General features: G+C 47.5%; 2 protein-coding genes and 1 non-coding gene across 5 annotated transcripts in view; 1 reads left to right on the top strand and 2 right to left on the bottom strand.

Annotated features, from left to right (window-relative positions):
* The window catches only part of LOC135897397 (Na(+)/citrate cotransporter-like), a 52596-nt gene extending 1959 nt beyond the window's left edge, over positions 1-50637 (top strand). The window contains exons 2-13 of one of the 3 annotated variants that reach the window (XM_065426009.2): positions 9478-9777; positions 12671-12820; positions 17375-17490; positions 19715-19851; positions 22402-22438; positions 26207-26338; positions 29961-30080; positions 33926-34015; positions 35499-35606; positions 37795-37978; positions 46756-47055; positions 49891-50636. In XM_065426009.2, the coding sequence (XP_065282081.2) occupies positions 9478-9777; positions 12671-12820; positions 17375-17490; positions 19715-19851; positions 22402-22438; positions 26207-26338; positions 29961-30080; positions 33926-34015; positions 35499-35606; positions 37795-37978; positions 46756-47055; positions 49891-50016 (1800 nt within the window). In that variant the 3' untranslated portion in view covers positions 50017-50636. Of the gene's footprint in view, positions 1-9477; positions 9778-12670; positions 12821-17374; positions 17491-19714; positions 19852-22401; positions 22439-26206; positions 26339-29960; positions 30081-33925; positions 34016-35498; positions 35607-37794; positions 37979-46755; positions 47056-49519; positions 49870-49890 lie in introns of those variants that run through there. The other 2 variants (XM_065426010.2, XM_065426011.2) reach the window with 2 other exon arrangements.
* On the bottom strand, positions 22744-22816 carry TRNAS-CGA (transfer RNA serine (anticodon CGA)). Its single transcript has one exon. It is a non-coding gene; the product is annotated as a tRNA-Ser (tRNA).
* A 5897-nt stretch (positions 50638-56534) lies between the features above and the next one.
* LOC135897410 (alkaline phosphatase, tissue-nonspecific isozyme-like) lies at positions 56535-127823 on the bottom strand. The gene is made up of 8 exons (XM_065426022.2): positions 127313-127823; positions 73057-73334; positions 70116-70290; positions 69061-69233; positions 68096-68270; positions 62744-62875; positions 59707-59997; positions 56535-57410 (listed from the first exon to the last, which is right to left on the bottom strand). The coding sequence occupies exons 1-8, from the start codon at positions 127371-127373 to the stop codon at positions 57121-57123; spliced, it is 1575 nt and encodes a 524-aa protein (XP_065282094.2). The 5' UTR covers positions 127374-127823; the 3' UTR covers positions 56535-57120.
* Positions 127824-144179: the final 16356 nt, after the last annotated feature.

Raw genomic sequence — 144179 nt, 5'->3', positions numbered from 1 at the left:
CGATAAAAGATTGGACAAGGCGGATGAGGCTTTCTTCCTTCATACCCCCTCGCCGGTTGGTCACTCGCTTCAGCAGTCTGGATGTATTGGCGGTCTGTCGAAGGATCTTTGAGATAGCCGTAGAGTTAGCTCCGTTGGCTTCTATGGTCATACCAAGAACGCGGATGCAAGGGACCACGGGTATGGGTCTGCCATCCCTCAAGTGGAGTTCGATTTCCTCGTATTGGCGTTTAGTCGTGGAGCCCCGCGGGGGGCGTCCACGGAGTGTGGGGCGATATAGGAGAAGCTCCGACTTTTCAGGGGAACAGCGGAGTCCCGTGCCTTCAAGATAATTTTCTACGATGTCAATGGCGTCTTGTAGGGCAGTTTCGATTTGGCCGTCACTGCCCTTTGCAGCCCAGATTGTAATGTCGTCGGCGTATATGGTGTGTTCAATGCCGTCGAGTTTTTGTAGTTCCTGTGCTAATCCAAGCATAACCAGATTAAACAGTATTGGGGAAATGACAGAGCCTTGCGGTGTGCCCGTGCTGCCGAGGGAGAGTTCCTCCGATCGGATGTCTCCGACCGACAGGAAGGCCTTCCGATTGGATAGAAAGTCTCTTACGTAGTTGTAAGTGCGTTCTCCAAGGTTGAGCAAGGAGATACGCTCGAGTATGGTGGAGTGCCTTATATTATCGAAGGCGCGCTCGAGGTCGAGGCCCAAGATCGCCTTCGTGTGACGAGATTTGCCATCTAGGATTTGATGCTGAAGTTGGAGCATAGCGTCTTGGGTGGAAAGATGCTGTCTAAAGCCAATTATCGAGTGGGGGTAAGCGCATGTGTCTTCGAGATGAGTGTTTACACGGGTTAGGAGTGCGTGCTCCATGACCTTGCCTATATATACACATGAAGTTAGCGATATGGGCCGGAGATTGGCGAGGCTAGATGGCTTACCGGGTTTGGGGATGAGAATTACTTTGGCCGTTTTCCATGTCGAGGGAATGGATCCCTGGCGCCAGCAGTTGTTGATGTATTCGGTGAGTTGTTGCACCGAGGGGTCATCTAGATTTCTTAGTGTTTTATTCGTAACACCATCTGGGCCTGGCGCCGAACGGCTGTTCAGCTTATGTAGGGCAGCATGAATCTCTGCCACGCTGAAGTCTTCATCAAGGGCAGGGTTGGAGGTCCCTGTGTATGGGCCGTGAGGTTGAGTGGGCCCAGATGGGATGTACTTTTGACATAAGCTCTTCTTAACGTGGTCCTGGCCATGCGTCTTGCTTTCTGTGAATAAAAGCTTGGTGAGGCGATCTTGTTGATATGAGCGGGTGGTGGTGCTATCAATCAAATGTTTGAGGATTTTCCATGATCGGGGGTGGTGGAGTTGCCCGTCTAGAGAGTGACAGAGCTCTGTCCATTGCTGTTGATTTAGAACGCGGCAGTGAACTTCAATTTCCTTGTTGAGAAGTGCGACCTTCCGTCTGAGTCTTCTATTGAGCCGTTGTCCCTTCCATCTAGAGAGGATGGATGATTTGGCCTCGATAAGGTGAGCGAGTCTACTGTCCATGCGCTCAGTCGGGGCGTCTGTTGTGATAATGCGGGTGGCCGATTTAGTATCAGACAGTAGATCGCATGACCATGATTCTATGTCGGTAATGGGAGTGTCCGTCGTTGCTGTTATACGGCGTTTACGGAACGCATCCCAGTCCGTCCAAGTAAAGTCCCTTGTTCTTCTCATAACGGCTGGTAGGTGTGGGAGAGTAATTTCGATGATAGAGTGATCACTCCCGAGGTCGTGTTGGGTGTTGCGCCAATGGGCGTTGTCTGCGTTTTTGGTGAAAGTGAGGTCTGGCGTCGTGTCTCGTTCAGTAGAAGTGCCGAGGCGAGTGGGGAAGGCTGGGTCAGTAATGAGTGTAAGCCCGAGATCATGGGAGTCTTGCCATAAGTTACGACCTGCAGCAGAGCTGTGTCTGTAACCCCATCCTGTGTGCGGGAGATTGAAGTCACCTCCGATGATAAGGGGGCTGCTGCCTGCGGTGTTAAGGGCCTTTTTGAAGAGGGTTAGAAATCGGCTATGGCGTTGAGATGGAGTATTGTAGATATTGAGGATAAATATTCCTTCCTTTCGTTTTCTGTGCGGGATGAGCTCAATGAAGAGGTGTTCGGTGCGCCGATCGTTCAGGTCGTGTTCGATTGCGGTAATTCTTTTTCGAACGAGTGTGGAGACTCCGTGCGGAGCGTTGTTCGCAGTGAAAGAGTGATATCCTGGAAGGCTGACCGGATTATTGTGCGTTTCCTGGAGCAAGATTACGTCGGGTTGACATGCAGTAGTACGGAGGTGTTGACGGAGAACGGGTTGTTTATGGAGGTAGCCTCGGCAGTTCCACTGCCACAATGTTGTGTCAGTTTTTGTGGGGGCCATGATGAAGGATAGGGGATGCCACAGGTGGCAGGGTGGCGGCGACGGTTCCTGTGGTGTCCATGGCTACGGTTTGAGCGCTGGAAGCGGTGTGCGTGAAAAGGGTTTGAATATTAGCTTCCATGGTGGTGACTCTGTGCATAAGGGCGATTAGAGAATTCTGTAAAGTTTCCACCGTGCTTTGGAGTGTCACGAGCATATCCTTGACCTCGGAGCGTACTTGGCCCTGAGCTCCTTCTTGGAGGGCTCGCTTTTTTGGGGCTGGTCTTGAGAGTTCTTCGGTTTGGCTGCTGGTAGCGGGTTCTGGGATGTTAGGTGTGGGTTGGGTTTTGGGTTGTTTGAGGCTGTGAACCTCCTGGGTAAGCTTTTGGATTAAATCACGCATAATTGCGTTTTCTTTCTTAAGGTGTTCTATGTCTGTGTTTTCTGTGTTGGGTTTATGCAGTGGGGGGGATTTTACGTGACCCTCTCGCGAGACGCCCGTCAAGGCCTCTGCGAAGCTCACCTTTTCTGAGGTATATCTGGCTCCTGGAGTCGACGTGGATCTTGATCTGGACCGACCTCGGTCCGACCTCGGTCTGGAGAGGGAGCGGGACCGGGACCGGTGCTTGGTCTCCATGGAGGGGAAATCTTCTGACTGAAGGGCTGAATGCCGTGCTACTCGGCGTTCTCCGAGGCGTCTTCGTATAATGTACGGCGTTTTGTATCTGGCAGTACAAGCTTTGTCCGCTGTGGAGTGGGGTCCACCACACAACATGCACTTGGGTGTACACTGGTGATCTTGATCTGGGTTGCGAGCTCCGCAGCCCCGGCAGATCTTGTTATTAGGGAACGGGCAAACGTCCATGCGGTGCCCGAGACGGCCGCAGTGGTAACAGATGTCGATCTGTTTGCGGTACAGGGAGCATGGGATTAATGTTGCGCCATACCGAACCATGTATGGTACGTCAGGTCCGTCGAAGACAATGACGATGGTCGTGGTGGAACCGATTCGCTTTGCGGCCAGGGCTAGAGGATTACGCTCATTTATGATGTTAGCATCGACTTGTCTGGCGTCATCGGTGAGAGGGATGCCTCTGATGACTCCTTTGGTGGTATTATCTGGGGCGGCCTCGTACGCGCTGACCTCGTGGGTTACCCCGTTGACTTGGATGGACTTGATTCTTACGTACCGGTCCGCATTTTGCGGGCTGGCCGTGCTGATCACCATGATGTTTTGCTGGTTGTTCGAGCATATTGTGTCGTTTTGACTGGCTTCTGAGCTAAGTTGCGCTGCTTGAAGAATAGCTGCAGTCACTGTAGGGCTGCCGACCTTGGTAATATTGAGTGCTCCTTTGGGTCTGACGATGATCTTGATCTCATTTGCTGGTAGTGGGAGCATGCGCCCGGCCTTGAGAACCTGAGTTCTAACTTGCTGCCTGGGTCTATAGCGAGAGCGAGAGTCTTGCGTCCTAGGTTGCTGGTCTTGGGATAGTTTTCGGCTCCGCTGCTCGTCTGGGCGACGGGCGGTACACCGACGGGAACGGGCGGTACACCAGCCCATCTCGGCGGTTAACTCTTCTGGGGAAATATCTTTGCCACATACTTGGACTTCCATGCTTCGCAGATTTGGCCAGGGGCTTGTGCGTCGTAGCAGAGCTCGCACGGACACGCGCGGGAACGTGCCAGGTAGCCTGGTAGGCCGAGCACCTGGCGCACGCGCTTAGCCTTAGCACGGCGACGGCTTGATCGTAACACAAAAGTGGTCGCAGTCCCGGAAAAATAAATGTCCCACCTGATAACTTGGTATCTACAGAGTCCTGGTGGTCTCACGGTTCGAATGGTACAAAATTAGAGCTGGTATGCACAGAAAATCGCGGCGAAAACATCTCGAAAAGATGGAGCCGATGTAAACACAAGCTATGGACGCTGCACTTCTTCTTTTTTAAGGACAGAGGTGCGAAGATTGTTTCTTGAAAGATAACTATAGATGTGCGCGAATAATCAATCTTGAATTCTAATCTAGTACTTTCCCATTCGGCTCAAAGCATTCTAAAGCAGTATTTTAATTTCCTCTTCCGGCACTCAGTTACGAATAAAGCCGGTTATACGATTAGCTGAAGCTGCCAGGAAATTCACTATGGTCCATTAAAGAGAATCTGTTGGGCCCCTGTTGGAATTTATACTGGGAACCCGTTGCAAGTAAACAGTCGTTAGTACGAGCGGTACGCTGAATACGCACATTGTGCCCTAACACACGCGTGTAAAAATGTTTCGATCCATGGTACGACGGGTACCTAAAACTCATCAAACAAATTTAAACTAACTTAGCAACACCTTTTTTAACAAGTTACATCAGTTCGAGCAGACATCTTTCTGGCGTTTCGCAGCGAAGACGTTAAGGGCTAGTTCCCCCAGGATCGTGTCCGAGTGCCGACAGAAAACACGCGCCTTCTCCCCTGGCATCCGCGTCTTTGGATATCGTCTTTGTAAAACTGAGCGCAATATCACCATGAACGTTCACCAACTAGCCCCCTTCATTGCTTTACTAAATGGGCCGATACCGTAGCGAGTGCAATGCTGGCGCCTACCGCGGCTGAGGTGAAACAGGCATTAAATACTACCCGTAGGTGGGCCGATCACGAAGACAGTGTAATGCCTGGCCGATCCACGGCGGAGGTCAAGCAGGTGTTAAGCCCTCCCCATACGCCGATCCCGAAGACAGTGCAATACCGGGCCGACCCGCGGAGGAAGTGAGGCAGGTCTTAAGCATTCCCTATACGTAGGTAGATCCTGAAGATTGTACCATGCCGCGCCCGCCCCGGCCTGGGCCGATTACGAAGATGGTGCAATGCCGTGCCGACCAGCGGCGCAGGTGACGCAGGCCTGAAGCCCTCCCCATAGGTAGGCCGATCCCGAAGATCGTGCAATGCCGGGCCGACCCGCAGCGGAGGTGAAACAGGCATTAAGCACTTCCCATACGTAGGTCGATCCCGAGGATAGTGGAATGCGGGGCCGACCCGCGGCGCAGGTCAAGCAGGTGTTAAGCACTCCTTATACATGGGTCGATCCCGAAGATAGTAGTACAATGCCGGGCCGTCCCGCGGGGGAGGTGAAACAAGCATTAACCACCCCCCATACGTAGACCGATCCCGAAGATAGTGCAATGCCGGGCCGACCCACGCGTAGGTGAAGTTGATGTTAAGCACTCCCTATACGCAGGTCGATCCCGAAGATAGTAGTACAATGCCAGGCCGCCCCGCGGCGGAGGTGAAACAAGCATCAACCACCCCCCATACGTAGACCGATCCCGAAGATAGTGCAATGCCGGGCCGACCCACGCGTAGGTGAAGTTGGTGTTAAGCACTCCCTATACGCAGGTCGATCCCAAAGATAGTACAATGCGGGGCCGCCCCGCGGCGGAGGTGAAACAAGCATCAACCACCCCCCATACGTAGACCGATCCCGAAGATAGTGCAATGCCGGGCCGACCCACGCGTAGGTGAAGTTGGTGTTAAGCACTCCCTATACGCAGGTCGATCCCAAAGATAGTACAATGCCGGGCCGCCCCGCGGCGGAGGTGAAACAAGCATCAACCACCCCCCATACGTAGACCGATCCCGAAGATAGTGCAATGCCGGGCCGACCCACGCGTAGGTGAAGTTGGTGTTAAGCACTCCCTATACGCAGGTCGATCCCAAAGATAGTACAATGCCGGGCCGCCCCGCGGCGGAGGTGAAACAAGCATCAACCACCCCCCATACGTAGACCGATCCCGAAGATAGTGCAATGCCGGACCGCCCCGCGGCGGAGGTGAAACTTGCATTAAGCACTCCCCATATGTAGGCCGATCCCGAAGATGGTGCAATGCCGGGCCGACCCACGCGTAGGTGAAGTTGATGTTAAGCACTCCCTATACGCAGGTCGATCCCGAAGATAGTAGTACAATGCCGGGCCGTCCCGCGGGGGAGGTGAAACAAGCATTAACCACCCCCCATACGTAGACCGATCCCGAAGATAGTGCAATGCCGGGCCGACCCACGCGTAGGTGAAGTTGGTGTTAAGCACTCCCTATACGCAGGTCGATCCCAAAGATAGTACAATGCGGGGCCGCCCCGCGGCGGAGGTGAAACAAGCATCAACCACCCCCCATACGTAGACCGATCCCGAAGATAGTGCAATGCCGGGCCGACCCACGCGTAGGTGAAGTTGGTGTTAAGCACTCCCTATACGCAGGTCGATCCCAAAGATAGTACAATGCCGGGCCGTCCCGCGGGGGAGGTGAAACAAGCATTAACCACCCCCCATACGTAGACCGATCCCGAAGATAGTGCAATGCCGGGCCGACCCACGCGTAGGTGAAGTTGGTGTTAAGCACTCCCTATACGCAGGTCGATCCCAAAGATAGTACAATGCCGGGCCGCCCCGCGGCGGAGGTGAAACAAGCATTAACCACCCCCCATACGTAGACCGATCCCGAAGATAGTGCAATGCCGGGCCGACCCACGCGTAGGTGAAGTTGGTGTTAAGCACTCCCTATACGCAGGTCGATCCCAAAGATAGTACAATGCCGGGCCGCCCCGCGGCGGAGGTGAAACAAGCATCAACCACCCCCCATACGTAGACCGATCCCGAAGATAGTGCAATGCCGGGCCGACCCACGCGTAGGTGAAGTTGGTGTTAAGCACTCCCTATACGCAGGTCGATCCCAAAGATAGTACAATGCCGGGCCGCCCCGCGGCGGAGGTGAAACAAGCATCAACCACCCCCCATACGTAGACCGATCCCGAAGATAGTGCAATGCCGGACCGCCCCGCGGCGGAGGTGAAACTTGCATTAAGCACTCCCCATATGTAGGCCGATCCCGAAGATGGTGCAATGCCGGGCCGACCCACGCGTAGGTGAAGTTGATGTTAAGCACTCCCTATACGCAGGTCGATCCCGAAGATAGTAGTACAATGCCGGGCCGTCCCGCGGGGGAGGTGAAACAAGCATTAACCACCCCCCATACGTAGACCGATCCCGAAGATAGTGCAATGCCGGGCCGACCCACGCGTAGGTGAAGTTGGTGTTAAGCACTCCCTATACGCAGGTCGATCCCAAAGATAGTACAATGCGGGGCCGCCCCGCGGCGGAGGTGAAACAAGCATCAACCACCCCCCATACGTAGACCGATCCCGAAGATAGTGCAATGCCGGGCCGACCCACGCGTAGGTGAAGTTGGTGTTAAGCACTCCCTATACGCAGGTCGATCCCAAAGATAGTACAATGCCGGGCCGTCCCGCGGGGGAGGTGAAACAAGCATTAACCACCCCCCATACGTAGACCGATCCCGAAGATAGTGCAATGCCGGGCCGACCCACGCGTAGGTGAAGTTGGTGTTAAGCACTCCCTATACGCAGGTCGATCCCAAAGATAGTACAATGCCGGGCCGCCCCGCGGCGGAGGTGAAACAAGCATTAACCACCCCCATACGTAGACCGATCCCGAAGATAGTGCAATGCCGGGCCGACCCACGCGTAGGTGAAGTTGGTGTTAAGCACTCCCTATACGCAGGTCGATCCCAAAGATAGTACAATGCCGGGCCGCCCCGCGGCGGAGGTGAAACAAGCATTAACCACCCCCCATACGTAGACCGATCCCGAAGATAGTGCAATGCCGGGCCGACCCACGCGTAGGTGAAGTTGGTGTTAAGCACTCCCTATACGCAGGTCGATCCCAAAGATAGTACAATGCCGGGCCGCCCCGCGGCGGAGGTGAAACAAGCATCAACCACCCCCCATACGTAGACCGATCCCGAAGATAGTGCAATGCCGGGCCGACCCACGCGTAGGTGAAGTTGGTGTTAAGCACTCCCTATACGCAGGTCGATCCCAAAGATAGTACAATGCCGGGCCGCCCCGCGGCGGAGGTGAAACAAGCATCAACCACCCCCCATACGTAGACCGATCCCGAAGATAGTGCAATGCCGGGCCGACCCACGCGTAGGTGAAGTTGGTGTTAAGCACTCCCTATACGCAGGTCGATCCCAAAGATAGTACAATGCCGGGCCGCCCCGCGGCGGAGGTGAAACAAGCATTAACCACCCCCCATACGTAGACCGATCCCGAAGATAGTGCAATGCCGGACCGCCCCGCGGCGGAGGTGAAACTTGCATTAAGCACTCCCCATATGTAGGCCGATCCCGAAGATGGTGCAATGCCAGGCCGGCGGAGGTCAAGCAACTGTTAAGCGCTCCCCATACATGGGCCAATTACGAAGTTAGTGCAATGCCTAGACGACGTACGGTGGGGGTGAAGCAGGTGTTTAGCACTCCCCATACGTGGGCCAATCCCAATGGTAGTGAAATTCCTGGCCGACCCACGGCGGAGGTGCAGCAGACCTGATGCCCTACCCATACATACGCTGATCCCGAATATAGTGCAATGCCGGACCGTGTCGCGGCGGAGGTGCAGTTCGCCATTAAGGGGCCCACATACACAGCTTCGCTGGTCATGCTTCTTCATAAAGTGGAAATACACTGAATTTTTGACGCATGCGTGTTTTCAAAACAAGTTTTAATTTCACACTAAGCAGAGACACTTAATCAAGTTTAGAGTGACAAAGTATCCTTTCACAACCAACTCCATTTTAGTTACATTTGTGGTAATAGGTTAATTATTTGAAAAGAAAGTGAAGAGTCAAAGCATCCGTTTCTTGAGTTTTGCGCCAACAACGTAGCCGCGCGGTGCGATGTCAAGTATTTCCAAAGTTTTCCTTCGTTTCTTCTTTTTTCGTGCATTTCGGACATTGCGGCGCAGTAAAGTTCTGGAAACTTTCCAAGTTCAGTCTTTGGCTCATTTATAATAGATGTAGTCCGTCTTTGCTGATTAACTCTCAACTAGTCCAGAGCAGATGCCTTCAGAATGAATGAAGGCAAGTGGGCGCCGGCGCTAGAACTGCAAGGCGGCGTAGCCACGACTTTCACTTTTCTTTCGTTTCTTTATTTCACCTTCTTTCTCCTTTTCTTTTACTATTGCAGAAAGGTTGCTTATCAATGCAGCTCAAGTTATATTTCGCGTTAAATATTCAACGAAAATGTGCCTTGCCGACGCGCAACGCAGGGTGTGTTTAGCCCGAGCTTGAAGGAAAGTGTCAAGTCACCTCCCGGTCGAAGCAGCAAGTCGCCTCCGGGTCGAGCCGCGAAGTCTCCCACGGAGCCCGGCGGCCAAGCAGCGGGCCCCGGCGGCGCCGAGACGCAGCCGGCTGTGCCGTTCAGGGCTCGGCGCCTCGCCGGCGCCGTGCGCTTCGTGGGCCGAGCGCTGCTGCACAACCGGGGAAACCAGATGACGCGCGCGAAGCTGATCTCCATCCTCACCATTCCCGTGGTGCTGCTGCTGCTTCCGCTCTACTACCGCAACAAGGTGATGACAGTGATCTAGGGAAAGGAAGGACGCTTGGTTCTGCAACCCGTCAGGGAGCACGGCGAAGCGTCATCAGGGGAGAGGGAATGGGTAGTGAAAGATGATAGAGAAAGAGGGAGGATGTGGCCTAATAGACTCCACTATGCGCGACAGGTGGCAGTCCTCAGTAAAGTTGCCAGCGTTGTAGCGGGCGCTTATAGGGTGTCTATTCCCGTGGAACTTATAAACTCCAGCAGGCTTCGCAGCGCAGGGAGCTGTGGACACACTGGGAACAGCAGGTCAGTCTCTGTGGCCGCTGGAAGGCCGTGGCGTCTGTAGGTGTTGATCACTGTGGAGCGTTCCCGCGCCAAGGATGGGCAAGCACAGAGAAGGTGCTCCAGAGTCTCGGCGTCCCCGCACCTCTTGCAACCGCAACAAGGTGCGGTGCGCGCTCCCTTGCGTGCACGCTGAGTGAGGATCCCTGTAGACATCGTTTCACACGTGACCGCAGTGACGCGTTACTGTGGCGGGGGTGGCGGGGACGCCCATCGCAGAACGAAGGAACGCGCCCAGAGCGCGACTGGAGGACGCGATTTGGGAGCTGGAAAAGGAAGCTTGATTTCTAAATTTTGGGGCAATATGCAGTGTGTCGCAGTTAACGTTAGCCAAACTGTTCAAGGAACAGTCACTAGACATATATAGCATAATGCCTATGTTATTCCGCAATCACCGCTATTCCAAAGTACAGTAATTTTTTGTTACTAAATTACTTAGGTAATTGTGGAAGAGAAAAATTGAACAAGTTCGTCCATGCTCGGAAGAACGACATGACTTCAGATGGAAAAGGTGTTATTTCATCCTAAAAAAATCCAGTTCAATATTTCCCACTGCAATATGTCATGCGTATTCTTTGTTTTTCGCGCTTTACTCGTAGCGCACGAAATTGGAAAAGGGCGGTGAGATTACGGGGCACCCGGCGCTGCCCGCGCGTCGCGTCAACAACGTTCCCAAATTTGATTTAAAAAAAACTACAAAGCAGTAAGCTGTGGATGTTGGCTGACATTTACAGTCACGTGCCGCGGTTGCTCAGAGGCTGTGGTGTTAGGCTGCTGAGCACGAGGTCGCGGGATCGAATCCCGGCCACGGCGGCCGCATGTCGATGGGGGCGAAAACACCCATGTACTTATATTTAGGTGCACGTTAAAGAACCCCAGGTGGTCTAAATTTCCGGAGCCCTCCACTACGGCATGCCCCATAATCAGAAAGGGGTTTTGGCACGTAAAGCCCCATACATAAAATTAATTTCTGTTCGTCATTCTATTGCGCTTTGTGTTACACTGACGGAACTAATGTACGAACGTAAGGAACAATACACGGACGTAATTGGCGCAAGCTACCAACTTGTTTAATACTTTAAAGAACACACTTATATAGAAGGTCATGTGCGAGGGAAGAGGGGGCGGTGTAGATATAAAAAAATATGTCAAGGTGACGACATGTGATGACGCGGTGTGCCGGAAAAACATCGTTCACTTGCACCCGTTCACCGTGGCAAACTCAGCCTCAGCTTCGATGAGTACGATGTACGGAGTGCTTACGCACTTCTCTATTTATGTTGCTATGGCAAGTGCTTCCCATAATTCTCTCTTCATTTTTATTTTTGATGCGCCAATGACTGTAGTGCTTTCCAGTAGAGAAGAGCATTTGCGCAATTTGCACTGCGCAGCCAAGTTGCTAAGCGCAATCGGGAGCTGGCACGTGTATTTGTGCTCCCGTGTCCTCTTACGCTATCACGTAACCTGCTATGTGTCAACATGTGTCACGTAACCGGTTACCCATATTGTTGTTAATTTAGCTAGCAATCGAATGTTTACGAGTTTATACGGGCGATAACGCTACTATCCTTACTTCGTATAGCTATCTAATAATTTGCTATCGCAATTGGTGCTTCGCCTTTCGGACAAAATTGTGACTTTTATTTTACTTTATTCGCGGAGCATTTCTGGAGGTGATTTCGTGCGACAGGCGTTTCGCAGGATCCCCCGAGTTATGCGCGTTGGCGCTTGGTACGCGTGTGACGTGGAGGCGGTGGTTGTGACGTCAGTCCTGGCGGGAAAGGTGTCTCTTATACGGGAAGGTCACGTGGACTTTCGTTTAAATTTCCTGTTCCTTTCGCGACGCTCGCTGCTGTCATAATCTGTAGACGCAATGGTCAAGGCATGATATGTCTGTCTGTCTGCCTGTCTCATGTTTATATATATATATATATATATATATATATATATATATATATATATATATATATATATATATATATATATATATATATATATGTAGTCATAGCATAAGAAGCCAACAAACACTGACACCAAGGACAACATAGGGGAAATTACTTCTGCTTAATAAGTGAAATAAAGAAACGATAAAATAATGGAAATTAAAGTGGATGAAAAAACAACTTGCCGCAGGGGGGAACCGAACCCACAACCTTCGCATTTCGCGTGCGATGCTCTACCCATTGAGCTACCGCGGCGTCGTTTTCCCATCGACTTTCTTGGGTATTTATGTGTCCTAGTAGAGCCCTGGGAGTGTTAGCCAGCGCCACCACTCACAGACGTTGGCGGCGGACGTGGAACGTCTTTTTTGCCGCAGGCGTCACGAGAACGTGATCTTTTAGGGTGAAGGCAACTGGTCAATAAACCCACATATGCTACCTGAACGCATCAATGTTGCCGGATTCGAGACCCTCGTTATGTAATGAACGTTATGTAATGTAATACGTTATCATATACATCATATATACATCATAGACATACATCATCGTTATGTAATATGTATATTGTAAGGAAGATATATATATATATATATATATATATATATATATGTATACATTCATTTACTGCGCACACTGCAGCCCAGCTGGTGCGGGTACTGCATGCTACTCATGGCCGTGTATTGGGCCACCGAAGTGTTGCCGCTTGCTGTGACGGCTCTGCTGCCCATGGTGCTGTTCCCGCTCACCGGGCTCCTCACTGTGGAAGCTACCACCAAGAACTATTTCAACGTACGCATTTACCTTGTTTCGACTACCAGTGAAAACTTTGCTGCCACCGTCACGACCAAATATTCCTAAATGTCGAATAAAAAGCATTCCCCAGATTTCTATGTTTTTGCAACCAACCAAACTGCGGCATTGTTTTCTGTAACATACAACTTACGCTCATTGTCCAGAAAAATTTCGTTGGTTAAACTTTTTTGCACGTTTTAAAATGCGTTTTTATTGGGCTCAAGTTGAAATTATGTCGAAATACGAGTTTATATGCTTTCTTAGCACCCATTTGCATACATCCCAATGTCAAAATATCGAATGAAACCTAACATAAAATACCTCCTCTGCTTTCAGAGTGCGGAAACGGATTTTGTTCCAACACTGTCGCAGTGTCATTTGACGAATGTCGTATGGCTGAACATATATCCACATGGACAACACTACAGCCGTTGATACCAGCACCATCCTCCTTCTTGCAATTAGTAGCCCAGACAGCAAATTGTGGCTTAAAATTTCTTTTTTGACCAAATTTCTTTTTTGCCGTAGCGATGCTGTAGCTCCGGGGATCTAGAAAATGTCACAAACGTTGGTAGCACTGCTTAAACTTAGCTTATATAGCTGAATAGATAAGTGCTATCCCAGCATTCTTCCTATTATGTCAACTCACACCCATCCAAATATACAGAACTGACCTCGCGAGCCTCTCTCTCGACCCTAACTTGCATCGCACCCATTTGCCATTAACGTTACCTAGAGCTACTCCGGCGGCAGCTGCCCTGTCTTGAAGGCAATCTGCGATGAGCACAGAGTCTAGGCGCGCGGAAGGCTGATAGCGTAGTGTGCACAGCGTTCTCGCCACTTCGTGTTGAAGCGAGTGCCAGCGCGAAGGTCAATTCGCTCGCTGCCGCTGCCGCTCTTCCTCGCACCAGTGCTTTGACAGCGAGTGTCCGTGGTCATCGAGTTCTCACTCGATGACCACGCGTGTGCCTGTGCGTGTGTGACACCATGCTTGTTAATTTATTTAGCGAGCGAACGTTTACAAGTTTCGACGGCCGATAAAGCTACTATCCTTACATCGCAATCGATGCTACCCCTTTCGGGCAAATCTGCGGCTCTTTTAACGATAGCTCATGCTCGCCTGCTCGGTCATTCACCGGGCGCTGTGTCAATGACTGGAAGAATAATGGAAACTCATCTAGAAGGCCATACTTCGCTGTGCTACAGACACCTGCAGTGGCAAGATATCGTCACAGCCACAATATTTCGAACGCCACCCGCTGCCAGGGGCGCTGACGAAATAAACTCCGCGTTTCTTTTCAAACCAGGCAAGTAACCGTGCTGAGCGTTATCTTGAATGACCCTATCCTAAAAAAAATAACATCTCGCGGCGAAATTTGAGCTATAAGAAAACCGCAGTAAGCAGAAGCTCCTTCTTTAAGCTTTATTACGATAGTAAATCACACCAGGCGCATTTCTGCCGTCGCCGTGGGCATCGCCTTCGCTCTAATTTTGAGTATAAAGTCCAAAGGCGATAACATTGTCGCCGCGCGCTGTATGCTGCATGTGCGAGTGAAAGCGTGCGAGGATGAGCCGATGATGGCGGCTTGATATAGCGCGCGTAAGTCGGGAGAGCGGGCAGGAAGCGCGCCGTCTCGAGAGGGAGGGGTGAGGGCGTTCTACTCCGGCGGCTGTTGTGTATGAAACGGCCGTGCGCGACTGCGCTGGCCCTACTTTGCAAGCGATCTGTGCTAAGAACGGAATGCGCCGAGTACTGATAGCTCCGCGTGCTCTTATTTTTTCGCCGTTGAATTCACATTGAAGCGAGATGCAGCACGAAGGTCAATTCGATCGCTCCTGTTGCCACGCTTGCTCACTCCAGAGCTTCGACTGGTAGTTTCCGCGGTCATCGAGTCAGATGTGGTCATGTTTGCTTGTGCGCGCGTGACAAAATGCTTATTAATTTATTTACTAAGCGAATGTGTACAAGTTTATATTGGCGATAAAACTACTATCCTTACTTCGTATAGCTGTCTGCTAATTTGTTATCGCAATCGATGGTTGGTCTTTCGCGCATAACTGCGACTTATTTTAGGAAAGACGGCCATCGGTGGGATAACATATTAAACAAATTGCACATTTTTTTCGGCTCATAGGAAACATCGGTTTACTCGGAAGAGCCATTCATACCAAAACGCTCGTCTTTACACGGAATGAGCAATCCCGCTCGTCGTGTGAATCCATTTTAGCCAAAACAATATTCTTTTGAAAGGCTGCACACTATGACGTCGAAAAAGTATGACGTCGCTTGCTCTGTATAGGTGCAGGAAAAAAATGCTGTCATCTCCCATTATTTTGACCTGTGCGAACGCGTTTTAGGGGCTGAAAACAGCAAAATTGGAACAAATTTTAAACGTCAGATGGCTATTTAAAAAGCAAGCACATCTGCCTACAGTTTTATTTTTCCAAGTGGCATTTATAAAAGAAACAAAAAAGACATAAAGGATAGAATGGTATGTGCGTGCATGCGTGTGTACGTGGTTGCGCGTGCGCGTGCGTGCGTTTTGTTCCTTTTGAGTTGTGGCACATGACCTAGCGCAGCTGGAACTCAAATGCAAGACATATAGTTAACGCCATACTCATCCTGGCTGGTTGGTACATCTTGTTAAGCAACTGCTTTAAGCTGCGTGACATAGGACCCAGCAGAAGATTGGGACAATGCGCTAAGAACGAAATGCTTTATTTATAGGACGGCATAAAGGCCTCTACCGGTAGAGGAAGGGGTACACATAAAAAAAAAATCAAGGAGCACTTAGTTATCCCTGTGTGTATGAATGCGAAAGCATTTCGACCACGTGACTCGAGCGGCCACGTCAGGAGAAGCGTGGCGACATCTGGTGGGGCCACTGGCGGAGTCAACGTGACTCGAGCGGCCATGTCTGCAGAAGCGTCGCGACGTCACGTGACCAACAGTGTTCGTCATAAGGTGCGCACAAGGCCTGGTCATGGGTTCGACTGCCTTAAGTAACTCTACCATAATTAACTGTGGCTTAATTAACTTCCCCTTAATTGACACCTAAGGTCGTGGGTTCGGCTCCCACCAAAGGTCGAGGGATCGACGGCTTTGGTCGCGGCAACGCCGACAACTACGCCGGGTCTTACGTCTCATGGGCCATATAATGATTTCGCATCCAAAAAAAGGATTAGCACGACAGATATTATGTCTCTTTTGTCGTTAGGGAAAGGACAGAGAACTGACGCATGCATCCCCGCGTGTGACGATGGTAAAGGCTTTAAAGATCAAGCTCGCGCGCTGTTCCTGCTGCAGTTTAATGCGTTAACATAAGGAGTGTCAAAACGGAAACAAGTGTTTGTCTGTTGGACATATACTCGTTGTAACAATAAAATTCAAACAGCGCTAGACGACAGGACCAGAAAGAGGAGGCAAAAAACACGGCGCTGAACTTACAGTTCAGTTGTAAGTTCAGCGCCGTGTTTGTCTCCTCCTCTTTCTGGTCCTGTCGTCTAGCGCTGTTTGAATTTTATCGTTACCATGGAACACCAACTCGCCCAATCCGCTGCCCTTCTGCATATACTCGCTGTGCGGGGTGTTGAGGGATATAAGAGTGGAATGTCGGTCACGTGGCAGAGGTAGAGGCGGGATGATAGGTTTTAGAAGAGTGTGCACGTGATTTGTGTAATTGCATCAATATTTCAATTATAACCTTGCGGCAACCACAGGTGGTCAATATTGATCCGAAGCTCCCCACCACGGCATGCCTAATAATCAGATGGTGGCTTTGGCGCATAAAGCCCCAGAATTTCAGTTAAATTTTGAATACGTCTTCCATGCTTCATGATGCAACATCGATTACATGAGGGGAACCTCGCACACAACCTGCGTGCAACACTGAATACAACGACGAGCATCCTTCTTAGATCGAGTCTGTTTTATGTTTTCTTATCAATTCCCTCTCCTGCATAATCCACCGAGCTTGTTATTTGCGCTAGAAATTACTCCGGCCTTCGCCGCGACTTTCGTTACACGCGATGTACATAAGGGATTACAGCAAACCCTGCTCCTGAAGGCTGCGATGACTTTCTATTTTATGCCGTTTGTGTACATATACCGTTTCATACCGTTGTGCCTACATTCACGTCGCTACCAACATGTCAGGGGTTCGGCGACACATTTATGTTTGCAAAATGAAAAATAAAACGCTTTTAGGTATACTGTGAACAGCCCACTCACCCCATTTTTGAAGCCTTCAGGACATTCACACGTGGGGACGCATACTCCAGCTCTTCGTCCCTCTTCGTGTAGACAAAAAAAAAGAATCAAATATATTTATTGTTGATTACTTTTGTGTGTGTGTGTGTTCTTTCCTCGTGCCTTTATGTAACAATCCTGGAAATAAAGCATTTTTTTGCTAGTCAGTCTTTTGTCCAGCGCTTCTCGACCTCTCCTGTGTCATGCTGTTTCATGTTTAACATGTTTAACAATATATATAGTCTTCTAAAGATATCCTCCTTAAAAAAAGGTATCCTCCCATTCCGTCCCGTGTAATGCAGAACATCGGCGTGGTCATCTTCTGCTCCATGGTGTTCACGGCGGCTTTGGAAGTGACGCATCTCGATAGACGAATTGCACTCAACGCCCTCAGGATGACCGGCACCAGCTATAGCAGGTGAGAGTGAAACCAATGGCGACTACGCATAACTGGGTACGGATATAAGAACGCAGATGTCTACATCCGTGTTCTACATCGTTACGGATGGCTGTCCGCATCCATATTGAAGGGCCTTGCACATGCTGTCTACGGTGTATTAGATTGTTATTGTATTACAGTGTAACAGATGTCGGCACTGAAGTATAGCCATACAGCGAAGTATAGTAGAAGAAAAAAAGAAGGAAAGTAATGACAGTCAAATTTTAAGAGGAAACAATGCAATAGTTTACGTAAGCCTTGTTCAAAAGGCAAAATGATTGTGAGGTAATTTATGCGAGATAAAAGGGCGCATGCAGTGTGCGCAGGCTCAAAGCCAGTTATCGTTATTGTTATCGGTTAGGTTATCAGGTTAAAATTTGTGCAGATGTTCGAGTGCGTAACTATACTTACGTTAAATCGCGGGGTCAAATTGCTCCCAGGGGCTATGATAAGAGCACACTTCCAGCATATCTTATGAACGGTAGATGCGCCGTGTCTTAAAATAGCACGTCTACAAGTGCTGCTTTCGTGCCGGCATCGTCAAAAGGTTGCTTTTAAGAAACTTTAACTCTGGAACTCCTATCTAAATACATTGGAAAGGAGAAATCGTTTTTCTCGGCAACCGCTGCACCAAATTTGATGAGATTTGTTGCATTTAAAAGAAAGTTTTAAAATCTAGGGGTCGCTGGCAGCAAATTGTTGATTTAGGCCTTGAATATTTTTATAAACATTGTTGAAAATCGCAAATTTTCTGAAAACGAAACTATAAAGTTTAGAACGCTAACTCAGCAATGAAGAACGACATCACGATTCCGTAGATTGTATATAATTGTACACCTAAAGCGGTCGAAATTTAGGCATTATATATGGCTCTCAAATTGATCCCTAATATGTGAGTAGGACTTTTGCAAAACTATTTCAAACGATGTAACAAACTCAGTCAAGATGTAAACTTATAAATCAAACTTGTCCGCTTTGGATACTCTAACGGATGCAGTTTACAAAACTGCGATATCTGTCCTTAGTGCACAGCTACGAATTTAACTTCTAGGTTCGATCTTTTTTTTTAACATACAATTTTTGAAAGCTCCTTTCAAAAAATTTGGGCCCCAAATGAAATTTCCGCCACCGACAATCACTAGAATTTAACATCTATTCTCAAATTCAAACAAATTTCATAAATGTCAGCCCCGTGGTTATCTCAGAAAAGCGTTTCGGCGTTCTACGTGTACTCGAATAGGCGGCATCGGAGTTCGGCCCGAGCTTAAATCTTCCCCTTAACCTACTTCCGAAATTGCTAGTTTCAAAGAATGCAAATGTACATGCCACGTGAAAAAGGTATGCTTAGTTCAGGACGCCATGAAAGCTTTCTTTACGTTTTACGTATTTTTTTCTTTTCTTTTTCTTAATATCGCTTAAAACGTTGCGGAGTTTCTTTGTCGGCCCGTGCAGACCATGTGCAGGTTGTGTGCATAGCCACGTGCACGGCCATCCTTTGAAGTCAACTCCTGACTACGACAAGACTTTGGACCACGTAAAAAAGCCTAGTTTTAGATAGTTGGATAGGCGGAGCAGCCTCCGTGCAAAAGTTTACACAAAGAATACGAGTGGGTGTGCCACACGAAAAGCGCGCAAGAATATAAGTTTCGATACTGAAACTGAAAAAAAAATATATCTCTATCACCTGTCGCCGGAAGGCACGCCAGGCACGGACCGTGGAGAACCAGCGCAGCTTTTATTCGAGGAACCCCGAAATAAGGCGGCACCCTTGGCTGCCCGCCCGGTGCGATAACAAAATATCCGCTAACATCCGCTTACCAGCAGGTGCACCCGGCGTCGGCTTAGGTGCTGTTTGAAGGCTGCTGATGGGGAAAAAAAATGAAACATTTACCAGCCCTGTAGATTTGTCAAGATTGTATTATTCATTACCAATTTGGCCAAAGCTAAATGTTGCTGCTGCCGTTGGTCATTGTTAATACGGATGACTCGAAACACGGTGGTTTCTTGCGAGAAACAACCTTCTCCCACGAAAACGTTTATGCGTTAATACGCGAACTGTCTGCACAGTGAACATATTGATTCATAGCAACCCCTTTATTAGGGGTTGTCTGTCAAAGGCGGTCCCGGCACTTGAGATTGCACTTGAGGTCCCGGCATTGAGATTTAGAGCACGAACGACGACGACGACAACTTTGGTGCGCAGGATATTGCTGGGCTTAATGGGCGTCACCATGTTCCTGTCCATGTGGATTCCGAACACGGCGGCCACCTCCATTGTGAGCCCCATCGTCCTGACCGTCGTCGACTTGATGAAGAGCACATCGATAGCGACGCGGAAAAGTAAGCACGCTTTTTTTTTCTTTTTCTGAGGAGCAAACGCTGTGCGCGAGCACGAACCAGCCTCTGCTGTACCTTTACACAGAAACACGTCGGTTAGAAATGTCGAATGCGATCTCTGTATACCTGACCCGCCATGAGCCATCCCGTTCCTGGCTTTCATTCATCAGAATGTCATAATGTTAAGTAACGCCGTCGGCGGTCGACGTGCGGTGTAGCTGTGGGCAATTGTTTAGCCTTCCTGACTTTATTGTGAGAACGGTGGGAAAGTACCACTCCGCGTATTGTTGAGGTCTTAACATGTTGGCAAGCAGCGTGAAATTTGCATTAATTAGCATGTGGAAGTCGGCGAGACATTCGTCCAAGCGTTACCTACCGAATGTCACATATTCTAGCCGCTTTCCTGCTCGTTTTATTTCGGTTAACTTGATCCTCCTGATGGATTTCCGAGAAAATTGTTTACAAGTTATGGGTTTACTTTCGCCCCACCATCTTCTGACTTCCTGTTAGGCTCACTTGGGGCGACAGTGGCCTGGAAAGGTGATGGTTAGGGGTGCGATCCTCAGACAACGGCATTTTTTCTCCTCTGACTCTAAGTTTTGGTTCTAGGGAATCTGTATGTGTGACTTCCTTTGTAACTTCGTGCTACCTCCAGGTGGCTTGCCAAGTTTCCATTTATTACGGTAGCTAGTGACCCGGGGCTCCACGAGGTGATGAAATACATATACTTGGGTTTCGCAGACTATTCGTAAATGGAGTAAGTTTTCTTTCACATACTTTTTTTTGTCTTTTAAATGGCCTTCGATCATTGCTTTACCATACTGCTCGGTGTCGTGCAGGCAGTTCTTTTTGTTAGGGCAAGCATTATATTCGCCCGCAATATTATTCGCATGTATACACTCATCTTCATGGCCGACTTTTCAGTTAACTTTAGTCTGTTCTTTCTTTCTTTACTTCGAACACTTTTTTTAAGAAAGCCGGCAAAGCTTACTGGAATCAGATGTATATAAAGTATATACGCATATACTATGATATACAAGATAAAGTGTATACGCAGATGGACATCATGTTCAAGAAAATCCCTAGCAATACATTGAGCAATTAAACTATTCGCGATAATTATCTTATTAGTTGCAAACTTCAAGGCACATTTATACAGGAACACTGACGGGAATCGCAGTGAAAACCTCGTTTCGCGTATCAACATTTTGACACGGCCGCGTGAACCTGAAAAAAAAATAATTGTTCTCGAACTATTCAACGAATTGACCCGAATACGGTACGCACCACTGCGAGGCACGTGGTTCAAGCCTCCTGTGTCGTAGCAGGGTGGCGTAGAAAAATATTCACGGTGCGACAGAGTGATAGAGCGACAAGCCTTGCACCCTGCTGCCGAAGCGCCTGCTGCGTCCAATCGGGCGTTGCGAGTGTCACCAATCGCAATAAGATTGCAGGAAGATGGCACGTGATTAACGAGAAGCATTAAATCAGTTACAACTAATCATGGATGCTTGCCAGGCTGTGTGTATTGCACGGTAATTCGTGGGTTACTACAAGATAAAAGAAAAGACAGCCTTCCACTTCTTCCATTTCTTTCTTTTATGCGAAGCATATTGCAATAACTCAGTTCAGCCCTTGGGCGCGGCCGCGCAGCCACCATTGAGGGTATCAGCCATTGTTCATTGCTGCGCGTCTCATATGTGGGTCTATTCTCTTTTAACCTTGCTATGTTTGTTATTAAGTTGCTTCTATTTTTGTGCGTTGCATATTGCAATCACTCAGTTCAGCCCTTGGGCGCGGCCGGGCAGCCACCATTGACCTTTTGCGCAACCACGTGATGTGACGTCACGACAGCCGGAGGAAAAGCTGGGCCGCAACTCGCGCAATATCCAACGCATTCTTGGCTTAACCAAGCTAAGCCTGGCCATTCCTGTTGTTTCGTCGTCTGGCCGAACCAAATATAGCCAAGCAACAGCAGTTCACCAGGCTAAACAGTGCTTCAACAACTAAAATAAAGGCTACCATGCTTCGCATCATGGGCTTAACCTTAGCTAAGCTACAGCCATTTTTCTTTTTTTTTTTTTCGCCAGATCTCTTTCTCTGGTACATCAGTGTAGCGTCACGGATTTAAAGCATCGTCTCGTATTTGGCCGCTCGTGGATCAGTAAAGTTTCCTAAAGCTTCAAGACTTCAGTCACTGGACCTTTTCGAATACTGTGCAGTCCCCTTTTATGGAGAAAAGGAAATTACTAGGCCCAAGCAGAAGTTGTTCAAAATCGAGGACTTGGATACAGTGTTGTCAATCGTCATTCACGTTCGCCTATTTTCTAGCTTATTAGGCCACTTCTCGCGGCAAGAGTGGCTTTATTATATTGCGGAACGGCACTTTAGAAAATAAATTCAAGTAATCTACCAAGTTAGTGTCACTTTAGTTAGGATAACCGAAAGCATGTGTTTCTATTAACGCCACTCACTCAGGGCTTGCTTTCTTCGTCTTACTCGTAGATCCTGTATTTAATGTCACTGTTTGTTTTTTATTCATTTTATGCGCAGCTCGAAGCAGGACCCTAAACGTTCAACAGTACAGCGCGTAAGTTACTGCGGCGGGTGAAATTTGACGGCCGAGGCTTTGCATACTCTGTCGCTCCAAATACACTACGTATGTCAGTACCTTTCTCATTGTACAAGTGGCCTTCTCTACATAATACCTCGATAAACTCTGTGTGTATATATATATATATATATATATATATATATATATATATATATATATATATATCGTAAGAAGCCAACAAACACTGACACCAAGGACAACATAGGGGAAATTACCTGTGCTCATAAATGAAGTAATGAAATGATAAATTAATGGAAATTAAAGTGGATGTAAAAACAACTTGCCGCAGGTGGGAACCGAACCCACAACCTTCGCATTTCGCGTGCGATGCTCTACCAATTGAGCTACCGCGGCGTTGTTTTCCCATCCACTTTCCTGGGTATTTATGTGTCCTAGTAGAACCCTGGGAGTGTTAGCCAGTGCCGCCACTCACAGACCTTGGCGGCGGACGTGGAACGTCCTTCATGCCGCAGGCGTCACAAGAACGTGATCTTTTTGGGTGAAGGCAACTGGTCAGTAAACGCACATATGCTACCTAAAGGCATCAATGTTGCCGGATTCGGGACCCTCGTAATGTAATCAACGAGAAGAAAATCCCCTCGGTTAACCCTTTCTTCTCGTATATATATATATATATATATATATATATATATATATATATATATATATATATATATATATATATATATATATATATATATATATATATATATATATATATATATATATAATATATATATATATATATATATATATATATATACAGAGTTTATGATATGACGAATTAAAATCGGACCCCTCGGTTAACGCCCTTTCTTCTCTTTGTTACATAACGAGGGTCTCGTATCCGGCAACATTGATGCCTTCAGGTAGCATATGTGGGTTTATTGACCAGTTGCCTTCACCCTAAAAGATCACGTTCTCGTGACGCCTGCGGCAAAAAAGACGTTCCACGTCCACCGCCAAGGTCTGTGAGTGGTGGCACTGGCTAACACTCCCAGGGTTCTACTAGGACACATAAATACCCGAGAAAGTGAATGGGAAAACGGCGCCGCGGTAGCTCAATTGGTAGAGCATCGCACGCGAAATGCGAAGGCTGTGGGTTCGGCTCCCAACTGCCGCAAGTTGTTTTTCCATCCACCTTAATTTCTATTAATTTATCATTTCTTTATTTCATTTATTAAGCACAAGTAATTTCCCCTATGTTGTCCTTGGTGTCAGTGTTTGTTGGCTTCTTATGATATGGCTAGTATATATATATATATATATATATATATATATATATATATATATATATATATATATATATATATACATATTTATTTATATATGTACGCTAAGCAAAATGTGCCTATACCGTCGCAAATACAAAGAATTTGTGCATCAGTCTCGTGATTGGTTATCCAATTCAAATGTGCACCTTTTCAGAGTAGAATTAACGGCATTATTCTGCACGAACAGCCTGAATAGAACCGCCGCCCTGTTTTTTGCGACAGCAAGATCGACAATGCAACAATGACCATTCAGTATGGTTAAGCGCCGGATGCATTACTCATAATGCGGGTCAGCGCCCCATGTCAAAAAAAAAAAGAAGACACGCATCCACATCTCTGAAAGAAATTACAGACAAATGTAGTATTCAGAATATTTCATTGCTCCAGTCCAACTTAAGGAACTCCCATGAGTAGAAGTATAAGGGGCAGTGATTCCGTGATAAAACCGATTTTCGTCTCCACCTATGGAAGCTACCTGAAATGGACGATTCCAGTCCAAACTTGGCGGTCGTTACTTTCTACAGTACTCGCCAATTTCGTTTTGTGCGTCTGGGTTGCGAATAAATTCAGTATATTTATTTTATTTTATTTTATTTTGTGTGCGTGTGTGTGTGCCATTCTGTGGTCCGTGTACGTTTGCTAGAGGGCCCAGAGCCTAGAGCCTAGAGCTTAGAGCCTAGAGCGTCTTGGAACCTAGAGCGTCTTGGAGGGTGTATAGCGCAACGGTAGCAACAGGGACAAAAGAAAAAGGAGACCCTCTGTCCTGTGGAGCTTGTTACGCGGGACAGACAGGCGCATGCCTTGATGATCGGTTATGGGAAAAATTCCTGCAACGTCAGAGAAATGGCAGAGACGGCTTTCTTCTTTCTTTCTTTTTTTTCTTTTTGCTGCTCATACAAGCACGTGGGGTTGTTCCCGTGCCTTTGAGAACGCCGCAATGCTACGCATACACACAGAGATGACCACACTCGAATCATTCTGGAAGCTGCCCAAATGACGCATCTTAACCATATGATGGTGTCAGTAAGCTAACAATTGCTCCTTCTGATCAAGAGCTCGTGTTCCTTGATGAGCCGCACGTGTGCATGGCGATAGTGACGATTACTTGAGCAGTGTTTTCACTTGCTTTGGTGTTAACGTTTCCTAACGTTTAGCTCTTTCGCCCTTCCTTTTATATCGTTTTGTTCACAATAATGAGAACCTCTGTTTACCCTTCCTGTACATTTTCAATGTTTTCGAAAATAATGTTCTGTTGGGAGTCAGCGCTCGCTCTGTCTCCTTTTTCTGTCCCTTTGTTACCGTTGCTCTGTACGCCCTCACTCACCGACTAGCCCGAGTAACCACTTTAATTAATCATCTGTACTGAATTCTTTTTCTCTCCTCATATTACAGGGCCATTTATTTTCTTTTTCAGCAGTACGTTTCAGTTAGATTTCCTTCTACGAGGTTTTATCATTTTTTTTAACACTTATTTAGCCTTGGTAGTTCGCTGGATGTCCCCTGCGTGCTGGTTTCACTGCATTGCGCGAATGGTTTGCGCTTCAGTGGCAAGCTTGTGTTTGCTGGGAGTTGGAGAAACCGCCCATGAATGATGCGACTGTTTCCGCTTCACCTTCGGGCGAGCATGAAGCGAGAGGCCTTTTCGAGCATCTATCTAGATGTTGTTGTTCCCGCCCGGTGCTGACACGTGAACAGCACGTCACTCGTGGGTATCTGCTAAGGGCGCTACATTTGCGCGGTTCAACATTCCCATTTCGGTTCAGCGGTCGACATCAAGCAGAAATCGTTAACGCCGCAGAAATTAGCAACGTCACTTCTTTTTTTGCGGGTCTGGCACTGGTTATGAGCTTCTCAGATCATGGGATCATGGATTCGAGTCTTGCGCTAATATTAGTCATCTGACCGCTTGTGTTAAAAGTTGGTCTTCTACAACTTGTTTCATTGCTACCCTTTACCATTTTGAAAATGTGCGCCTGTTTCACGAAAACGGTGGTGAAAGAAAATCGCTTAGTTATCGCATCTTTCCTGTGTTTAAGAAATTTTAAACTCATTTTCTGAGTCACTCTGTACGCTACCAACTTGCTGATCTGAAACAAGTGTTTACGCGCTTAAAAAGGCGCTTTCTGTTTTTTCTGGAAGGGCGCTGTACTGCACTAAGGCTATGGATGTGGCGAAGACAGCTGCACAGTCAATGATGTTGTTGGAAAGCACGCGCAGTACGCTTTCGTGACTATTACTTTTTTTGATCGCACGTGAAGTATCTCCATTTTCTTAAAAAGTGACGCTTAAATATTTTGGAGTATATACGTAGGACTTCGATTTTTATTTCACTGTCGTATTATTCGGAATAACTTTAAAAAAATGGTGTGCATAGCTTCGTCGTTAGCAGTTGGGGGGCGGGCAAGGGGCTTTCTGGAGTACCATGCATTTGAGCAGGCTTCTTCAGCTATCATTGTTGTTGGGACAACAGGATCTCTGAGGACACGCTGATGCGGGTTCGCAACCTGATGCTGCTGGCAGTCGCGTACGCTTCCAACATCGGCGGCACGGGCAGTCTGATTGGCACGCCTCCAAACATTATAATGGCTGGATTCGTGGAGAGGTGAGATTCCACATTCTCTGAACACGGCATAGTTCAGCATGCGAAAAAAAAAGATTTAAAAAGAATACGGGGTTTTACGGGCCAAAACCACTTTCTGATTATGAGGCACGCCGTAGTGGAGGACTCCGGAAATTTAGACTACCACGGCATCTTTAAGGTGCACCTAAACCTAAGTACACGGGTGTTTTCGCATTTCGCCCTCATCGAAATGCGGCCTCCGTGGCCGGGATTCGATCCCGCGACCTCATGCTCAGCAGCCCAACGCCATAGCTACTGAGCAACCACGGCGGGTAAGATCATTTTGTCACGCGTACGTTGCCGAGCTTTTTTACGGCAACCGTCATTTCGCCGGATTGTCGCTGTTAGCTATTTGTCCCAGAGCGCAATACGTGCTCATACTGTATCCGAAACTTGTCGAATGTTGAACGCAGATTTCGAAATTCGGGGTTTGACGCAATTCCCCTCTGATCGGGAAGAGTCACGATAAAAAAAAATGAGAAGTTCGACCAAGAAAAAAAATGTTTAGGGAAGAAGCTAATGGATGTTTCGGATCGCACACTGAAGCCTTGTTCCCAATGAAATCATTGTGAACAAGCCGCACATTCCGTAGCGAAAGAGCCTTGTCTAACCAGATGTGATGCGAATGCTGTTGTAAAATCTCGAATGTTTAAGCCGGCGCGCGAGATGATTCCCTAATGTACTGCGATGCGTCTATGAATCGCGGACTGGATCGACTTCCTGAGATACGCTTTTCGACGACCGAAGACCGTGCTCGCAGCTGTCGTTATGCTGCGAGCATTTATCGTTTTTTTCTCAACAGTGCCGTTCACCTAGAAAAGAACCGAACTCTTATCTCACGATCTTGGCAGTGTTTGAGTCTTCGCCGTCACTAGAACGTGGCAATATTGAAGCTCCGAAACGAATATGATGAACATCAGTGAAAGCAGTTCCTTCCCGCAATTTGTTTTTTTTTTCTTCTTTTTTACGGCGTAAGCTGTGTCGACTTCGGGCTGAAAGATTTCACCATCCAGTGAGGAGTTGTGCGTGCAAGGTTCGAGAATGACCCACGCGTGGCTTATAGTTCCGAGTGCGATGAATGGCATTCCGAATATCGTCAAATCCCACCACGTTGTCGAGTTTGCCATCTCGTCAGCTGTGGTTGGCTCACGGGGCCCTCCCGATTGGCTCAGAAGCGTCGCCCCATAATGAAATGTTCCGCTTTGCACTCTAATATGCACTCCGTATGTTTTCTGTATAATTCTTAGGGAACCTTTCGGAATTACGTGTGAATTCCGCTTTAATTTATCCCTAAGAATCGTATTGGAAACGTACGAAATAAGTGGAGCGCATAAAGGACGTTTCTGTACGGCTATGGCTGAATTGAGCGACATGAAGCAACTTGACAATGTGCCCAGAATTGCAATCCCGGAGCCATTTACTTTGGCGAACGATGACGGCGTTCATTGGCCGGCCTGGAGGAGAACATGTATCGTTGCCAGAACTTTCGTATTGAGGTAATCCAAGCTCTCCCGTATGAAGTTCATCAGATTTCTTACGTTTGTGGGTTCAGATTGGAGCTTAGTAGCTCTGGAGCTTGCATATAATTGCATGGAAATGGAGGAATCGGTTTCTTTTTTTTCTTCTTTTTTTTGGGGGGGGGGGGCATCCACTGCAGGGGCTTTGCCGAAGTTTTTGGCATTTCACAGAAGAAATTATTAAAATCAGCCGACCGTGGGAAGCAGATATATTGTGTAGACCGTCAGTTGTGTTTAAATTCGTGAAGATTCCAAATTTTCAGGAAATTCAAGTACCAATTTTACAACTCGCCAATGAATAATGATAGAACAGTTACGTTAACCGCTCCTAATAATCGATCTTAAGAGCACAAAATTTATACAACATACACCGCTCTGAAGTACACCATTAATTTCTTAGTAGGGCTCCAGCAAAACCTGCGGAAACATTGCAACGCCTTCGCGTAAGCTGTAAATTTATATGTAAAATTTGTCCTCTTGATATGCTCTAACAGATGCAGTTTATGGTACTACGATACCTGTTCTTGGTGTTGAGTTACGAATTTGTAAACTTAGTGCTTAATATTGTTTACTCACTATGAATTTTTTTTCTCATTGGAGATCCCAAATCAACATTATGCTTCATAGAGATGCTATAATTTAATTTTGTCTCGCAAACGCAACACATTTCATTCAAATTCGTGCAGCGTTTGATTCATAAAAGCGTTTGTTCGTTTTTACATGTATTTGAAAATCGAAATTGAAGTTGGCTTCGAACTAGAAGCCCCAGTCTTTCACGCGAAGGAAAGGCGAATGCTCGTTTTTCAAATGGAGCATGCATGAAAGAATGCCATGGAATTATTGATCTGCCGCTGACAAAGTGATGAGGCTGGTATGATTCCTTCCTGGTTAAGTGATTTGTTTTGCCTGCCAGGTCAATTGCCATGCATTACATTGTACTCTGTCACGGTTGTACATTCCTACGACGAAATCGCCTCGTCCGTTGCTTTTGACAGCACAAGCGGCGCAGACTGTTGCCGTGAATATCGCAGCGAACGCCTACGTTTCTGCTTTATCGCTTTCTCGGCAACGGTAGGAATTATTCGCGTTACGTCACCTTACGCCATCTTGTAGTCCCACAACAGGCTCTTCTTTGCTGCTGGAGATAAGCAAATCGAGATTAAACTTTTCACCGTGCAGGGTCTAGAACAATATCGCGGCTTCGACGACGTCAGAGTGTACGCCCTGCACACCTGGAGCCGAATTCACAAAGCTTTTCGTTCGTAAGCGTTGCTTTTCATTGGCCGATCGCCTTCGCTAATAATGTGTCCTACTTCACTATTGATTGGCACGAAGGCTTTTAGCGTAAGAACGCTTTGTGAATACGGGCCCGGGTTTTTAAAAGCGACATTGTTGCACGCGCGCAACCCGCGAGATCACTGCAATCGTAGCGGGCGAGCAAGTCGCCACGGATATTATACCCTTTCCTCTCTGACATTTGTCAAGTACCTTCCTTATTACGCGAAGATAAGAAAGAAGTTCAAAAGTGCCAAATCGTCGTTTCTCTGGAAAGTTCCTAGAAGATTTCTAATTTTTTCTAAGTTTAATGACTATTGAAGCTGAATAATAATTCTCGACCAAATGTGCTACTCGAGAATGTAAAAACAAAAATAAAGTTATGACTTATCAATCAGCGGCCGATAACATGCATGCATTCAGTTGCGTCCTCCCATTCTCAGCCGCCATTGTTATTGACATTAATATTAATGTTTACAGCTAGGCCAATTTTAGTCGGGACGTCCTGTGCTTGAAACATATAAAACGTAATTCATGGCTATTTAAATGTGGTGTTCTGTGCTGCTAGCCTTGTCCCCAATGCAGTTTCGTTGTTTTTTCTTTTTGTTTTCTTCTGCACAAGCTTCTTATGAAGGGATGTCTGACCTGAAAGTAACCAGTGGAGAAAAAGTCAAGTCGTCCCCGACAGCCGACAAAATAAGAATCGCACTGTGCTTTAGATTTTTTTTTTCCTGATTGTGAGCGTCGCATCCACGAGTGCGGATTCCTTCGAAACCAATCTGTAACCAATCTATCTATTTTCCCACTTGCAGCCGCTTTCCCACAGCCAACGAACCCTCGTTTGTGTCTTGGATGTTCTACAACGTTCCCATTATGCTGGTCCTGCTGCTCTTCTCGTGGATGTACATGCGGAGGCTGCTATACGGCGCAATGTCAGTTTCGTTTCTTTGCGATTGATTTATTGATTGATTGATTGATTGATTGATTGATTGATTGATTGATTGATTGATTGATTGATTGATTGATTGATTGATTGATTGATTGATTGATTGATTGATTGATTGATTGATTGATTGATTGATTGCCGGAAGTCGAATGCGCGACATTGCACTCGAAAGCACAACGCCGTAGCCAAAAAAAACCACCACGATGGTTAAAGTACAACATCAACGTGACGTACAAAACACAACACCTTCACAATAAACAGGCGCAATAGAAACTGGTAGAAAAACTTGAAAACGCCGACTGGTACGGTGCACGAATGATATAACTTGCATAACGCAACACGAGCGCTTAAGGTATAATGAAAAAATCCATAATAATGAAGGAGAATCTGCATTTTATATGTAACTTTTTTAAAAAACGAACCATGTGACAGACGGCACTCTGCCTTACCAGACGCGTATTCCCGGTGGCATGGCTATCTGAGAAAGCTTCCAATACGGCATACCTATGCATACGACACCCGGACAGCATCGGTTTTTATGCGAAGCATATTACGAGAGCTCAACCCAGCTCCTCAGGCGCGGCGGTGTCGCCTTCAATACCACGTGACACCGTGACGTCACGAAAGAGGAGAAACGGGGCTCCAACTCGCGCCGTCGCTCGCGGCGTCGCGGCGGTATATAAGCAGCTACGCTTGCCTCTGCTAGACACTCACGAGGTGAGATGCCTCCTGGAGACAGAGTTACTCGTTGGAATGAGAAGCAAAGGTTGCGGCTTGCTACAGAGACTGATCTTCTAGGTGGCTTTGGCTCAACTCTTGCAAGATGGGCTGGGTGGGAATCGAACCAGGGTCTCCGGAGTGTGAAACGGAGACGCTACCACTGAGCCACGAGTACGATGCTTCAAAGCGGTACAAAAGCACCTCTAGTGAATGCGGTGTTGCCTTAGAAACGAGCTGATTCGAAGGCTCAGGCGTGCGTCGCTTGCTCAGGCGCACATTTCGTTGCCGCGCCGAACGCTGCGTTGCTCGACGCTCACCGCGTCCAATGCGGGGCGCGTAGTCGCTGCGCCGTAGCCCATTGTCTTACACCCCTTGGCGGGTCGACGGGAACGCTGTCGCGTTCCACTCTTGAAAGCGAAGCAGAGTAACGCATGAGTTGTTTCTTCGTCTAGCCGAACCAAATATAGCCAAGCAACAGCAGTTGACCAGGCTAAACAGTGGTTCAACAACTAAAATAAAGGCTAGTATGCTTCGCATCCTGGGCTTAACCTTAGCTAAGCCACAGCCATTTTTTTTCCTTTATAGGTCGATGTGCTCAGGCAAAGTGCAACTACCCCTTTCTGCTCCTAATACCATAAGTTCCCAAAATGAAGCTAAATATAAGCTGAACCATGACACCCTAAAAAAGGAGCCTCCGGCACTCTCTTTGTTCCTAGAGCGTAATAAAATATTCATCAGAGCATGATTCTCCCTGAAACAACATTAATTTGAAACTATACTGACTCTCAATATCCCGACCGTTCTAAGCAGACTGTAATAGCATAATAATCGGCAGACAGGATGAGGAAAGTTTAAAGTGGAAGAGCAAAAAAAATACAGGTGAATTAGTTATGTAAAACGAAAGGCAGTCGACGCGAATTCCACCTGTTTGATGTAAATAACGAAAAAAATTGACAGTCACTTAAGTACCCTTACGTGATTTGAATGCGAAAGCATTATGCCTTGTCCAAGTCCTTGTCCTTGTCAAATTAAAGCTCCACCATAGTACACCTTAATTCGTTTTAATCCACTTTAATTCCACTTAGTTCATTTTCTTTCTGCCTTAATTCAATTTTGGGAGTGTCTGAGGTCAGTTTTTTTTTTTCGTGGGGGCCGTGGCTGTACACCGTGGCTGTTCACTGCGGAATTAGCAGTGCGAACCGGGTAGATCAAGCGCCGGGAACGTGACGTCATCACCTGGGTTTTGGTACCATTTTATGATAACAACAGACGCGGGATTTTTCGTCTCATAAAGCATATAACGCCTTCGCATTATCAAAAATTATGGGGTTTTACGTGCCGAAACCACAATCCGATTATGAGGCACGCCGTAGTCGGGGACTCCGGAAATTTGGACCACTAGGGTTTTTTAACGTGCACCTAAAACTAAGTACACGGGTGTTTTCGCATTTCGCCCCCATCGAAATGCGGCCGCCGTGGCCGGGATTCAATCCCGGGACCTCGTGCTTAACTGTCCAACACCATAGCCCCTAAGCGACCAGTCTATCGCATCATTAAAGCAACAAATGTATATGCTGTTCAATTTGTAACATGCCGAATCATTTCGTTATAACAGGGTATCACTGGCTCCCACGTGATTCAAGAAATCTAATTAGACCAACTTTATTTGCCCGTCTAGCTTAAAACAAGAGCTGCAGATTAGAAAAAAAAATGAAAGAGAGAAAGAAATGCGGCGGAACCCACCTCACGGTGTCTGTCGGCGGTAATACGTTTAGCATTGAATCAATATGGCGACGCGACGTATTGCCACCATCTAAAAGAGTTATGTATGAGTCGCGTGCTGCAGCGGGACTCCTCTCTCGCGCTTCCTTCTGGACACGCTGCGCCATCTAGCGGCACTGCCGAGAAGTCCGCACACGGCCTCCGAGACGAGAAGCGCGGCGCCAATAAACGCTGTGAATTGTTCCCTCGCTTGCCGCACACTCAGTGTCATGTACTCAGTGATCCGAGCTGGCGGAGGTGGGAAAACGGTTAGATACAAACATACATAGATACAAATAAACATACATGCATATACGCAGATAACCCCAGGGAAGTGCCTATAATACCTTGACAATGCTAAAGCATTAAAAGAAGGAAGCCGGGCAATGCAATAAACGGTGCTAGTTAGCGCAAGTCGTAGCTTAGGTCGTAAAACCGCCGCGCGACTGCCCGCTAGAGGTACATTTGCGTGTATTCGTGGGCTTCTTTCACGCTTGGAAGAACACCTTTATTTAGAGCGTATTGAGCAACAAAAAGCTGTCTCGGGAGATTTTTATGTTGCTCTACAATCTTGTGATTGACACTTTTCACTAATCATAATACTTGAAAAGTCGAATAACTATTTAAGACTAATAATGTATTACGCGCAATGCAACAAATTAATCTAAGTACCTTCAAGCGACGGCAAATAACATTACCATATTTCTGTCCAGCTATGTGGCACTTGCATATTTTTAAATCTCGATGTGTGATAGTTGGGACACCCTGTATATAGTAAGGCACTGGACTTACAGTTGACTTTATTTCAGTAAAACGTTGTCCTTAACAGACTAACAGTACATCTTTAATGGCCAGTCGTAGCCGCACTTTACTGCATCCTGTAGTGACTGTAGTGACTGTATCTGAAGGTATAAGCTCTATGCTTGTAACAAGGACGGGCGCGCTCAGACCTTTGTCAGGGTCAAACTTCTAGATGCAGAACGCTTCCAGAATTTCTTTCCCGTTGGGTCTTCTGTTTCCCAATAATTGGCACATTTCCAACTTGCGTTGTACAACCGCATTGCTTCAAGTCTTCACGAAAACCTTCGTTGGCTTGGAATGCTCGCAAAAGTTCTGATATCGCACGTTCATCAGCATGTGTAACATATGCTATTGGCCACGAATAATACAAAGACTTGGCAGTTAGCGCTTTGGTATGCTTCGGTTTGTGTCGTCCCTTCCCTTTTTTTTTTCTGTGCAACACGGAGCCCAATACAAGCTGCGAAAGTGGGCTCGTCGATTCTGTGACACAGCGGTTCCATATGCCACGACGCAGAAGCGTCAAACAACCTGACGCGCATTTCATTTTAGGGACGAAGGGACGCGGACCTCCAACCCAGACGCGGAGGAGGCAGTCATGAGGGAAGTGGCCAAGCGCTGCGACGAACTCGGCCACATCACGTAAGATGAAACGATTGATCTTCCTTCCGAATAGTGGTGCGTTTTCCTGCTGTAATGATGATGATGATGATGGTGATGATGATGATGATGATCACCACCAACAACGACAACTACTTTTTCTTCTTCTCCTTCTTCTTCTTCTTCTTCTTCTTCTACTTCTTCCTCTTCTTCTTCTTCTTCTTCTTCTTCTTCTTCTTCTTCTTCTTCTTCTTCTTCTTCTTCTTCTTCTTCTTCGCCGTTGTCGTCGTCTTCATTATGTCGCTACAGGCGGGGCAAGACTAGCAAGCAAGCTATGCAGTAATTGTTTTCAGTGCCTGATATGTACTGAAACTGCACTGATTTGAAACGACTGACTGTCAAAATTACGATGTGTTGCTCCTCCGTTAAGCGGGCCGCAATCGTTAGAAAATGAGCAAACAGGATCGCAAAAGCTTTAGGTGAAACGAAAAAACAAAAGAAAGCAAATGAACTATTCATCTAGAACAAAATGCGGACCACCTGATGTACACTTGTTCCGGGCAAATAACTCAAACTTAACAAACACAAATCCATTGATGCGTTCCAAACATGCCGATTCATTTAGGGCAATATTTGCGCTGAAACTTCGGTGATTCTAAACTCGCGGCAGTCTCAAGATGTCGACGGGTTACTGCTGTGTTAAGTAGACCGCAGCAGTACGAAAATGTGCAAACAGGATAGCAGAAAAATACTTTGGCAAAAACAACAACCAAATGGAACACATTGGAACGAAATGTGGTCCACTTAAAGTCCACTTGTTCACATAAATAACGAAAAAGGAAAACTACCAAACGTCACTGTTCTGTTTGAAGCCTTGGGTTCGGGCTATTCACCTTGAAAAACGTGCTCACAAACAATGACTGGTCATCGCTGTCTGGGCGCACTATCATATTTCGCAAGTTCTTTCGTCACCGCAGTGAAGTATTCCGAGAAGTATCCGGAAGTACCCGGCTCTCTAGTTTCACTTCGACAGCGCCTATACATGAAGTTCTTAAATGAGTTCTTAAACGGAAAAACGCGGAAAAAGTTTAGAAACAAGAGCAATAGCAGGCGATTGCTCGTGTACGCCACTGCTGTTGAACAGTATGAATGGCGTAGATACACCCAATCTGGAGCAGTTCCCCGTAATTGCTTCTATGAGTAAGAACATTCTTGCAGATATGTTCCGCTTCGTTGAGGTAACTGTGTGGAACGAGATTAGCATGTTCCACTTTCTTAGTCAAAATTATGTGAAACAGCATTAAGAGTTATATGTAGCATGCAGCGGCGAGGAGCACGGCCTAAGGAAGAGCCGACGCTCAAAGATATTCGTTCCGCGGAAGTGCCACTTCATAAGTGAAACATTACACTTCAGTGGAACCTGTATGGGACCAGATTAAGAGTGTGTTGATTCTAGAGAGAGAGAGAGAGCAGTTCGAACGGCGTTTCCTCACTTATACTTCACTTTTTCTTTTTTTCTCGACAGATTTTCCGAGTCGGTGGTCACGTTTCTTTTGACGTTGATGATCCTGCTCTCCTTCACTCAGAAGCCGCACTTCATCCCCGGCTGGAGCGACGCCTTTGCCCACCACAAGTACGCGGTTTCTCGCGAAGCAACGGCCCACGCGTTATCGGCGGTGTCCAAATCCATGCCACGACGGCGCCTTTCATGATGCGACAAAATCCAATCTCGTAGGCGATGCTTTTGCGAGCTCCACGCACCGGAAGCGGTTGCCAGTGCTGAAACGCATCATGATCGCCATGTTATGGACATAACTTGTTGAAGAATTGTTAATGTGACACTTCTTTTTCCCTGTTTTCTTTTATCTTTATTTTTCCTCCCTTAAGTGAATCAGCGCGGCTACTCGGCGTGCCCTACGATTTCAGGCGACGCCGGGGACGCATTGAAAATCCCGGAGGAAATAGTCTGGCTTGCGTCACATCCACTAACTACTAGACGCACGCTTCTGAAGAGCTGTGATTAAAGGCTGTAAGGAGAAATAGACAATTAACAGCCCTGCAGCTTGGCCCCGATCGCATCGATCCTACGCGAATACTACTCTTATATATAAACAATTAGGCCAAAGTACAATTTGATTGCAAATAGCCCGAAATGTCTCTAGAAGTGTAATGTACCAGTATAGATAGTAGTCGTAAATTTTATTGCAATTACAATTATTTCTAAATTTTTATTCCACACGCCGCAGATTACCTCGGTCATACAACGCACGGGCCGCCCATGCGCTCAGCCGCGCGACCAGCCATGCGTAAGCCATGCACGGCCGCCAGGCTTGAGGAGATGTGCGCTCGCCTCCCCTTAGCGTAAGCTAGATCACGTGACCTCTTTAGTATCGGTAAATTGCACTTCTAGAATTCCCGCAACAGCTACGCGCAACAGCTACCACGTAAGCGGTCGATTTCAAGACGCCGTTTCGTCGAAGAAGCAGCTCCTTCCTGCTGCTGTCGGCAGGCGCCAGCGCAAGTCTGTGCCAGGGCCGGCTTTTCAGACGCCATTTTTCCCGTAGGCGAAAATGCTTTCTCATCTTTGCCTTAAATAGCAGGTGACTAACCGTGCCAAGTGTTATATTAAACGAAATCGACAACAAAATGCGATCGTTTTGCGAAATTTGAACAAGAACAGTGCAGCGGTGAGCGCAAAATCTTTTTTTTTTTTTTGAACGCGCGCAGCCAAATATTCAGAAGAAATCGTGCAAAATCGCGTTTACAACAAATATAGACTAGCATTTTGCCTGTCTCTACTTTATGTTATTAATCCTCATTAAAATATTTATATCTGTATTGTTAAGTCGCCCGTGCCTGTAACAACCCTGACTCTATATATACCGTTTTTTTTTTCACTAGTGCACTAAGTGTAATTTGCTTATTTCGACTGCAGACCAATTAACGTTAGCAGTCTCTGAATCGAAGTGCTTCTGGAAGATGCACATGATGGTTTGAACATATTTGATGGTTGAACATCTTGGCAATCAATCACAATGTGCCGAGATATCTCCGGATTTTTGCGGCAGCAAACATGCCTCATCCTGTTGCAAAAATTTGCTGCGGTATATTTTTTGTCCTCAGGCAACCAGCTCGGTCCTCAGATAGCCAGCTACTGCCCCTTGTGTTACCGTAGAGGTTCCCCTTCCCGATATATTCTTTGCCGTGTTTGCAAACCTTGACGGAAATTATCTTGTTATCCTTTGCATCAAATTTACCGTCTCCATTTTGCTCCCTTTCTTTATGACTCCGAGTTGTGTACTTCTACTTCCGATTACTCTGTACTTGGCTGCCAAACTTTCCTGACCTTTTCCTCTATTCCTTGTCCACGCTTTTGAGGTAGAGGTATTTGTGTACTTTTCTTATAATTTTCTTTTAAGTCATGTTCCTGTGTCCCCACGCAGTTTCTTTTATGTATTTATCGTCACCATACCGAATTTTGCAGAAATAATTTGACATATCCACTTTTCCTACGCTTCGAGTTGGCCTCGCCCTTCAATCGGTCATAATCGGCTAGCGTCCTGTTAGTTCACATGGTAGAGCTACCGAACCGGAAAATCGTTGCTCACGGGTTCGATGGCCGGACCACAACAAATCTTTTTTTCTCCAACTTCTAAGCTTTCTTTCTGATAATCTCGTATGAATTTCCTTTGTAGCTTCCTGCTACACTTGGGCGGATGCCATTTCTTTTTCATGACGCTTCATCCACCTTTGCATATTTTACGATATCGATGTGCCGGAAACTAAGTGCGATGGAAACCCCTGAATTTCTCGGTGCGCAGGATGATCAAGTCGTCGGTGCCCATGGTGGTGGTGATGACCCTGCTGTTCGTGATCCCCCGGGAGAGCAACGTGCTGGGACAGGGCGAGCAGGGCATCATCAACTGGAATGAGGTGTCCAACCACGTGAACTGGGGCACAATCTTGCTCATCTGCGGCGGCATGACCATCGCTGACGCTTCCACGGTAAATGTATACTGAGGCAGGGCCGTACACTTAATTCGAGCCGATGCACTCGATGATACCGAGCTGATTTTCGCTTTCTTATTTCGATTTCGTTTCGTGTTATTAACGCACCACAGAGTTTGCAGGTCCTTTTATTACACATTGTAAGGTTCCAGTGTAAAAAACGGCCTGGGGAGAACTCCGAAGAAATTGTCAAATGAGCTGATCTCCAGCCTTTCTCTCTGTGCCTGGGGCTGACGGGCGCCTGGGCCCGTTGCAATAGCCGTTGTGTTTCACACGTGCGGAAGAATTTGCCTTGTTTCTCCTTTTTTTTTAGTAGATACAGCATTGTATATTTTCTTATGATAAAGAGCGTAGATCCATAACTAGAACTTAGCTAAAAATCTAGCAGTGTACCAACAGCACTTTTTTTAAAGCCAGTCAAATATACTAATCGAATTGTGCCAGAACCAAATGGAATGGAACCGAATATCTAATATTCTTTAATATAGTTCTAGAATAATGCGCCGGCTTTTTCACCTTTATTATGAAACAACGTTCGCATTCATGAAGTTGGAACTTTTGTCAGTACAACGCCATTATGATGAATGTTCGTTAAGGGGTTATAAACCACAAAACCAACTAAAAATGCAATTTCTTTATTGTAACGCTGAAATGTGCCCTCATCCATGGCAAATGTTTGCGCAAAGTGGTATCCTCAGATGGGCACCGGTAAAGCATTTAATATGGTGCCAAAGACGCCCCTGCCATTATCTATTTACTTGCACAACTGTTCACAAACACAATGTCTGTAACTTCTTTAACGTTTTCCATAGACCAGTATAGGCCCCAAAAGTGTCATAATAGCCGCGCTAGTTCCCGTACGAACACCCGATTTGGTGTAGGTGCATAAAAACCAGGTTTGTTGGACCATCCATAGTGAATGCCACTATTTATAATGCAAATAACTACAACAATGATGGCTATCAATGCCAAAAAGTAAGTTTTTGAGATCCTTGGTGTCACACCAGGTGTGTTTTGTGATGCTGCGCTGAACAGGATGGACCATTGAAGAATCAGATAGGCAGACTTTCAAGCCACTGCCAGAAGCAAATATATATATATATATATATATATATATATATATATATATATATATATATATATATATATATATATATATATATATATATATATATATATATATATATATGAACGCAAACAAAAAAAAGAGGTGTGAAAAATCAATTCAAAGAAAATAACGCGAAGGCTACGCGACAGGAGCGTTCGAGGCCAATTTGTCGGAAATTAAACTCTAAATAACATTTCTCTCCAAACGCCATTTTCGCTGTCACAAAAGGAACATTTTCTCTCCAACCGCTGTACTTTCCGAACAGGGTATTTTGTGAATTGTTCGTGAGTGCTTAATATGACACCTACTGAACCAAATTAAATAGGTTACCACAAGATTTTGGTTTTTCTTTAACAGCTTAGCCTAAAAAAATAGCCGAAAATTTAGTTCATTAGCGTGTAAACATTTTTTACCATGCAATGGTAAAAGCTACAAATATTATTTTGGTTCAGAACAATGCCCACTGCATATAACGATACTAGAAATATTTGTAGCTATTTTGCTTCGTAGGAAGGTTCAGGAATAATCCTTCAATAAAGAAAGAAAACATTACAAAATATATTTTAACATTTTCAAAAATGTTTAGTAACTTTGGGCCAGATTTACCACACATTTAGAACGTATCTATATATAATAGGCAGCTATAGCTGAATACCTAGGTCCGCTATCAATCCATCCCCCCTAAGTGAAACATTACGAACAAATAATCATTTTGTTCGCTCATTCGCGAATCTTGAGAGCATGTGTGACTCTGCGCTATCAGCACGAAGTTTTCAAACGCAGTCTCGCGAGCCCATTTGAATCGTTGTTTACCTTTGACGCTACAGCAGAAGCGCGCTTCGTCTGGACGATGGCAGAGTGGGAAAAAAAGTGAATTCGCAGTTTCGCCCCAAAGGCGAAGCATTGATAGAGCTAGCCAAGTATTAAGAATTACACGAAGTGACGATTGTAGCGTCATTGGCCTAGTAAATCGCTGTAAACATTCGCTTACTAATTAAACTAAGAAGCATGCTCTCACGCACGCATTGACAAACGTGAACAGATGTCACTCAATAACCACGATCACTCACTGTCACAAATACTCGCGTAATAAAGAGCGCCAAAAGCAGCGAGAGGACGACTGCTGCTGCCGTTCGCCTCATCGCGTCCCCGAAACATCGATTACGTGACCGCCGAATAACACTGGACGCGCGGGAAGAAAGCGCGCATCAAGCCACCAGCCATCTCGGCTCGCCCTTATTAGTCCTTATACCCGCCGCATGTTTCCTTGATGATGCGTACACCCTCAGCCACGCGGACAGCCATGCGCAGCCACGGCCGGGGTCGAAGAGGAGACGCGTGCTCGCCTGCCGTAGCGCGCGCTCGATCACATGACCTCTAGTAGCACTGCGCGCGCAAGAACATGACGGCGCATCAAGCTACCGTTCCTCTCAGCAGGCACGTACCCAGGATATTTTTTCGGGGGGGGGGGGGGGGGCAATTCAAGGTAACTTTTCGATGCGCATGAGGGGAGGGGTGTGTTTACTAGTACAAATGTGAATAACGCCCACCGTTAGCCATAAAGACGCGTAAACCTGCGAAAGAAAAATAAGCTGTATATCACAGGTATACATACGCCTGTGCGGCACACCTCTCCCTTACTTAGCAGACAAGGAACAACATCAAGTGGATTCATGCAGGAAAGAAGCCCAAGAAGGACACTGTCTAGAACAAGTAAACAAGCGAAAGTGTAAAATAAAGATTTCTAGTAGCGTATTTTGAATTAGCTCTGGAAGAACTATAGAGAAATATATATTTGCGTAACAATCACAGTTCTTCTGGATCCCTCATTTACTGCTTTACCAAGTTCAGCGCCAAAACCTACTGCTATCGTTATTTGGGAAGTTGCGTAACGATGCCGTGGCCGCTTGTTCCGCACAACCGCGTAGAGCGCAAAACGCTGCGCTTCTAGACGCACTGCGCCCACCGCGGAAGGTTAGAAAAACACCCACATAAGCACAGCAGGGAAGTGGCTACGTCAGGCGGCTCGACTGATAACTGTAGAAGCGTCATTCAAAACACACGGAATTGTTCTACATTTCCGGCGGCGTTCTCTCTACTTCCATTTTAAATAGAAAGGTGTTGGTCCATAAATATTTTCGCAAATAACGGTTAACTTTGTTAATTTTCAATTTTTGCTTCCTGTTTGGCTGTTACCTTGGCTCTCTCCCATAGCAGATCACTTAATTTCTCAACCCCTTGGGACTCCTGTTTCCAGTTGCCAATTTGACATGAGAAGGGCTGTAAAATTAGGGAAACACCAGACGTGATAATGGGTGATAGTCATACTGCTTATGGGTTTATGGGTTACTGCAGGGTTTGATGATGGACGCTGCTTCGCATTATTTTCGTTTCCACCTTATCTAACCCATATAACTGGTATATAGTTCCAAGGATCGGCCAGCGTCGCTGCGAGCCACCACTCGGAGAAATAATGAAGCAGAAAGAAAAGTTAAACGCAACTGGCGATTTCTCTGGCTGCAACTCATTCCACGAATATACAAACCGGCTGACCACGAACCGAATCCCTTTCCTGGTCCCTGGATCATTCCAAACAAAGAAGGTTGAACTAACGAAGCAACAGCGGTGCGCGTGAACGTTGACTAGATTGTGACAACTGAACGCATCTCGATTTCATCGCGTGAGCACCGAATCGATGAGAAAAGAGGCCTTCACACCCCAAGAAGTGCCGATAACTACCGCCATCCAAAAGGATTGAAATAGGCAGCAAAATCTAGAGTACCGAATAGCTGTCAAGTCTCAAGATTGATTTGGCGGCACTTAGGAATGTGTGTGAGAAGTGGTGGCGGGGGCAAAGAGGGGGGGGGGGGGGTACGTGCCTGCTTCTCAGCTCCCCTCCGCACACCTTAGCACATCTAGTACCCGCAGCATACAACGCGCAGCCCACTCTTCCTTGCCGAACTTAGCGAACTTGAACTTTGTACGTAGCTTCACGGAGACGTCGGTGACGAAAATTTGCATGGAATGTCCACATAGTTGCTACCGAAACAAAAAGCGTTCGTTCTATACTGGCAATGGTCGAAGCTGATGGTGCCACTATTCTATCAAGGAACGTTGCAATTATGCGTATTCAGAATTAAATCGAAAATACTAGCTCAGGCGCTGCATGCACAAATAGAACTGCCGAATGCCATGTGTCAACGCAATTTTAGTGGGAATGATTGTGGGTTAGCCTTCAGAATCGTGGTTCCCCTGGAACGTAATATACTCTAAACTATATACGTAACTCCTCGTATTTTTACGTTTACTTATTTTGCTGCAATACTACTTCCGTGTCATGCTTGATCGTGCATTGTTAGCGATGTCAAGTATTTAAAACCTATTCGAAAAAATTCAAATTTGCAAATCGTGCCGATTCGAATCGAAGGCCAAATCGAATAGGATAACTTTAGATTCATTATTTAAATTCATTATTTCAACACACCAATAACGATGTAGATGTCATCGAGTGACAAAATTGTTTTCTGTGAAACAAATAAAGGAAAGCAAAAACCAAACCAAGCACAAAACCAAGATAGCCAGAAAGGTGTTTCAGAACAGTAATCTAAATTCTAGAGAAGCAGAGTTCGAGACAGCAGAGCTCTGCGCCCGCACAGTGCGAACATCTTCTCGGCAAAGGAATGTTTCCAGTTTCTGTAGAAATTGATCACCCCAGCAGCTCATGTGCTAGTTTCGCCGCCTCCGAGCTCCTGCCCGAGCGATAGCTGTCGCGCCGACGGCATCCAACGAGGATCTGCACATAGTTATGGCTCTCAAATTACCGCTTGCTTTCAACGACTTAACATAAGTGTGAAGCGTTTACCATCTGCAGGGTTCTTTATATCAATTTTTTATGCTATAATATTTTTCATATGAAAAGCAATGGTCGTATACCGCACGTGGCATTTTTGTAGAGGAATTGCTAGGCAATGCGGACCTACCTCGCATAATGTCAAATCGAGATGACTAACTTAAAAAAATTATACTTTTCTATTTGGAACATGGAGCAGCTGTTTCTATCGTAGTTTTGAAGGCAATCATATTTTATAGCGCCTCTATTATTTAGTTTGAAAAATCGCATCTAATTAAAGGGATTCATTATCGAATTTCTACACTGAAGCTGGGGCCCTGTAACGTAAAAATTATTCCAATATGATTGTATTCCAATCTCCTTACATCAAATTTACGTAACCGCCGACGCAAGCATCGGGCGGTGACCCACAGGGTTGTCTGAACAGATCAATCAAACGCTCTCGATCATAGGAGGTCACTTTTGTTTGCTTGAAAAACGAATAACATTGCCTACGTTGAGCGGCTTGTCGTATCTAATTGGCTGACAAGAGGCAAGGAGCACACGCAATTGGAGAGGGATTCAATGGGGCCGAGCCACTGCATGCACTGAAAATCGATAACCGGATGAAGAGGGTGGTGCCGACGTCTGCAATTGGCCCGCTTTCCCTCACTTAGCTTGTGGTGACTGGTCGAAAATCGCGGCGCCATGCAACGGAAGCTTAAAAATGACACTATAACGGATCCTCAACAAAGAATCATTGGCAGAACGAGGTCAAACACGTGCCGAGAGTGCTCGAAAACTTTACACGGCCGCGCTGAAAGCTTTACACATGCAAGTAAACCCATGCTCTCCGACAGGTATGAGTAGCCAGTGCCTTAGTGATTGGCGGCAGCCATCTTTTATTCCTTTCGGAGCGGGACAGCCTGCGGCTATTCAGAAGAGTATTCAGTTTTGTTCGGCATATTAGTATTAATGCATCTTTAATGCATGCACATCACTTTGACGCGGTGAGTTTTCGCTATTTTGTGACGTCGCGTGACATGCAGATAAAGTGGGTGCAGCCCGAAAACTCTTGACCTATAGCCGAGGGCTAATGTTGAAAAGGCGTCGAATCAGAAATAACTATTTTTTCTTTTGTTCGGACAAATCATGCATAATCAGTGTGTACACGTCTTATCAGATGGGGAGCTATCGCGGTTTTCTTGACGTCGTGTGAAAGACAGGCGAAGTGGGGGTGGTCCAAAAAAGTTTTCGACCAATCACGGAGGACTGATTGCGGAATTGGAATAGAAAAGTTTGGAATAGCTTTACGTTACAGCGCCCCTGAATGTGGCGGCGGCGCGCGAAAGGCAGCCCCGCTATGACGTCCGACGGAAACGCCTCGTGACGAACAGGGCGTGACGAGCATCGAATGATGGCACGTCGCTGCAACTACCGACGCGTAACGTCGCGGTAGTTTCGGCGCTCATTCACTTATTAAGCTAGCACTTTGGTTTAGCACATCAAACTCAGTTCGTGGTTTTAGACACTGTAGGTGGTGGTTCGGATAGGAAACGACGTAAAGTATACTTCATATTTTCTCTGAGCTACACACACGGTTCTTTCTAGTACTTCTTCCAAACAGGGGAATAATTGTATTGAGTTTAGTGAGTCGTGACTGCTACTACCGCAGTGGGAACGTAACTGAGCCGAGAATAAAGACAGCAATACGATGTAAGCGTTGTTGTGGCGGGGTCTATGTCGCGTGCGCCGTTTACTGCGCTTGCGCATTGATTAGTTGCCCTAACAGGAGGACAAACTAAAGCTTGCTCCCACCCTCCCACCGAACCCAAAATATGTACGATAACACAGAGGGAAGTGTCTTGATATATTTGGGACTCGAGCATACGGTCGCCTAAGGACAAAAACGTACGGAGCAAATATTCGCAGCAGAACGAGGCATGTCTCTGCTTCGGCAAAAGTGCGGAGACAACTCGGCGCGTCCTAATGGAATGCGAGGATATTGAGCCAGCGAGACCCCGTAGGTAACGTACACCTTCCACGAGCGCTTGGATTTAAAAAGCATTAACTGGTCAGTAGTCGAAATAAGCAAGAGATGTTTAGAGTATCGGTGCAAAATTTTCGGCGGATAGCCCATCTCACGATGATTGTCGACGGTAATGAGTGTAGCACTGAATCAACAGAGCGACACAACTTATGGCCACCGTCTAAGAGAGTGACGTACGAGTCGTGTACCGCAGCGGGTGTCCTCTACCGCACTTCCATAAGGGCACTCGACGCCATCTAGCGAAGCCACCGCGAAGCTTGTGCGAGGCCTCTGAGATGCATTGCGGGTCGGTGCGAGCGAACTCCGACAATTGTTCCCTCGCTTGCCGCACACTCAGTGACACATTCTCGGTGACCCAAGTAGACGAGCGGTTCATTAAAGCACGGCACATACCTGCAGTGCATTTGTGGCGTACCTTGCTAAAGCGTCGGGTTGCCGTGTTTGAGGAACCCTTGTGACGTGGGTTCGATACCACTCAGCACCGGCGAAATTTAAGAGATCTTTCAGCACAATGCGTTGGCATATTCATGGACTCAAGTATTCATTCATGGATTCGTATTCATGGATATAAGAGATCTTATTTGCCATTTTAGAGCGGCGTATTCACAGTGACCACACACCTAGTTACTTAAGTTTGCGTCAAAACATAATTGAAGAGCACCACACATACAGAGTGAACCAAGTTGAGATGGAAGAGGCTCATTGAAAACCATCACAGACCGAGTGGCGCATTGCCAGTACTCCAAGTCGGCGTCAAAGAGGCTCGTTGAAGAGCGGCACATATGTACACACTGTCGCATACTCAGTGACCCAAGCTGGTCGGGTGGCTGGTTTCGAGCCCTCTTACGTCAGAACAGCACCGCGTTAAGCTACTTATTCGACCACAGACTACCCAGTGACCCAACTAGGCGGGATAACATTTAGACAGGTAGATGGATGGAAAGCCCCCAGAAGATATGTGTGTCAGTGCCTCAGTGGAAAGGGACGCTAATAATCATTATAATCCTAAGAGGAAGCTTTAGCTCGGGCCCAACTCCGACGCGGCCTATTCAAATACATGTAAAACTCAAAAACCTTTTTCTGAGATAGCCCACACGCCGATTTTAATGAAATTTATTGCATTTGAGAAAGAAAGTTCAATTCTAGCGACTGTTGGAAGCGGAATTTGCTTAACGGCCTGAAATTTGTTCAGCAGATTTTCAAAAATTTGAAACCTTGAAAAATAAATAGAAGCACGAAGTTTACAAATTAATAGCTCTGCATCAAGAACAGATATCGCGGTTCTGTAAACGGCATACATTAGATCATTGAAAGCTGACAAATTCGATGCGTCATTTTACCTCTTGCGTGAATTTATTACGTTGTGTACAATGGTTCTGCAAAAGCTGTATTTCCATATTACAAATTTTTTTTAGATTAATTTGTAACATATTAATATTGTCCGCTTTAGATGCATTATTACATGCAAGTCACGTAATTATGGTATCATTTTTCGTTGTCGAGTTATATAATTGTAAACTTAAGTTTCGTTTTCTGAAAATTTTCTATTTTCGCTACTTTTTAATGAAGAATCGACAACCTAAATCAAAAATTCGAAACCAACGTTCACTAGATTTAAAACTTTTGCCGAGAAAAGCGAATTCTCCTTTTACATGTATTTAGATAGGAGCACCCGAGGTGAAGCTTCCTCTTAAGTTCATCTAACCGAGATGGGGCATTAAGCGGAGCAACGCTTTACAATACGGGGATGAGCTCACGCGCGTAGTCGTGCCATTTCCATCGCGCAGGCGTCTGGCCTATCGGATCTCATGGTGGTAGGCTTGGAGCTCCTGGACCCCGTGCCGGACTGGATGATGGTGGTGCTGCTGTGCCTCCTCGCCTCGGTGCTGACCGAATTCACGAGCAACTCGGCCATCTGCAAACTCATGCTACCCGTGGTGCTGGAGAACGCCACGCACCGGAGCATCCACCCGCTCTACTTCAGCATTCCCACGACCATCGGGTGTTCGTTCGCGTTCCTGCTGCCAGCTGCGACGCCACCCAATGCCATCGTCTATCACATGGGCCGCATGACTCCTGGCGACATGGTGCGTCCGCTTACACTTGGAGCACCTTGCGCGGTCCTCTTCCTATAGGTTACGTGAGAGTACTCGAAATTTCCAATGTGGACCGAGGTATTTGCCTTCGGACAGAAGTATTCCATTGAATACCTCGATGCAAGATTGAACAGAATGCCCAGATATGGCAAAATAACGTGAAGTTACTGCGAATGATTGAGCCTATACTTGTCATGGTGTGACGCTGGCGCATAGAAGCTCGTGACCTCTTTAAGCTTACCAGGCATTGTTCTAACTTGTCGCCTTTAGAGCGCAGCTTTCAGGCGCCTGTTCTTCCTTTTGGCGTCAGCGTCCATCGGCGTCCCTCGTCAGCGGCCCTCGGCGTAACCAAGTGAACGAGCACAGCAAAGGATGAAAGCGCGAACGCGGAGCGCAGCGGGGGAGGAAAGACAATGTGAGGGCAGTGTGAGGGTAGCAATGTGGGTAGCAATGTGGGCAGCAATGTGAGGGCGAGAAGAAAAGCGGCAGAGGAAGGTATGGGGAAAGCGTGAGAAGGAAAGCATAGCGCCGCTCAAGGCAAGTTCTGCGTCGATGACCGCTACGAGATGGCGCTAGAGTAGCGCGCCATCGTCTATGCACCGATGGCACGCGGCGAGCGCGTTCACCGATACCATGTATGCAAACAAAGCGCTTCATGAGCGGACGTCTGTCTGCGGCGGCTGCTGGGAATCGCGCTCACGTGTAACACAGGCGCTGCCTCACGCAATCTCCCGACTAGCGAAGCAGTCGCGTTTGCAATGTACCGCGCGAAACAGATTGTCTGCGCCAGCCAATACATCGCGAAATGAAAACACGTGCAGAGCTGCGCTCAAATTTCTTATTACGGAGTATCGTAACTGTCGGTGAATTTTTACTCATTTTCTTACTCGAGAGAGAGAGAGATAGAGAGAGAGAAAACATTTATTTGTAAAGATATTGGGTGATTCCTCGTAGAGTGGAGCCCTTAGTTCAGGGCCCGATTGGCTCGCGCCACTCCGCATGCACGCCGGATCAGCCATCGCTGCTCTTGCAGGTCTAAGCTGGTCAGCGCAGTCTCCCAGGAGGAAGGTGAAGGTGAAGGAACAGAGAAGTAACCCGGAGGGTGTGGACAATCCCAGGTGCAATGATATACTGTGGGCTTTGCTCCACAATAGGGACGAGGGATATTCTGTGCCGTGGAAGAGGTGAAGATAAGAGAGGCAGGGAAATGAATTAGTTTGAAGCTGTCGCCACGTGACGGCATCTTCTCGGTTATGGGAATTATGTGGTGAAGGGAAGTGTCTCCTGGTATCTCTCTAATATTGTAGAGTTTCAGTGTAGTTCAGTGGTTCTGTCGGTGCGTCGTCTGGGTTGGACACCTCTTCCAATGGCGCCTAGTTAGCGAGCTCTCGGGCTACCGCATTAGCGCGTTCATTACCATGGAGATAAGCATGTCCCGGTGTCCAGACGATACGCACCCTGTTTAACGCTGTGGGGTGTAATGATGTAAGGATGCGGTGTGTCTAGGGTGTCACCCTCCCTTGTGCCAAAGTCCTGCAGGTAGTCTGTCAATCAGTGACCACTGTGATGGGTCCATCCGGTGCCTGCATGGTTGAAGCATGTGCGATGGCTAGGGCGATAACAGCCTCTTCCGCCGTGCCACTGTCCACAGTGTCGAGTGCGGCCGAAGCCCTCAGAATGTCTGTAGTATCTAGTACGACTAGACATAGGGTACGTTTATGTGGGTAGCGGGCAATGTCGGTGTATAGGACTGGTGTGTTCAATGTGTCATCGCTAAAGAGTCGAGCCAGGGCTTGTGCTCTTGCCTTTCTTCGGCCTTTATGACGGTCAGGGCGCATATTCCGGAGAATTGAGGCCACGTGAATTTTGTTGCAAATGCTAAGCGCAAGAAGTGTGCGGTTTTGCTGTTGTGGTTTTCTTGGGAGTGGGTATCCTAGCCGGGATAGAATGTGGCACCCTTGCAGTGCTTGTTGCAGACGTTGCAAGTGGCTGTTCCGTCTTGTTCCCGTTAAGTTACTTTTTTAACTTAAGGACTTTTTTAAGAAACTACTCTTTTATCTATTGAAACACAAACTTAACTGAAACACCGATGCATTTCGATGAACACATTGAAAATTAATATACCGAGACTGGTTCTGTCCAGAGGATTCGTTCCAAGTGGATTCACCATGCAAACTCAGCGGCTCTGATTCACACACTGAAATATGTGGCGTAAAGTAATTAAAGAAAGGTAATTAGCGTTACTACATTAATTATTCAGTTGAACATTTTGATTTCTCGTAGAAGTAAAGGCGGCCTGAACGGGCAATTTAGATCAAGGGTTAGATTGTGCTATATCTGCGATAGGCAATCTTTAAAATATTTGGTGCAGCTGAAAAAAAACACACTGTATAGTCTGCGTGAATATAATGGTCAGTTCAAGTTGTAGTCATGTTCTTTGCCTTTCCTGTTGCAGCGTCCGATTCTCAATCGGGGCGTGTAATACGAGCATTTTGCGTACCGAACCTGTGGTGGATGTTACAGAAGCTCACGTGGTCAAAATTTATCGGGACACCTTCCTAATGACCGTATCTCGTAGCTCCTTGTTTGCTTGCTTTAAGGTGTTAAGCACCGTCGCTGAACCAATCAACCAGTTAATCAATAAATCAATGTTTCTGGTGACCGTTTCATTCTCTTGTGCCACAGTTTTGCCTGCTGCCCCCTCTTCAGTGGTAAAAGCTTGGCATTAATTTTCACCTTATTCTGCTCTTTTTTTTTCTCATCTCCTTAATTCACGTTTTTTCCCTCCCTTCCACGACGCACCGTCTGACCTGTTGCGCACACAAGGCTGGACCGGGATTAATCATGAAAATTATCTGCGTCACAACAGAGATCATCGCCGTCAACACGTGGGGATCCTACGTGTTCAACGTCAACCATTATCCCCAGTGGGCAAGGACCAAGCCATACTGATTCCACGCCACTCCAATGAAACCGTCAGCATATAAACGATAACGACTTACATATGTTCACCTTGCGTATTTAACTTGAACTGTAGAACATAGGTGACGCCACACATGAATTATTTAAGCAATTTTAAGATTCTAAGGCGTATTAACAAATTAAGTAGTGAGGTCGTACGATTATCTAACAATTATGATTGATTCGCGCATTTCAGGCGTTACGTACGTGTTCTGTATGTTTTACCTTTTTCGTTGCGTCGTTGTACTGAGCTTGAAACGTTCGGAATGATTGTAACACAGCTCGCTGTCGATCTGCAGTCAAACCTTTTTGGCATCGCCATGGTTGTCATCTCTGATGAACTAATCTTGACGCAGACTAACATAGATCCATAATCTTTTCTACATTTTACGTCAGATTGGCACCTTGGGTCGCTACGCTAGAATAAAGTCTTTGTGTCCGGCCAGGTCGCCGGCGCTTTGTCCCGGTGTAATGTACGCGACAGATGGCACATGTCACTAAACTGACCGCAGGCAGGCCTTGATCAAATTGTTTTCGAATTTCCCGCCTTTGATTTCGAGAAAGAAATATTCCAGCCACATTTGAGTAACAAACAAAACCGGAATGTGAAAATAAATATGTTGAAAACGCTGTTTTGTTGCGTGTCTGTATTTGTTCGCGAATTGCGCGAGTCTAATGTGAAGTACACCGCAGAAGTGCGACCCGGCCATTTCACTCTTTTTGCCCATTGTTTACGGCATGCGCGTTGTGCAAAACAACAATCAGATGGCGGATGCTTTCAAAGTCACTTCCGTTCTTCTCCGTAAATTAAGCACCCACGGTGTGGACAGTTGTAATTCAGAGACGGCAATGCTGTTAACAATATAGCCGGTAACAGACAGACAGACAGACAAAGAACTTTAATGACAAGGTCCTGAGAAGCTTTGCCTTAGGGCAGAGCTGCGGGCCGCTCCCACGTGGGGACTGCAAACAGGCAATGCGAAAAGCCAGACACCGCAGGATTATACGGTACTGTGGTGGATAGGCGGACAGCTATTCTCGATTTCCCTTTCGCGCAAGCGTCTTCTGACAATTTTCATACACCAGCTCACTGGTCAGCGATTCTTACTCAATGGGTTCGGAAGTTTCGAAAATGCCGGTCTCAGACGAACCGCTTACACAACACATGCATCTCTTCCCTCTTTCTTTCCCTCTTCCCCTTCTCCCAATGCCGAGTAGCTGGCAAGAGGAGTATACCTCAGGCCGACCTCTCAGCATTTCGTATTATTAAACTTCTCTCTCTCTCTCTCTCTCTCTACATTACACAACAAATGAGGCTGGGCAATAAAATATTCCAATGGTTCTTTGTGAACGCTCCGATAGGCAGTGCTACAATGACCATGCAAAACGGCACAATATGTGCTCTAGTGCAAGCACGAGTGGGCTCTCGGTGGATGACGAAGTCAAAAGGCAGGCGTATGAATTCCTACCAGCTTGCTCAGCTACTTGAGCAATATTAATGCGATACCGTTTATTGTAATAAAGCCTTAAATCTGCCTTTCACGGCTTTACCTTATAGAAATGATTGCTTGAATAATGTCAGAGCTACCATTAGTTTTACGCTTGACATCATCGTTAGTAGTAATTGGTTTATTTCTCTATGAATAGATTACTACTGACCGCAGTAACTGTCTTGCGCATCCCCCTGACACATGAACAGCGGTCAGCAGTGGAAAGCAGAAGAAGGGGTCAGTAAAGTAACAGGGAGAGAGGTTAGAGTAAAAAGCAACTATTTACAACAGGGTGCCCTTTTTAACTTCAGGCATCACGTACGCGTATGTGAACTTGCAGCTGGCCAATGCTACTGCGATTAGCAATGTTTGCCTACTTCATGCCATTTTAAATATCCATCTATCTAGATATCTATCTATCCATCCATCCATCCATCTATCCATCTATCTATCCATCTATCTATCTATCCATCTATCTATCTATCCATGTATCTATCTATCAAATTACGCTGGTTTCAATATCGCGAATTCGTTACACACGCTCATAACGCTTCTTAGAATCCATATAATACCCGGCTGTTCAGCATTGTTAGTAGAATCTATAAAACAACATAGAAAAGAGAAGTGCTTCGCATTGAAGCAGGTTTTATTTTCAACATGTGCTTGAAAGGCACTGTGTGCGAGTTCTTTTTCAACAAGGCTCTCGAGACTCGAGGAAAGCGATTGAATCACAGAAGAAAACGCTTAAGGCACAACTGGCAATGTGCACTCTGAAAACAAAGGACGCGCGCGTGCTGGCAATTTCGAGAGTAGCTTACGGGCTTGCCACATATTTAGTTTTATTTTCGGAAGTTTTATACAGCCTCCAAATCCCATGAAGTACGGTCAATTCCATAAGTCACGAACGGGCTGAATGTATTCGATCGACGATGATGATAACTGCCCGTAATATAGGCAATTAAAGAGCAAGCCGTTATCTCCGCATAAAGACAATATTTTTTGTGCAGGAAGACAAACTAGCCCAGCAGTTATTCGTCAGTTGTTTTTAGAATTGTGCACTCCATGTAACCAGCGAAAGGACGATAGACAACTCAGTAGAGCACAGAAAGAGACAAACAAAACGTTTTTACAATCACATGCAGACGCCCATGCACGCATAGAACCACACACACAACTTCCAATAACGCCATAACGCCAGAAAATTTGGCGACACACTGCTTAATTTGCAGGCGGGCCGTGTGTTTGTGCCTTTGTAACTCATGCACATTCGGCGACATTGAAACATTGAAACGACACATTGAAACGAGCGACCGTCGCTCTCAACGACCAACGTGCGATGTAACAAACAGGTACGTTCGGCAGCCCTCGACTACGTTGTAGTTAGCGATACCAGAATGCGAGAAACGCAACTAATGCATAGCGCCTCCCATGGCCTTGTCATACGCCTCTGCTTTGTACTCTGTAAGAACACCTGCAATTACGCTGAACACATGCTACAGGCAACAAGCATAGGCCTGTATATTAGTTGCTGCCAGCATAACTAGCGCAGCTGAAAACAACAAAACGCTTTGGAAATGTCGCGTAGTGTCGTGTTGTAAGATATTGACTTCATGAACGGTGCCTTAACAGAGCCGTGCCATCTCGGCCAGCTGGTGTACAAGTCTGCCTCCTAACGATCGTAAAATTTGGCGGAAATGACAGAGTTGGTCAGCATCGTTGGTTTCATTGCTCAACATATTCGGTTTCAGACGTCGGGTGCAACGCTGTGGAAGTTACGCAAGATGTTCGCTAACGGAAATTTATCGCTCCGCGATTTCTGCCGATGCTTCGCGTCACGCCAGTGGCATTTGCTCGCACGACCATGCACGTGAGGCTGCCATGACGGGCTCCAAATAAAAAAACATGAGAAGAAAAACAACGAAAAGCAAATCGATCTACAACAATGCATTAGCAGCCGTGTACCACAGTTTGTTTGCTTTTGAGGATCAAAAATTTCTTTAATTGATTACTGAGGCTATTTAAGAACAGTTTTGCACAGAAACGTCGAACTATTTCTAAGTGCGAACGCAGCCACCGCAAAAAGTCCGTATTCCCCATAACACTGCACCCGATGTCTGAAACGGAGTATGAAAGTGTGCGCTTAATACGTGTATTACATAAATATGACAAAAAGGTGAACATGTTGAAACTAACAACAATGCAACTAACTAACAAAGCCGCTTGGCTGCGAGCAAGGTCCCTCAATGACGTATAAATGAGTGAATCACACTGGATGTACGACACATTGCACCAACATGGCAGTCCAAACAAATAACATCAACTGCCTCTCCTCAAACATACAGACAATACGAGGTGAGCACAGCAACGACTGCTTGACAGGGACAAATGTAAACGTGTTAGAAAAATAGTAAAATGAGAGGGAAAGACAGGAGCTTAGCCAGTTCAAGAGCCGGCTGCCCACGCTGTACACGTAGTAGCAGCCCGTGGTTTCCTGGAATTTCAACTTCCACGGCACACTTACACGCACGAAAAGAAGCCATCAACACCAGCAACATATATTATACTACTAAAAGTTAACAAACGAGAGCAGGATGTCCATATTTAAAGAAGACATTCATCTTTAGGTACAATATGTGCCTGCGGCATACCGCCGTTCGGTTTATCGTTAAACATCAGAGTTTCAAATTTGGGGTTCATTACTTGCATTACTCGCTTCTCTCAATTTTGTACGCTACTCTTCAGGCGCTTAATTCACCACTGGAGCCATCTACGACAGTTCTTTCGGTGACCTTGACCGCATAATACCAGAGAGTTCCAAGCTCAATTTGGACAGGGGCCACAGGTTATATCACATGTCACGCAAAGAACTGGTTCAGTCAGAAGTATCATGAGCCTCCACTTTACCTGTTTAGCCCGCACCTTATAATACTCGGTTATTTTCATCTTCCACTTAATCGCATCTCATCAATCACAAGTAGTCAAGTTTTGTGCGCATCTAGCGCATACACTCTCCAGCACAATGATATAACTGTCGTTATCTACTGCATCTTAGTTCAACTATATTGCTAGTATTTGCAACAAAGCCATCTGATCATTCGACACGTTAAACACAAGTGAATCAAACTCCGCATTAAGTGTTCTCCACTGAAAGCTTTTACTAGTATGCACAAGAAGGCAAGAGAGCTGCACAAGAAAAAGATTCAGCCATGTGTCGACGCTAAAGAAGACAGGGTCGACGTAAATGGTGGCATGGTTGATTCGATTACTAAATGTCGATTATATCTCTTGATTCTGTCTCTCCTGTGTCTTTTTATCTTCATTATTCACTCGCTTCGCATTTTCGTCATATCGTATTTCTCGATTAATTACGTGAACCTGGCCTTGCAAGCGTCAACACTTGGTTGATCCTTTCCTTGTTCAGCGTTTGACAGTCTGGAGTGCGCTCCTTGCCTCGGCTTCCTTGTAGCTTTTTTCAAGCTACCGCAAGGCATAGGACCTATTAACCCCGAGTGCTTACGGCTTCTTCAAAGCACACGCCCGAGGATAGGGCGAAGCATTCGCGTGGCCGGCTACTCTCCGCTCTCCCTGCTTCTCAAATTCAGCTGTCTTCCGCCCCGAATTTGACCATTTCGCACGATCTGGCTGAGGGCACGGCAATTAAGGCGACGGCATGGCAGAGGGCGACAGCGACACAGGCACTCACATCCCACCCCGTTTACGGCTAGTTATACTCATTTTACTATATCCTCAGCTGCTGATTTTCCTGTTCATACACACGACATCAACACGTCATCACACCAACCATCTTTTTCTGGAAGTGGTTACAAGATAACCAGATCCCAGATACACCAAACCCGTGTGAAGTCGGCTAAGAAGACCTTGTCTTCAATAGATACGACAGTACTGTGTGGCATATTTCGACAAGAGCTGACACTGACCACTCGCTATGCTCACCTGCTGCAAGCGAGGAGACAGCGTACTCTTAAATATCCGCATTTAAGTACTTCAGCGTAGCCAAAGAAGGTGCGAGTGGGCCTTCTCGCTCAATTCGCTTTCCGGTTGCGCTGAAGTACTAAATCGTGGATTGTCAACTAGCGCGAACATCAACCTTGCGCAGCACGTGCTAGGTTTTATCAAATTTCGAACAACACAGCTTCCCCAACATTCAAATGAAACGAGCCGCGAAGACAGGCGCCCTATAAATGAAAAACAGTGAATACAACGATGGTCCACTTTAACTTTACAAATGCTACGCCATACTTCTATTAGTTTTAGATGCAAATCTTACAGGAAGAATGTCATTGTTCTAAAAAGAGAGGCCTCATTACTGCGGAGACCTCTCTTCTTACAGATATAAACTGTAGGCGAAAGCGACCTGCCAGTGTAGCACTCAGCCCCATCCTTGGAAATACATTTGTAAGGCAGTTAATAAATGTAGAGCACCCTCCCAATTTCTGCTTTATAGAAGCTGAAAATGGTTATAAACCGAGGCTTTGAAAATATAGTGACCATTGCATTCCCGCTCAAGCCGCTGACATAGAGATGAAAATTAAAGACGAATAGAGCTGTGCAAGCCCACAATTTTTCCGCATGAGGAACCCGTCGCATGGCATTCCTGAATTCATGCTGCTTTCGAAGACTTCTGGAAGCTGAGAGACAGGTCCAAGGCGACGAGAAGAGCGCGGCACCTGGCCCCGAAAGATTAACGATGGTGATGGTGATGCCTTGCACAAGACAGGCGCAGTCTCACAAGCTTGGCAGACAATCTTCCCCACTTCTGCAATTGTAATGCAAACCCGAGTGCGAATAACAACACCTCCAACAAATCATCGTAGCGTAAGAATGCAACCAGAAGTTGCAGAACCACTGGTTTCAAAATCTTGGACACTTTCGGAAACAGTGTGCCTGGCGAAGGCGCTCGCGCTCTCAGCAGATTCATGCTTGAACTGCCAACTCATCGTATTGCTCGCGTCGACCGAGATGTCGCGCAAGTGTAATTTCAAATAACGGCAAAACAACTGACGCTTGCAATGTCCTTCATTTCCTTCGCCGGCGCGGTGTATTCAAAAGAAGCGATATTTTTAATACAGAAAAAAAGGCAATATATTACAGTACGACATGGACAAAGCGAAGTAATGAACGAGCTTTCCTTTCATTGGGTCAAGCATTAGGATGGCCTTTCTTGCTTTCTTTTTTTTTCGAGAGACAAGCCAAATTGTTTTAAGGATGAAGAACATGTTTACAGGCAGCTCATCAAAGCTCATCTGTGGAAGCGGGGCAAGAGAACAAAGTGAAATACGGCTCTCTGAGCAGCTCCGTAATCAGCTAATTGTTTAACGTCATCTACTCCGTGTCTGAATCCAGTCTTTCAAAGGCCCCGTCGTCTTGGACGGGCGTCCCTGACTCTTTTGCTTTCAGTGCCCCTGAAGCAGAAACAAGAAAAATGCATCCGTGTGCAGCGTGCAGCAGCTGCCTCTCATTTTACCTATGGCGAGCTCATATGAATGGTTCCGAGGCCTGCCTCGATATGCACGTTGTCCTTCCTCCTTGCGTCTTTCCGGCGTTTCTTTTCTCGTAGAACTGCAAAGCAGTGTCCGCAGGCTTTCTACCGAAGGACGGCCAAGGACACCGCCAATAACACAAGCATGGCGACCATGCGTGCCGACGAAGATGCCTCCGCTGCCGCAGAGGCCCCCTGCTCCAGACACCGCGACCGAAGCCGGACGCCGTCCCCGAAGCAGGTGGCGTAGTCCACCAGGTGGGCCACCGCGTGCTGCTCCAGGACTCCGTGCACCACGTGCGCCATGGGGCCAGCGGCGTACAGCGCCACGTCTTCGCCCGCGTGCGTCTCCAGCCGCAAGGGAACGGCGCTCACCTGCTGGTAGTCAACGGCCTCTGCGAAGAGCAAGCACCCGATGAGCGAGACAGACATCGTTCGCAGGGATCGCGCAAAGTCGAACGTGGTGAGGTCGCTGTAAAATCGTTGCCCATACCGAGATCGTACGAGGGCCGGGCAAATGAAAACTTAACTTTGTTACAAAACCTCATATTTTCATGTCACTGACCTGTAAGTGGACAAAATCGATTCCAGTAGTATAAACAATATTGGGCAGGTGAGAGAAGCGTGCAGCTTAAAGAACGAGGTCACATCCTGACGGTAAATATGGGCGCCCCTTCCCTCCTTGAGACGTGCACTAAATAATAAGTTCTGTAATCAATACTGTGGAGGAGTAAAACCCATTGAAATACATCGACAATTGAAAGTTAGGTATGGTAGCGCATGTTTTTCGCAGCAGCTGATGTATTTCACAACTGATGTGCTATTCAAAAATCACAATTGATGTGTTATTTCGGAAAAGTTCTCGTCACCTAGGTCGAGCTCTTCAATTTGTGACGCGAGAGTACGACAGTACCCTTGTTCATACAGCCCGTGAAACAACATCGACAATTCAAGACCTGAACTTTCAGCGTCCAACACATTCTCCTTACTCAACAGTTCATCGATTGGTTAGCACATGTTTTAACCGCTCAAAGAGGCAGAGCAGGAAATAAGTTCGATCAGATGAAGAAGTAACCGAGTCCACAGCCACAAACAAAACAACTTTCTTTTTTCACTGGAGTTAAGGCACGATGGCAAGCGTTGGAATCTTGTACTGAGCATGGGGGCGACTTTGTAGAAACATACATCTCTGTCTTCCCTTTGCCCTTCTTTCTCTCTCTCTGTCTTGTAGAAAATGATGCAAATGATGCAAATGGTGCAAAACTAACGCAATACCCAGAAAATGTAAATCCCTTTCAGCAGTCACGTCGGTCGTAAACCCCAGGAGTACCTGCATAAACTACATTCTTTTTCAGGCGTTCTTATGACACATAAGAAAGTGTTTCTAGAACGTTTAGATAGCACATAAAGCACATCAACAACATAAAAGCATTTCGACGACAGCACATGCGTTTTTTATTCTAGTGTTCCATGTGGAGAGGCGTACATTTTATTTTGTAGTAATCAACCTGGTACTGCGAAATCAATAAAAACTGATTTTTGAAGCACTGCTTTTTCAGCCTGAAATTATTTAGTGTTTATCTTCAGTGTCACTTTAATTCGACATTTGCGTTTAATGCGTTACAAACGGCTACGGGACTCCTGAGGTAACGCGTTCCGAGCGTGATGGCAACACACAAGTCGCTTCACAGTTTACTATATGCATAGGCCCCGTGAATACTCTGGAAAGAGACAAAAAAGAGAGAGAACGGACTTGTGCAAGTTCGCAGAACCACAAACACAAGTTGTGTCTTTCGAGCAGTTAATTAAATCACGTAATTCAAAACGTAGCCCGTATACTGTGATCCAGTTCGGTTTGAAATGCTTCCCGCATTGACGCTCTAAAGCACTTTTTTAAGAAATTGCTACGACGGCGGTAAATTAATCCACGCACGTTTTTACAACGCCCGAACATTGGCCATAGTGCCACAGACCATTAATTGAAGATTAACTAGTCCCAAAGACATACTGTCTAGAATCCGTGCATTTACGGTGAGTTGCATGTTGCAGAAACCTCAACGTGGCGTCGCATCGCGTCCTACGTTCTTCCGTATTTTGTCGCTTACCAAGCCATTTCCCGCGTTAACAGCGGCCTTTCTCGTGTTCTAGAAGAGCAGTTCACAAATACTGCTCAAATTAATTTTCTCTCTAAGGTTCCTTTCAGAAAGTCGGAAACGCTGCTCATGAAAGGAGTAGTTTCTTTACATATATGTTCCAGAATGGCGGGCTCTGAGTATGCTTCATTCACCAAGCGAAGGACGTGAACTTCCACGTAATCTCCAAATGAACGCGTTACAGCAAAACAAATTGACAGTAACAACTTGACATTATTCCTTTTTCTGGAACCGCAAAAGCGGCATCTATACCTAATTGCGCCGGGTCGTTTCGCTCCAGTTGGCAGGAACCCACTGAACCAAGCCTTGTAGTGAAGCCTAGAAAAAGAAATCACACGTACCGCAGAAGCCAAAGTGGAAAAAAAATTATGTACAGATATAAAGAAGAGGCGCGCCTCCGTTGACATAGGCGACACCTGCGGCTGAGCAGAGCCCACGCAGTGCGAGCCCTTTTGAAACGTACACTGCAAAATAACTTTTCCGTTGGTGGCCACCGCACACGCGAGAAGGCTCGCGGAAACGCCGTGCGGGCACGCACCGGTATTGGCGTCGGCCTTCCTCTTGGTCGTCGAGGGCCCGTTGGCGTACGAGAGCGTGGTGTAGGGCAGGCCGTCCTTCTCGGAGAGTCCGGCGACGCCCAGGATGGGGTTTCCCCTGGCCGCGTACCCGTTGAGCGTGAACGAGTGCGAGTGGTCGGCGGTGACCAGCACCAGGGTGTCGCGCAGGTCCACCAGCTCGAGGGCGGCGGCCACCGCGTCGCTCAGCTCGGCCGTCTCGCGCAGCGCCAGCGCCGCCCGGTTCTCGTGGTGGCCGTGGTCGATGCGGCCGCCTGCGGGCCAGAGAGTTTTTCTTTTTTGGGGGGTTTGATTTATTCGTGCGGTGTAAATAAATTGCGGGACTTGACATTCCAAAACTGCGCAGTGATGAGCGACGCCGTGCTGTGTGGGGGGGAGGGGGCGGAATGATTTTGACCACCCTGGGGTTCTTTAACCTCCAGTCAAATCTACGTACACGACCACGTTTGCATTTCGCCATCATCAAAATGCGGCCGGGAATCGGACCCGTGACCTTGTGTCGAGCAGCAGAACACCACAGTCATTGACCCAACACAGCGGCTAAGAGTCCTTTTCAGGAATGTATAGCTCTGACGTTCAACCGATGAAAAATACTGAGGTTACTTTTACGCTACCACGAATGAAAGAAATAGCTTTCTTTAATTACAAACAGACCGGCTATCACGAGTCTACTCTCGTTAATTCAAACTCTTCAGAGCCATCTTACTCCATGTAAATTATGAGAAATTTTATCTCCAATACCTATTATTGAGCGGAACGTTGCGCTATGCAACGCTGCACGTCACTTCCACAAAAATCGCAGCATAACAGGTGCTAGTCCTAGAGTATGTGCCGGCGAGCGCTCCATGTCGCTTGAAGCCTTTATGCAAGATATACACGATAACTCCCCGCTTCACTAAGGGAGTAACGGTAGGACTAGTATCATCATCATCATCATGTTTTCACATCCAATTCAGGACAAAGGCTTATCCAAGCGATCTCCAACTGCCCCTGTCTTGCGCTAGCTGATTCCAACTCGCGCCTGGAAATGTCCTAATTTCACCCCGACTAGTACAATGTAGTGCAAACAGGGTACAAGTTACCATAAAAAGACTGTCACATTCAACTGTCAAGAAAATAGCGTTATCTTTTTATTTTTCTTATTTTTTATCAGCACTAGTTGACAATGCTTCTTCAAATCTATGTAGATGCCCTGCGCGAAGGCGTACTCATTTAGCGCCTCACGCTCTCTTGCTCTCCAAACAAAGCTGAGATGTATTTAACACAACGCGACAGGCTTACAATACTCTTTTCCCACAGTGTGTGCATGCCAATGCTTCATACCACTTATACGTTTTTCTTTTGCTTGTTTGTTTTTTGTCGACCAGCATACATTCAATCAAAAAACGAGCCTTTTGTATTAAAGTAGGCACAGTGGCGCCAGGGGCTTTGCCAGACGACGGCGAGCATATAAAGCGGCCACCGATGGAATGAATTCTTCGACAAAATACAGGAAGAAAAGTCACGAAGGCGTTATTACGGTGCAGGTCAGCTGTGCCGGCGTATCTATAAACGCCGCCGCAGAAGGTCCAGAGTAAACGCGCACATGATTCGGAAACCCAGCCCGTCCGACCTCCATCGCCTTCTCCTCGGTTTCCCGGCACAGACCGCACCGTAACAATACATGTTCGAACCGGCGCTTTCCTTAAATGCATTGAAGAGAGTTGCAAACCCCTATACGGGCGTCCGGTTGTGGCATTCACTTTCAACCGGAATAGTTGCCGGCACGTACGTGGCTGCCGCAGCTTGCCTTGCCAGCGGGCAAGGCCGCTGCTTCCGGGGTAATTTCCTCCGAGCAGTTCGTACTCTGGCTGTGTAATGACCACCGGCCCTGCTTCGCAGCACCGCAAACAGAAAGCGGCCCACCGCCGGGCTTGTTGCCGCACGCGAATGCCCACGAGCGACGACGTCCCGTTTGTCCGTCCAGAGGAACAATGGCGGTTCGGGAGCCGGTCGACGCTGCTCCTGCTCGGGAATGGGTGCCCGTTCCATTTATGCGCGCTCAGTTAATGTTTGCAGACCGTCCGACGCTAAAATGCACGCGGAGTAATAACAATAGAAAGAGTAATCTATCCATCGCCAGCTCAAATCGTCGTTGGACGTGATGATCGAAAAGCGAAGTACAGATTACACGCGCTCGAGTCGCTTCCTGCTTTCGCCTTTAAAGTGCGGCGTAGAAAACAGCTTCCTTCCGGGCGCCGAAGTGTATGACTGCAATGCCGGAAAAGCAGCTTTAGAAACCGCAGCCTTTGCGCCGGCATATTTCGGGCTCTGGCCAGAGCTACTGGCAGCCACACCGCATTTATGAATAGAATTGGCGATCATTTAGTTACCGCGGGTGTTCTAGCTGGGCCAAACGATTTATCGATGATGCAGAAACTTGCCTATTATAGCGCAAAGCTTCGAATAGTGACAAGAAAAGGTGCTCCATATGTGGCGCTGAAAGAAAAGCGATTATTGAAAATGTAATTTTTTTCTGCAGTTTTTTTTACGCTGCCCGTAATGTCCTTACGCAAATTTATTTCTTCATACCCAAACCATATCCTAGGGTCCACTCAGTGTTTGCGAACTCTGTGTAAGCTAGGACAACAACAAAATTAATTAAATCAATAAATAAATCAATAAATTTTTATGGGATACTTAGACAGTGAATACCGTCATACTAACATTTCTTTCATTACGTCTCGGCTTCTTCTCGGTCCCTCAAAATGATTCATTTTGCCTGCGTCCCCCCAATTGTTGGATAATCTTTCTCACTGGTTACGCACAATAGTCTTTGAGGTCATCGTCGTCGTCGCAATCACACCGAGCCTCAATGTAAGGGCTCGGTATGGCCTCACTTCAAAATGAAACTTCATCAACGAAAGCAGCGGGGTGAATTAATGACACAGTAAAAGTGCTACTAGCTTGTGGCGAAGAAAACAACGACGGCGAATGAAAAGAGTTCCTCGTACTGCTTACCTTCGACCATGAGCGCGAAACCGTCTCCGCGCTTGCGCAGTATTTCAATTGCGGTAACGACCATGTCGACCAGGGAAGGCTGCTTCTCCTGGCGGTAGAGTTCGTACGACATGTGGTCTCCAGAAAAGAGGCCTGCGCGAGAGAGCCAGAATGGGGCACGTCAACAAAAGTGCATCAAGAAAGAAACTGTACAACTTTTTGTGTGTGTGTTTGTCTTCTTGACAAGCTGTAGTAATCAATGCAAAATTTAAGACAGCCTGTTGTTGAACCGAGCGTTTCGACGAAGATATATAGGAGAAAATTCCTGCCAACAAAAACTCAACGTCTCGTCAAGTGACGTGGGCTCGTTGGTTAACGCAGCCAATTTAAGTCCTAAAATAAGTTTTGTAATACGAGCTCAAATTACGAAATTGAAGACATCCGGTACTCAATCCATACTGTGCTCACATATCTGAAATCCTCAAACAAGCACACGTGTCAACGCAATCGTCCTACTTGACACGTGCAACAGCTTACTGGCCACTAGACCCAAGTCACACTGGCACACTTCTCTAGGATGCAGGGTGCTGCCACGTTCTCCACGACGCGCGGAGAACCATTGTCTAAAGGTGTTTGCGTAGTCCGAAGCACATATCAAATTTTCTAAGGCACGTGTACGGGTACTTAAACATTATTTTTCACGTAATGTGCCCTGTACCAGTCCACAAAGCTAGGTAATAGTGCCTCGCTCTGATAAGCTCACTCAAATAATCCGCGAGCGTTACGTTATCCGTTGTTAGATATGGAGCTGGTTCCTGCGATTACTTCGAGTTCCCCAGACCACATCGGATTGCAGCACAGCTAATTGAGGAATGCAAAAGCAGGAAAGCGCATTCCAGAGAAGCGGCCGAGCAAACAAGTTTGAGGCAACAAGTTTACGTGCCAACAAGTTTGTGCGCCGCCGGGGTTAGCAGGTGGGCATCCGACAATGAAGCAGGTGCACGAGCGCCCCCCCGCTCCTTCTCCAGCCTACAAGTGGATTGCCAGTCTGCGTGGCAAGACCGCAGAGAGCCCCGACAGGTGTGCCACGCGACACGGGCGCCTACCATTGGCTGCAAGTGGCGTCATCGGAGTGGACTCTCCCATTGGTCAAACATGACGTGACTTGCAGTGCTCGAAGGGCTTATAAGAAGCCTTCCAGAGAGACCTGAGATTCTGGGACATGCCCTGATTCCCTGTTTCACCTCTCTCGAACTTCTTGCCGCGGGCCGCAGCGTCCGAGTTGCTGCCGGCCCGTAATGTCTGTACAGCTGTTACCTGACGCTCACCTCCCTGTATAAATGTAGAATAAATTCCTCCCAAGTTTGTGGGTTTTCATCCCGAAGTCCCGTCCTCCAACCCCTACATCTGGTTGGCAGCGGTAGGATCGCCTCCGAACGCATCAGCTGGTGGCAGCGCTACGGATCAACCTTCGTCGAGAGAGATCATAAGGAACCGGGAAGAGCGAAGAAGAGAGAGCCTTCGTCGAAAGAGGTCCGAAGAGACTGGGAGTATCGAAGAAGGAGCGAGCCTTCGACCCAGGGAGTCCGGAAGGAACCGGGAACAGCGGACAAATGAACCGGATGGCAGGGTGCTGCAACCGTAAGTGAGCGCGTGGTTTTTTTCCTTATGATTCGCCAGACTCAAAGGTTGTGTGTTCAATTTTGATAGTTCTGGGAATCGGGAGTTTGTTGCATTGTGTGTTTGCACAAATTAATTAAGGAAAACAGTTTTAACCACCTGTCGGGGCAGCTGCCATGGATCTTAGAAGGTTGACGAGGTTAGACTTGTTGTTGGTGTGCGACGATTTGGGAGTTGAGGCGGACGAACGGATGGAAACGCCAGCTATCATAAAGGCGATTAATGATAGTGGCAATGATGAGAAAAGCATTGAGCTTGCTTGGGAAGTGATACAGGAGCCACGGGAGCGAGAGCGTCGTGTACGTTTGCGAGCGCGTCGTGAACTTAGGAGTGAGCTTAAGCGTGAAGAACGCGAGAATGAACGGAAGCAGGAGCTTCAAGAACTTACTCTTAGGTGTCAGCGTCACGAACGTGAGAAGGCACGCGAACGTGAGAATCAACGTAAGCTTGAGCAAGAGGAAAAGTATGAGAGAGAGAAGGCAGCGCTGATCAAAGAGATACAATATTGTGATCAGTTATTGGCACAGAGACAACGGCTGTCTGAGAATTCTGTAGGAAGTACAGAGCAAGTGTCTAGCGGATTTTCGCCAGAAGCCGACGAAAAGAGTAGTGCCTGTGAGATTGACTGCCGATTCATAAGTGAAGGGAAAAGGCTAGCTGCTAACGATGCCTTAGTGGCAACAGAGGCCGTTAAAGGCCGCAAGGAGAGCGACGAGGTGCTGTGCCAACAGATGACTGTGGAGACAGCTAGGCCAGCTGCGAACAAATTGGCACAGTTACCGAGCGTGTGCGTCGCTGGTAAGGTTAGCGAGGTTGCTAGCGAGGAAAAGGGTACTGTTGACGCGACAGACGCGAGCACCCATGTAGAGCCAGATGTGCGTGCAAAAGTGAAGTGCGAGCTGAGCGATGCAGTTGAGAGTAGTTCTCGGGGTGGCGAGCTCCGTAGCTCACGAGAGAACAACTGCATTGTTCAGGGATCGGTGCGGCTCTCCGCCAGTCTAGATAGCCAAGAGAGGGATGGTTCAGTTAATAATCATTCGGACTGTGCGCGTGAGACAGCGATCGATACCGACGGGCTGTGTGCCGATGCACAGCGTGAGCTGGGCAATGTAGTAGAGGGCAGTTCGCAAGAGTGCGAGTTGTCTTACTCGAGTAAAGCCTGCTGCATTGTGCCAGAGTCGGTTGAGCTGTCCGCCAGTCGAGGCAGAGAGAGTGTTGATTTAAGTGAGAATCACTCAGACTGTGCGGGTAAGAGGCCGATCCGGGCCGACGAAATGTGTACCGGCCAGCACGAGGCACGAGAAGGCGACATGAAGACGAGTGCAAAGAGAAAGCGCCGTAAAAAGAAGCGCGGTAAAGACCGAAAGTCGGTAATTAATGTAGCGCCGCCAAAAATGGCGAGAAACCCAAAAGGGCAGGGCGCAAGGAAAAAGATGCGGTCGTCAAGGACGATGTTGACGCATCCAAAATGGTCGAGCCACCGGTCAAAGGGGGACCGCGAAGAATGTTCTGCGCGGACGCGGACAAAGGGCACGGGGCAGTTAAGCTCCTCGTCGTTCCGTAGTTCTTTTTATAGCTCAGCGTGCAGTTCGAAGAAACGCAAGGTGGTAGGACGAGACCAGGTGGGGAGTAGCGACGCGGTCAATCGAGTTCGTGTTGAAAGCGGGGCGCGAGGACGCAAATTGGCAGGAGAGCGTAACGTCTTGGGGGAGCTGATAGTTAGTCACTCCTTTTGTTGTCTCTCGGCAGCCAGAGTAGCTTTCAGACCACGTCCACCCCGCGTTCGACTCAAAGTATGAGTCAGACGTAAGCGTTTGGAGAGGGAGGCCAAGAGCCCTTCCGTAGAAATGAAGTGTTGTTTTTTTTTTATTTTTGAGCATCGGAAAGTTTTCGCGATTTGAGACTAGGATTTCTTTCAAGGTAAAGGTATGAGCTTTGTTTGTGTTTTCGTTTGAGAAGCTCGAGATTTGAAAGATGCGTTTTAAGTAAACATGTAGTCTCGCGAGATGCTCATTAATAAGTAGATAGGCTTTTTTTTTGTGTGTGTGTGAGTAACCTGAAGGTCAAGGTTATCGTCGAAAGGCCTATGGTAAAGCGCGTGTGTTATTTAACCTTCTTTCTTTTTAAGAGTTGAATTTTCTAAGGTTAAGCGCGTAAGTTTTCAGTGAGTGCATGAGTTGCACTGAGAGGCGTTCTTAGTTCCATTAGCGCGTGTCCTGTGTGGACGGAAGAAAGCAGATTTATGACTGGGATGCTCGTGTGTGTTAGGGCAGCCGTATTCTGACTTCTCTGATAAGTATGCGTGGAACGAGTTATTAAGACGCATTATTTTAAGGGTTCTGCGGAGTGTGTAAGTCCCGCAAGTTTAATTGTTCGTTTATGTCACGTGTCCTGTAGGACTTTCAGGAAAGAAACGTGAGTAAGCGTGAATGAAAAGTTTGCCTACAACGCAAGTACGCGTTTTGTTTAGTGACCACAAGGCTAGTGCGCTTGTGATTGCGTACTTGTGAGGTCGACCAGATTGTTCAGTGGCACCATTACGTGCGATAAGTACGCCACTGCGATAGATTGGAAACATGCTGTTCGTGTAGTTAGGCCACTTAAGTTATGTTCGGCTGTTTTCATTTGTTGTTTGCATCGTCAACGACCCTTTGGTTTTGCAACAACAATAGTACTCTGGTCTTGTCGGCAATCGAGGAGAAATGGATAGCTGTTTGGAAGGGTGGTTGGAACTGTTTTGTCGAAATTGGGGAAATAAAAGATCAGGGTTGATTTTGACTCAGTAATAGTCTGGCGAGTCAGGGGTGAAGAGCCTGCGCTTACGCGTGGTGCAGCGCTGTGCTGTTTTGTTTGTTTGACGTTTGTTCTCCAGGGCCCAGGATCCCGAGGGTTGTCAAACGAGGCTCGACCCCAGTACCCTGCAGCTCCTTTCAGCGTTCCTCATGGCCAGCGAATTGAGTTCACCGGCCATTCAGAACAACCGGGGCGAGGACGAGCTGTTAGATATGGAGCTGGTTCCTGCGATTACTTCGAGTTCCCCAGACCACATCGGATTGCAGCACAGCTAATTGAGGAATGCAAAAGCAGGAAAGCGCATTCCAGAGAAGCGGCCGAGCAAACAAGTTTGAGGCAACAAGTTTACGTGCCAACAAGTTTGTGCGCCGCCGGGGTTAGCAGGTGGGCATCCGACAATGAAGCAGGTGCACGAGCGCCCCCCCGCTCCTTCTCCAGCCTACAAGTGGATTGCCAGTCTGCGTGGCAAGACCGCAGAGAGCCCCGACAGGTGTGCCACGCGACACGGGCGCCTACCATTGGCTGCAAGTGGCGTCATCGGAGTGGACTCTCCCATTGGTCAAACATGACGTGACTTGCAGTGCTCGAAGGGCTTATAAGAAGCCTTCCAGAGAGACCTGAGATTCTGGGACATGCCCTGATTCCCTGTTTCACCTCTCTCGAACTTCTTGCCGCGGGCCGCAGCGTCCGAGTTGCTGCCGGCCCGTAATGTCTGTACAGCTGTTACCTGACGCTCACCTCCCTGTATAAATGTAGAATAAATTCCTCCCAAGTTTGTGGGTTTCCATCGCGAAGTCCGTCCCTCAACCCCTACACCGTATTCCCGAGGCTTCCAGAATGCGTCGCTGTTTTAGCGATCGTCGATAACAGAAGGCAAGCCTCGGGGCAAGGGTGACTCACCAAGAAGGTAATCGGTCTTGTTGGTGTCGATGGCCAGCAGTTCCTCACGAGACCCGACAAACTTCCGGTTCTTCTTGTCCTTTTTCCACAGGTCGACCAGATCGAGACCGTCGCTGCGCTTGCCGCCGCCACGCTGCTTGTCCTTGAAGTACGCCAGGCCGCCGCCCAGAATAACCTGAGTCCGAAAGCAGGTCATCATATTCTCTGAGATGGGTTCATTGGACGGGACGTAAGCGGGTACTGAGGTTCAGGGTGCAAATTTGGACTGCGCGCGCAGGATTGTGCTTGAGCTATCGCGCGCGATCCTTCCAGCGTTCACAAGAACAACGATAAAGAGAAACTATCTTACGCAAATATTTCTGTGCAGATTGACGGAGCGAAGTTGTATTCTGATGCTAAAAGGGTGACAGTGTATATAGGTAGGTTCCGCCACTTGTTGACCCTCGACGGCAAATGCGCGTAACAAGTTCAATTTCCATTGTCTTGGAGTCATATTCACGAACCTACTAACGTCAATAAGGTTATAAATGACACTTCCTCAGCTAACGCGCGAGTGCTGGCGCAATCGTACAAAGTCCCGCGGTCTCACGTTCTCAAGAGCAGCAGCGAGAGGACTCGCACGTCTTTTTATTCTTTTTTTACATAAAGCGCCGTCTTCATGCTGTACAGATAACAAGCACGCAAAACGGCAGCACCCAAACTGTCTCGCAGCAACATTCCCGTGGTGTGTGCTCTCGTCGTCGAAACCTGCAGCAACGGCGCAGAAGCGAAGTCGATGCGTGTCGCTGCCCCAAAATGTAAAAAGACAGCGGTCGATGCGTTCCCCGATTTTTAAAAATTTTTTTCGTCGTTTATCGTAAACGTTGAATTGTTCGCGCAAGGATGAACGGAAAGCAGCGCTAGACACCAACACACATCCACTGTGTTGCACCGTACACGTGTTGATGCCGGCCGCGTATACTCACATTCATGCTCCTCCCGGGCTCGTCTTCTACGAGCTGCCGGGCGATGTCCTTGCAGCGCGTGCGCTTGGGCATCTTGGTGTCCATCTCCCAGTCGCGGTGCGCCGAATGCGCGTACAGGGCCGCGGGCGTGGCGTGCGTGACCCGCGTGGTGGTCACCAGGCCCGTCGACATGCCTGTGCAGTCACGTGGAGGTAAGAGACAAAGCGGTGACATGGGTATACCGCGGGAAGTGACAATCACTTCGCTGAAAGTCAGATTGTCAAGAAGATCCCGACCGAAACAAGGACATGCCTGCAGTCAGGAGTGGAAAGAAGCGCTGGCATGGGTAATTAACGCAGAAAGTTGGGCTAGTTGCTGTTGATGCGTTTGCTCTGACATAGTTACTAGTGCTAACAAGACTCGCGGAAGTGTGCCCTAGCGCTCTGTCCTGTCCCAACCTTCTTTTCTTTTTTTTTTCTAAAAATAGTTTGATAGGCTTTTGAGCTGTTTATTTGAGCGTAAAATGGCATAAGGAATGACAAATACAAGCAAGCACCCACCTTCTTAGCAAAATTTAAAAAGAACCAAAAAAAAAGCGAAGGGCCTTTCTTTTTCTTTACTCTTTACAAGCGCGTTCTATTTCCGAAGCAAAATGTAACGCAGGTTCCGCGGCAGTGGCCATCAACGAACCTTGCAAAGGTCCGCGCATAACAGGACTCGCGCGGCTGATTGCGGCAACGTTTTGTAGAGGTTTCTCATGCGGAAGCTTCCGCGTTTTGTCGCGAAGCATGCCAGGGCGCACAAGGGCTATCTTCCAGTGCACTGGCAGAGAGACAACGCGGCTTTCGGTACAACAAAAGTGACTTCGTCGCTATGACAGGATGTCAACTTGACCCGCACTGCAGAAGTTCCTGTTGGTATGGCAAGAACTGCCGTGAGAGGTGGCAAAAACTTGTGTAGTTTCGACAGAAAAATTTCGATTCGGGTTTTTGAACTGATTAACAGTACGGGGCATTCTTTCTATGCGAAGGGACTAATCTTTATACGAAATAATTAAGATGGAAGATTGGGATTACCTCTGTCCTGGGCTTTCTTGATAAATGAGTGCAGTTCATTGCCGGCAGCGGAGTCACACTCGGATACGTTGGCCCTTGCCGACAGGCCAAGCATGGCCATCTTGGTCTTGGCGCCACAGAACAACGCCGTCGCAGACGCCGCGCTGTCCGTCACCTGCCGGTCCACTGCGTACGTCTGCACCGAGAGATAGAGAAAGCAAGCGAAAGCAGGGATGTTAAGCATATATATGTTTCGGTTGACTGTGTACCCTCGTAGGGGAATAGGGTGCGAGATCGAAAGACTCAAGGAGAAGTCATAGGCAGAATCAAATAAAGTTCACGTGCACGGGTTTAGACACAATTTGCCCCTGTAAGCGTCTTATCAGGTCGGTTGATTAACACACAAAAAAAGATTACGTTAAGCACGCGTAGCTTTCTGTGTCGATGATGGGTGAGGTCATGCACCTAATCGTCGTCTCTGTAAGTGGTCTACCGTCAATTCTTACGAGCACGTTCCCGAGAGACCAACATTGGACGTCGGAGCGGATGGAGTGGCAACACTAGGGCGTCGTCAAAGCCTGAGGGTAGCCTTCGCAATTTAGAATCGCTGACTGCTCCATATGCAACCGCTGCAACTGTGAAGAGACCATCTAGGCCCTCTTTCGCGCCAAAGAAACAATTTCGTGAATGTCGTACGCATATTCAGGCTCTGTCTGCACGAAACTGTAGCTCACCGGACGATCACAGACCACAATGACGCTACGCATGATGTCGCTATTCCTCAGAATAGTTTGTACTCTGGAGCTATAGTTCATTGCCGCGTCGTTGAGGCTTGTGCAATACAAGGCTTGTCTCAGCTCAGTACAAAGTAGTGTTGCAAATAGCTCCCCAACACATGGTTACTTTTTCTGGTATACGTACCGCGTAGAAAGAAAAGAGAAACGAATAAAAGCAAAGCTGGCTTAGTTCGTACGGTCACATATACAACGCTCTTTACCGCGACTACAACCTAACCGCTGTCTATTAGATGCAACGGCCAAAGTAAATGGATGAGATTACTGTCACGCCTCCTCATTTTTTTTAAATGCGCTTAATTTGAATAAAGGCAGACTTTGACAGCTTTATTCACTGATGCGCGTGAGCCCCCGACCAGGACAGCCAACACGTGTTTCACGCCGCTAGCTTTTAAAGGTTCTTTATCGGCCCGCATTGGTGCACCTGTATGGCAACGTAAGACATTTGTTATCAAAATTGGCACCAGGTTTGCTTTGTTTTTTTGTTTTTTCAACTCGAGGCTCCAACCGATTGCCATGAAGGTTGCCGTCCCTACGCAGCATGAAGGCGGCACGCTAACATCGTCTAGTCAGTTACCGCGCTTGTGGGCATCGCTTAAGGCTTTTCCTCCTTCACAGCAGTGCTATCCAATACGCACCGGAATTTTCTTTCTGCTAATGCGATAAAACAAGAGGAACAAGTGAAGCGATAAACAAGGCCTGCTACATATACTTCCTTACCCTTTCTAGCCATCGGGGCCCATTGGCGAAGCTGAACTGAAGCACTCTTACTCCTTCGAGCTTTCTCTTGCCGAATAGACGACGGCAGTCATGCACTTCACTGCCTAGCATTCCAGATTACACGGTCTATTCGCTAAGCTGAATTGATTTTCCGCGCAGAAAGTCCGCATGCAAAGCGGCTTATTTTGGTATTGTACAAGAGTGATTCAGAACAAAACATTTTTTTCCTAAATGTCTTAAGAGTCACTTTAAAGGAACGCTTTAAAGGAAGAGAAAGAGAAAACGAAGTTGAGTTGTATTTGTAAATTACCATTGCAAACTTTACTACAGCGCGTAAATTACTTTCGTACAAAACCAAAATATGACACTAGCCGTGACACGAGACTGTAATCGGCCAGAAAACGCCCAGAGACGATGATAGTAATGATGATGCTTTATTGGCATCCACTTTGAAACACATAGTCACCTAGCCTACTTGAGTTAACCGGGTATGCTTTACGTGTTTTTCACTGTAGTCGTTTTTGTACGCATCTCCTTATTCTTCTTTCTCTTCCTCCAAACTTCTCTATCTACCTTGTAACGCCACTTGTCCGTGTGACGGATCAGGTCATATCAATCTCTTCCTTGCTTTTATTTTTTTCACCAATACTCAAAACGTCTCTAGCGTATCTACACTGCTGACCGGTTGATGCTTCCGTCTACTTTAAATCCAATAGGCTTCTCGAAGGTGTACGTTACCTGCGGGCCTCACTGTGAAAAAAAAAAATTCTGAGGTCGTAGGCGCAAAAACGACATGATCGTGAGGCACGCCATGGTGGGAGACCCTGAATTAATTTCGACCACCTGGGGTTCCTTAACGTGCCCCCAATACACGGTACACGGCCGTTTTCTGCATTTCAACCCCCTCGAAATGCAGCCGCCGCGGCCGGGATTCGATCCCACGCCTTCGGGCTTAGCAGTGCAAAGCCCTATAGCCACTACGCCACCACGGTGGTTGTCTCACTGGAAAAAAGGAGTGGTGGTGACGCCTCCTCAAAGATCAAGTTCCGCACCAGTTTGCTGTTACGTCATGGATATCGATGCCGTCTGCCAGAGCCTGTAGTCAATTGACTTTTCTTTTTTTCAGCAGTAAACACGGACTGCGTGGTATTCTAAAGCAGCCAAAGACTGAACTTCGCACGTTTCGATAACATCTGCACTCAGCCGCAACGGCACAATTACACGGAGATACCTTAAAATCTGTGACGTCACAGTGATACCGCTTTGGGGTGTCGCAGCGGGAGATTAAAGAAAAAAAATTGAAGTTTGTCCTTTATCCTTTGTCCTCCTACCTCGAAATTAAGAATATTTGAGCTTTGAAGGAATACTTTATCAGTCTAAACCGATTCGCCGTTTCTCTTTAGTGCGACCCCTTCTAAAATTGTACAGAGAAGGTGCTAGTCCCGCACCTTGAGAAGCGCCGTGTAAGGAAAGCGTTCGAAGGAGAGGCTCCCCTCCTCTCCCGGCTGGTCGCTGTCCTTCTGGGTGCGGTAGATGCGCGACGCGGTCACCGTCGAGATGCCCATGCCGTCGCCGACGAACACGATCACGTTCTTGGCCGGCGCGTCGACCACGGGTGCCGACAGGAGCCGCGAGATGCTGTTCTGGCCCGTGAGTCGCCAGAACTCGGGGTCGTCCTCTCCCTCCGGCACGGGCAGGCTCTCGGGAGGGGCCGCCTGAGGATTCGCTGCGTGCCAAAGAGATGCCAACTATAAACAACGACAGATCGGCGGAGGTTGAGGAGCGGCTATACATCACGTTTGGATCGGATTCCATTGGATTTCCCACTGCGACGGCGCGCATACCCACAGCGGGGGATTTGACCGAGAGTTGGACGCTGTCGGGAAGATGCTGTTAAAGTACTAAAATTGGTAAAAATTGTCAGGAGGAAATGAATAAAAATGACGTATGAAGAATTTGAGAAAATCGCCCTCAAAACAACTATGAATTCCTCCACGGCTGAGCAAACATCCCCGAGGTAGTTTCCCAGATAAGACGCTCTTAGAGAAAGAATATTCATAATGGTAAAGCTTAAGCCAAGTTGTCTGATCGCAAGTTCTAAAATGTTCTTCCTTAAAGAAGAAAAATTACGGCTGATTACCAAAAAAAAATATTAATAGTCTCCTCTTCACAGACTGGACACAGAGGGGAGGGCGCCAGACCAGCCCTGTCCCGATAAAAGTTAAATACCGGTGTTCGACAACGTGATCGGGTAAAAATTACTTCAGTTTTTCTGGTGCGAACGTAGTTCTTGTGACAAGGGAATAGGAGGTGCCCATATTTTTAAAAATTAGCTATAGCTGGGATCGAAAAGTTTTGAGCAATTGCATATCTCCTGAATCTAGTAGTACTTAGGTAAGCTAATGCGAGAAGTAATGATAGTACAGGGCCAGTGAGGGCCTCCTTCGAGAGACTATCAGCCATTTCGTTCTTGTATAATCCCCTGTTAGCAGGCGCCCAAAGTAGTCTAATTAAATTTATGTGATCAGACACTAGAAAATGAAGTGTGCGTAAAAGGTTAGTACCACTATTTGTTGTGAGCTATGTACATAAAGATACAGAATCCGTTATTATGACTACCAACCATATTGATGACTTTTTTTTTGCGTAAGGCTAACACTACAGCTAGAAATTCAGCCAGAAATACGAATAAGTAGTCCGGAATCCTGATTGAGAACGACCAGTATTGAGTAGGAGCAAGAAATGACAGATATTCCAGATATTTATTCACACTGTAAGGCGTCTATCGCAATGACAGTACACACAGCTAAACTCAATAAATGATCTTGTAATAGTCCGTTTATTATATTATGAAAGAGAAGTTGTCTTGGGCAGATGTCATCATAGATGATTTGTAGACTCTCTCGCACATCGCAATCAGGTGGCACCTCCAAGATACGTGCATTTAAAAGATTGATCAATGTATGTACAAGGACCACCTGTCGTCTATGTATCACCTGTCGACAAAATGAAAATCTGAGATGGTTTCACCACAAACCGGGAGCAGAAACGAGTGCTCTATTGTCACGAAGGCAATGACAGATGACTGCTGGCACAAAGGAAGATCCCATCATCACGAACGTGCAGAAGTAATGAGTTATACTGGTGGGGTCAGTTGTAAAATCTTCATTAAAAACACCAACATGACTGGCAGCAGATGGATAGGCCTTATTAATGCGCACTCAAACCTCGTGATCACAGGTCTGCTAAGGACATAAAATGGCCGTAAAGGTCAATCGCAGAGGATGGGTTAATTTTCCGCGAAGGGGCATTCCAGCGTAGAAACAGGAAACAAGGATAAAATAAACCTGATGTGTCTTACTCAAACAAAACAAGAGTCTGCAAGTTATTATTTTGCGCTATCCGAGGAAGTTCGAACAGCAAGGTCCTGTAAAAGATCCCGGCAATGATGTATGCTACTAAAGTCCTGCGCAATAAGGTCTAGCTCGTATTGACATAAACATGAAAGAAAACACAAGTTTATTAATTCGACAATGAACAAGCGTCGTAGTTACGCAAATCAGGCGGAGTGAAGGCTGCCAAAGTCGTGATTTATTCCCTGTACAAATTCCGCTGAGGAATAAGCTAACGATCAGTCAAAGAGTTAACACGCGAAGTTTCTGGAAACGTGCTAATCCCCACAAGCTAGAATATGTACAGGCGCTTAGCTGACAAACGCCACAATCCTAGCAACCTGTGTTTTCCTTTAACGGTCGTTCTTACAAGCGAAGTCTTGTCGTTCCAACGCCTTAGTACTTACGCTATGAACGAAAGAAAAACAAGAAGTGCAGTTTAATCAGGCGAGGCGGGACAAACAACCGGTAATGCTCTCAGCTTACGCGAGGCGTCTCCTTTATTTATACTTCCTTCAAAAAGCGAAACCGACAGCAACAAGCGCAGGGCCACCATTCCGCCGTCTCCGACTCACACGGTCAAGCACTTGTTTGCCGCTTACACGGCGTTTTCCCGCTTGGACGCCTCGCGAATACCGCACACGCCGTTTCTCCGGGCGTCTAAAAAAAAAAAAAACAGGGCAAGGAAAGTTGTGGCCGCGAGGCGCAGACTTGAGGCGGCAAGCGACACCTGCTAGTTCCGCCCCGTTTTTGTCACGCTTCGGGCGACACCGGAACGGCGTGTGACGCGCAAGCACGAACTGTCGCGACACGAGACTCTCGAGTTGAACAAAAGCGTCCAGATCTACCCCCGCACGCCTTGGGCCGCTCGCGTTTCCGCTTTTTCGTGAAGCGGACAAAATCTTGAGAAGACGCCGGGCAGGTCGCGATTAAATTTCGAAGGAGGGCAAGAAAGGAGATGCTCGTATATGATTAGATGCACGTTCCGGTGTTTTGGTAGAAACGGAAGGAAGTTCTCTATTTCTGTATTCCTTATCTCCAGCGCAGCACCTGGACGATCTATTTAAATTGCGGACTCAAAACCCGTTGCAGGAAGAAGTTTTCTTTTTTCTTCTTGACAGTCGTTTTAATGTGTCGCCTGCTAAAAATAGAAGAGGAGCACAGCGTTAATTGCAGTTGAACCTAGTTCTGCACACGCACACCGGTAATTGGTCCACCTGACGTCTCCTTTCTCGCGCGATGTGCTGCACATGCTGCAATGTTAAAGTGGCATTGCTTATAATATAGGACACGTATCCATAACGCTATACCAGAAGAGGTCAACAAGTTCAGTCGGTGCAAAATAGACAGCCCGAGGCAAGTATAGGATGCCTCAAATCCTTCAAGTTCACCCCGGACCCACATAGCGGTCCTTCTACAAAAAGATCGACGCCTGGCGTTTCGAAAATAGCCCCAAATGTCAGCACTCGCGCTGAAAAGATCGCCGTAACTAACAAGATTCAGAAGGCTAACTACTTACCCCTCAAAAGTCTAATGTTCTTGCGGGGAAGACAAGGCCATGAATGCTAGCGCGCGGAACCGCTTTACGTTACAAGCGGTCAAGAAGAGCATTGCGCCCATCAACAAACTATGGGCTGTGCAAGAAGTAACATTTCACGTTACTGAGCTTGTGAAAGAACTAATTCGTTAGTGACGTCGTTAGTCCAATTTTACGTCGCCAAGCTCGAGTTCCCGTTGAGAGCGTGAGAGTACGATGCAGTATAGGGAGAATACTGATCGACTGAGTTCCTTGTTCATGTAAAGGCTACAACAATGGCTACAACAAGGAGCCAGAGTGGTTCACGATAGTCGTTCGTAATAGTCGCTCAGTACCTCACGCGCATTTACTTGCAGCAGTTATCGCGCACCCTAAAACAGCTCAGCAGGTAAGGATTCTTATGAACATTTAGCGGTCCCCCCCTCCCCTCCCTTCCCATCGACAATCTTGTTTGTGAGCAGTCAAAAGCCAATCCTGGCTCGTTAGAGCTGTCCTCGAATGCCGCTCTGAGTTCGTATTGTGCGGATGTGGGCGATTTACAACAATCGCCGCAGGCCAACTAGAACACAGGCCTAGAACACAGGCTAACTACTCCTTTCTCATCGAGGCCAAGCTTTGCATCAACCGAGTGGAGCTCTCATGTAAGTACTGGTACTAAATTCAAAATACGGATTAAAATCTCTAATATCCAAAAGAAATTGATTGCCGGCAGAAAGTCGTCTCAAATTTGCCAACAGTCTTCGTATAAAATTCTGCTGCAGACTTGACTAATCTTTGTTTACAACATTAGCTAACAATTGCTTATAGGAAAATACTTTCGGCATTTCAGTGACCACCTTTTAGTTGACAGCGTCCTTGATCTACGCCCACATACGCCGTTTGCTTTTAGATATAATAAAGTTGTTGTTTTCAATTTATTTATTGTATTTCCCAGCACATTTGGTGGGTGCACGTGACTCGAATGCAATCCGCTCCCTCAGTGATGTCCCAGCGCGCATCCAGCCAAGATGTAAGCCTTGTTTCTCATTGACTGCTATGCGAGTGGGCAAGCCCACATCGGCCACGGAACCATGCATACATCCATTTTTCTGTATAAGCACGTGGCTTGTCGAAAAGCTGACTCGCAATTTTTCTAAGTATTTTTCTTTGTTGTTATTGTTTCGGCTGTTGCCCTACTTCCTGTCCTTACTTCCATTCTCGTTGTCCTTGTTCTAGTTCTCGCTGTCCTCATTGTTCCAGCTGTTGTCCTCATTGTCGTTTCGCTGTTGCTTTTTGTAGAAAAATAGCAACTTCTAGCCTTTCACGGGTTTTACTAGTATTCTCTATCCCGAGTCCTGCTGACGAATTCGACACGAGTTTCAGTATTTCAGTTTACCTCCCGTATTCATTCACAAGGTGCTGATTTGGGTGACTTGGAATTGAGGGGACAACGCTATGTCAATGTTTTCGTTCCCGCATTCTTTTGTGTAATTATGCGCTCAAATTCTGCCATGTATTTCTGTGTTTATTTTGCCGCGAATTATGAGCAATCGTTATGACGTCCACATGGTTCTTGTGCAGACGGCACTGTACATAACATATACCACGCTGAAAAAGTTATCCGAGAACTCTGATGATATCGGAAGCACACAGAATGAGCCCGGGCCCGTTTCACAAGTTCGTTTCCTCCTGCATCTTTACGAAGGTCAAGGAGCCAAGTGTTTGTCTTGACCGGCAGGAGATACTGCGATGACCCATAAAAGTGTTGCCCCAATCCCGCAGCTCTCGTAATGAGAATGAAGCAGAATGTTCCAAATTGATTAGCGTGCATATCTATTAGCTCGCTGTGAGGAACGTAGGAAGAACACAAGAAGACAAAGACAGAATACAAACGAACACAGCCATAGTACGATTCTGGCTTATTCACAAGCAACAATGAAAGCACACACGCATGCGGCTTTGTCATCATCGTCGTCGTCGCAGCCGTCATTCTTGCAATTGCGTACGTCGCCCCAGTTTTCCTCGGTTTTGCAACCTGACCGCACCGTGCACGCGTGCCGCTGGTAGCATTGTAGCATTGCATTCTTTTTTTTTCGTTCTAATTTCATGCTCGGAGCTTAGACACAATTAGGTCGCCACCACTGGGCTGCGCGCGCGCCATAGAGAAGCAGCAGCCACCGCGAGCCGGTATATTGCCAGGGACCCTCGGCTCTCCGGGATTACTTCCTCGGCCGCACAGACACAAGGGCGCGCCTCGAAACGTGGAACTACTTAGAAACCAAATAAAACCGCTTCCGCGCATTAAAGACAAAGCAATCCAGGAAAATGGGAGGAAAAAAAAAAGAACAGGACACAAAAGAGAAAAAAAGACGCTGTACGCTGGAAAGCTCGTTCTGCTCGAGCGTTCTCTGTACGCGTGGCACGCAATGCCGGCAGAGCGACGGCACAAGTTTGTCATCGACAACTGTCCGAATAAATAACTACATGAGGGTAAGAAAGAAAGAAAGGAAGAAAGAAAGAAAGAAAGAAAGAAAGAAAGAAAGAAAGAAAGAAAGAAAGAAAGAAAGAAAGAAAGAAAGAAAGAAAGAAAGACCCGGCAGCCGGGAGGCAACGTCACGTCACGGCTGCGCGACTGCTCAGATTTTGTGGTCGTTGTGGTCGTCGTCGTGCTTTAATGCGCCGCGACATGCGCACGCGACGCACGTTCTTTCCGCGTCTCTGCTGTTGAACCCGAGCAGGCGGGTCGCTTCGCTCTTTCGGCCTCTCTATCGGTTCCCGTCGGGCGCAGCGAGCCTCGTGTTCAGCGAGAGTGAGCGCCGAGACGTTCATCGGCTTTGGTTCAGTCGAAAGTGGCCCTCGACTCGCTTGGCTCCACAGGGTGGACGGCCGAGCTACGAGCATCAACGGCCGTGGATTCAATCGAGCGAATGCATCGAGCCGCTAGTGCTAAGCATGCACAACTGGGGCTGCATTCAGTGTTCCCGTCTATCGAACGGTTTTTTGTAGTGACGCAAAAGTGATTTGCCGTTGAAGTGCACGAGTACCGGGTGCCTGACGTACACAAAATAATCCTCCAATTGCGGCTTTACTTAGCTTTAAAAAATGTCAGCTTTATTTTCTTTTGCTCTCTTTCTCTTTCTAAAGGAGCAGTTTTTGCGCTCGCTAGAGCCGAACGCAATGCTCGCAATCAAGTTTCTGGCGCACCTTAAGCGAGAACTCGGGCAAAATGTTCTTGCGTGAGCGCGTTGTATGCGGATGCCTTTCCTACATCCCGTCCCCGTATAGTGCAGGTTACCACGTATCGGAGGTTGTGCACATAACTCATTTTATTAGCGAACCATCACTTGTCGTGTACATCTCCCTCTCCTTGTTCCTCCCCTTTTTCGTCGCACCAGAAACAATTAGAAGGTCAGAGACACGCGCTTTCAGCTGACCCATGTCTACAATAATTAAAATAACCCTTATATGTTGGTCAGGTAGGAGCAATTGATTGGCTACAATGAAGAAATTGTGGGCGAACCAAGTTTCTTTTTCTTGCATGTGTGCGTGTTTGTGTTTGTGCGGAGTACACGGTCACCAAATAAACTGAATTTCTTCGTAATTATAACGTGCCTAAACTCACATTGACGAGTATACACTAGAAAGAATAGAATACAACTAGAAGAATAAAATACACGCATTGTCAAGCTTGCACTGCAGTCCTCAATTTCAAGTTCACAGGCATTCACAGGCAGATAAAAGAATCTGCTCTATCGCGCAATCCCTGCTCCGCATACTTTTGTTCCCGGGTTTACGTAGGAGCGGCGGTACTGGGTTCTAACCAGCGCTGCCAGATGTCGCAAAGCAGTATACTCCTCGTCTATTTACGAGGGCCAAATGTAGGCATATTTGCAGCCAGGCAATGTCAAAAATATTTCACAGAATGTGATTGCTCGTGATTAAAAATACAACTCACAAATCGACACATACACGTAGTTTCCTTATCTTTGACCATGCGCAATAGCCTGGACAATTAAACTTAGGACAAACTGAACATACCGAATAAGCTACACATTGCCGCCATAGCAAAGTGGCCACTTCGGTCCAAAATCGGCACCTAATTCTGGCATACAGTTCTCCACTGAAACGACAACTAATTCTGGAACGCTTCGGTTGAACTGAAATTTCACCCCACGCTTAAAAGGGCCTTTTCGGCATCAAGACACCACTACAATATTTAAATCTACATGCTGGTCCTTCTGCAGCTCTACGCTTATAACTACATAATGACATTTGATCTCTTGTTATTTTGCCAACTTGGTCTTAGGAGTAATGAGTTAACTCCTTGCATATCCTCGTAAATTTTCTTTTCGTCTCTGTGTCATTGACACTGCCGACAGCGTTCGCCAAATGAAAGCGAATGCATTTGTTGCCTCGTAAAAATGGGTGTGCCCATTGCGCGCGCTTATTCAACGGTGCGTAACATTTCTTGGCGAGCCACTTTCGCTGTCAATGCGCTGCTCCGAGTCCCAGGGCAGGAAACGTTCTTGTTTACGGAAGCTCGCGCCGAAGAGGCCTACTAATCCCATTTATCGGACCAACTCCCGCAGAACGCGAAATATTGTTCTCGTAGCACCACACCGGAGGCGAATTGCGCCCCAAGCTCCTGGAGCAATCAGAGGGAAAGGACTCCGTTAATGGCGAGGGCAAGTGAGATATGCCGGTCAACTTTACCGCCACACTCCGCTGCAGCCACCGCTGCCCGACGTGCCTACGCCTACGTGCGTTCAAGGCCCACATCCCCGCTTGTGGGGCAGGAAATCAGCTGGCCGAACCCAGCCTAGCCAAGTCAAGTCGAGCTGCACCGTCTCAATGGACCCAGAACACGCTGCACACCGTTCTACGGCACACCCTCGTCCACACTCCACGCGTGCTTTCACCTTCATGCACTTGAATATTTAACACTACACGAATTCGCAGTAGCAAAAAGTCTCATTATGCATTGGTCTGCGGCTGCTAAAGCTGTAACTACCTACATGTTTCTACATGCGGTCCTAAAGTCGCCACATGTCTCTCGCGAGACTCCCGCATGCGCACAACGGTCGGGAAAGCGCGAGAAAGGTCGCCTGAATGATGGGCGGTGCATGGATTTGCCTAAACGTCGTCCATGTAGCTTCAAACAGCTTGACGACTCTGCAAATCGAATACGTTTCAACATAATGTTGCGTTTAAAATGCGACAATTCCTCGTGGTCGTGCGTAGTTTAGAAAAATATGACTGCTTGGAAATGACAGAACATGTCAATACCAGTGAGGAGAAAACAGTTTGCAGATACAATGATTGTGCTGGAATGCATGTGAAGCTAAGCTTTAGTTAAGCGGGCAATTAACATCCTATACAACTAAATCATAAGCAAAACGAGAACACGGTGATAGCTAGGACCAACGTTCAGACAAGTGGATTTGTCATTTTCAAGGCAACATGTGCTTTCCTCGGTACAGCATATATAGGTACGGTTCTTCTAAGGGGGAGAGGGGGTAAGGCGGGTGCGTGAGGCAACAAACGAGGGTGTGTTTGCGGCGATAGAACTGAAAAGAAGGTGTGCTATTCAACGCCGGTGAAGTAATGTGAAGTGGCGTCGTGCCAGCCGGTTGACGTGCCACCGTAGGTTCTTATTTTCGTGGAAGGGACGTGGACGACAGGTGGGTGGGAAGATTATCTGCTCTGACCTCCAAAATAGCAGATAGTCTCTCCCTCCCCCTCCTCCACTCCTCCCGTATCAACGAGCCGCTGAAGTTGGAGGACAGGCGACAAGAGTTGCGCTCGCTTTGGAAGAGTCTGTCGTCTGTTTTTGCTTTTCTTCGAGTGATTATGCATTATAGGCGAGTACATTTCATTGAAAGATGTAAGATGGGTGAATCAAAAACTTTTATGAATATTTTATTTTAAGAATGCATTATCTGTGTACTCATATCGACGTTTTAGACGAAGCTTCGTGCAACACCAGCGAACAGAAACCTCGCACACCCATATACCGTCATTCCCATGACGGCACTGCACTTGTTAGAAAACTCCCATAGACGGTGGCACCACATTTCCCTCTAGGTAATATAGTGAGAAATTACTGGCATCTCGAGCTGGCCGTTTCGGAGCGCTTAGTCCTCGCGACGTTGTGTTCGGCTGGTTGAAAGAGGACGCGTGCCTTGCGTACGGCTGGTCCTTTTCAAGCGCTCTCCTCCATCTTCGAGCGCTCTGAGGCGCTCCCAGTCCTATCGTCGGAGAATTCGTCGAGACAGAGCATTTCCAGCAACGTCATTACAACACGGCCTCGCTGCTGTCGTCGACCGTCCACCGTAACCAAGGCAACCTAGGCCATTGTATGCTGGTGTCTCAACGAATACCGCTCAGCCGGCGCGTCCGCCGGTTTTCCCGGCAGTGCCGGAAGCTTTGGACCTACAGGCGAAATATCGGACAGTGATCACGTGGTTTCGCATCTGTCATTTCCTCCTCCAAAAGCGAGGCTGTGTTCCTATACCTGCCGTTTACGACTAAGTACACGGCTAAGTGGACAGCGGCCATCTTAAATCTCGTTCCAATTCTCAGGAAGGCGTCAAAGTATACAACAGCTTCGCGAAGACAGCATCGAAGTCAAAAACGATGCAGGATACTTTCCTGTCCAAACAAGATGGTGGCCGAACAGGACGCTTGGAAGCCGACAGGAAGGTCGTGTGCGCACAAGATAACGTACACGTGCATTTCTACGCCCGTAATTTAGCCACCTCGTGTTTTTCGTGGGTTTTCAGGCGCAAAGACTCCAAATACAGAAATAATGTGTAATTTTCTAAACTTTTCCTTTGTGGCCACAAGGTGGTGTCACGTAGCCAAAGCATCTTCCATACGTCTTGCAGACGTATGGAACGCTAGTAACGCGTTCCATTACATGGTCTCGAAGCTGTCTCCTTAGCTGTCTACGTAGACTGTCTCCGATGTTGGCCAGGATTGGAACACACCCCGAATCACACGCTCGGCTCGCGCACTTGTGCGTTATACCTCCGAGTTGGCGGAACGCCGGATCTTCCCGGCTCTCCTCCGGGCGATGGAGGCGACCAGTCGTAGCTGCCATATGTCTCTGACCCACCACGCACGAGTCGCGCATGCGCCGTCAGCGGGACAGCACGGAAATGGCGGCGGGGGCGGCGCCGACGGCGTGGACGCGCCTCGAGCGTCCGTACAATTGAAATCGCAATAAAAGCGAGCCCGGCGCCATTAAACAGTGCCTAGAATAGGGAACTGATAGCCGTGGGATGTTTGTGGATTAACCTGATGTTCCGCAGCAGCTTTGCCTGTCTATATGGCACCTAAGCCTTGATCCCAGTGGCGGCGCTAAGAGTGAGCTATCCGATGCCGTCGCGCCTGAGGGCTTTACGCAACGGCATCTGATAACGAAAATAATGTACATACGTCTCACATGACGGCTTCGCTGGGCGCCACGAATGTCGGAACTCCACATACGATCACGACCTTGTCGTGGCACAGCTTCAGAGATGGTATCCACACCTGCTCGCTTCAGCGATACAGTTCCGTTGCTTATTTTGCCGCCGAGTCCTTGCGCGTTTTTCCTTTGTTCGTGTATAGCTGATCTGGTTATGCCCTTGCCTCGTACGCTGACAACGCTGACAACGCCTTTGCCAATATACATGCTGCGAAGGGCAAAAGTTCTCTCAGCCGCATATATCGAGGACTTCCGAGATGCGACTTCATGTTTCTTTTTTCGTTTGTGTGTGTGTGTGGTTTGTGCACCCTGTACACATATCAAGTGCCTTACACAGTGCCTCTGTTAGAATGAGTATGAATGCGTATTCGTCGACAAGTCCTCACTCGACCTAGTATCATTTAGTAAGCACGCAATGGACGTCACTGTCACCTTGCAGAACTTTTTTTAACACGTGCACCCGCTGGGACAGGAACTCTCAAGTTTAAAAAAAACTCGCTAACTTTACTTCGTTGCACGTTTCACACTTCGATGCCACTGCCTACGATACCCATGCTTCCCGAGAATATTCAACACTTCTAAACGTCCTCACTCATCCACAGGTGTGCCATGACCTATGTCCTATCAGTGATTTCGACAGGAAGTTGGTCTATAATGCTTCCGAACTGAACACAAAAAAAAGGAACCGAAGAAACGAAGTGTATTGGTCGGGCATTCATTTCTTTTTTTTGTTTTGTTTTGTTTACATATGTGTACCATGTTATATAAATCAGTTACTTAAATTGGATTCTGTGAGTTATTCACTTTGCTCCATCAGTTTGTTCTCTGTATTAAAATTATTGGCATTTTAAGAGGACACTATGACCCCGGAGACTTAATGCGTAGATGTACGCCGTTTACAAAAATGCGTAGACGCGAGAAGTAGCGTCTTCGAAACGATGTGTCTGTAAGCTGTGTTTAATCTATCAAAGGACGCGCAAGTCTTATTGCAGTGGTGGACCATGTTCTACTTTACCATCTGACGTAACGCATGGAAGCGGTAGCAAAATCACCAATAAGAGAATACTGTATCGTTTCTTCGAAGGCAACGGCCAAGCCGCACAAGAAAGTTCCCAGCACGTGACAGTGCAATGTCAACTACATACCCTTCAATGCTCGCTGAAATGTTTATCAGCCACGAATCGCTTCTCTCGCTTCGCGCCGCCTCTCTCCAGATGTTTGCTTGCGTGTACCGTTGTACTGAACGACATGCGCACCACATCTCCTCAGCCACGCGACCACTTACAAGGAAAGCCAGTCCGTCACGGTCGACGGCTCGGTCGCAACGGTATGGCGCAGGTCAACAAAAAGCGGATTCCCGGAAAATAATAGCAATCTCGAGAAGCGGGAAGTGGCGAAGGATTGGCTTTTTTTTTTTTTAATCAAATGAAGATGTCCGTGGGTTTTTCGCACTGAGGGGGAAGCGAAGTAACGGGCGGCCCTCGAGATACCCTGCATCCACAGAGCACTACGTGCCACGACGCAGGGTCAAAAAAGTGCTCAGACATAGAAATAGGCCAGACGCGATACTGTCGTCTCCATCGCCGTCTGCGATGCGGGAGCACATCGCGTCAGTCGATCGAGGACCGTGCACGTGCAAAGTGAAACGGCCGCTGTATTGAGACACGCCCCTTTCGCCGAGCCCATAAGTCTCGAGGCACAGACGGGCGCGTGCTACGGCTGGCAGCACGCAACGGGCGGGGCGATATGCAAATATATCGCTGCCTGCGGCAGCTACCAGTGACTCGCAACGTCGCCTCGCGTCGACGTGATCCAGGAAGCGTTTAACCCGAAAGCAGTGAACCGATGTGGTTAATAAATTCGAGACGCTTTGAGTATAAGGGGAGAAAAGGACTGCGCCGGCAGCAGCTGCCGCGTCTATCCGCTTTCTCCGGGCGTCGTGCTAGGTCTCCGTACAAGTGCGGAAAGATGTCGGTATTTCAAGGCCGCTGAACTTTACAACAGAACAGCTGATGGTGCATGAACGTGCTATCAGTGGCAAGGGACAATCCCGTCATGAAAACAAGACTAGCTGCACATTGTGCACGACATGCTTAGGCTGAGCGAAGTGTCTGTTTGTTTCTGTCTGATCTGTGCTTGATCTGTCTGTTTTTATTAGCGTATTGAAGACACATGAAGATAATTTGAATGTGCATGAAATGCGCACGAATATGCAGAAAAGGTGAATGTTTGGCAAATGTTTGCCCACGTGGGTCGCAGCAAGGACGTCGAAAACGGTAGTCTGTTGGTAAGGATCTTTCGTGTTTACTCTTGAATGAAAGAAGGAGGCGCCATAGCAGATGGCTCCACGCAATAATGTTCACTATGTTTGGTTCTTTATGTGACGTCCACCCAAAGCAAAGCGGAGGAGCGCTTTTCCAAACACACTCGCCCCCCCCCGCCCCCCGTTATAGGTATAAAATAGGTATAATGAATCAATACCAGCTTTCCTACCAAAAAATTCTCTTAAACCTCCCCCCCCCCTCTCACCTCTCTTCCTTTCCCTGAACGCGACTAACTCGGCCGGCAATAAAACCTGTGTGTGCGGTTAGTATACGACCCAGTTCAGTTATTACAAGAAAGAATATGTAGTCGCAGTGTGAAAACACGATAATTCGTAAAAAAAAACAATTATGTATGCCCACTTTCGTCGAATGATAACGGCACCAGGTTTATCTCTGGTATACTCCCGAAGACAGCTGAAGAACATGATCGTTTTTCAAGTCGGTTCTCATATTCACGGCTGTTATGGTAAACGAGCACGAAAAAGCCTCTTTTTTTTCTTTTTTTGCCTAGATGCATCTCGTTTGATGCTAAAAGCGGCATAGCTATGTACGTGCAGAATTTAATACCTCCTCTTGTTCCTTGCCGTAACAGCTTCTTTTTCTTGGCATAAACACAGGAGTGAAGGAGTAGCATCGCATGGCGCATGTTGACGTGTCGATTGGCATGTCAATTCGCCCTATTCGATAGGCAATTTACGAGTGTTTCTTGTATTCCGCGACGACAAGATTGTCTAGTTCAAATTGACGGCATTTTTAAATTAAATTACGGCATTTCATGTGAGAAAACAACGATCTGATTATGAAGCACATCGTACTGTATGGCAGCGAATTAATTTTGATCCCTGGGTTTTCTTTTTTTTTTTCAAACCGGGATCGCAACGTTGAACATTGCATCGAGACGCTATGGCCACTTGGCATACGCACCGTATCTATAAAGGGCGTCCATTTTCGCTACGCACAACTGGCGGCTATAGTGCGGCTAAACCATTTTGGTAGCGTTCGGCACCGAAGCGACTCTCTATCATGGATGAACATTTTACGTAATCGCTCCCAAGTTAACATGCAAAAGCTCTGGAGGGCCGCGCGTTTTATAATGTGTGTACGAATATGCGCCAGTGCATAGAACGAATGCGGAGCTCTACGCAGAGATGTGTCACAGCAGCTCTTGAAATATCCCACTGTGTTAAGCTCCTGCCTTCCACATATATCATTTGCTGTCTCTCTCTCTCTCTCTCTCTATTCGAAAATAGTTCTGACAGCGGCGTAAGTTTCTCAGCAACTTGTGATAGAAATATAAAGGGTGACCTGCTCGTAAAACGCCATTGCTTTGAAATAAAAACAGGAATGTACACCGAAAAAAGACGCTTAGAAAACAAAGAAAAAAACCAAAATTTCCTATTTTTACTACAGAACATTTATTTCAATGGAATGAACAGGTAATTTCATTTAAAAAATGACTTCTTTTTCGGTTCACGGTCGGAGACAATTTTTTTCTTTATTTTAACACAATTGGACCCACATGCCGTAAAGCGAAAAGTCTGCCATTCACACTGCGAGCGAAATTAGATTTGTTCGCCGATTTACTAACCTCAATTAGCATTTTTGTGCCTCATCACCAGCCACGCAAGTACGCGCAGATAAAGAAATCGTTATGCGCGAGCCAAATGGTTTCCGTTTTTGAATAAGATAGAGCTGCAATCAGAGATGAGTAATGCCGCTCAGGGCGCTTGGCTATGTAAAATCGTAGTGGATATTTTTGTGTGTCGCTTAGTGCCGAGCGTCTTGTCACCAGGTGCGTTGTCAGTCGTGATATCTCGTATGTTCTACGTCGCGCACACGCTCCTCTGTACAGGTACGATCTGTACAGAGGAGCTGTACAGCTGTGACAGCTGTACGCTGTGATGCTGTTATAACAGCATCACAGCGTTCTACAATAACGAATTACATAAAACGTGCAGTTACGAGGGGAGTATGAGTTACTAACCTAATGAGGTAAACTATAACAACGGTAAAACAATAGACCGATTATTTTGGTTAAATCACAGAATAACAGACGAGAACATTAATGATTCGGAACAAAAAATGGCGCGCTTTGTCTCGTTTTCTTTATTTGATAAGAAAGCTTGAACAGCGTAGCAAGGGAGATGATGGTGGAACCGTGCACGAATAAAAATGGCAGGAAACCGGTATATGCCTCTTGATTCGGGTCTCTTTTAGCCTTCCTCCGACCGTAAGGCTTCCTGGAAATGTCAAGAATTGAATACCCTGACTCGTAGTCGAAATTTAGAGTATTCGCGCCTCCCGACCTATACTTGTTTCCTTATTAAGAAAGGCTATGCTTGCTTCCACCGGATTATCCATGTAAGGTCTTCTGAAAAGTATATTGCGCATTCGGGATATACGTGCTGAAAGAATTACTGTGCTAGAATCACGCACGCAGGGTTCTTTTTTTCTTCTTCTTTTTCACACCTACCCGTTTTGTGTAGCCGTACAATGAAGACGTGCACGTGTACTATATATATTCACCCGCAGCCATAATCCTCGGACGTTTGCGTACACGATTAATAATTTGGCTCTAGAATCAACTGACACTTATAAATACGTCGGTGTCACTGTGTCAGACGACCTCAACTGGCATACGCATGTGCGTACCATCTTTTCAGCTTCTAAGAAAACTTTATACGCCACACGTTCGAGGCACACCGAGCGAACGATCAAACGAACACGCTCGCATGCACGACGCACCGGCAGGGCGTCACGGTTGTTCGCTTTCACTTCGAGCGTACACGCTGGGTTCCCGGCGAGATAATCACACACGCTTTCGCACCAGCCCTCGCGCCGGCGACCACGTCGTCGGCGTACGTGAGCAGCGCGTTCGCTAAGGAGATGACGCGCCACGGGGGAAAGGACCTTTGCGTTAGAATACGCAGAAACGTGCCCTTCCCTTTTACGCGCAAGCGCAACTGGCCAGCGGGTGAAATCGGCGGTGCTTGTCTGAACCCGCGAAGCAAGCGAACGACGATGGCGCCTGGGCCTCCGTGTTGGCCCCGGCTTGTCTGCAAGTTTCGTCTGCACATATGGGCAACGATAACGCAGAAATTTGAGGATATAAATCGTTAAGCGTCCTTCATCCTCATTAAGCAAACACTTTGAACACAAAGTCTGACACGCATATGCCTGAAACTGCGCTGCTGAAATGTTTGCTACTAATGGATAACTGAAAAAAATACCAATCAACCCAGCTTACCATTCAAGAATACGTTCAGCATGCATTAGGAGGTGGTTATTTGCTGCACTATATTGCACTCTGCTATGGGGGCGCTGCCCCTTACCGCCTTGCCCTACCCGTACGCGGAAGCCAACCGGTACTTCTAGCGCCACTTCCTCAAACAACGGGTTCGGAACTCCGTGCAGCGCCTGCCATCGCCTCTGATCGCAGACCCCGCGACCAGAGGCGCAGCATCTCAACGACAGCGTCTCGAAGTGCTCGCTGTAACGAGAAAAGTACGCGAGAACACTCCCTTTACCACCGTGCCACCATGCGGCACTGTTTTGAGGGCACAGTCCAGTTGGACCGACGGCTCGTAGCATTGCGCGCGCCGTGTTCTCGCCGCTCAGTTTGCGTTGAAGCGATTGACAGCACGAAGGTCAATTCGCTCGCTGCTGCTGCCGCAATTCCTCACGCCAGCTTTTTACAGCAAGTGTCCGCGCTCATCGAGTGTGAAGTGCTCTTGTTCGCCTGTGCTCGCTCACACCACGCTAGGTAATTTAGATGGTAAGCGAATGTTTCTTCTACAGCGCCGGCTGCTGCGTATGGCGCGCCCGCGCGAGCCCTGTCTTGAATACGATCTTCCATGCGGACAGTGTAGACGTCTAGGCGCACCGAGGGCCGATAGCGTCGTATGCGCTGTGGCACTCGTACACGTGCGCGTCGCCCGCGTTCACGAAGTGACACGTCACTGTGACTCTTTTATTACTTTCTTTACGTCAGCACAAAGGACGTGTTGTAGCCTGTAAATAGCAGCGCGTAGTTATCCGTGGGCATTTAGCGAGTTACATGTAACGCAAGTGAAAAACGAAACGGTAAAAAAATTGCACAAGGCCTATTGAGGAAACCCCGACTCAATTGATTTGTTCAATTTTGATTTATTGATTTGTATAATTTCAATTTATTGATTCGGTCAATTCTGATTGATTATTTGACTGACCGATTAACCAATTAATTAATTAATTAATTCGCTTTAACGCCCCATCCTATCGTACGGGCCATTACATACTTAGTAGAGATTGCTTCACATTAATTTTGACAACCTACGGTTTTTAGCACGCACCCAAAATTTGGTACACGAGCGCATTTGCGATATTAGTACGTCACTCACAAATAGCAGTGCTTGCCGTCATATTAAAGCCGCGCCTCATGACACGGTTTTTTTCCGGCCGACTGATGAAGGTGAAGTTATCTGCATTTTTTTTCTTCAAGTTTAAAAGACGTGCGATATAGATTACTTGCAGATGAAACCCGTTAAATATGTTCTCGATGTAATTGTCCCAGTGTTAACGCATATTTATAACCTATCACTTGCTAGTGGTGTCTTTCCACGTAGCATGCGAACTGCAAAAGTCTTAGCTTTATTCAAGAAAGGTGGTAAAACAGCGATGTCCAACTACAGGCCAATATCTATACTCCCGATCTTTTCGAAAGCTTTAGAAAAAATAATTCTTAGGCGTGTATCTAACTTCCTTGAAACAAAAAACCACCTCACTGACTTGCCATTTGCCTTTCGCCAACACATATCGACTCAGCTTGCACTTATATTCAGCAGAAAGAATGTATTTTACAAAATTGTGAGGACCGCCAGCTTACTTTAGGGGTATTCATTGACTTTAGTAAGGCATTCGACTCCATCAGTCATAAGCTATTATTAAATAAACTTACCTACTACGGTATCCGCGGTGTCGCCTTAAAATTGTTTCAGTCGTACTTGCAGCACAGATGCCAATATGTGTTTATTACCAACAAATAGTCCAAAATTCCTTGTGTTACGGCAGGTGTTCCCCAGGGCAGTATCCTTGGGCCTCCTCTGTTTAATCTTTACGTCAATGATCTCGTTAATATTGATCCCGATGCCAAATTCATAATCTATGTCGACGACACTACTGTCCTGTTTTCGTCCAATAATGCTTCGGAGCTAGTATCAGTGGCTAACTCTTGTTTGGAAAACATATATTTATGGTCTCTAGAAAATGGGAGATTAACACTGATAAAACAAAGGCAGCTTTATTTCAAGCGAAAAATAATAATATCTGTCTCTGTAGGAACGTGGTGTTAGGACCTTCTAAAATTGAACTCGTCCCTTCTGTGAAAATACTCGGGGTCTTTTTTTGATGAAGATATGAGCTGGAGCGATCATATTGATTTTCTTGCAGGCAAACTCTCCCAAATTACTGTGCGCGTTTTCTCTATTCGCTACATGCCTCGGAAGATTAAAATGTTCCTTTATAATGCATTCTTTGCCAGCCACCTTCATTATTGCTGCCTTATTTGGGCACCACATCTGTTACAAATATCAAACGTTTGCTTGTAAAACGAAATAAAATTGCTCGTGTAATTAGTGATATGCCCTTTGACTCCCCATCTGAGCCCCTATTTAAAAAGCTTCGGGTAATTAAAGTCAGTGATATGTTTAACCACCGCCTTGCTCTTGGATACCTAAAAGAAACCAAACAGAACTTAAGCCTTGTTTTATCTCTGGCTAGATTAGAACACAACATCCCATTTTATAACACCAGGTTCCCGGAATACTGGCATCTGCCGCATCTGCCTTCAAGTTATGGTAACCAGATGACTTGTTACACTCTCCCGACTTGCGGAATAATCTCAGACCTGCGTCCATTGATGTACCTAATTGTTCTGGCAGAGAACTGTATAATTGCTATTGTCCCAAGAATTGGGTTTGACCATATACCTAATCTTTCTTTAAGAGTTGTGTGTATCTATATATCTACATTGTTTGTTTTTCCTGAGCTGTTTGATGTGCGAAGCAAATTTGTTTAAGTGAGATCCTATGTGCTATATGACTTTACTTTCTCTTTCCTCTCTCTCTTATCGTTCTTCCTCTTTCCTTTCTTTTTCTCTGTTTTCTCTCTTTTTTTTTCTCTCGCTCCTTGCTGTCTGCTGTCTTTTTGACCTTCTGGTTATTATGACCAGTCAAGTAGCTTTTTTTCGCAACTTTTTTCCTAAAGCCTTGGCACTTTGTACTATTTGTTTTCATGAACAAAGGTATTATTATAATCAATATTATTATCTGGACAATAGAAATGGTACCACTGCAGCCGGGAATCGAAGCCGCGACATTGATTCGTGATTGACGTTTAGTTTGACTGCATGACGTTATGTTATCAGTTCCGATCCTCAATCATTACACAGAGAAGACGTTTATGCGTGCGCGTACGTGGTAATCTGAATACTGTATCTCGCGAGCGCTAAAAAGAAAATAATGATAAAGAAATTGGTTTTATTCCAAGGGGGAAAATTATTCTTTATACTTCACGGAAAATTTAAAATAAGCGAAATAAGTCTGTCCCTGAAAACGGATAATCTCGCTTGAGATATTCTTCAGTCTGCGTGCTTTGTTTTTTTCCCCCGTCGGCCCAGAGGTGCCTAGTTGTCGGTTGAGACATGTAGACCTCTTCCATTGCCGAACAACGTTCGCCTACCATAACCAAAGTTTTCACCTTGTAACGAGGTTTCGTTGATATTATTTTTTTGGCTGCGTCGAAAGTACAATGTTGGGAGTCAAAGCAAATGTTGCCGATCAAACCACCAAGCAAGGCGGTATTCAACTCAACAGGAAAGCAACGCGCGCCTTAAGAAAGCGTGTCCTGTCAAGCGTGTTGAAAGCGAGAGCTGCATTCCCTGTAGTTGCTATCTGCGTCTGTCAGAGCGCAATCACCGTCTATTGAAAGCCTTTCACGGATCACTGAGCCAGCATTGACCGGCAACGCAAGAATGACGCCGGCATCTTGTCCATGAAACCTGTCGTTACTCTGGTTACATTTTTTTTCTGCGCGCTCGCAAAGACCTAGTTCTGACCTTTGTGTCCTGCAGGCGAAGCGCCGCGTACTTCCGCTTAGCTCACGCAGCTGTACTTTACATTAGTACTGCTATGCTGTGCTAGAAGCAGCATTTCTAACAGTTATGTCCTTCCGATCTGTGCCTCCGGCCATCCGTCCGTCCGGCCGAACGACCGACCGATCGACCGACCAACCAACCAACCAACCGATTGATTGATTGATAAAAGCATGTCGCCTGAACGTTTACTGAAGATCTTGCAGGTCGACACGTTATCAACAACCAACGCTCGGCGTTTCTCAGTAACGGCTCTCGACTAGATCAATAGGAGAGACTGGTGGGCTTGTTGCTATGGCATTACTTACAGAGCAGCACAGAAGCACATGGACGACCAAAGAAAAATAAGAAAAGCGCTGCGCCTAGTCTTTTGTGCTTCTGCACTACTTGACTATATATTTTTAGCCCCGCATCTTCCCCTACTTGCAGATGAATAGACGGCAGCACCCGGTGAGCGTCGATGGTCAGATGAAAGCAATCAATTTCATCGAGGGATCCAATCCCGGACATAATTGGCTGCATTCTAAGGAGAACAGAATTCAGTAACACTGATGAACTACATCGGTTTCGATGAATCTTAAGAAGTTTATGGCGATAAACTGAATACGGAGCTCCTGCTATACCACTCCACATAACCACCCCGGACCCCATCAAGGACGCAGAAAATTTGGAGGACGCTTAAGCTTCGCCTTTAAGAGTGGAATGCGAACATTCAAAGATCCATGACTGGCTCTCACGCTTCCCTGCAACTGCAGCTTATGTAACCGGGAAATGTAGGGCGCCTATGTGCAAGCTGGTGTATGTTTGCGTTTCCGCGTAACGCAATTATGTTTTCTGGTATATTAAAATTACACGCTGACACTATCGTATCTGTATATGTTGTGTTTAAGTTGTACTTTACGTTTTCTTCTTACGCATTTTACTTAGAGGATTCCGATGAATTCAGTAACGCCTCTGCGCCACGAGGAGGGCGTGCGTGGTTGCGGTTCGAAATTATTTTTCAGCCAGAACGACAGTCCAACATCGTTTTTTTTTCTGCGACAGGGTGTCTCGTTAACGAAGTTTTACCTCTCATGCCCACTGCGCACCTTTAGAACAACAAGCCAAAGAAAGAAAGCAACCACGGTCCCCTGAATGGCAGAGAGTGGGTGCCCCTAATCCGGATTATACCAGAGGTGGTGTGTTGTTCCGAAGCTGCCTCGTGGTAGCGGTGGCGCAAGCACAACAAGAGCGCGCCGTAACACTGTCGCAACACGAGGTCGCACTGCCGTACAAGCGGTGATACCTCGACAACGAAACGCGCACGGCTGAGTGGAGATCCAGAACCCGATCAGCCGAGCGCAGACCCAGGTCCACAGCATATACAACAACACCACAACGTCCGCGCCCCTAATGTGTTTTTGTTGTACTCTAGGCTGCTAAACAAACGCGGCGGCTCCGCCTTTGTGTACGGAGACCACCAGCCTGTTCGTTCGGCGCGTGAAAACTCTTGCGCGACCATCATCGCGCCAACGGACCCTCGTTTACAAAAGGCACAATAAAGGCCGTACGCCGGCTCTGCGGCCCGGTGTACGTATGGAGGACGCGTAGAAAGAGAAAATAAGGGAGTGGAGGCGCAGGAAGCGTAGGTTTGCTGGCGACACACTGGCAGCACACAACCGAGCCGCGAGCGTTTTGTCTGGCGACCGGGTAACGGGCGTCGAACGAGCGAGCTGTTTCGTAACTCTGTCGCCAAACCCCAAGCGCCAGGAAAGAAGACGCGCAGAAAGGCGAGGGGGGGGGGGGGGGAGCAATTGCGGCGATTGCGGCTGCGACGGCGTCTTTGAGAAGAAAGCCTTGCAGCGCAAGGCGGGGTCACCGGATCGGAACAGGGTCAACTACGCCACCGCCGCGCCGAAGGCGACACGACGACACTTGCCGAGCAGGTGCTCGAGCGGCGCCGGCAATTCCCGGCTCGTCATTGCAGATGCAAGCGCTCGCGTCTTGTATGCATCCGTCAGAGTCGTTTCCTTATAAAGGCGCAGGCGGACGCCGAGATGAATAGCGCGACGATGCCGTATGTCACACGGAAGTCGTTATACTTCGCCTCACTGATGGAAACGAGGAGGCTTCCGACGAACGTTTAGTTCTCTCTCTCGCTCTCTCGCTCTCTCTCTCGCTCTCTCTCTCTCTAGGCATATCCTTGTCGCGTGACTTATCTTGACTGCTGCTATTGGATATAGTTGTCCTGCAATCGTGTCGCATTATACGGGGAAAGCTGCCCTTATTTTTTCTCCTATTCGGCATTATTATCAGCATAACGATTCCCACAGGCATTATCATCGAACGAATTAAATCCACTGTGTGGCATATAAGCATCTCCCAGTGCGTTCTAGCCACCGCTGACCGGAATTGACCGCATCTACCATATACCCCATGGCGTTCATGACATTAACCTGTACGTAGACCGCACGGACCACATTGGGAAATGCACGAACGCCTGTCCAGTGTTTCTTTTCATCCCATCCCCGTTCTATATATTTATTAGGGTAGCGTGAATTAAGGCACTCGAACCCACAACCTTTGGTGGGAGAACACAAGTAACAAGAAGTATCAACGCATTCGAGTGAGAATGTCTAGTAATTTAATGGACGTCTCTTGAGCGCGCAGCTATTTTTCGCCTTCACCCTCTCTGGCGTATGCTAAAGCGAATCAATTTTCTTTTCTTCGTTCTCACCTCATTTGCCGCACGTTGGAAGAGAAAAATAAAAGCGAATGCTCTCACCCAGAACACAGCCGGAATTGCACTCGCGTGGAAATCTTCGTGCATTTACAGTACACGGTCCCGTCACAGAACTGCGATTTCATTGTTGTTACATCGCCTCGTTCCCATTCACCTGCGCACTGCAGAGCACGTCGTGCGTGGCTTCTCCCGTGCACGAGCGCAGCTTAAGTAAAAGCGAAAGGACTGCAGCGCAACTCTGTTCGTGCGGTTGTGCAACAATCGACGCGGCCGTGCCAACTCGTAGTCGTCGTCAATGGTCACAAGCAGACCGCCGCCGATCGAAACACGTATTATCGCGGGCCGCTGAAATGCGTTCGACTCGCACGCTCATCTGCTCACTCATCGCGTGAAGCAGACGATGCCCGACATGCGAGAAGTTTCGCGCCAGCTCACACTGTCACGTCTTGTTCGTTCAGCTATACGACTGAAAGCACCGTTTGTCCGTCGCCGTGACGAGAACCCAGTGAGCACGCTCCTTCTTAACGCTGACGCAGCGACGAGCCCGTGTTTACAGGCAGGCACCAGAGAAAGCAGACGGATCGCTTTCAGAGGTCGGCTCGAAAAAACAGCCGGCGCTATTGCAGCTACGATATCCGACTGCCGCACGTGCTACCGTATATGTGCATGCACGAGGCGCCGCAATTTAGAAAGCGGCGGCTGGCACGCGCCGGCGGAATTAAACACCTGGCCATAACGCACGCACTCCACTGCTGCGTAAAAACAATGGGCCGAAGGGAGCCGCGAAAGGAACGCTGAATGTGGGTCGCGCCCTTCTCAACGTGCGTACCGTATTTGCCTCCTTATAGCTACCGCAGTATGTTTACAGCCACCGCTCCTTTACTCCTCTCCTTTTACTGAAGTGCCACCGATGCAACGATATATAGTCGAAAAAATAGAGGCAGGTCACGTATCGATGAAGTAGACGTTCATACTCAGAGATCGAAGAGTTCTTAAGAAAGAAAAAAATGTAATGTTTCGTAAACGTATACCAGCGGTAAGTACGGATCACATTTCTTAGCAGGAAAACGTGTCCTTCTTTCACTGCGAAAACTGACAAAGAAACAATGAGTTATCGCCTAGAGCCGCTGCAAGCTGTCCCAACGTGCACAGCTAAGTTGTGGCGCTTTGCGAACTGCGGGCGCTTTCGCGCAGCTGGGCGATCACTCAGCTTATATCGTCTAAGTGTTGTTTACCCAGAAGAACGGGGCTGCCCGATGTCTCTGGGACTGACGAAGGCTACAGATACTATGTGAGTGATCGCTCTTTCACAGGTCCGGGATATAAAAGTGGACGCAGTGAATCGACCTGCAAGATGATCAACCAATACGAACAAACTCCAAACGACTTATGTTCCGAGGGCTTTAGTTGCAATCGCCAATGTAATTATACTTGCAGATATGATTGCGCTTGATAAACGCAGTCTATAAATGACACTACCGAGCGCACGCGAGTGGCATTCCTCCGAGACGCTGCAATAAATCCAAAAGCTAGCGCTGCAACCTACACGCTTCTGATAAGGTAGAAGACGATGGCATCTGTAAGCCAGACGATGTCGCACGAGAGTTCATTGCATCTCGCTGTTGAGATGAATGAGTTGCACGTCATGAAATACCGATCCTTTAATAGTGTAGTAAAAATTTGAGGCGCCAGGCATTGGGAAACAAAGAGCGAACAGCGTGGGCCGGGCTTCTCACATACGGGACCAGTAGTACTCGGGCCTGTACGGCACACACGCGTGAGCGTGGTTGCGCGGGGACCCTGTTGCCGATTACACGATACTCGCAACGCATGGCCAGCGAAATTCGACAACCGTATACTTCAAGATCCACATCGTCCCCAAACAAACATTGCTCAACAAGGCTTCCTCCCGCTTTACAATGGTTGGAAAAGTTACGTGTATTCTGAATTAGTTACGCTAAATTGGAGACACTGCGTTAGCTTAAGAGGTTGGTGAACTGAGGCTGTGCGCTGCAGTAGTCGTGGATCGACTAGCTCCGGCGAGGAAATCTTTGTTGAGTTTAAGAGGAAAGTTTTAAGAAGATAAATCTCGAAGGTACCCAATAGTGCGGAAGAAAGGAATTTCACAAAAAGAACATCATAATATGCTTTCAACTGTGCTCGCACGTGGATGATGGAGACGTTATTTAACAAAATCCGCCGTCTCACCGAAAGATAGAAGTAGCGGCGGCGATAACCGGCGCCCATACTGAAATCATCCACTTTGACGCTCTAAAATGCGACAACGTGGTGGAATTCAGCGATCCAACGCACACATTCAAGGCAAGTGAGCAGAGGCATATGCACACTGTCCGCTGCCAGACCTCTTTCACGCGTGCAGGATAGCCAGCCGGACAAAGCCTAGTTAACCTATGTGCCATTCCTTATTTCCTTCATTCCTTCGCAGCCGGTTCCTCAAGGATAGGGTCCGCCTGCTATTAAGACTGCTGAGCAACTCCTACAACCATAACACCTGAAGTCGCGAATTATGACTGAGTGTTCACAAGTGCTCCACTTTTACACATTTTATTGCGATAGCAATTATGTGGTCACTCCAGGTGCATTTCTGCCGCCCGCGTTGCCGTTGCCGTCGCCGTGGTGTTCTGTATAAAGTGCAAGGGCAATAACTGCCACCCGTCCTACGCTGTATATGCGAGAGAAGCCCGCGATCGCGGCTCAATCTCGTGCGCGCGAAGGAGAAAGTGGAGAGCAAACGCACCGTCTTCCGTCGCGCGAAAGGCCGTGGGGAAATGGGAGTGAAGGAGGGGAGGGGAGGGGGCGTCGTGTTCCGGCAGCATGTGAACGGGTCGCGACCGGGTGCCAGGGGAAGTGACGATCGCGGCTCTATCTAGCCCGCCATATATGGAGGAGAGCGGGGAGGCCGTGTGGGAGGGAGTCGGGAGGGCAGCTTCGACTCCGCGAATAAGTGCGTACTTTGCATGACCGCGCGCGGTCCCGCGCGCCATATGTTAAAAGGGATTTGCAGACGGCTCATACATTTGCGCGCGCTGTGTTGTCGCCGCTCTTGCGTTGAAGCCGATAGACCGCACGAAGGTCACTTCGCTCGCTGCTGCTGCCGAGCTTGCTCACACCAGCGTTCAGCGTTTTGCAGCGAGTGGCCACGCTCATCGAGCGTAATGTGTTCACGTTTGCTTGTGAACGCTGACACCATATGCTTGTTCATTCAATTAGTAAGCGAATGTTCCGAAGTTTATAGAGCCGATAAAGATGCTACCCTTGCTTCGTATAGCTGCCTACTAATTTGCTATCGCAATTGAAGCTCCGCCGTTCGGCCGAAACTGCGACTTTTTTCTGGAAAACGGCGCAAATGCAACAGGAAAAAATAAAAAGCATCGGGCCTGCACCATCAATATGTAAGCCACATTAGGCTAGTCTACATGATTACAAAAATTAATTGATTACGGATATTGACCCTTTATAGAGTACGCGTTATAGCACGGGTAAAAATTAAAATATTTGTTACAAATTGGTTCCCTTGTTACTTTTGAGTTAGAGGCCTTCTGACGCGAAAAATAATAATTACCAGCAATTATACGGACGAACACGTCCAACTTCGCGTCAAGCCTTGTAGTGCACCTCTTAAAATACCATTATTTTGCATTGCTCACCGTGCTAAAGTGACTGTACTAAAGTGAGCAGAAAGTTACATTTCAATTCAGCGCTATTCTTAAGTCTTTTATCTCGTCGTCCCTAGTCGGAAACATTCGAACGTAAGTTCCGTCTGTATGTGGAGACACCATGACTGAAATTAAGGGAAGAAGGGTTCACAGTACTATGAAGGCTCGAAGTGGTCAACAGTGGTCGTAGGAGAGCAGCCTCCACCTCAGAGCAACGTTTCGGCAACGTTTAGGAAACGTTTCGGCTTGTCTTTGCTCTGAAGAAGACAGCTCACTTTCTGAAACGTTGGCTCGACCCAGCCTCACACATCCCTTGTACGACCAGTGCTGATTTCTCGCACACTATTAACGACCATCAGGGGAACCTAGAGGAGCTGTTTTTTTCCCCTTAACAACAATAATGTGAAGTCAACATACAACGAAGTAAAAAAAAACACGGGGTCAATTAACTGTTTTCTTCAGTAAAATGCAGAAACAATTATATTCCAGCTGAGGAACAGGTATTCAACAAAAAGTTTACACAGAATAGAATAGAATAAATTTATTTCCATCTACTTGATGGAAAAAAGCCTCTGCTTTCTTTTGGTTCGTCGTATGTTGCCTGTGCACACTACACGATGTGTGCAACTATTAAATGCTTGGGAAAAAATGAAAAAGGAAACTTGGGCTACGCGTCAAAGAGCGTCGGCGTCCTTAAGGAAACATCCGCAAGTATACCAGACAAGGCCACGGGGCTAACTTAGCTGGCATGTTACTGTGCCAACGCATTCCAAGCAATTACTGTCGAGAAATGTCAAGTGGCATTGCCAGCCGTTGATGGAAACGACGTCTCTGTATAGGGAAAAAGGCTAACTAACTATTCGGAGCTCGAATGTTAACCTTCAGCTGTCGTCGATGACACCTGACAGGTTTAAGACACTGCCGCTGTTTCCTTTTTCTGCATAATTAGGCGCCAGCAACGTGACCCTTCATTACGGCGAAGGACAACAGTTTAACATTGTAGATGGCCTTCCTGAGAATTGTTTTTAGTCGCAAATGTCTTTCATGTACAAGGATATGTACTGAATTTGAAGCAGAACGCGAGGTATTAACAGAGATGGAGAAAAAGATGCAAGAAAGGCAGGGAGGTTAACCAGAGGTAGTTCCGGCTGGAATGAACTCAAGCGCAAGGCAAGCGATAGTTGCTTCCCGCGAGCACATAGCCTATTTAGGAGACCGTGCTTGGGCTCCTCCCAAAGTTCCTCCGTGATACAAGGTTGGAAAGTAAATGGCGAGCCGTGTGGGTGGTCGTGGGATAGAAAACGCGCAAGGTGTTGCGCTCCTTGTCAACTCATTTTTGACACCTGGTGTTGTTAGCTCAACTGCGAAGTCTGTCTGACTGTATCGCGTTTGATAGGCAACGTTCTGGCGGCGCAATTGCCGGCAACTTTTGCGACGCTAGCTCCGCCTGTATCAAGCAACGTCTGAGCAACGCTCGAAGCTGCATGCAAGGTGAACGCTGAGTAGATTTAATACTTCTAGACCAACGATCATTTACCGTAGAAAAAAGTGCTAGGCTCATGGCCAACGCCGGGGTTGCAGAAAAAGAACGCTTTCCGCTAAATGTTTTCATAAAAAATACGGATATATCTGGCTTATGCTAAATTTTACTGTTAACTTACAGACGTCCCAATTCTACGGACGATATGTGTGTCACGTAAGTCTAGGCTTGTTACATACTGCGGAGTATACAACTATGTAGAATGTGATATATCTGCTTGTGTTACGCCAATTCATCTGCGAAACTGAACTTCTGTATGTGTTCTCAGATCATTCGAAGTATTTGTGCATACTTATGGAACTGCCGTGTTTATCTTGTGTTGCTTCCTGGACACATGTGCAGAACATTGTGTTTATGCTATCTGAATGTATTAATGCAGTGTCTTTCGCAACATTCCCTTATTTCCATGTTCTTTGTCGCGCATGACGACGAGGATTAGCCGGTGGTAGTAAAGGCGTCAACCTCCCTTTTATGCGAAGCATATTACGAGGGCTCAACCCAGCTCCTCAGGCGCGGCGGTGTCGCCTTGAATACCACGTGACACCGTGACGTCACGACAGAGGAGAAGTGGCTTTGGCTCAACTCTTGCAAGATGGGCTGGGTGGGAATCGAACCAGGGTCTCCGGAGTGTGAGACGGAGACGCTACCACTGAGCCACGAGTACGACGCTTCAAAGCGGTACAAAAGCGCCTCTAGTGAATGCGGTGTTGCCTTAGAAACGAGCTGTTTCTAAGGCTCAGGCGTGCGTCGCTTGCTCAGGCGCACATTTCGTTGCCGCGCCGAACGCTGCGTTGCTCGACGCTCACCGCGTCCAATGCGGGGCGTCGAAGGCGAAGCAGAGTAACGCATGAGTTGTTTCTTCGTCTAGCCGAACCAAATATAGCCAAGCAACAGCAGTTCACCAAGCTAAACAGTGGTTCAACAACTAAAATAAAGGCTAGTATGCTTCGCATGCTGGGCTTAACCTTACCTAAGCCACAGCCATTTTTTTACATCACGTCATTATTTATATATATATATATATATATCCGCACTATCACGCAGTTTCGGCGCTCGGCTACTGCGGTACTGTGGGCCACGCAGGCTCCGAGAGTGCTGGCACGTGTGCGCGCATTTCGGAGGCCACAACGGGCCGGGCCTGTAGCCGACACGAAAATGACGTCGAGCGCATCCCAAAATAATAATTCTTCCCGAGAGGATGGCGAGTGTCATTTGTGACTGCCGTGCACCCAGCGAGTGTATGCGCCTGGCCCGGCTGCCAGAGGTTGTGCACTTCTTACGAACTCAGTCACCACTGCGCATGCCACGGCTGTCCAGAAGAAGCGGCGCCTCCTTTCACAGTAAATTACGCAGCGCGCTCCGTCTACGTCTTCCCCTTTCCGTAACGAGATAATCGAAAAAATGAAAAATACCGGAGACGATCCCTTCTGGCACCGAGGGCGTCTGAGGTATAGAGATATGATCACGTGCGATTTATACAAACTTGCTCTTGGCACGGTAGCATAAAGCTAGTTCGGGTGGAAATGACGCAGGTATAGGCACCGTTTTTAAACGCCACACAGACTCTCCATTATTACATGAGGGGTGTATTAAAAAGGAACAGTGATACACATTCAGTCACTACACAACCGACGCCGAACAGCTTTAAAGCTGGCCTTTCGCAAACCGCTCTGCATTAGAAATGAACCGAGATGCTCCGCGATAGACAGTGTGCCTTCCTTCGCTCCACGGACTTGGGAGCCAAGCTGCAAAACGAAATACAAGAGAAACCGGTCCCGATATAGGCAGTGGCGGCATTATATGCATATATACCGCTCCAATGCGCCTAACTGTGTGGGTGACCTCGAAAGAAACCGACGGCAGTTTTCTCTACGTTCTCACTACAGTGACACAGGTTTGATCGTTTTCAGGAGACAGACAGTGTAGCACGCTTCTGCAATGTAGCCCGTAAAGGTGACCGTAAAAAGTTGTGCCCTGTTTAAAAACGCCACGCTTGAGCGAACGCCTTCACTTCGAGCAGTATAGTACAGTCCTTTGGCAGCAGTTGACGGCGCCGTTGTGACAAAGGTTTCTAGCAGAACGGCCTTGACTCTTCGCGAATGTTCTAACAAACCGCAGTTTTTCCCGAGTCAGTCGCACAGTTTGTCCCAAGTTAGCGTAAGGTTTTGCACACACCTTACCTGAGTTAGCCCATGAATGAACATAGGGACTTTGCAGCGCATAGGGCAATCGAGTAAGGCATTTTGTGTCCGCTGCCAGCCGTTATAAATCAAAAGGTCGATTCAGTGCGTTTCACAACTGAAGTTTTGTTTTGAAGCAAACAAGCAGAAAGAGGTTATTTGACTTATACAGGGATGAGCCCGCCAGTGACCATTTCACCCAGTCACTGCGGTCTGCACAAAAAAATAGGGAAAATTCTTACTGATGTTTGTCAAATATAAATGTATGCGCCTTTTTTTTTTCAGAAGCAGAGAGCTCTTGTGCAGAAAGAACTTGAAGTGAAGCGCACGAATTTCAAGTTACGTGCTATATTATTCCGAAGCTACACAGCCGGCTATGTGAACAAACTGCAGCGGAAGACTCCGCTTTTCTTTTGAGCTTCAAGGGGAGTACGGTAGTGCGATTAAAAAACGGGACAAAAGAAGACACATAGGGACACACACAGCGCTGTGTGTGTCCCTATGTGTCTCCTTTTCTCCCGTCTTTTAATCGCGCTACCGTACTCCCCGTGAAGATGCATTCCCAACAAGCCCACATTGCAACCCTCGTGTTCTTTTGAGCACGCAGGGTGAATCAAGCCAACAAATACGCTTCCTATCTCCATCACATTCTTCCGACAAAGAGGAGCTATTTATTGATAGGCAAAAAGTTAGTGCCGGCGTATATCATCACTGACGTGCTCCTCCGATTTCAATTGCCTTTTTTTCATTTCATGCGCTCTTCCAGTTCCGCTGCCCTGGTGCATATTTCTTCGTTCAATTTTCGCTTCTAAGTGACTGTATATTTTGTTACGTGGAGGCAGACACAACAGGGAAACGTGTTTACAATATATTTACAAGGGCAGCAAGCACTGAACTATATGGTCGAATGCGCGCAGCCAGATCAAAGACGTCTTCTTTATCGACGCTCGTCTAGAGGAATATTACCGTAACGTGACCCCCGGCTGCTGAAGCACCATCACGGTGCTTGCTATGGTGTAGGGGAGCGGTAAAGTTTAAGACGGGATACGTGAACACCGTCTGTAGGCAGCGAAACGGAGAGCGAGGAAGACTCGAGCGGGTCAATCTCGTAAGTGACGTCTGCTACACGTCTTAAGACACGGTAGGGTCCGCAGTACCGGGAAAACAATCTTTCAGAGAGCCCAACACGACGAGTAGCAGTCCACAGAAGCACAAAGGCACCCGGGGATGACGCCGCGATGACGGTTGTCATAGCGGTGCCCCCGATGGTATTGCGATATCGTAAGAGGATGGTGAGCAATCTGGCTTGCCTCGTCAGCTTTGGAAATGGGATCGCGGGCGTACTCAGCGCGCAAATGGTCGGTAGCGGGGATGTTAGTGTCAAAGGTACCGTTGGGTCGCGGCCAAACAGAACATAAAAGGGTGAAAAACCAACGGTATTGTGACGGGAGGAATTGTAGGCGAATGTATTGAAGGGCAACGCAGCGTCCTATTCTCAATGATCAGAAGAGACACACAAAGAAAGCATGTCAGTTAGCGTCCGGTTAAAACTTTCAGTCAAGCCGTTGGTTTACGAGTGGTAAGCCGTCATAAATTTGTGTTTTGTCGCGCAGGAGCGAAGCGAGTCATCGATAACGCTGGAGAGAAAGTAGCGGCCACGGTTTGTGCATGAGGAGTTGACAAAGGGCTCCATGATGTAAGATAACGTCATGTAGCGGAAAATCAGCGATGTCCGTAGCTCAATTGGTAGGGTGAGCGCGTGTAATTGCGTATCGGATGGTGTGGTCCGTAGCAACGGCAATCCATTTGTTGCCATTAGTAGAATCAGGAAAAGAACCGAGGAGGTCAAGACCAACTCGGAAGGGGGGGTCCGATAGGACGTCAAGGGGCTTATATAAGAAGACCAGCCAGCCTTTTACGTAAAAGCACAGGTGGCTTCTTTCGGCGTTGGTGCGGTTCATATGCAGCGACGTAGCGACGAACAGAGCGGTAAAGATTGAGTGCTGCGGAATCCAGCTTCCGAATAAGCTCACGTAAGATGGGATCACGGCGCTTTTTGCTCATCACGGGTGTGGTTTAAAGCGGAGAGCGAGAGTACACATGCAGGAGCGTCATCGGAGACTTCAGGCGAATCCACGGGATTACGAGACAAACAGTCAGCGTCCCGATGCAATCGGCCAGACTTAAAAGAAACAGAGTATGTGTATTATTAGAGCCGCAATGCCCAGCGGCCAATACGTCCAGTGGGATCCTTAACGTATGAAAGCCAGCGTAGCACGTGATTATAAGTAGTGACGGTGAAATGCCGGCCATGTAACTATAGGGGCGGAGTTTGCCCACCGCCCAAACAAGAGCAAGACACTTCCGTTCCGTGATGCAGTAGTAATGCTCGGCTGGGGAAAGGAGACAGCTGGCATAGGCGATAACAAGGGCATGCCTATTCTGATGCTGGACCAAAACAACACCAATTCCGTAGCCGCTGACATCGGTGCGGAGTGCGGCCGTCGAAATGAGCCAGGGCAGGTGGCATAGTGAGCGACATGGTGAGGATAGAGAAGGCGCTGGCTGTGCAGCACCCAGAAAGAAAAAAAAAACGAGACGCCTTTCTTCAGTAAGTTTGTGAGAGGACATGCGATTTCCGAGAAATTGTTGACAAAACGACGGAAGTAGGAGCACCGTCCCAGAAAGCTACGAACTTGCTTTGTGCAAGCGGGAACGGCGAATTTCTGCACGGCTCGAACTAAGTCAAGGGTCGGGGCGAACACCGGTAGAGTCGACGAGATGACCGAGCATTGTAAGTTGCTGATGTCCGAAGTGGCACGTGGATGAATTAAGTAGCAGGCCGGCGTTGCCTCCACGTAACAATATATAGATTGACTTCCAGTTGGTCTCGCGCCCCCAGTGACTACTCTCCCGGCAAGTATACATTGCGCTATGGACTATAACAGCGCCATGAAGTTGACTTCATGTGTCGAGGGAACAGCGAGCCACTCCGAAATTCTGGGGCCGACTGCATGGGGAATTTCCCATTTGTCTCATGCGAGTGGAGCGCGTACGGACACGGCCACTGGGTGGGATCGCCCCCTAGGTAAGAGCAACAGTACGGGAATTATCTCATCTAGTGGATTTGTATAAATGAAAATGGTATTTTTATTGTTTAAAGTACTCAAAACACATGCACTTAGCGCTTTAACGCGACAGTCTTTGAGGCACGCTAGCTAACTATCACTCCAGAAGTTCATTTCACTATAGTGCCGAAGCCATCTGGTGTGTTTACCTAAAGGATAGCGACATTGTGCCAAATTATCGATATGCAGCAAGCTTAAGTTGACCTCTCAGTTATTTTTGTGCTTCTCTTGGTTATTTTTTATATCCCAGGCCTTTTCGTTTACGCAGTTCTTTTTTTACGTCATTACTGTGCGGCACGTTCACAGCCAAAGCGGCTATCGGGCACCTTATCTATCTGCAGAGTCAGCGCACTTAGTACGCCTGCATTCGTAATCGGGTGTTACTCGCCACACCCAGATGATAAAAGGTGCCGGCACCGCACCCGGCAGTAGCCGCCAGACAGGCGGCCGCTCTGTGGGCAAGGCTGCGAGGAAGGAGGAATTAATGCGCACTTATTAGTGCACTCACCGCGCGTGTGCCTCCTCCACAGAGCACCTCTGAATCCCTGCGTTGTTAGTAACACGTAAGTGAAACACGTGAGTGTCTGCGATAGATACGAGGGTGAAAGGTATATTCCTGGAGCGGCGCGCTACGATTATTGAGCGGAATTATGGCGCAGCAATATATATAACAACGCGGACGACAGAAAAGCGGACGTTAACGTAGAGATCCGGCGCACTCCGAAAGAGACGAGAAAGTTCCGCGCACACGCCGTCTGTTTTCCACTGTTATCAAGTTCCACTGAGTTAAGCGCACGCCTGACCCTGTCGTCATAGGGAAAGGAATTTCAATTTCTTTCTCTATGCTGTCGTTTCGATTGCGAGCGCTCTCGCTGCTGCGCCACTATTTCCAGTCGAGCGCCATGCGCCCACGACTAACCGAACAACCGTCTTTTGTTAGGCTTAGTTAGGCGCTCACGCGCTCAGGCGTTGTCGGCCGCGTACACACTGAAATGCAATAGAAACAGCTCGTTTCTAAGGCAACACCGCATTCACTAGAGGCGCTTTTGTACCGCTTTGAAGCATCGAACTCGTGGCAGCGTCCCCGTTTCACACTCCGGAGACCCTGGCTCGATTCCCACCCAGCCCATCTTGCAAGTTGTTTTTTATTCATGAAGTGCCTGCTGGGATTTATCGCTCACGGCCAACGCCGCCGACGCCGACACCGACGACACCGGCTTTTCTGCGACACCAGATCCTTAACGCTGTCGCGTTAAAAGTGCAGCGTGGTCAACCCGCGACAGCGAGACGGCGCGCAGACCGTGTTTTCCGCTCCGGTGGCACCACCGCGCCTGCACGCGACCCCGTCGCGACGGACGCCGCTCCTTCGAGGAACGCGCGATCACAATCTCGCGAAAGGTGGCCACGCTCGACGAGGCGGCGGTGCAAAAGCGCGGCCGCCGCCGGACCACTGCCCACGACGACCGGCCGCCTCGTGCTATTCCCGAGAATGCAATGACGCGCGACAGCGTTCTTTTTTATCGGCGGACTTCTCGTTTAATTTCACCGTCTCAAGCCTGCGAACACTTTCGCGTCGACGACGATTTAATTCAAGGCCACGCACGCCCCTTGACATTGCCGTTGGCCATATATCGGGACAATCGGTGTACCTTGAGGTAAATGGCAATTCTTCAAATCGTTTTCTTTGAACGCCGCTGAAGCTGTTGCGCCATAGATATGAAGATATCGATGCAGCGCCTGCATGCTCCAAAGAAATGCTGCGAATACTCGTCTGGCAGCGCGAACGCAGTAATACATCGACATAATTAACAGTTATCGCATTCACTACATTAAGATGCACGAGGTTTCCTCTATACTATATACACTGGGAGTGAAATAAAGCAAGACAGTGTGACATTCACGTGGCTTACCTTTATTTTTGTTTCTCTACCCTCTTTCTCGCAGCATATCGAGGACAGAAGGGCAGGGGAGGTGGGGGACATAAATTTAGGAGCTAAAAGAAAAATATAAAAGAAAGATGCTCCAGCCCGTGGGGAGGAGAGGGAGGGGGAAAGTGGCGAGACCTACCGCGAGCAATGTAAAAGGAAAATTTATTACCAGCCGAGTCGAATGGCTGACTTGACTTGCGCTGCAGCCTTTACAGTTATAACTATTAGGCGTCCTTTAGACTGCAAGTCGGGCCAGTTCATAAAGCTGCAAATAAGCCATCATGCCGTCATGCTCAGGAAAGACTCACAGGGAAAAGAAAGTTGTCTGTGTGGGGAAAAAAACACTTGATGCCCCAACGCACCTCGACAATCGCGTCTTGGTCGACGTTATCGGCGACCTCTTCATGGCCGGTTAAGGATTGCCTAGGCGGTATACAAACGAGCAGTAAATGCCAGCATCATACCAGTTCAGTCTCGCTAATTAGTCATTGAGAACGCTGACTCTGTTCATTTAGCTTAACCATGTTACTTATCTAAAAAAATGAAGATAACTAGATATTCCATCTTTTTTTCCGTTTTCTTTTTTGCGACCAAACCTATATGCTCCTCTGCAGGTGTGTGAAGTCACGGATTCCAAGATATTCTTTCATACAGCTTAAACTAATATTCATGTTTGGCTTCCTTTTAAGGGAAGAAAAGTCATTCAAGAGGTCTGTATTAGTAGATTGCGCTTCCACAACACCAAAATAAGAAAAAGGTCACTCTTGCCATGAGAAGTGGTTTGGCAAGCTAGAAAAGACACAAAAATGAATTAGATGTGGCGTCACTGCCGTGAAGTTTCTGCAAAAGCTCGCAGTGACGTAAGAGGCATTGATGGCGCCTGCACGGGCCGAGTTAATTTGCTATCCGTAAATAACATATACTGCACTGTATTCTAAAGGAACCCGCCGTGGATGGCGTAGTGGCTTTCGGGTTGCGCTAAGCCCGATGGCGCGGGGCTCAAGTCCCGGCCGTGCGAAATGAAAAAAAGAAGGAAAATGAAGAAAGAAAGTCTGTGTACTGTGCTTTGGGTATACACGTCAAAAGAACCAGAGTTGGTGAAATGCCCCGCTGCGGCGTGTGCATCATAATCATATCGTGGTAATGGCGCGTAAAGCCTGTTTCACATGATGCGATTTTCGTCGCACCGGAAGTGCGATTTCCGTCGTTTGCGATGAAAATCGCAGTCGCAGTGCCGACCCCCCGATTTTCGGCTGCGACCAACCGGTTGGTCGCACAGTCGCACCGTCGCACCGATCGCTGCGATTTTCCGTCGAAATTGCGCGGAGAGCTGTCAACGGAGCTATTTCGCCGGTTTGTTTTGGAAAGTGGCGTCTCGCCCGACAAGTGCAATGCGCGGAGACGTGGATCGTCGAATTCGGTACGTACGCGAAGGGAGAATAAAAAACTTGTACCGCAGATTGCATTCTCCGATTTCTATGCGTTTGTTGGCACGCAACACAGCAAATGAAGTGCATTTTCACGTTTGCTTAGTACGCCTTTGCGAGTTGTCAGTGCTAGGAGGTGTTCGATCCCCAGCAGACGACGAGGTCGTCACAATTTTCTTTTGTTGAGTAGCATTGAAAAATCGCGCTTACGGAGCAGCTTGAATTATTTCAACCTCGGCAAGGGCAAATGACAAGACAGCAAAGTACCCGAAATTTCAACGTTGCGCTGAACGCGGTACCGTTCAGTTGCATTTTCTTGTCGGTTTTCAAGCATGAATTTCCCGATGCATCTTGAAAGCTCATCTTGCCTCTTGTTAAATTTGACAGAGCAAAAGTGTAGGCTATCGTAATGAATTTGCTACGATAGCATTAAATCCGTGGCTCGAATAAAATATTACATGCACGTTAAGTTGCACCTCTTTTCTGGAGAATTTTTTTTTTCTTGCACAAAAACCAATAAACATCGACTATGTTGCGGACTTTGTATCCTTATTGCATCTGTATGAACACTTGCTCTGCAAGGTAATTAACTGTACAGCTAGTAGATTAAGTAAATTGCTTGCTATAGTGGCACAGTGACAACGTACCCTCCTGCACAATCATGTAGAACTTGTGCAACAATGCAAAAAGCAGGCAAACGGCCTGTTTTTGGGGGGATAAAACAGTATAAAACGACACGCTGAAGAAAAGTAAATCAAAACTGCAGTGAAGTCAGCCAGTACAAGCAGTTCTTGCACGTTCACAGCTGATCAAGTGTGCAGAAACATTCATGCCTTAACATGTTTCTAGTAAGTTTCTAATAATTTTGTGATCACATATATTAGGGTGTAAACCCATATAACGATATCCGCTGCGATTACTATCTTTATAAGTAATGAAATACCATGCTACTTGCAAGAACATATATCACCCGAGGATCTTAGAACAAATTTCTGCATTTCAACAATACACAATATGTGGTTTATTCAATAAAGGACCACAAACTGGGCTTTTTTGCAATGACAAATTTATTCCAAACTTTACTTGCATACAGGCAAGAAAAAAAATTATAGACAGAAATATTGTTCTTCAATTTGTTCACCTGCCACTGAGTCTATAGCATTCTGCTGCTAACACAAGGTGAGGGGTTGGTTTGCCAGCCATGGAAGTCGCATTTCGATGGGAGTCATAGGTGAAGAAAAAAAAAAGCTCTTGCACTTAGATTTGGTTCATCACCTTTTATTGAACCCTTAGACATCAATATACTATTGCATAGGGGGGCATGCTTATGCAAAATCTAACACCAATAAAAAAGCAATAGAAAGCAGAGGGCAGAATTGTAAAACAACCATCTTTCGTGATAATTCGAGTGTGTAAATATTCATTGCATCAATATGTATTTTTCAACAGCACTGCACAAATAAGCATGATCAGGTATAGCAAGTACTGTGTCAGGAAGCTGGTTCTACAGATGTATAAATGTCAAGGCATGAATGCTCATACTACGTCGCACACATAGCACAAAGAAAACCTGTTTCAAGAGTTGTCCCTTCTGGAAATTATGAGTGGGCCATAAGCAGCAGAAACCTTATCGCAGGACATTGTGTAATACCGCTTATGAAAGAGTGAAGAGTCCTTAACAGCAGTACCTTATGCTGCTCTAATAAGAGGAACGATGAGCAAAAACATTTCTGGTACAGCACTTAAACGGTAACTTTCTGCAAGACAGAAAATTCAAGGTCAGAGTTGGAGGTACATTTGGCCCACACACACACCAATAACATGGGCATACTACATGAAACACTACAGCCTATGGTGTATTACAGTCTATGGGAAAGCTATCTTATACAGAAATCAAGAATGATGCAACAAGCCCTCGACAACACTGCAGACTTTCTTGGCCAGTCTGGCCTCTCGCTTTCTGATAAGTCAGCTCATATCGACGTCGGAAAAAAAGAAAGACTAGAATCAAGAACTACCCCAGATTGCACATTGTGATCCACATAGCTGGACAAGTATGCCCGCAAGTCAACGTCCACAAATCCTCAGCAAGTGTAAGCCCATGACGGCAGAGCCAGCACGTGGGTGAAACAATTATGCAATACCTGGACGCAACTTCCACACCTGGTGAAAAGAATAATCTCGAAATAATGGGGGTGGACGAGTGGATACTATAGAAAATCGCAGACGCTTTGCTTGTGTCCAAGGTATGGTATGGTATGAATTACCTGCAGCACACAAAAAAGACAACTCATCGAATGCAGGCATCGGGTAGTAATAACAGGTCTTTCCAACTGTACCATGCTTGAAGACCTCTATGAGAAAGAGCTAACAAACAAGCACCTAGACAGAGTAGAATTGCTGCCTGCAGCACAAATTCTTTGTCTCAAGAGCTCAGAACCTCGTACCAAGATACTATGCCAGCTAGCATATGAGATGCAAAGACGGCTACCCCTCCCTTCAGAAACACAACATCGGGAGTACCTGAACTTGAAACACAACAGGCCCATACCGTGGAATATGGAGGTAAACAATTAGGCCAGGAGACTATATGAAACTGCCAAAACCACAGGGGAGGTTGCTAATCATGAAGATGCAAGCAAACATAAGGCACATATAGTACACTGATCTGGCAATAGCAGTGTAACAGTAGTATGACATTACATAAAACTAAACCCTATATAAGTGAGTACCATTCCAGGTCATCCTACACCTAGAAAAGCTGAACTGAAAGCAATCAAAGCAGCACTTGTAGTGCAGATTACACCCTGCACAACACCCTGCATGGATTCACCAGAAACTGTCTGGGCCTGCACATCACACAAGATTGTCACGAAAATCGGGAGATTGACACGCGACTTGCAAGCACATGGCCAGAAATTAAATTACACGATACATAGCCATGCAAATATTCCAGGACACAAGCGGGCTTATAAGCCTGACATAATAACTGAAAACTAGAGTTTGTTATTCATTATTAACTAAAGTGCAACAGATAGACAACAGACAAGAACAAAGCGCTCTGTGTGTTCACTTCGTTCCTGTCCATTGCATTTCTGTTGCACTATAGATAATGAATTCATAAGGCTGCACAGGAGAAGAATGATAGCTCTGCCCAAGGGCCCGATCTCACATCCAAATCCACATGTGTGCACACACATGCACACAAATGTTGCAAGAGTGCATAGCATGAAGCAGTATCAACAGGATGACACTAGATATGGATGTGGACTAACTTTCAACTGAGGTTCATTTGTAAAAATGTGGCGAGTTATACAAATTACCAGAAAAAGAAAGGACGACGAGCAAAACGAGGACAAGGTGAAAGCAGGAGCCAATGTCTCGACTAGTGGACTTGTCTTCTTCAAGGTCCACGTTTGGAAACGTTGGCTCCTGCTTTCACCTTGTTCTCATGTTGCTCATCGTCTCGAATTTCCATCTCCTGCCTTCCCCGAGTTTTCCCCAGAAAAAGAAAGACACCTTTGAAAGATAGATAAAAATTGGTGCTTGATGCAGCCAAACATAAAGAAAAATGCTACAGAAAGAAAACAGAGAAAAATTCCAAGTGCAGTTAAAGTTTACGCTCTCTCTCCAAGTGCAGGAAAAAATCATTACAATTGCCAATCCTGCATGCCAGCACCTTTCAAGAAACACTGTTGTTATTCCAATAGACAGACTGACAGCTTGCTTATGCAAGCACATTCTTCCAGTTCCATGCCATTGGGAAAAAAATGAGCTTCCTGGAAGGTAGCCACATGCACACTTGGTGATCACAATGTTTTTTTTTCCCCTGGACTTGTATATCTATATGTATTTTCTCCCTTTCCTGCTTTTATGTTTGGTTTCATCAAGCACTAGTCTTTATCAGGTTTTATTGTTGTACTACTTTGTGGTAACCTTTATAGATTATTGCATTTTCACAATAAACCGTTTAATTAGAAGTTAGCATAACCTGTTCTTACTGCTTCAAACTGTACGTTCTTGCTACATTGGCCAAATAAAAGATTCTATAAGGTCTCATGAGGGCCATTAAAGTGACTTGTTGCAGTCTAAAAAAAAAACGAATAGCCTGGCTGCAAATGGCACCAGAGAACACATAGGACAAACAAGAAAACCGAGATGATCTAACAATCAAAAGTTTAATGTACACACCGAGTTAATACTCGCTGACAAGCAATAGACTGAACATACACAAAAAGGAGAAGCAAAAATTCATGTGCGTTTCCTGACAGGAAATGCATCCATTCTAACGGAGGCCGTGATGACAAGATTAACGCAGCATTTTTAGATCTACAGCTTCCATTTTAGCTTCCATCTACATTTCAGCTTCGCAGGTTTACCGTCTGTACAGGGTGCATGGGCAGTAACTTTTTCTGTTATTGTTTGTTAAGTATTGTATATTGTTGTGCCAGTAAAACATGTTGGGCTAGTTGGTGCAATGTATTGGTACTGCTTTTTTTCTTAATGTTGTGCCCTTCTTCCTTTTGTAACAACTTTTTTATTCCTCCTTGCATAATACTCCTACCTTGCAGCCTGCGAGGTATATAAATAAATAAGTACATAAGCACGTCATTCATTCATCTGCATACACCTCGCACCATTCCTTGCTCAACAAATGTCACTGTGTTGATGTCTCGCAGCATGCATCTACATTAACTGTCATTTGCGTTTCGGTATGGTTTGTGAACAGTGTAATGCATAAAGATTACATGACATTAGGGTTGTGACTTATGCAGTGCATAAGCAAACCTTGCAAAAGATGACATGTTGGATTGTTGAAAGTAAGACAAATTGTATATATCGCAGTTACTTTAACCGCATTTAATTGACCACTTGACAAAAACTTCACTTTGCATAGATTCCAACACGTACACTGAATCTGCAGTTTTTTTTTTTGCTGATTAATGTAGTTGTTACTGCATGGCCACATTGTAGATTTGAAAAGAAAGTTAAATAAATTTGTTTGTTGCAACATAACAATATGTGTAGATCACTGCGATTGTAACACCAGAACTTGATACAAACATGCACACTATAGGATGCAAGCAAATGCTCAGGACAAACTCCAGAATGTTTGCATCCTGATACTTATGAAAGTGAACAGGTTCATTCCATGGCTGTCAAAAGAGGGAGAGAGAAAACTTAATTGTGTTCGTGGAACAAAAACGCATTGATAAGCTTAGACATATAGTCATTGCTTAAAACTTTCGAAATGAATAATTATAGCTTGCTATCGACATTGAAGCAGCCTTTCGACAGCAAGAAAAGGAATCAGTTTTTCCAGCTCTGAACATTGAATTGCAGGAAATGCAAGCAGGCATAAAATTCTGCCAATATAATCTGTTTAGAAATACCAAATTCGAATAAACATTGAGACTTGCATTTGTACTTTCTCTGGCTGAGCAATCTAGTTTGAAATGACTCCCATAAGCATGTCGTAACAATGTTTATCTAATACAGGTTAAATGCATGACTACCTTAAGAAATCTGGATGATTGCTATAAATTACAGTGAGGAAACTATAATATCTAATAACATTAATAATATAAGAATAATATTTATTTCCACAAAACAGGCTAACCGTGAGAGAAGTGCGAGGCTGAGCAGAAAGCTGAAAAATTCTACGGCAAGTGCGAATGCCGCAGGCCTACGATCCTGCTTTATGAATAGCGCGTATTGATATGGTCTTCTTGTTAGAAGTTCCGAGTATACTGCCAGCGCGAGACACAGAACAAAAAAGTGGACGAGAAGCGTGTCCTTTAGAATGATATGTTGCAACGTACAGGTTTCTACAAAAGTGACGGTAACTGCTCGAAACATTTGATGCGTCGGCTTTTGCGCCTTTAGAAATATTTAGAGAGGCCTCCCATATATATATTCGCAGCGCAAGCACGGCGATGGACGAACCAGGATAGCGCTAAGGTTGAATTTCACAACACAATTTTCATTCCACGTCGTAATCACACATATCATTTGAGGCTTCGTTCAGTGGCACACGCGTGCTTTCGGGTTGGTGCTTCTTGTTGCGTTTGGCGTAAGAATATGGCTAGTAGCAGGCACCACATATGCGCAATCACGGGCAATATACACGCATCATTTCTTCAGAAGCTGGCGCTGAGCACGGGTGGCGCGAGGATCTTGTTGGGCTGACACGACGACTTCGTGGCAGCCGAATTCCGAATACTGCATATACGGTGAGGGTAGCAATATGAACTGGTCGATAGGTCATCTTGGAGATTGTTGTAGCGCAGGCAGAACGAAACGGTCATAGAAGGCAGATGGGACAACACACGGCGCAGAACCACCTGCGAACAGCTGTTTACGTGCGCCATGTCGCACTGAACTACCGAAACCGCCGTCGCGCACTCCAAGACAAATCTTAACTAACGTTTTTAAATTAGTAAGCGTACATATTATTTGCTTCTAATCAAGAAAAGTCAAGAATATTATACTGTAAACGTTTTATTCATTACAATAAAAGAATTATGCAGCGTGTGCCACGAAACCTGGCAGTAAGCAACCCTGGGCGTCGCACCAGTCGCATTGTTGAAATCGCAATCATGTGAAATGAGCCCTCTAAAAATCGCATTGCGACGCGTGCGACAGCACCGATTTTCGTCGTTGCAGTCGCAGCATGTGAAACAGCCTTAAGACAAAGGAATTCCATTTTAAATGTCGTATTCTAAAGGAACCTCCCCCCACCACCTCCCCAGAATGCACTTATCAGGTTTCTAGAACTTTTGCCGACTACAGCAGCGAGCTAAATACGAGAAAGTGCTTTGAAATCCATGTCGACACGTTGGCGCACCGACATTGGGAGGTGTTTCAAGAGGCGCAAGTTAAAATTTTTAGCTTTGATCTGTCATATTCTCTTGTAATAGTCGAGCTATCACCGCGAGCTTTAGGAAAATAGAGCTTTAAAGCGTATTTCATCACTCCGAACTGATTACGTGTTTCTCGTCTGTGTCCATTTTAAAGGCTTTTCTTCGAGCGTTCTTCGGTAACCACTTAATTGCTGCCGGACAGTTATGCCCACCTATACGCGACCCCCATCGCACACGAATCAAATCGTCCAATGCCACTAATGATCTTGCTGAGAAAACGCTGCCTTTATTTCGGCGCCCACGGACGCTGACCTTCGCTCGTCAGCAGCGCTGTGGTGATCGGTAATGAGCTAATTGATAATAAAATTACACTAAGTAACTTTATGGCCGATTTTATTGCACATAACTGCTCTGCGGAGTCGAAGCCAGTCGGCGCTCGACGCATGTCCACTAATAGGAGTGCCGAGAGTGGCACTACGTGCAACCGCAAGACATTCGCTCGCAAAATCAAACACGATCGGAAAACGCAGATGTACTGGTAATTCACACCCACGTATAGCATACCTACAAATTAGGAAAGGGGCTATTGGAAAGTAATCCTCCAAATTCCAACGCATCTTATTACCGCAAGCTTGGGTTGCCCACCTGATATATATATATATATATATATATATATATATATATATATATATATATATATATATATCCACGTTGAGCACACCTTTGATTACATCGCCGGCGGCATCATTCATATCAGGGAGTTTTGCGTCGGCATAACCAACAAAGGCCAGCAAGAGACCTCCACAACGTTAATCGCCTTAATAAAAAACAGCAGAAGTGCCGCTCAGTGACACGAACCCAAACTCGCCAGCTTGCTCAATCTCGTCCTGAAAGCGTGATATATCTAACAAACCGTGCTGTTCTTCGCGCGTAACCGCGCAAGTAACACCGCAAAAATTTCACGTTTCGTAAAGAACAAAGTCCATCAGGGAGTGTGGAAACGCACGCGTGCGATGAACTTCCCCCCTCACCGAAACAAAAGAACAAAAAAAAAACACCGATCACGTGGCGGTGAGCTGTGTCGCTTCGGTACACACGCTCGCTCTCCAGAGACAACTGTGCACGAATGCATGAAGGCGTGAATCACGCGTTTCTGGACGGCGTGTCCTACCGGGGTCCGACAACGGCACGACTGTGAACCCATGGACGGATTTACGACGTATGGGGAAGGCTGACAGCGCCGAGCTTTTTATCGCAGCTCTGGGCTAGCCTCAGTTCCATTTTATTTATTTTTGCTTGCAAATGCATCGAGGTCGGCCGGGTTTGTATAGATATATATTTCAATTCCCGCACCCTCGGATGAATCACGTGGAAGAAAAGCCTTTGGGCAAAATACGAAAGCGGTGCTGACCTACCGAGTATAAGTTTCAGTGACGGCACACAGAACACCCTGTAAAGAAAACGGAGTGCAACTAGTGAGTGAGTGAGTTTGAAAATACAATTCCTTCATTTAACGCAAACCTTCTGTTTTCTGTCCGCTGTTGCGTGTGCCGAGGTATGCGTGGCCGGCAGGAGGTCAGGACGCCACTTCACGCAGAGTCAGAGACGAGGAGAGCTTTCTCGGCGAAGAATTCTTTATACAGTATGTACAAGTTTGCGTGGTTATGAGGAGAGACCAACCGAGCAGCTCCAAGCTGCTTAAATAACACTTCCCGTCCCCAGATTCCCCAGATAGTCCCTAAGGACGAACAAGTTCGAGAGAGAGAGGGTCCGGGCAGCCTCGGTGGTCCCAACGCCGCTTTCAGTGGCCGGCGCCTCCGGGCACCGCGCTGCGCCGTCAGGCCAATCTGGCGGTCGGTCGGTATGGGGCGCCGGGCAAGTTCAGTGGCCCGGCATACGACAAAGGGAACGAACGATCTGCAAGGCAAGGTGTCGAAACATAGTCCTTGGGTGGTCGGTAAAAGGGTTGCCCCTTGGCGCCGCCGCACGAAGGAAGGGGTGGGGTGCATTGCTGTCCGCACGAGGAGGGGCCGAATAGCAGTCGGTAAGCCGACGGCCGCTTCCGTCGTTGACGCCGTGCAGCTGCGAGGACACCCACGCCGCGCACTTAGTCGTCACGTGCCCGAAGCGGGCACCATGTGGGGATTAACGCTGCCTCCACGGTCGACACACCACCGCACTGGCCTGCCGTCAGGCAAATCCCCAGGCACAAACATAACACCGCACTGCATGCCTTGCTTGCGCTGCTTTTAAAACATGAATGTCCGCCAACTCGTCCAAAGTCACTGTCGTGATTGTTTACGCTTTTCTTAAGAATGAGTTGCGTTGTCAGGATTGGGGGCTCAATCCCGTCGCTCGTGATCCGTTGTCAAGATTGGAGTCCGGCATGAATTAGAATGTAGCTGGCCCATGTGGTCGTCCAACTTATCCACGCTGAGGACGTTGATGAAGGGAAGGACTGCTTCTCATCGACTACGAGGAATATGGGTTTATTTAGAATATTTATATCAGTCTAACATGACTGTTTGAGAAAGTACATCAGTTTAACATGACTGCTTGAGAGAGAGAGTGTCCAACATGACTGCTCAAGAGAAGTGTGTCGAGCATCCGCACAACAGCAGTATTTAAACACTCGGTCCTCCGGTCATACGAGGCGGCGAACGCTCGTTTCGTCGGCGCAAACTCGCCGCCTCCGTAGGACGGCCTACGCACACAAAGGAACACACGTTAGAATGTCCGGAGTCGACGTCAGAGGGGCCCCGTAGCACTCGGAGCCGTTCCGGGTAGCGCGTTGTGGAGTTTTCGAACAATAGTTGGCCCCGCCGAACTCATTCCGTCACAAAGTCGATTTAGTCACGCTGTGGCTAGAAGTTGGCGGTGAAGCTCCCGGTATGTTGCCCTCATAGTCGTAAGCGGGTGGCAATCTTGCACTGCAGCTGGCCATTCTTAACAGCGCCGGGAGGTTGCCTTCACAGTCGTAAGTAGGTGGCAATCATACACTGCAGCTGGTCATTCTTAACAGCGCCGGGATGTTGCCTTCATAGTCGTAAGTGGGTGGCAATCCTGCACTGCAGCTGGCCATTCTTAACAGCCTGTTGTCGCACCTCATTTCTGTTACTTGTTCGGGTCCCGCGTGATGCCCTCGTCGGTGTCTTGGCAAGCAAGCTCGCTCTTCAAACATCGTCAGCGTAGAGAAAGAGAGAGAAGACAAGAAAGGCGGGGAGGTCAACCTGGCGCACGGATCCGCGGTTTCAGCGTAGAGTTTCCTACAATAATTACTAGAGGGAACTCTGGAACTGCGGTCGTTCATCCACCGCGGGAATCATGGTGGGGCGGCTCGAACAGTTTGGTGATGTTAAGTTGGCTAGCTAGTTCTAACCAACTATACAGTCAACGTTAGTTTGTGGAATTGTCCTGTCTTCGTGCTTGTGGCTTCGGACGTTCTTGCAGCTTTGTTCGCTACGCTTTATCATTAGAATTTCAAGCACTTTCCAGTTTTCTAAACGCAGCGAAACTACTTGTCTCTGTTCAGATGCGTAATAATTGCGAATTGTTGCATTTGTTTATTGAATGAAAAAAGGACTGGCTCGAAGTTGCATTTATACACAATATATTGTTGAAAATGATCGCTTTCTCTTTCAGATCCACAAAGCCGTTTCGAACAAAAAGGACGACGTTTAGAGAAATCCGTACATTCTACACGCTCGATGAACCGCCATACTTGTGACCCCGAAGACATTTAGCAGCGGCGGCGTTGAAAGCCGGGCTTGATATCGAGGCGCCCTGTAGACACTAGTACCATAGCTCCCTCTAATATTTTTTGTAGGAAACTATATGATCAGCAGTGCCTGAGGTCGAAAGAAGTAAAGACATCGCCAGCTAATACCTATAACAAACGATTTCTGTTCATTATATATATATATATATATATATATATATATATATATATATATATATATATATATATATATATGCAGCCTCGGCAAATATTTGTTCTATTAAGCACCGTCCGAATAGTACGGGATGGTTGGTTTCATCTAGGGGAAATTGCGGAGGGCAGCGGCGCTTGTTGTGTTGTAAGCTTTGCGCGTCGTGTTTGCCTTGAAGTGCTCCTGCCCGCGTTCGCTAAGGCCTACTTACCCTACCAAGCCTGAACCAACTAAGAACGCTAGAAAGTACGGCGCTACCGAAGAAAAAAGAAAAGAGAGATTTAAGTATACACTAACTACAATTCCACGTTTAAACACTCCAAGTGCCTACATAGCCCTATAAACTAAGTTCAAGCTCTTGTGTCTTCAAAAGATGCGCCGCAAATGTGAAAAAAGAACAGGCACCACGGTAGTTGTTTTACAAAAGCACACAACGAGCTACACAAGAGGGGCTGTCGAACAACTAATCGTCAAATGTTGATTGATTGATTGATTGATTGATTGATTGATTGATTGATTGATTGATTGATTGATTGATTGATTGATTGATTGATTGATACAACGCCGTCGTTGTAAATATTGTAGCAAAGTCTCTGAAAAGGTCTTCAGCCTACGTGGCAACGGAATCGGCACCACTAACAACCGACAGGAAGTGCATGTGTAACAATGACAGTGCACGATATCCACAGTCTGGACATATACAATCGGCTTTTCCTCGATGTAGAGTAGCATTTTTTTCCCAACTTCGGCGCACGTGTGCGTGGGCTGCCGTGGCATGTTTGACACGAGGCAGGAATCAACAGCGCAAGGTGGGATCGCCTTTATTTTATTTTTTTTTCTGATCTGCCAGTTGTCAGCGGATATACGAGAGCGAATCAGGAAGTTCTTGCCCCTATTTTTTATTAGTCAAAATAAGGTCCATACAGGCAATTACAAATATACGTAGTATTCTACGTACCTTCCACTATTTTTCTACGTATTCCCCACACCGACAGACATTCTTCCCGTCGCACTACTAAATTTGAGATGCCCCCGCGGTAGAATTCGTCCGGCTGACTGTGGAACCACCGTTGGACTGCTGTCTTGGCTTCACCTTTTGCGAACTCGCAACGCCACCACCTCACACTTCTCAAAGCGACACACCTTTCCCCATACGTGGGCCGCATTTCCCTGTGCATTCCTATGGGCGTACGTCCCTTGCTACATAGAAAACGAATCACACTACGTTGCTCGTACGCCGTGGACATGTGAAGCACAATCGCCATCTTCAACACCTGACGGCAGCGCCGTGCCGTGAAGCTACCGGCAGATAACACCGGGCCGGTACACGAAAGGCCCACCGCTGGGAGTGGATAAGTTGACTTCGCAATTACAGCCGTAATTTGGCTAAAGAAAGGGGGGGGGGGGGGGGCAATGACTTTCTGATTCTCCCTCGTAAGATGCACCCTGAAAGATTCACATAATTGCTCTACACTAATCCTATCATCCGCAGTAATAGCTTCAATTCGCACATCGCAAATATGCATGTTTTAATAAAACTATTTCGTATTCATTAAGAATTAAACGCATAGTAGTAGTTGTTGCTGCAATAGTAAATGAGGAACGAACTTGTTGCTGACCGCATTGTAACTGCTTATACAGTACGAGCGGCAGACATACTGAACGGCGCTCAGACGAGGGGTGTGAGATTAAAAGGGCAAGGGAAATTATTAGCTGAATATATTTAAGATAAGGTGAGAAGAGCTATCAGCCATACGCTTAAAATTTCGTTTTTTTTTTTCTATGCTGCAGGCATGAGGCCAAGCGACTCTTGGCATGGCATGGCAAGAACTTTATTTTAGTCCAAAGAAACTAGGATCCGAGGGCACAAGCCCCCGGGCTATGTCGGTGGCTCCGCCCACGTAGGCACCGGTAGGCCAAAGGCTATCCCGATGTCGTGAGCTCTCCGGACGGCCAGGAGTTGATCTTGGAGGACTTCGCTGGATATGCGCCGACTCCAGCCCTCCTCACTGTTGAGATCCGAAGCCCTTTGGTTGGGGCACAGCCAGAACATATGATCAAATAGACACGGAGTGTGTCCACAACTCTTACATTCTTCGCTGCGGTTTTGTAGTACACGCCTCTATAACTTGGCGTAGCATCACCGCTGGTTGTCACTGTCCTGGGCTTCGGCTAAAAAAAGGAACTCCGGAATAAACAGACGGCTCCGACATCGGCCTTCTACACAGGCCTCCACTTACAGCTCGCTTCTCTCGAGGCTTTCACGACCAGGAAAACTTAGACCAGAGCCTAATTTTATAATCTAATCGCGCCCATACGGCAAAGATTCAGTTTTTTCTCTTTTTTAATGTGATCAGTTAGTAAAGTAGTTGGGGTTGGGCGCCTCCCCGAGACGTTAAATATATACGAGGGTCACTGCTTACTTCATGCTTTATTCCTAGGATCCATTTTTTTCCTTCCCGCATTTGATGTTGTTCGAGGGATAGCCAGCCCTCCAGTGGCCTATTTTCCCGAGCTCGCGTCATTTAACAAAAACGACGAGGACAACCGTATTTTTCTTTGCATTGTTTCGACCACGGCAGGTGTCAGTCGGCAACTAAGAGTGCTGCACAACTGTTCACTTTCCTCTAAATTTATCATATACCATATATTTCAGTTAAAACGTGAACGTAGAAACTGAGCCAGCGATTATTATTACTATTATTTGTTTTGAAAACATATATACATTACACGGGTAAGGGAGAGCGAGGCGCAGGCTGGCAACTGCCACAGAAAGGGGCAATACGCTTGCCCACTCTTCTGAAAGGAGGAGACAGCAGCGATAGCTCCTTCTTATCGAAACAATTAAAGCACTCATCAGTGGCGAAGTCATCGTGGCAGCTGTACGTGAACGCGTTCCGCGTCACGCGTCTTTGAGATTTGCATTTCTATTTAGTTGTGCTGTCACCCGTAAACCCTTTGACTGCGACGGCTGCCCTTGGGTGCAATGTCTGAAGGGTCCATGTGTTTTATTAATTTTTTTTATCATCAATATCGATTTCTATTCCTCTCGCCTTTCGTCAGTGCTTCGGACGTCGCCGCGCCGTTATCTCCGAAATCGGCCATACGGCGCGACAGACGATTAGAAAAAGAAACAAAGAAAAACGAAAGGAAGGAAGGAAGAAATGAAAATGAAACCGAAACGCAGGTCCCGACTCGAACGAAGCGTTGTTTCAACGAGCAGCGAACTGGGAATACCCGGTTTCGCCCCAAGATATGCTATCAGTGATTTGTAGACAAAGTACAAGTGTGTATAGCACATGTCATTATTGCGCATATCAGTAGTATGAGTGGTCTCATATGCTGAGTCAGTTTCACAATACCACTTGGGCCGCCCCGGCCAAGTCGTTTCAGTGATAAGCATCGATTTATCGACGCTGTACTGGCTCAAAAGAGTTACAGGAATGCCGTCAGTGATAACAACCATGATGCACGTGTACTTGTTCCCTCCTTTTACCATATAGTCTTTTGCTGCGTGACATGTGATAGCTCCCGTTCGCATGGGGTGGCGTAGACTACCGGTTGGGCACGCTGGACACGTGCTTCTCCCCCTCCCCCTCCCATGCTCAAGTCCAATTTTTGTTTCAGCATGTGACCTGTTCATCCCTCCTCTTTCGCCTTCCCCGTCCCCGGTCAACACCACCTAGATAGCACAAGGCCTTTTCACTCCGATCCATGATGTCATGCTACCTGGCCCGACTGCCATATAAGCTAATGGGGACGCTCCCGACTAGGCAACAGTGATTTTGACGTCACCGCTTTCATCACGCCAGCCTTGTCAATGGAAATTTGGGGCCAGGTAGCGTGACGTCATGGATCGGAGTAAACAGGCCTTGTGTTATCTAGGTGGCGGTGCCCCAGTCAAGTGCCAGATAATTATTTTCAAAGTAAATTGGTTGATTTTAACGTATACCAAAGCAAACACTGCGGCTTATTCTGGAGAAAAAGAAACACTACGCGATCACGGGACACAAAAATAACGCACGAGATTCAATTGAATTTCAACAGAAGGCCTATCGAGGGCAACAGAACCTTAATAGAAACGCAACAAAATTCTTAAAATTATTTTTTTGATGCCGAGGGTAAGAGGCAGACAACGTTGGGCTACGTTATGTCTGCTCCTGGCGCTGTGTGTTTCGCCTTCGTGCCGTCTCTTTTTTTTTCTTGGTTTCCTTTTTTTTCACATTCAGCCCAATGGCCGTGCACCAACCAGCCGAAGTGAGCCCAATCCAACCCCGGAATTTTATGAGATTCCGTAGTGGTAGAGCTCCGGATTCATTTTGGCGGCCAATAGGTAGTTTGCCTCCTCTGATTAGGGCGGAATTGAACAACACCCATTAAACTGCGGCGGCCATAACTGGGGGTCGAACGCGGCCCCTCGTGCTCAGCAGCAGAACGTCATTGTCGGCCATAGTCACGTGTACCGAGCCACAGCGACGGGTCACTTCTCAGGGTGACACTACAGACGGTTAAATCGCGAGATCGCACCGTCAGGTGAAGCGTTCAATTATCGTAATTGTCGGGTGCCACTTGCACATACCGCGGCGAAATTTTCCTGATTAAATAGCGCTGACACAAAAAGAGAGAGAAAAACATTGCCTATCTGTTATAGCGAGAGCTCGCGAATCATCACAAGGGCGCCCTGTCAGGAGAGCCGGTAAACGTCGCGCCTTTCCTTGTGGCCGCAGGCGGTCACCCCTACCTAACGTGCGGCTAACCAATACAAGAAGTGCACCCGTACGAAAGGGATGCGCACCTGCAGCAGTTACCGCCACTGAAAGCGGTGCCGGGGTGACATTTCGATGGGAGCGAGACGGTGGCAAATTGGAAGATTTCCATTAAGCGACGTTATATGCTTCTCTCTGGGGACGTGAAACGACGTGTAATAAGTGAGCTCTGACGCCTGCTATGCAGGTTCGATGGCTGTGGTAACCTCTTCCGGGGTATGAAAAAACTAGCTGGGCTGCCAATTACCAGAACAATCTCGCCAAGCAAGCGTGTTTTCGTCTGCTACCAGAACCACGCGCACCAAGATGAAGCGCACAGCCCTGATCCTGCCTGCGCGACAAACCACAACGAAGAAAGCTATAGAGTCGAATGTGCTTCTTTCGTAGAAAGTGAGCAGTTCATTTTTAGCGTATGACGAAGCCTGCAGGTTCTTTTCTTTACAGCGAAGCTGTATCTGGATAGCTTCTGATCAATATTTGTTCTTAGGCAAGATCCGTGTAGAACGCAAAAAGATATATACACAGTCGGTCCAACTGTTTCCGCGTGATGTTATCAGTCGCGGTGGTCGCTCTGAGTGTTATCGACCGCGTTATGACGCATGACCTTCATGGCCATATGTAAAACGTGGGATGGCGGCGCTCCTTCGCTTCCTCTGGAAGGTTGAAAAGTACAATAAAACGCAATAGCGTACCAACCAATCGTCGTCTTTAAGGTCAACCTAGCTCGCCCCGACGGCAAGTGGATTGTGTCCTTCCTGCTGGAACGGTTTAGGATTGAGTTCTGCACGTCTGCACGGTCGTAAGTGTGCCGACCACGCGTCACCGGTCGTGTGTAGATTTAACCTTTGGCAAGAACGTGTCTAGCGCAGCAGTACAGCCGATCGCGGTGTACCACAGCGACCACAAAGCTATGGTCACTGTGGTAACGAACGAGACATAATAAAGACGATAACAACCGCGAAGTTACGTGTATGCGTCTTTATTCAATCAATATAGCATTAACCATATAAATCAATATAGTTGTCAATATAGTCATCCCAATACAGCTTCGCTGGTTATCCTTCTTCACAGAGTGGAAGGGCACTAAACCTTTTCTTTTTTTATTTACCTTTTTTACTTACGATTAAACGCTCTTAGTCTTTTGCATTGTCGGTGCTTAAGAAATGCCAGTTTTAAACACCCTGATGCAAAGGCGAAATCACATTTGACGAAAATACGGGCGTACTGCCCGATGGCGGGGACTGGATTCAGCAGGTCGTGAAACATTCGCACAGAAGACATAGCTGGGGATTACCGAGCTGTTCCAAAGCGGGCAAAAGAGAGAAAGACGTGAACGTGATCGCTTCGGGTATTGCGTGCAACTCGTTGCCTCCTCCGCGGCGAAACTTCGATGCGCGAAAAGTACTGTGGGAAAAAATAAATGCGATTCGGGCATCGCCTGACAGTTCCAACGTGGGGCGGGCCCGCAGCACGCCGAGTCGCGTACCTCAGGACCTTCATTAAGGTTTCGCATCCATACATCTATCCATCGCTTCATGCACTGTAATTCGGTGCCAAACTCGTACATAAGCGCCGTAGCCTCTCCGTACTGATGGACTTAATACGATATAGTCAGACCTTACGCGGAGGGTGCTTCGCTATAGGACATTGCGCGTCCTGCCATAAAACAAAATTCTTTTTTTTTTTTTAAGGGGGAAAAGGAGAGCACTCACCGAAACCCGCAGCCTCGTAGACGCAGGCCGCCAAGCACACGATGAAGGCGACAACCTTCATCCTGCTGTCACTTTCTTCTCGCCTTCTACGCCTTCGGCTCCGGTATTTATCCGATGGCCGACTGATAACGGCACCACCGCCCACACCGCTCCGTCCGTCGAGGAAGAACAGTTGCTGTTGTCTGCAGCGCAGACGACGTCACACACCGCTCGTCACGGGACGCACACACCCATACTCTCGTCGCCAATCTCAACGTGACAGGACGTGCGCGCGCCGCAGCGCCGATCGAGAGTCGAACTCACAACCATCCGCCGCCTCATTGACGCGACGGGCTCTCCTGAACGCACGCGCCGCGCGCGTGTTGGCACGTGCAACGGAGATGGCGTGGGCGGCGTCCGAGTGTCGGCTTCTCGACGCGCGGTGAGTGATGCGTCGGGAAGCGAAAGTGTAAGCACCCACACGACGACGCACGTGCCAGCTACCTTTCGCCGCAGACGACGCCGCAACGCGAAAAGCCCGCTGCCGTCGACGAAGCCTGCAGCAGCGGCAGCGTTTCGCGCGCAGGAGAGAGGGAGAGAGAGAGAGAACGAAAGGGGGTGCAAGGTGACGAGAGAAGGAAAGGGAAAGTGCGTTACTGGGTGAGTGAGCTGGAGCGCGCGCCCAGCACACGCCGGAGGAACTCTTGCCTCGGGGACCTACCTACCTGTGCGCACGCAGCCAGCGGCTCGCGAAGTACGCACGTAGACCCCCCGGAAAAAACAAAGAAAGAAAACTAGGCTATGCCGCCGCTTGCAGGCCTTCTCCCATTCCCGGTCTCTTTCCCTTTCGCGTAGTTGCGCGCGTGTATCTCTCTCGTGCGGTCTTAAAGTACTGTAGGAAGCGGGGTGACAAAGGCAGGTCGGGCGAGGGCAGCGACGGGACATCTTAACTCCAGCGCGTCCCTGCACGCTCGTGTTTGTCCTTGTTGAAAAGGAGGCGTGCGAGGCGAGGACTTGTTACGGGCACGTCGCTGTGCGACAGTCGTGCCACCGGCTCTGCACTCGTGCCCTTCGATGCACTGTCTCCCGATGCCGTGCACGAGGTTTCGGCCGACACACGACGCGAAGCGGCCGTACGGAAACATCATCCACAGTTCACACGGTAGTCTCATTGTTAGAGAAGCACATGCAGCGCAGATCAGAGGGCAACATTCAAAAGCGCTCCTGTACTTATCCCAGGCTGTCAAAATTAATCCGCAGCCATCCACTATGGCGTCCCCGATAACCTCGGCGTTGCTTTGAGATGTCGAACTCCATGAATGGAATCAAATCAAGTCAGACGAGAGAGGATCGAGCTTCCCGTTAATATTTTACACTCACGCTCGATGACAGCGGACTGCCGCGAGCAAGCGCGGCCGTAGCAGCGAGCGAAGTGACCTTTGTGCTGTCTATCGCTTTAACGCAAAGTGAATGCCGAGAACACACAGCACACACAAAGCTACGAGCCGTTGACGCCCCCAACGCGGAGCGCTCTCCAAGATACAAGACCGTGCGCCAGCGCGCCGCCGTCACATGCGCAACCGGAGTAGAAGGCTGACCCCCTTCCCTCATTTACCCCCGGTGCCTCACAACGTTGGGTGCCTCGCGCGACGGAAGACGGCGCGCTTCTTCCCCGCTCTCCTCTCTTTCGCGCAGGCCAGATTGCGCCGCGGTCGTCGGCTTGCACGCTTTCACTCTCACATACAGCGCAGGGCGCGCGGCGACGACGTGTACTTAGATTTAGGTGCACGTTAAAGAACCCCAGGTGGTCAAAATTTCCGGAGTCCCCCACCATGGCGTGCCTCATAATCAGAAAGTGGTTTTGGCACGTAAAGCCCCATAACTTAACTTATCGCCCTTGTACTTTGTACAGAACATCACGGCGACGGCGGAAATGGGCCCGGAGTGTCCGCATAGTTGCTATCGCAGTAATGGAATGATGAAACACGCGCACGTGATCTCAATTCACAGTACCTTCGGGGGCGTTATGGAATGCTGTGAATAGCAGCTCAGTATCACATCGTGACGTCGCACGAATACTCCACGTTTTGTAGATAAGGGCGATGCTTCTCGCGGTGGCTCTCCAACACGACGACCGTGATGAACAGGGTATACCCATGCGTATAGCTTTCACAGTTCGTCGGTGCGCGCCACTACTCCTGCGCCACTCTCCATTCAAGACACATACTTGAGGTGTGAAGAAAATAGAACAGGTGCCCATCAAGGTAAATGTGGAAAACATGACCTTTCGGCCGCGGCACGGGACCCTTGTTCACAATAACTGCGAACAAGGCGTCCGTGTGGGGGGGGTCTTTAATCAACGTCAGTTATTCTGTTGACGATTCCTCCCGGTCTGTAACGGTCAAACTTCTCAGCCATACGATCGACAGAAAGTAGGTTCGCATAAGGTACAACGGCGCAGAGTACTGCACTTTGGGCCAGTTGGTGCGACGTACCGCAAAGTTAACCAGCGCAAATAAACGAGGACGTAAGAATACATACGCACAGGACCAGCGCTGCATAATGGAACTCCAACACGGCGACCGCGATGACATCAATGGAAGCTCTCCATATGCAGGTTTCACAGTTCTCCGATGGCGTGCGGCTACTCCCGTGACCCTTTGCAGTTAAGCCACACCTTGGAAGCAGTATGACATTCAACCGCATCAGCTGTACAGCTGATACGGAGAGGGAAAGGGGGTTAATCTTACCGGGTAAGTCCAAAAGTGGCAGTAACCTTGTTACTGACAACGCGTGGTCACCTTAACCACGAAAGAGCGAGCAGGAAGAGAGAGGCGCCGGTGGATTAGGAGAAAGCGCGAAGCATGGACGTTGCACTTTCCGGTATACGCGTATCTCGGTTATTCCTCGTTGCGAGCTGTAGGGAAAACCAGAAGAAACGGCCGGGGGGTAACACTGATCTCGTTGTTCTTGCGCCCGCCTCGCAAACTTGAAGTGGGACCCCGGCAATATCTCTCTCTCGCTTCCCGTTATTGTTACGAGGCCACTTACCGACTTTTCCTGCATGTTACGCGCGTGCACGCGCACTCTCGTGTCCTGGGTGCCCGGCAGCGGAGGCCCAAATCTCTCGGTCGGAAGAGCTGGTTTCGTTTCCGCTGCGCGTTTTCTCCTCCGTCACACCACAGTGAACCGAATGTAAGTGCGCCACTTGATGTGTACGCACTGGTGTACATATAACGCTTGTGAGCACGCTTGCGCGTGAGACACGCCTGTGCACTCGGCGGTGCGAGGAAGTTCCGCGTGATACAGCAGAATAAAAGGGGCGCGGTGCGCTTCCTTCGTGCTGTTCTTTACACGGCGCGTAGCCCGGGACCTCGGGCTCGGTGCAGCGCCCGCGCCCTCTCTCTCTCTCTCTCCCTCTCTCTCTCTCTCTCTCTCAAGCTTGTACGCGTGCGTACGACTTCCTCGGATGCGAGAGAGGAGAGCCGCGTTACGGAAACGGCGAAATATGTGCCGTCGTCGTCGGCGTCCTCCCCCCTCCCTTCTAAATCCGCGAGAAACCAAGCGAAGAAATGCGACTATATCCGCATGCATGTTCGCGTGGTTTCGGGCAAGACGCGTGGCAATATTTGAATCCACTCTCCTAACGGTTTCAGAAGCAGCTGTGAACGCTCTTACTCCTACGTCGAAGTGCGGAGCCAGTTAGGTATGCGCGTGAGTGCACATGCACTAGGCATATGCATGTACAGTCGAACGCCGTTATAACGAAGTGCTTCCGGCATCCTAAATCATTCGTTGTACGGGACGCTTCGCTATAAACGTCGCGCACCATACCACTCACAATAAAACGGGAACAAAATTATTACTTCGCTATACAGCTCATTTCATTGTAGAGGCGGTCTTAGAGGCGTTTGACTGTAAAGAGCGCCTACTCTCTTAATTTTTCGCACTCTCTGTGTTCCGGTAGGAGTATTAGCAGTCACCGCGATATAAGGTGACCTTAGGGTAATTAAGCACTCCATGCTACTTCAACATCAGCTAATTAATTAATTAATATAATTCACCTCCTTTTCCTGCCCGTCGTCGTTTTACACTGCTGTAACTCCAAACCTTATGTTAAATACAAACTTTTTAAAGCGTATTTATGGCAATGAAATAAAAAAATGAGTGAAATGAGAATAAACGAACAAAGTCATTATTCGCGGTTATATGATCTTGGATTGTCTCTGTCCGTGTCACTTCGCGCTACAATCCAAGATCATGTTACCGTACCAACTCGCCCAACTTGCTATCCTTTCGCGGTTATCTTGTCTCCACTGAGGGCAGGCTTATGTGACAGACCGTGACGACAAGACATACTTCTTTGCTCATCATTTCGTCTTCGTTTACGCTTTCCCCCTCAGAAAACTGGGTGCACTGTTTCGTTGACCTCACTACATTTTCTTTCATTTCCTTCGCTTTTCTCTCTCTACCTGACTTGTTAATGCGTCATTTGCGCAAGCTATCTCACGACTCCTCAAAATGCTCCAGAACGCATTAGCTAGCTGGAAAGAACATCCCATTTCTTGCATGACCCGCCGATCGCGCAATGAAAATGACCACTTCGTTCACTGTCTGCAAACTATCTTCGGCTAGACTCAGCACGTGTCGTTTCTGGGGCTGGGCTATTCCTTATGCGAAAACACACAAGGAAAACGAGCGTACCATCCACATATGTGGATGCGAACAAGCATTTACGGAATAGAACACCTTTCACAAGTAATGGCTCGAGGGCGCGATTTCGCATAGTTGTACTTATCCGGTGGCACATATGGTATATAAGGACTCGTTCCCAGCGTACAAGCCGACATCGTGCCCACGCTACGCGTCATGGCGAAAGCGGAAATGAAACACCGCGTTCTAGTTAGCCTTACTTCGCCCGCGTTTCAATTGTCCACGCTAGTGCAAATCCCGTTCACCTACAATAGCTAGTATCGCGGTTGTTAAAATGGGAGGCCATAGGTAGAGATAGATCCGCTCAACATCGTCTCGCAGCAACCGATTAACCAAAGAAAAAAAAAGAAATAATTTTTACGAGAGACATATTAAGGCAGCCCGGATGTCAGAAGTCAAGGCGTATAGCAGTCGCCGTATAACGCTCGTCACGACCTGTCGCACACCCGGTAGGAATTTGCGGTCCGCCAAATCGATTACCCGCAAAACTGGAGCAGCCGGCGCCAAGGACGCTCTAGACAACGCGCCAGAGCGTTTCTGACGCTGCTGCCACGTGCACCCTCGGCTGCGGCGTGCGCCGTCGCTCTTCTATCGCCAACTTCCCGCGTCCGTCGCAAGGCCCGCGATCTCGATCTCGTATATATGTCCTCGCCGTTGCCAGCGGCGGTCGTCGCGTCGCCAGGCGCGATTTCTATTCTCCCCGAGGGTGGCGGGGGTCAAGCCTCGCGCAACTTGCGGAACAAGTGGCGAGAGAGAGAGAGAGAGAAGGAGATTCTTGATGATGGGAAGGAAAGTTTTGGGTAAAGCAGAGGAGAGGACACCTCAACCGCGCGAGAGAGAGAGGGTGTGCACCAGGCAGCGCAGGCGAGAGAGTGCGGTACCCTTCCGAAAGAAGAGCGTCGCCGAAGTGGCCGGGGAGAGGGAAAAAAAAAAAAAAAACCCGGACTGTGCATGCAAGATCGGCGTATGCACACCCGCCCGCCCGCCCGGAAGAGATTGTTATCGCCGCCTCTCGCTGGCGAGAGCCCGGCAATTATCGAAAGTGGTGCAACTTCAGACGAACGCCGACACGTGGAAGCGGCCCCACGTAGTACAGTTGGCCGAGCGAGGGCCGCGCCGGCTTATTTATTGATGCGTACTACGTGCGCTTTTATATATTGGGTTATCTTAGCGCCCTAAGTCTGACGTGCTCGAGCAGAGGCATACACGCCGAGTGCGCGGAATTGAGGACCCTCTCACCCCGCGGAGAGTGTTCGGAGGCTGCAGACCTGCATCTTATTTGCGTTTTTTTTTTTTGCCTCGGTTGATTTTTAACCTAATTAGGGGGGCGCGGGAACGTTAATTCACTCTCGCAACAATGCGCCGTTGATCGCTTGTGCGCTACTCGTTCACGCTTGCGTGCATATATATATTCTTGAGTCCCCGTTTGAAATGCAGATGTGTTCTTTTAGCACACCTGTTATCACGGCGCGACACGCTGCCTCCTCCGATGTTCCTATTTAGCTCGTCCACCGGGGCCACGTCGGATTTTAAAGTAATTTGAAGTAGTAACTTAGCGCGATAAAAATCACAGAGACAAGAAAGGTGCACAAGGACAAGCGCTACAAAGCGCGCGTATGTGCACCTTTCTTGTCTCTGATTTTTATCGCGCAATGTTACTACTTCAATTATGGAAAACCAACTAGCCGAAAAATCAACTCTTCTAGGATTTTAAGGTGAACCGCTGAAATTGCGATACCCTAAATATCCTCCTCCCCCCTCCCCCAATGTGCGAACCGACCTGTGGGACCTGTGGGCTCAATTTGCAAAGCTTATGTCGTAACGCATACCATACCATGCGCACAAGAAGTACACGCAAGCACACATATACAGCGCAATGTGTGTGGGTGTGTTCATTGCCCTATGGGCTTATTATGTTCTGGAATTAAATGTAACAGGCAAGCGTTGTTTCATTTGCGGACCCATTTCTGAAATGGCAAACCGCGTGCTGCTTCCAGCACCGCAAGGGTGGCGCGGGGGCGCAAGACTACAACGTCTGGAACTAATATATGCCAACGACAGACGGTATACGAGCGGCGCCCTTTGTGGTGAAGCATCACCACCATCCAGCCGTTCTCCCTTGCCGGTCGCCTTTGCTAAATTAATGCACTCTCTATAGCGACTGGTCTACACATGCTGTAATGGACCGCGTTAGCGTATCCGAACTCCCTTTTGCAGGCGTTCGCAGCGAATTTTCCGCGGGAGGACGCGTGTTGTATACGAAGTGCATACCTTGCGCGCTCACAAAATGACGGTTACCGCTCCGTGTACGCAGCGCGCGGAATGATATTATAGGCGTTCAAAAGCGGTGAGAGACCAAGGCTTAAAGTGATACGCGTAAGTGTCGGGCCCCGATGCATCCCGACGTTTGCGCTATGCCGCGAAGCCAGGCAATTTTGTCGACTAGACGCTGGGCAGACGAGATTATTATCAAGCGCTGTATGCACACTGCTCCGGACTACCAAGAAAAGCACATGGCGTTCGGCGCGACCAAAGAGATTCACGACCATCGCCTTCACTATCAGTTTCTTTCTGCTTTTTGCCGATTACCCTGCGAGCACTTCCTTGAGCAAGCGAATAAGAGAGAGAATGAGAGAGAGAGACAGAATAAGAAAACGAGGGACCTTTTATAGTTATTCGAGATGGGAAGCTGTGCCTTTCGACGCAGCACTTCTTCAAAGGGTGCACTTCCATGCATCTCCAAGCCCGGTTGACTGGTAAAACTGGAGAGATAAGACCAGGCCCGATCTTCTTTCCTCACGCCTTCTGAGCGGCGAAAGAGAGTGTGCGAAGCAGCGACTTACCTGGTGGCGTTCCCAAGTAGGCGATGGATATTATAGTTTAGATGTGCCACGTTTTCGAGCTGTCATACTGTAACACCACGGTAGGCTTCTGCCTTGTACCTGCATGGTTTCTCTCTCTTTTTTTTTTTTTTGCCGGAAGGAAAGACTTATACCGGCCATATATCGGCAGCTCATCAGCAGGCGTTGGTTGACCAGGGGCACAACTGTCGCGTTTGCACGATGTCATGCCTGCTTTGTTAGCGGCACGCAGTTACTCCTTGTATATATGGCACTGAGCTGCTGTGCACGAGGTCGCTAATTCGTTTTTCGGCCGCACATGGTCGCATTCACACAGGATGCGGGATGCAAAAACATTCCTGCACTTACGCACAGACTGAATAAGTTCGGCATTAATTTTGCGGAAAGAACTTGATTACTACAAGATAAAATGAAAGACGACCTTTCACGTCTTGGATTTATCGCCGAAATACTAGCGCTGCTAGGTCAGTGTGACGTCAAGAATGTCAACGATTTTTCTGTGTGTGTGTGTGTTTGTGTGTGTGTGTGTGTGTGTGTGTGTGTGTGTGCGTGTGCGTGTGCGCGTGTGTGTGTGCGTGCGTGCGTGCGTGCGTGCGTGCGTGCGTGCGTGCGTGTGTGCGTGTGTTACTACCGTCTTTTGTTCTCTTGCATGCAATGTAGGTCGTCTTGACCAACAAAGAGAGTACTAATTAGGCCTGAGAAAATGCCGTTTCATATCCATGATGTGCTGAAGAGCCGGTGCGGGCACGTCAAGGCAGATCCAGTTTTGTTCGCGCATCTTTTCTGGCTTACATAGCCGCCTCTCATGGATTGTAAAAGGGCAATTTGCGAAAACAGGTCAACTTATTTTCCTCTTTTATACTGTCCCTCAAAAGAATCCGACGTAGTCGAAATTCATCCGCAGCCCTCCATACAGTCTAAAAAAAGTTTACACCCTTTGGGGCGTATATCTGCCGCACAACAATAATCGTCATCTGCCGCATTTCGATGGGGGCGAAATGCGAAAACACCCGTGTACTTAGATATAGGTGCACGTTAAAGAACCCCAGGTAGTCGAAATTTCCAGAGCTTTCCACTACGGCGTGCCTCATAATCAGCAAGTGGCTTTGGCGCGTGAAACCCAATAATTTGAGTTTTAGTCGTCTGCCTTGCTTGCAATTGCTTTCTTTAAAACGCCGCGCCCGCTACTTTCCCGTCGGCAATGCGATGTCATGTTGATAACGCGCATGCCATTCGTTACTGGGAAGTACCGGGCTCGCCGCGTTAGAGGAAGGAAATGCGGACAAGACAGATGACGTTTATCGTTGTGTGGCAAGATGCGAAACTTTTCTTAGAGTGCAATTATGGTGCCCGTCATAGCCGGAATGTTTCCTGAAAAGGACACTCACGTCCCTTCGTGCAATAGCCAAGCCTCCACAGTTCTACCGTTAAAGGGGCTAGGTAAACTAGGAAAGATGCAAGCATGAAAAAGCCCTTGCGACGCCACTCTGAAGCTCCCCACCATGGCCGCCATGACATCACCAATTTTGACAACGTCTACGCAGGTTGTTTTCACTGGCTTTACTTAACGAAAAAAATAAAAGTGTACTGACGATGCCACACGCATAGGTGGCGAAACGTCTATGTTTTTGTTATTTTTCGTTAAGTAAAGCCAGTGAAAACAACACTTTGAAGTCTACGCATGTATATAGTGACACGTGTACTTGTTTATCTTTTTCGGCTGACAGCTCTTTACCGTCTAACAAATGTTATCGCTCAGCGCGGGACGCGCCCGCATGTATCAGAAGTCTCTCGAATGTTATCCATGGTTCTATCTGCTGTCTATTGTCACCGAAATATGTGTAATCTGATTGTTTACGCGACGCGAGTTGTGTAGAACTTTCTGGAAAACCCGCGGGCACCAGCGATCACTCTGGAAACCTTCGATGACTCATGTGTAAAAGCCGACGCGCGCTTGACCGGCAGATCAGATTTTGAACGATCGCCGACTGTGTTCGCCGCTGTCGTTGTGCGTTGAGTGTAGCTCTTTTTTTCTGGGCACAGGTTCGCCCAATAAAGATTTAGTTTCGCCACTTACAGTTTTGCGACTGTGTTCGTGACCGTCGCTGCCACGTGACAATAGTTATCTATTGGCAAAGAAGGACTCATTTACATTGCAATGCAACCGAAAGCTCGAACTGCCAAGTTTCGCAAACTTGACCTTCGCCAAAAACACCCCAAACAAAGGAAATTATTTTTTGCATCTGTGACGTCACACTGACGTGTACCGGCGCTGATGTTTCAGCGTGAAACACAAAAGTGAGCTTCGCTTTCTACGCCAGCAACCAACGCTTTTCCTCCAAATGAATGAACATAGAGTTCTTAAGAAATAATCTACCAATCTAGACTGATATCCTGTTGCTATTTGTAGTGTCCTTCTAAACATCATAATCCAAAACAGGGCAGTGCGCTGCGTGACTTGTTACTAGATGTATATCAGGACCTTGAGTGTGGCAACAAGTAAACAATAACCGCAGAGGAAACTGCTTAAATATCGCAGAAGGATCCTCCGATGAAAGTTTTTCCACAACCTTTATCACTCTAAGGCAGGAGTAGACCGCGAAAATACTTTGGGCCACCGCATTATCTGTCGAGAGGAAGGGACAATATTTCGAGAGTATGTGGAATTCCTTTGGGAGATGACGTTTTTCATTATCCTTTTTTTTCGTACCATTTCAAAACTGGAACTTTCTTACACAACATGCTGTTTGCATCCCACCAAATTATGCCTTGTTCTTTTAAGTATTACCTTAATGTTTCTCCCCTGCTGTACAAGGCGATACAGGTACCTAGAAGTAAATAAATAAATAAATAAATAAATAAATAAATAAATAAATAAATAAATAAATAACCCAGTCAATGTATAATTTGCGTGAACAGTTGTAGCCTGCTCATGCCAGTAAGAAATCGGGATGCGTACCAAGAGGTAGAAAGAGAGACAGGTGATAGGGGAAGTTAACCAGATTAGGCCTGGTGGGCTACGCTCACTGGGGAAGAGCAAAATGGAACCGAAAAGTGATAAGAAGGAGAAAAATTCGCATACGTATACGGGGTGTTTTATTTTACTGTCAGCAGAAATTTTAAATATCACCCGTGACATGAAGCACAATTCTATTGCCTGAGCTAGGCTGCTCTCAATAGCAGAGATTATTTACACACGAAATATAATATTTGACCAATTGCCCAAACTTTGCTGATTAACTTTTAAACTAATTACTTTACGCCCCATTTACGAATTGTATCCGGTGTTCTCTGAAGCCATATTCACTTCGAACGAATTCTGAGGATGACACCGGTTTCGACATATGTGTTCCCAAAGTTTGCGTCGAAATGCATTGGTGTTCCAGTAACCTTTGAGCTTCAGTGCATAGAAAAAAAAGATTTCTTAAAAAGTAAGTGAAACAACGCTGTAATTTTACGGCAAGTTCGACTGCGCTTAACTCAACACTGGTGTTAGCTTCAAAATTTGTTACAAGAGGATGCGCCTTGTGAAATCACTGGCTTCCATTCGTGTATAGCAATACGAGTATGGGTGCGCTAAAGTGATTAGTTGAAAAGTTATTTTGTGAAATTTTGATCATAAATCAATTATGCGTATTTATATCCAGTGTACGCAGAGTATCCCACTTCGAGTATTCCGGCTCAACAAGTAGATATATAATAATATTTGGGGTTTTACGTGCCAAAACCACTTTCTGATTATGAGGCACGCCGTAGTGGAGGACTCCGGAAATTTGGACCACCTGGGGTTCTTTAACGTGCACCTAAATCTAAGCACACGGGTGTTTTCGCATTTCGCCCCCATCGAAATGCGGCCGCCGTGGCCGGGATTCGATCCCGCGACCTCGTGCTCAGCAGCCCAACACCATAGCCACTGAGCAACCACGGCGGGTTAACAAGTAGATATATGCTAAATGTCATGGGCGACATAAAAAAAAATTCTGTTAACGTTAATATAAAACACCCTGTATACGCACGCGCAATGAAGTGTTCATCGTTGAATCGTTCACAAGCGGCCTATAATAGGCTGCTGCATCTCAAGAAACGCAGTACCGTTTTCGTGACTTTGCATATCTCTTCTTTCGTGAAAGGCCCATCGTCTAATTTCCCTAAGGCTGTCCGAAGGCGAGCTTCTTATCTGTGCACGATGGGCGGTCACACAGGAGGATTTCTAATGCTTCGTCAGTGCCACGGTGTGTAACCATTAGCATCGTCCGCGATTCCAATTAAGAATGAATAGGCGTTTGTAAAATAAGTTACTCCGCTCACAAATGACACAGCAGGGTTTGTCAGGTGTCGGGTAACGCCGGGTAAAAGTTGTACACACGTTGATCCGTGGCATGTAGGTGTACCAATAGTTCCGTTGAAGTGTAGGTGAGAACACCCGACAGCTGTAGCCCCTTTTGCGTGACAGTTGCGCTTTCACGCAGCCAACAGGAAACACACAGGCAGCGATGGCACGATTAGACGGCCGTCAGCCCTACATGCCTGCATCACGTGGCCTACATGTGGCGTGCTTTCGACTTGAATGCCCTGCGGGCAGGCCATGTCAGAAAACGTGTTGGCGCGCTTCGTGACAGCGGTCCTTGCGTCATGGCACGGAGCCAATGAGTGCTCGTTAACGCGCCGGCTGAACCGGGACACGGAGTCGTTAGACTGCGCATGCGCAACGTTAGGGTACCGTTAACGCGAGGTCGACACAACGGCTGGGATTGTCGGCGACGTTTCACTAAAAGCCGCGGTGGCTGCAGCAAGCATTCTCATGAACGGCAAACTGAACACGGAATTAGCCAAGGTAGAAGAGAAAGCTGGCGGCTAAATTATTACTTAGTATACTCGTTTCTGTCATGTTTAACTATCTTATTCATTCTATACTATATTTTTACCATAATTTTTTACCTTCCATGAAATTATTACAAAAAGACTGAACAATATTGTTCAGAATCTGCGAGATACACATTACCTGAATCTTTTGCTTATTTACCTCCGTCATTATTAGGTTTTTGTCATTTGCCCTTGTTTACGCAAAGCTGACTGCCGTAATATGCATTTCATTCTCTCATCAATGCAGGATTGGCATTTCTATCGTATCTTTAATTTTGTTCATACTAACGACGGGTTCAGGAGGGGTATTACAACATGTGCCATTGTTGAAGGAACAATTTTTCATCAGCATCATTTCTTCAACTCCAAGTGCGAGAGCAAAAAGAAGAACAATAAGGACAGCAAGACAGGCACCTACAAGGACGAGCGCTAACTTCCAACTACGTTCTCAACTAAGTAAACTCCGTTGGAAGTTAACGGTCGTCCGTGCTTACCTGCCCTGCAGCATCTATTATTTTGTGCTAGCGATTCAGTCTTAGCAGCTATGTTTTAACGCTAAGCCCTTTGACTGAAGATCATGAAAAACGAAAACACGAAGGAAGAAATTCATGCAACAGTGAGTCGTGCTGTGCAATTCCGGGCCGGTGCTTTCGCTTTTTTTTCTCGCCCTGTCCAGTCGATATGTCTAACCAAACTAAACCACAGCGTTATAACTGAGCGTGCAGGCCGAGGGCTTGGTTTGGTCCTTTCATGTGTCTTCGTTTTTGCGCTGTTGCAGTATATAGTGCACGCCGGCCTGGTGTGCATGCATCTTTGCACTCTATTACCATTATACTGTAGCCAACGTGTTTAACACTGTTACATTTATGGTTTACTGGTTCCCAGATGAGTATTCACCGAATGTATTGTTTGCCTGCTTAGTGTGTTAGTTCACCTGCTCCTCGTAGCTACTATTTGTGACTATACACATCTATATTACCACACAGGTGCGGTGGGCACGCTGATTAAGTAAATTAATTAATTAAGTAAGTAATTAGTGTTGTAACGGTGCGTACAGATATCAGAGGGCCGAACAGTCAATCCGCTTCCTTGCAGCAGTGCTTCCGCATCACCACCTGCACGCCACCACCGGTACAGCTGTTTCCGGTCATCGACCTCATCTGTTTTTCTTCATCGCGTAAAAGAAAAAAAGAAAAGTAAAGAAAAATGAACCCTGCGCAATAAACCAGGCAGCCGCGCGCCACACGTGCTACACGCCGTCGAAGGCGTGTCGGAGGCTAAAAAAAATGGCTGTGGCTTAGGTAAGGTTAAGCCCAGGATGCGAAGCATACTAGCCTTTATTTTAGTTGTTGAACCACTGTTTAGCCTGGTGAACTGCTGTTGCTTGGCTATATTTGGTTCGGCTAGACGAAGAAACAACTCATGCATTACTTCTTCGCCTTCAAGAGTGGAACGCGACAGCGTTCCCGTCGACCCGCCAAGGGGTGTAAGACAATGGGCTACAGGGCAGCGACTACGCGCCCCGCATTGGACGCGGTGAGCGTCGAGCAAAGCAGCGTTCGGCGCGGCAACGAAATGTGCGCCTGAGCAAGAGACACACGCCTTAGAAACAGCGCGTTTCTAAGGCAACACCGCATTCACTAGAGGCGCTTTTGTACCGCTTTGAAGCGTTGTACTCGTGGCTCAGTGGTAGCGTCTCCGTCCCACACTCCGGAGACCCTGGTTCGATTCCCACCCAGCCCGTCTTGCAAGAGTTGAGCCAAAGCCACTTCTCCTCTGTCGTGACGTCACGGTGTCGCGTGATTTCATGGTCACCGCCGCGCCTGAGGAGCTGGGTTGAGCCCTCGTAATATGCTTCGCATAAAAAAAAAAAAAATCGCGACAGGTTCTGCCGAAAATGGCGAAACTCGCTTTCGCCGAGCGTCTACACCATCGCCGCCAAAACAACAGGGAATGTCCACTTCGCGCGAGTGCCTCGCTCGGCGCTGTCGCGTGCGCGGTCTTCCTCAAATCGCCACAGAAACCCGCGTACTTACTTTCTTTTCTTCTTCCTTTCTTTTTTTTCTGTTTCCGTGGCGCGACTCCATACAAGTAAAGCACGTCGCGTCCGCGTGGGTGCGGTTGCGAGTCGCTACGCCTCCGATCCGTGTAGTCGACCGGCAGCCGATATTAATCGCCCCTCCGGCTTTTGCACGACGCGCCCTCGGAAGCGCTTTTCTTCAAAACAACTCGTCCCCCTCCTCCCGCCCCTCCCCCACCCGGCAATAGTCCTGGCAAAACAAGTGGCGATCGGTATCGACACCGGCTTCGCCGCCAGCGATGTTTTATCATCCACGCTTGAGCGCCCTGTATATTTTTTTCGAGCTCGAGAGACGGGTGCATATGTGCGTTATTTGCGCAGCGGCAGGAAAACACCTTCGAGAACAAGGCGGTCCAGTTTCACCCGCGGACAAGCGGGCGTGCCGACGGTCCCTGCGCATATGTGTTCCCTGTCACATTGCGCAAGATTTAATGTCATCTGTAACACGGCGACATTTGTCTACCCGGTGGAACTGATCGGCTGATACGCGGAGATATCTCCTGTCGCTTGGTTACAATGTATACGTGCATTCGAATGATTTAGTTCGGGGTACTCTTTCGAATTTTGCTTCGAACCGAATGAGTCTGCTCCACAGCGCAGATCATAATTGAAAACCGACAGCGCGCAGCGATAAGCTGGACACAAATGGGAGGGGCAATTCTTCCTTGCGTCTTGCACACGTCAAACTTAAAACGATGGATATACAGGGTGTCTCACGTAACTAGTGCCAAGGATTTTAATAAAAAGAAGTGGTTAGCTGCAGCTAAATGAAACTAGCGGTATATGGTTCGCCGTCATGTGGCGCTCATTAGAGTATTTTTGTTATATTCTGCTTGATTAGTTGATTAACTAAGATTAAATATGCAAAATCTTTAATATTCACTTTTGGCCAGGTGCGTTTCGTTGCATCGTAGAGGGGCTTCCGAAACGAACAATTCAATATTTTTATTATGGCGACGCACACGCTGCGTGGTGATATCTTTTTTTCGGCGTTTAAAGAAAGCCCGCGAAATATGAAATAAAAACCACGTGACTTCGCTCACGCGCTACCGTATGGCAGCGCTCTCAACCGCGGTTCGCGCTAAATAACCGTGGGCGCGGACCGTGGCGAAGTGATCGGCCACGGCTCTAGGCATCGGCTTCACAGTGCGTCAGCTCCTTTGGCGGTGGCACGAGCAAAGGAAGCGCCGTCGTCCCTGATAAGTGGTAGGCTCGAAGCACGGTTGAGAGCGCTGTAATACGATGGCGCATGAACGCAGTCACGTGGTTTTATTTCATATTTCGCAGGTTTTCTTTAAACGCCGGAAAAGATCGCCACGCATCACGTAAGTTGCCACAAATGATTGGGTCGGTCATTTTGGAATGCCCTCTACAACGTAATGAAATGCACTTGACCCTAAGGCGAATATTAAAAATTTTGCATAATTTATCTTAGTTAATTAACAAATTAGGCGCTATGTAGAAGATACTTTAGGGAACGCGCCACATGACGGCCAACCACATGTAATTAATTTCATTCAGCTGCGGCTAACCACTTTCTTTAAAACCTTGGCACAAGTTAAGTGAAACACCCTGTGTACTACACACCACGCCTTGCTTCGCAGTCTCGTTACGGTCAGTTTCGTTGGCGTGAACCCATACAGGCATAGGATACAAAAATAAAATACAGGGATGCCAGAGCTAAGATGGAGCGAGTAGACTTTATAAAAGGGATCATTACTCGCGAACGAAACTAAGTACGTGCTGTTCGCAGTCCAGTTGAAAGCCACACGAATTATTTGTGTGTCTGTGACATTCATTTAATTCAATTAATTAGTTACGTGGTATTTCTCACTACTAGTAAGCTTGAAGCGCCAAGGCATGACATACATGTATATATATGAGACGCGAAAGGCAAGGTGGTTAACCGAAAGGTAAATATCCAGTTAACTACCCTGCACAGGCGATGGGGTAAGGTTAAAGGGTTAGGGTAAAATAAAGAACATATTCGGAGAAAAGAGTAAGTGGGGAGGGAAATTTCTTTAAAAGAAATTGACGAACGGACAGACGTGGCCAAGTGCTATCTCGGACCGAAGGATCTCGCAGATTCTCGTTGACACCTCCACCGATGGCTGGAGGTGTCATAAAAAAAAAAGGCTCCAACTTGCTGTTGCAACTGTTGTTTCTCGCTAAGTTATGCAGTACGAATACGTGCGAGACCAGCATAGTGCGATGGCTACGAGAGTCACAAGAAGGAACAAAGGGGGCGTCACACATACAGAGGGGACCGAGGAGCTAGAAATGAAATTCCTAGCTCCTTAGTACAGCTGAAGCGCGACGGCAACAAGCAAGGGCGAAAGGACGAACACTGACAAGCGCTTTAATGCGAACG

The sequence above is a fragment of the Dermacentor albipictus genome, chromosome 2, assembly GCF_038994185.2.
Source record: "Dermacentor albipictus isolate Rhodes 1998 colony chromosome 2, USDA_Dalb.pri_finalv2, whole genome shotgun sequence".
In the NCBI taxonomy this organism is placed as follows: domain Eukaryota; kingdom Metazoa; phylum Arthropoda; class Arachnida; order Ixodida; family Ixodidae; genus Dermacentor; species Dermacentor albipictus.
Note: the sequence above shows the minus strand (reverse complement) of the source record. Positions and strands in the feature narration are given on the sequence as shown.

Excerpts from the sequence above, each read along its gene's own strand:
- LOC135897410 (XM_065426022.2), bottom strand. The coding sequence starts at position 127,373 with ATGAAGGTTGTCGCCTTCATCGTGTGCTTGGCGGCCTGCGTCTACGAG. Across the intron at positions 69,234-70,115 it reads CAAGAAAGCCCAGGACAGAG|GCATGTCGACGGGCCTGGTG; the intron begins GTAATCCCAATC and ends GTGACTGCACAG. Across the intron at positions 57,411-59,706 it reads GAAGGCCGACGCCAATACCG|AGGCCGTTGACTACCAGCAG; the intron begins GTGCGTGCCCGC and ends TGCTCTTCGCAG.